The following is a 144,179-nucleotide window of genomic DNA, read 5'->3' as shown; positions in this document are numbered from 1 at the left end:
TATAGCTGCATTTCACAGAATATTGTTATCTATATCAATCCATTAACATTATTTATTGTCAGAAATATTCTTTATGGGGCCATATGGCATCTAAAAGCTTCTGGCTCCATAAAAAAGCAATATCTATTAACAGTTTATACCACTGACAAGGAATCAATGACACAACTCAAAATTGCAAATTCCATGATCAGCTGTGTTTCTTTTGTGCTGAATTAATACTGTCAAATTATGTACTCTCATAATTCTCATAATTAATATGCCTTCCATTTGTGTTTTTTTAATTATAATCAGTGCTTAGACGCCATACTATACTTTGACATATATGACTACTGTATATGAGTTCCTCACTGCAAGCAAAGATGAATTCAAACTGTTACTGCTACTAAGGATGTAAAATGCAGTTTTCGTCAGGGCAATTTATGAACAATAATCATATCAGCTCTGATTTGTTTGCTTAGAACACTATTTAGAGGTAATTTTTTCATAAGATTATTTATTGGTGTGATGTGGAATGAATTCAGAGCTCATTAGGTGTAAGAGCTTTATTGTATAGTATTATTTTTACTACATTTAATATTTTATTTTTTATTGATTTTAAATATTGTTGTTTGCATTGTGTTTTGGTGGAGTTTTTTCCAATCTGATAGAAATGAATCACTTACAAGAATTTTATTTTAGAACTACATCAGTGCAAGATTAGTGATTTAAGAGGCAAAAAAATCCTATATTTTTTATGTATCCTATCTCCCTTCTACTTTATTTCTCTTTATTCTTTAGAAGAAAGACTAAACAAATCTTACAGACCAAAAATTACCTTGCATATTATGGATACTGCCCTTGCCTCTACCGTTGGTGACAGGCTTTGCTCATGGGGAAAAAGCGAACACACTTTGTATGAAGTAAGTATCCCAGTGAAAGTAACCTAGTTTACTTTTGTTTTCATAGAATCTCTTTAGATAATGATCGTGCAAACCTGACTTTTAACATAACGTTCATTCAAGCGTTATTAGCCATATAGATTGGCGTCATACTTTTTAAAATTACAGACACCGATTACATTATTTAAATATATATATATATATATATTTAAATATATATATTGAAGTATATACTTTATACATGCTATAAACAATGTATATACGTCACTGTTATTTTGGTAGAGGTAGACTGGTCTTTTCCTGTGTGGAAAAAGTATTTTTTTATAGGATCAAAAAGTTATGTATGTCTACAAAATATTCAAAGTAAACTTTCTAATGATGTTACATATTCATGTAAAGCCTTTGCTTTAACAAGTAAATTTAACCCAATTACTTTTATCTGAACCATATTTAAAACCAAACGAAATCTCAGCAATGACTCTAATCAATTCAACTTTTGACATGTATTTGCATTTAAATGACTGTTACCATTGTTCCTAAATTGTTCTGGAAAGTGATTGCTCATTACATTGAATGTTTAATGAAAAAAAAGGTTGAGCATAGTTTATGTAATTCTATGTAGATGATAAATGAGCATTAATTAATTATGAAAAAAATGCAGAATGCTATTGTTCATGTTATTAAGAAGGTTAACAAGTGATTTTGTTCTAAGAAAAAGGACTTTGTGGAAAATAAGGCACATAGTTAATTGCACAGCTAGTATAATCAGCAAATTGATAACCAATGTAGCTTTAACAAATACATTTATTTTATTTTTATGTATACTAAATATTGAAGTGAACACTAGTAGGTTTTTTTTAAATCTTTAACAGTGATGGAGTCACTTTTTTGGGCTACTAATTAAGATATGCTTTTATATTTCCTTAGATAAAGATACAAACTGTGCTGTTATAAAATGACAAAAGATAAAGCCATAAAATAATAAGAATAACAAAATCTAGTATTAAACAAGAAAATATTCTCTAACCCCTTCAATTGAATAGGGTAAGCCATTGGTGCATGGCATTAAAAGGGTTTAAAATTAGGCTAGGGAGAGGGAGTGTATTTCCAGTATAGGATTTGGCTAAACCTACATTTTCAACCCTATCCCTGCCTACCTAAAATAGACAGAATCTTTACAGCCGATTGGCAGCAGAGAGGACTATCACTAAACTCCATTTTTAATCGGTTGCCTCATTCCTAGAGCTTAGCAGCAATTAAAAAATCCTATAAAATTATCATTTACATTTCTACAGGGGGGTTAACACAATAGCTGACACACGGCTTAATTAAAATAAAAACTTAGTAACTATAATACTACAGAAATAGATAAACTTTTCTTTGTAGTATTCTACTTGAGAAAGCTAATAATATAAAAAATATATTTATAAATATTTTATGAATAAAAATTGAAAATTGTTAGGATTTAGTGACATTTGAATGAAATTTAAGAAGGAATATATATCTTTATTTTTATGGAAGAACTATTATTATTAGTAATCTGCTAATTATAATTTTTGCTTTTTTTTATTTTAAAACCATATTCATACATATAACAGCATATTTATTAGAAATTAAATATTAAAATGCCAGTTTTATAGTCTTAAACATCATTACTAATTTAGCTGCTTGTATTGCACCATTTCACCTGATGTTTGGTTCAGTTATTTGCCTGAAGAAAAAATAATTGCATCATAATTAAGCACAGCAAATTAGCATATTTCATACAGAGGGGTGTAAAAAGAAGTACATGGCTGCACCCCATTAAGTAAATATGCATATTAAAAACAGTAGTCCTGCTCACAACATCATCTCACAAACAGCTGTGATATTATCATAATAATGTAGATTAGCTACAAAGCAATATATCATAGGTTTCTAAAAACGTACAATATGCTAGGGTTGCCCCTTCAGCAATTTTTTTCCATGCCCCTTACTTTACCATGCATTGACCCATCCTCACAAAGTGCTACCTTTTGGCATGAAACATGTAGAAATACTATTAGAACCATTCGTCTCTGCTTGTCTGCCCACTTTTCATTATGTCAGACTCAGATCCTAATCAGTCTTTCATCATAGCTTTATGACTATCCCATGATGTAAATTCCCTTACTGTATTAGCCTCTACTGCTTCTGATGGGAGGCTAATATATATATATCTTATATTATTTATCTACAAACTCTCAGTAAAATAAAACTTAAATAAAAAAAATAGCTACATATAAGATGTCTTCTTTTATTGCTGTTTCTGGTATTCAATCTCAACTATAATATAAATTATAAAGAGTAGTCTTCACTCATCTTGTAGACAAGCCTTGGTCTTCAACGTTTTACTGTCAGACCTCCAAAATGATTGAATACTTTTCATACTGAGAACAGATTTTACTATATTTTTATTGAACGTTTATGGAAGTAGTCATTTAAATCACCAATTGTCTGATAAATCACCACAATTTAAGAGATTATGGCTTTTGTGTGTTTTAGGAGACACATTTGTAAAGGTATATTAGAGACTGCGTCTTAATGGTTCAATTTTGTCTGGTTCTAACTGCCTACAATTGCTTTAAACAACAAATCAATATAGTGATTAACCCATTTAGCATTGTGGTAACATAGCTTTAGTCTGAAGTAGAGCAATTCTCGAAAGCTCATAATTACTTCCTTTAATAGACATTAATGGTAAGTCCCTTAAATTTGTAGCCTCCGATATGAATATTTCAGAAACAAGGTTATTAATATTAACAGAAATGTAAGTTGGAGCAATCTGAAATAAAAAAAATCAATATTCATGTATATATATATATATATATAGTGTTGAAAAAGAAACAGCAGTCTTCTATTCAAAGCGATACAGATGGTCACTTTCTTTCTTCTGGTCTCAATGTTGTAATGTAACATATATTGAAAACAAAGAAAGAGATAACCTCACCCTATGTGATTGCCTGTTTGCCAGCGATTGCATTTTGACCCGAAATTGCTCCGTGGGAGTGATCGAAGGCTGGGGGGGGCCTTGGGGGTGGCTGTGCTGGTCTGCCCAGATACCGGGCAGACAGCAGCAGCGCCCCCACGATCACCAATATTGTGGCGACGTGAGGGCCTTTTTTGGGGATGACGTACCTGGTATGTCCTGGTCTGCAGCTACCATGTAACCATGGTGTACCAGGTATGTCCCGGTCTCGAAGGGGTTCAATTGCATCTTTTTTTACACCCACTTAAAACTTTTGGCAAGTACTGTATATTCTAGAAACTTTAAAACTATTAAAAACTGAGTAATGTCTTTAAAAAAAATATGGCATGTTTTATGTTGATTTTCCTTAGCAGATAAGAACTTATCAGTGTTTTTGTTTTCTGCATTGTATTAAACTAAAAAAGCCTTATATTTCCTGTAATCCTGCTTCTCCCTGGACACACAACTGTGAGATTGTGATGCACCTCTATGATATTTCTGTCAGGAGTTAACTCAGGGACAGCAAGAGTTTCTGCTTTTTACTGTATAAACGCAAGAAATATGAGTTGAGAAGAAAAATGGTTTCTGAAAATATTGCAGCAAGTCTCACTAAAGGAAAGCAAGTACACTATGTGACTAAACTTATGTGAACACCCTTCCTAACTAGTTTAGGTGCTTCAGTCACAACTAACAGGTGTATACAGTGGGGCAAAAAAGTATTTAGTCAGCCTCCAATTGTGCAAGTTCTCCCACTTAAAAAGATGAGAGAGGCCTGTAATGTTCACCATAGGTACACTATGAGAGACAGAATGGGGGGAAAGAATACAGGAAATCACATTGTAGGATTTCTAATGAATTCATTGGTAAATTCCTCGGTAAAATAAGTATTTGGTCACCTACAAACAAGCAAGATATCTGGCTCTCACAAACCTGTAACATCTTCTTTAAGAGTCTCCTCTGTCCTCCACTCGTTACCTGTATTAATGGCACCTGTTTGAACTTGTTATCAGTATAAAAGACACCTGTCCACAACCTCAAACAGTCACACTCCAAACCCCACTATGGCCAAGACCAAAGAGCTGTCGAAGGACACCAGAAACAAAATTGTAGACCTGCACCAGGCTGGGAAGACTGAATCTGCAATAGGCAAGCAGCTTGGTGTGAAGAAATCAACTGTGGGAGCAATTATTCGAAAATGGAAGAAATACAGGACCTCTGATAATCTCCCTCGATCTGGGGCTCCACGCAAGATCTCACCCCGTGGTGTCAAAATGACCACAAGAACGGTGAGCAAAAATCCCAGAACCACACGGGGGACCTAGTGAATGACCTGCAGAGAACTGGGACCAAAGTAACAAAGGCTACCATCAGTAACACACTACGCCGCCAGGGACTCAAATCATGCAGTGCCAGACGTGTCCCCCTGCTTAAGCCAGTACATGTCTGGGCCCGTCTGAAGTTTGCTAGAGAGCATTTTGATGATCCAGAAGAGGATTGGGCGAATGTCATATGGTCAGATGAAACCAAGGTAGAACTTTTTGGTAGAAACTCAACTCGTGGTGTTTGGAGGAGAAAGAATGCTGAGTTGTATCCAAATAACACCATACCTACGGTGAAGCATGGGGGTGGAAACATCATGCTTTGGGGCTGTTTTTCTGCAAAGGGACCGGGACGACTGATCCGTGTAAAGGAAAGAATGAATGGGGCCATGTATCGTGAGATTTTGAGTGAAAACCTCCTTCCATCAGCAAGGGCATTGAAGATGAAACGTGGCTGGGTCTTTCAGCATGACAATGATCCCAAACACACTGCCTGGGCAATGAAGGAGTGGCTTCGTAAGAAGCATTTCAAGGTCCTGGAGTGGCCTAGCCAGTCTCCAGATCTCAACCCCATAGAAAACCTTTGGAGGGAGTTGAAAGTCTGTGTTGCCAGCGACAGCCCCAAAACATCACTGCTCTAGAGGAGATCTGCATGGAGGAATGGTCCAAAATACCAGCAACAGTATGTGAAAACCTTGTGAAGACTTACAGAAAACGTTTGACCTCTGTCATTGCCAACAAAGGGTATATAACAAAGTATTGATATGAACTTTTGTTATTGACCAAATACTTATTTTCCACCATAATTTGCAAATAAATTCTTTAAAAATCAGACAATGTGATTTATGGACTTTGTTGTCTCATTCTGTCTCTCATAGTTGAAGTGTACCTATGGTAAAAATTACAGGCCTCTCTCATCTTTGTAAGTGGGAGAACTTGCACAATTGGTGGCTGACTAAATACTTTTTTGCCCCACTGTATACTGTGAAAGAAAAAATTATTTGATCCCCTGCTGAATTTGTACATTTGTCCACTGACAAAGACATGGTGGTGTGATGTGTGCTCCTGGTTCACAGCAGTTGTGACAATTTCCTGTCCCAAGAATGAAGAAACTGACCTGGAGACCCAGGATAACAGGGCTATACCTGCAGATTCTGTGTGAAATCTGGAGGTATGTCTCCTACTATTCTAAGGGGCACAGTTAGAGGGGGAGTGGACATGATTAATAGATGGGCTGGGGGTACGACATCAACCTGCCTTATATGTTCAGCTACTTTGTGGTGTATTGCAGCAGAACGACATGACATCATACAATGGCACCCTAATTCAATACGTTGCAACATGGCTACATGGCTGGTCAAATAAAATATTTTATACTCAGTTGAGATCCCTTTATAACTAGTCTGTGATCTTCACTGCCCACAAAAGCGAGACAGTAGTACAGCTCAGTTGGTCAATGCTTGAAACTCAAGACTCTCCTACCAAAAATGAAACATTGGAAGGTATGCTAAATGTGCATTTCCCTCCTAGAGACCCAACAATGTACTACTTGGTGGTGGAATCGATATTTTTTTTATCATAATGTTATGGTTGTGTGTTCCCATTATAGAGAGCTCTGTATAAAATTAATTGTTCATGCATTTAACAGCATTAACTTAATTATTATGTTTCATTGTCTACAATATATGCATTGACTTACTACATTGGATTTCATATAACAATATTACAGTTTTATTTAACAGTTGCAAATTTTCCACATTTATCTCACAGACTCTCAGGATATATCTCAGATTGAAATATTTCAATTTTGAATTTTCACTTTATCTTTTTAACCTGTTTAATGAAAAATATAATTTGTACATGTATACTTTCTACTTACCTAATATAATTTGCACATACAAAGTATTTTTTCATAAGCCAAAAAGTCAAGGTTCTTAGTCATTGCTTTAGAAGGTTATTGTAAACAGAACATTTTGTTTGTCTGCTGTTGTAATGATGTTTATCATTTCTTCAGTACAAACTCACATTTTAATTTATCATCCTTATCCATTTTATAGCATTCCTTACTAAGGGGGTTGAAGTAAATGTGCAGTACAGTGAAATGCAACTGAGAAATTTATAACCTTAATGCTTGGCTTTTTAATATGTATTGGTGGAAAACTGTGCCATAAAATTTCATGTAGCATTAACCAGTACACTGTTACCAACTAGTCTGAACAACTTTTATGTGTACTATAAAAAGAAGAAAAAAATTATCTTCATTTTTTATTATATGATGAAAAGACGGAAGCATGGTATGAAAATATCTATACTGTCGTTTACTAGATATATTATTTACTGTATGTGCAAACACTTTCTAAAAACCGCATCCCAAACTAGTTTCAAACATATATATCTAAATATTGCCTTATGAATATTTTCATTCAAGTAAGTTTTCAAAGTAAGCACTTTAATTAGAAGGGTTAATTGTTTATCGTCTGAGATGGCTTCTGCAGTACACTGGATTTCCTGCAGTTCTTTTTATCATGGTCCTTTCAACTCTCCTCTTTCCTCATTGCTTTTATATCATACAGTTGTTAAGACATGTTTACATTTTGTCCATATTTAGTAATCTAAAGGAAGCTACACTTGATTCCCTGTTCTAAGGCTCACTGGGCGTACATCTGTAAAATGCATCATATTAAGTCTCGTGCCTGAGACTTGTAATATGCGTGCATATGCGTAAACAATGACATGTACATCCAAACGCGTCAGTGTTGTGTCTTTTTGCGGCGCCAAAGTTTCTGTTTTATACGGATGTACTCTTCCGTCAACACTTTGTTATTCTGGCCTCTGTGCTGTGATCAGGGCTCTGTGGGGGCCATACCAACACTTCCAAAAAGCTGAAGATAGAGGTTCAATACCATCATTTCCAAGACGTTGACGATAGAGCCCATACATTACTTCCAAGACACTGAAGATTGGAGGCCATGCCGTCAATTCTAAGACGCTGAAGATAGTTCTTAATGACTTCAGCTGTATGTTGCAATTTCATGCTGCAATGAAATTTGTGGCCAATCAGATCCCTCCTTGATGATATTGCATGATGGATATGTATCTGCCTGTACTTCACAGCACTGAGAAATCCCCAACTGGCGGAAATGCAGCCCTAAACATGCAAGGAACCATCACGGTGCTTTTCTGTTCACTCACTTTGGCGAACAAACTGCCATTCATTTTTGTTCCATGAAGACCACTTCTGACGAGACTTCTCTGTACAGTAGATAAGTGTACAAGGGTCACACAGTTTTCTGCCAATGCTGATGGCACTACAGGACATCTTCTGATTGCGAAGGGAAGTAAGCATGATGTGTCTTTCATTTGCTGCATTAAGTTTCCTGGGCTGACTACTGCTTCTTCAAAAGAACTTGATTAGAAGACCTTGTTTGTGAGTTTGACTGTTCCTTTACCCACTTTTATGCCTCCTACACAACTGTTTCTGATTCAATTAATGATTGTTTTTCAACTTACATATTAAATTGATGGTAATCATTAGCACCTGTTTGGTTTAATTGTTTAATCATACACCTCAATATATGCCTACAAAATCCCAGACTTTGTGCAAGTGAACCTAGAAAAATTGATGCTGTTTTAAAGGCAAAGGGTAGTGACTCTGAATATTGATTTGATTTAGGTTTTTCTTCTGATCAATCACATTGCATTTTGTTAAATGATAAAAATAAAACTACCAATATGTCAAGGTTTTGTAGCATTTTTCCACAGAGTTTTGCACAGTACTATATACATTCTAAATGTGTATTACACACAAATAAGATAAACAGATGACTAGTGCTTAAGGCAAATAAAAAAAAAAAGACTGAAGATGTAAAACATCCTTACATACCATTATTTCTGTTGTGTGGAGCTAATTTGACCACTAGTATGTGCTCACTTGGTGTTGTAAATTGGTCTTTAAGCAAATAAGTAATAGAAATACCATTTATGGCACATATGGTTCCCTTGTAAGATTGAATGGAAGGCGTTGAGAAAGTGTGTGTTTGGTAAGTTGCCTATGCACGTGAATAGGCAATGTGGTTGTCATATTTTCAGAGCATATGGTTGAAAGAAATGGTGACGAGATAGTTGTCACAAAGACATAGAATAAAAAGAGATTGATGGAGTGCCTTTCTGTATAAATGGCAGAACTTGTCTGTTCGGAGAGTTTAAAAGAGGTCATGCAGAGAAGGTTCATACTAGATGAAGATTGGCCTGCTTTATGTAGAGTATCTCAGAATTTGCTGTGTTTGATTCTTCATAATACAGTAGTTTTTTTCATAGCTCTGGGATACCTAATTTAGTCTTCACTTATCACTAATTTAGTCTTTAGTAATTCGATATGCATTGAAGAAAGTCCTAAAAGGGAAGAGAGAAGGTGTTTGTTGATATTATGCATAGATGACACATTTCCAGATTGTCTTCAAATGCAAAAATGCTTAAGAAAAATCAATGTCCCATGGTAAATTAAATGGGATTTCAGTAGTAACTGGATGGATATAGTGACATACACAGAAGGAAAATTGCTAACAAGAAGGGAAGAATATATTCCCTTTGTGGGTTTATCAGACCAATAATTCTAGCTTTAACGACATTTCATCCAAACCCTGCAGCAGAAATTATGTTCAAATTTATGGGGCGCATTTATTAAAATCCAGGTAATTCAGAGTATCTGCTATTGTGTCGTTATGAGTGATTCAGTCCTTCTAGTGCAGCAGTTTTAGAATAAACGCAGAACCTTTTAATTCTTCATCATTTTGAAGGTACTGTAGGGCTTAAAGGCTTTATGCTGAATAGTAACACAGATTGGTTCTATTTATGTGGGAAGAAAAAATATCTTAATTTTTTATAACTATTGTAGAGATCAACATTAATATAAAATATAAGAGCTGTTGTTTTAGGGGATGCAGTAAAATTTGTGGATATTGAGCAGAACTTAATAAGCCATTTTGTATGGAACCTGCTGACAGCGTTTTATATAGATAAGTCAAGAACTGAAGCGTTATGTATTGTACTGAAAATTGTGATACACTCATATCAACCGAAAATTTGATAGGTACTGGGGGGAAGAGGGGCAGATACATTTTGGCTCCAAAAGACAGACTCTTGAAATGTTAAGGTAGATGCAAGCAATGAATAAATGGCTCATCAGAGCATCATAATACGCATAGGCATTTCCTATATAGGCATATCAACCAAAGTTGTGTATATGCACTGCCACATTAGTTTAATGCAAAGTTTAATATGAGACATAGTAAAACTGAAAAGAAATACTTTAGGAGAATCTAGAGGCACTAACAGCAATATCCAATTGCTGGCTTCTCCGAAAGTTGTGAGTCGGCAACAGCCTATTGCCTTTTCCAGGTTGTGTCCTAAATGAGGCATGAAAATATTCAGCTTTCCAAAGCACCCAGGTATGCCACTCAAAGACCCCATAATAACAACTAGAAAAAAGTATTGTATCAATGCATAGACCAAAAGTGAGGAATCAATCTAAATGTTTTCAAAACATATATATACATGCTACTTCCATCCTATCCGTGCTACTTCTGGCATCAACAAACAATTATTTGACGCACATGAGTTTCCAATACTGTGCATGTATAAATAAAATAAAAAATACATTCTCACTGCATCAGAAAAGAAAAAAACCCCAATCTGGAATTGAAGTAAAATATACAAAATGTTTCTGGCAGTGGCCATAAATCTTTAAATCAGAGCATCCCAGATAGCAATTGTTTTTGTTCACTGATGCAGGTTGTAGTAAAAAAAAAAGCTCTCTTTCTTTGCTTGTCCGCAGCTTTTTGTCTGTGGCACGGAGTGCTAAAAGATGTTTTGTACATGTATGTAGTACATAGATAGCAGGTAAACTCACAAAACATTCTCCCTAGTTCGCAGGGATTAGGATTGAACCCTGATGTGATCCAGTTTAGAACCACACTGTTCTTCAGAGAAACACTCTGATAGACTTAACAAAAAGGAACAGTAACTAAAATATAAAATGGATATTCCTATACCTTAGAATTTGAAAGTAGACAGGAACCCTTCAGCCCATCTAGTTTGCCCATTTGCCATGCTGTAAAGCAAACCTTAATTTGTCGTTGGTCTTGTTTTATATTCCTGTATTCCATTTATGTTTCCTCATATTCCCTCTCTGTATTAGCCTTTACCACTTCTGCTAGGCGTAACAATACAATAAAGTGAAACCTCTTTGCATTACATGTAGAGTTGTAGAAAGAGGAGTCAATATCACATGCACATGGTCCAACCAATTCAGTGAAACTATCCTAGCAGTTTTCAGAAGACCTATGTGATAATACAAAATTAAAAACGCAATTAATACATGGGTTGTGTCATGGGAGCCGCCATGCCCTGGGCTCCTAGAGGGGCCTGAGGTCCAGCCTCCTCCCTACAAATGGGCCCTGGCCCTGGAAGGATTTCTGTTTTTGGGAGTACTTTTCCCCCCTGGTTTCCCCAAGTACCAGAGACTCTAAAGACTGTGGAGCTCAGACACAGATTTGGGGAAGCTACATTTTGGGAGGGGGTTTTATGTGTGGTGTTACTCTCCATCGGGTGAGGACTTACAGGACAGAGACTTCCATGGCTACTATTTGCACTGGGATCTGATATCCAGCCGGTTTCAGCGGTGCACAAACGAGGACCTGATGAAGAACTATTTCTGAATTGCTGTGATTATTGTATGTAAAATAACCCCCTTGTACTGTTAAAATGCTGGTGTGTTTTCAATAAAACTGAGTCCTGCTTTCACTTCAACATTGGTTCTGTCTGATGCTTGGGGTGTGCTGCTGTAACAACTCACTGTCCTTTTCAGGACAGTACATGTGCTGAATATGCTAAGCTACAGCTAGCCACAGCACCAACGTGGTATGGAGCAGCGGCATCCCCCTTCTCTCTACAATGCTGGTTCTGTCAGGTGCTGAAGGGGTTGACCACTGGTGTCTCGGCAGAAGGAAGTGCAGCTTGGTGTCAGCACCCAGACGGGGTACAGGGAGTCATGTCACAGATTGGTTTTATTAGGGAGAAATAACAAGTATGATGTTTCTCCCAGGTATATCTCCCAGGTACAGTTTACACCAACAATCCACCAGCTACTGCTTCTCAAGTGAAGCTCTCCATTTATAAGTGAATCGCGTGATGCTGTTTTTATAGTTGTCTTTTATTATAAAAAAACAGATTAATTTTTGTTAAATGGTACTTGGTTGTATTTTCCATGCATAGTCCGATCCATGGAGGCCCCACTTCGCAACTTACAGGACATAAAGGATCTGTTGGTAACAGCTTGGTGCCAGATACAACAGCACACCTTCAGAGGTCTAGTTAGTCCATGCCTCGAAAGGTCAGGGCTATTTTGGCGGCAAAAGGATGATCTACACAATACTAACGTTATGGCTGATTGGTGTGTATATAATCAATATAAGTTTCAAAGCATGACAACATATGAGATGACACAATCAAATAAAAAAAAACATTTTAAATGTTAGTTAAAACATCTTAAAGAAGAGAGACACTGCAACACATATCCAAAAAAAGACTTGCTCATGAGAACTACACATTTGAAGGACTTGGAGGTTTATAGACTTGAGATCAGTATTGCCTGACGATTCCCTTTTACACAAATCGAGCACTTTTGCTTTTATCTTTCTTTTCTTTTTTTAAGTACATACCATATATATATATATATATATATATATATATATATATATATAATTTTTTTATTTTTTTTTGGAAGGCAATAAATTGTTTATTTTTATACTCTGCTGTGTTATGTCTGCTTTTTTTTTACTTCTTGATAGCATACCATATCAAAGTGATTTACATGTTTTGGCCACATTGATTTCTTTATTATATACACTTTGTAGAATTCTTGTTTTTTTGGGGTGAACCACAGAGTGTTTACTGTACTTTTTCATACACTTTTGCTGCCACTGTCTCTTTATATAAATATTAATATTACTAAATCAACCAAATTATTTAGAAGTGCTGCAAACACAAAAGAACACACCCCTCACAGTGTTAAAAAAAATAGTGTACAGTATTGACCAGAGTCTAGTGTTGTGCACACTGAGCAGAATAAAAAGTAAATAAGTGTAGGTACTTTCACTTTAATTTTGTAAATAACTTTCTCAGTCTTAATACATGAAAAACAAAAAATATATCTCATAAAGGAACTTATAATATTTAAATAAATTGGATTTATTTATTTTTTATATATAATCAATCAAGGGATACATTACTTGCATGTTCCAGAAGCAACCCACTGCCCCTACATCAGAAGATGTTATTCAGCATGATTCCTAGGATAACTTGTCTCTGTTATGTTGCTGTATCACCTTTGGTTTTCCCTATGTTACCAACAAGAGAAAAGAAAATCCGGTATGAAATAGTGTTTAATAAATGAATTCAAACCAAATAGCTGATTACATTGGCAGTTCAAGTTCTCAAGCACCCCTATAACATCTCTATGGATTGAATCGTCTCAAATCCTTCACTTTTGGGTATGACGTTATGTGGTCATCATAACTAACTTGACTTCTTCAAAGTACTGTGTATAATGGACATCAAGTGAACAAAGTAATAAACACCAGGTAGTAAATGAGTGAAAATAAAATAAAATAAAGTTACTTCCGCGGTACTGCAGCAACCCAGACAACACTCCTCTCAGTGTTCAACAGAAAAAGACACAGGTATAGGGGCGCATGTACATGTGGGGAAGAAAGTAAAAAATAATAGTGCAATATCTCAAACAAATAATAATGAAGAGTGAATGTGTAGTGAATGCACTCACAAAATGCTGATGATATACAGGCTCTTCCAAATAAAATATTCTTTATTTCTTCTATTTCTAAAATAAATATAAAAGAGAAACAAAACCAATGGTGCAGAATCCTCCTGTTGTGGTATAGGTAATGTGGAATACACTTACAGGATAGTAGATTTTGCCAGGCACTTCAATTGGTAAAAATCCGGAGATTATCCATAAAGCAACACTGCTTAAGTGGAATGATTTTCGGGTACTTCTCAACGCGTTTCGCCTTACGGCTTCCTCAGGAGAAAATCAGTAAGTTCGGCTTCAGTGAAAAAAACTTTTCACTGAAGCCGAACTTACTGATTTTCTCCTGAGGAAGCCGTAAGGCGAAACGCGTTGAGAAGTACCCGAAAATCATTCCACTTAAGCAGTGTTGCTTTATGGATAATCTCCGGATTTTTACCAATTGAAGTGCCTGGCAAAATCTACTATCCTGTAAGTGTATTCCACATTACCTATACCACAACAGGAGGATTCTGCACCATTGGTTTTGTTTCTCTTTTATATTTATTTTAGAAATAGAAGAAATAAAGAATATTTTATTTGGAAGAGCCTGTATATCATCAGCATTTTGTGAGTGCATTCACTACACATTCACTCTTCATTATTATTTGTTTGAGATATTGCACTATTATTTTTTACTTTCTTCCCCACATGTACATGCGCCCCTATACCTGTGTCTTATAATGGACATCAGTCTTTCCCCTTTATATATAACAGGGGCGTCCAACAAGCGGCCCCTCGGGCCAAACGCGGCCCACGGGACCTCAAGGTGCGGCCCGGGTGAGATCGGCAGCCAGGATCACAAGAGCCCTGCTGCTTACTTGTGGGAGGGTCTATTCTCTGCTCTGGTCCTGTCTCCTCTGTGGGGAGAACGAGGGAGGCCGCGCCCCCTGCTGAAGTCTGTGATCGGCATTGAGAGAGCTGTAGTGCAGGTAAGGGGGTGGGGGAGGGTGTTTGAATGAGTATGCCTGATTGAGGGAATGAATCTGTGAATGAATGAATTTGTGTATGTGTGATAGCATGGATGTGTAAGTGCTGGAACCTAGGCATGATGGGACTGTGATTGCTGCTAACAATCCCACTCCTATCATGCCAAGTCAGCCTGAAACCTGGCTAGCTGCCCCCTTGTGTATTGATGCTGCCAGCAGTATGGGGTCTGCACTTACAGCCACCCTGTACCAGCATGTACTGGCTGACTTGGGATGATAGGAGTGTGATTGCTAACAGAAATCTGCTAACAGCAATCACAGTCCCATCATGCCTAGGTTCCAGCATTTACTAGTTGCCTGGGTATAAAAAGAGTGTGTTTGCTGTTAGCAATCACATGCCTATCATGCCAAGTCATATTGTTGATTTTTTTTTGTCCAATTGTGGTGTGTTACTTTTAATAAAAGCGTGGTTACACACTAAAATTGGACAAAAAATACAATGCCCAGCCAACCAGTACATGCTGGAATCTGGGTATGCCTGAGATTGCTGTTAACAACCATAATATATAATTTTTTGTACAATTTTGGTATGTAACTTACTTTTATTAAAAGTGTGTGGGGGGTCATTTTCAGTTTCGGCTAAGTGAACCCTGAATTTTCGGTTTTGGTCCAGATTTTCATTTTAGTGCATCGCTAAAATAAATAGAACTATTTTATTTTTACTTATCCAGAATCCTGAATTTGTAGTCACAAAACTTTCTAGGCCCAGAAATCAGTGAGAGGAAAAGTAAAGGTTTTGTGTCATTTACTTTATTTTAATCTGCATATCTTATTAAAGGCCATATTTTCTCACAGTGAAAAATGAGTGCGGCCCTCGCACTGATACAATTCTGATGAAGTGGCCCACTGCAGAAAAAACTTGGATGCCCCTGATATATAACATGTGTACTTAGTACACACTTATCCAAATAATTTAAATACTAATTCACGTTTTGTGGAAAGGCAAAGATGGCACAAGCGGGGTGTTTGGGGACAAAGTTGACTCATGCTTGGTTATTTGGGGACAAAGATGGCACATCATATGTGTGTAATTTGGGTGTTGGTCAGGTTCTATGTTTTTATCTGAATTCCAATTGATCCATACCAGCAAAGTTGGGTTTTTGTTGTGCTATGTTTCCATGCATTAATTATATATGCCTGCAAATACAGGGTTTGCATGTCTTATTCAGTTGATCAATACCTGCAGTGCTGTTTCCATGTGTTGGTTATTTTATATATTCCTGCAGTGCTGAGTTTACATGTGATTTCCAATTGATCTATACCTGCAATGCTGGGTTTGTGTGTTCTGTTAATCTATACCTGCAATGCTATGTTCCCATACATTATTTATGGATACCTGCAAATACGGAGTTTTTCTGTCTTATTCAGTTGATCTATACATGCATGTGCTGTTTACATGTGTTGTTTATTTGATCTATACCTGAACTACAGGGAGTAAGTAAAAGAGAGGTGTGGTTTAGTGACCAAAGGGGACAAAGGCATTCTGGGGATGATTATGGGGGATAGGACCTCTCAATGTCACGGTAGGGTTAGAAGGAGGGAAGACTACACTGACTCTCCCAGTCTTCCCCTAATCTACGGTCAGTTTTCCAAATTTTTTGGTGCGGGAGTGGAGGGTGTGATTGCATGCTAGGGAGCGTGGAGCGGGGCCAATTTTTTCAATATAAAATATATTGGCAGCAGGGGCTAATATTTATATATGTTGGCAGAAGGGGCTAATATTTATATATATTGACAGCAGGGGGATAATAATATATATATTAGCAGCAGGGGGATAATATTAATTTATATTGGCAGCAGGGGCTAATATTAATATATATTGCAACAAACCTTTTGCAATTAGAAACATCTGTACACCCTACCTTTGAGATCTCCAGGCCAGTGATTTCTTCATATGACTTTTACTACAATAATTCTTGCACAAGCAGTACCTCACCTTCATTCTCAAATCATTCAACCACATTATAGACTGTATGCTTGCAAGAGCAGTGCCCTTTCTCTTGTGTGCTAGCAAATTTTGTAGTTGTTCATGTTAATGCTAATTTTAGTTATTGTAATGCATTTTTCTATCACTGCAATAGCGCTACGGAGGCTTTATTAATAATTTGTAATAATAATAATAATAATAATAATAATAATAATAATAATGTGAATAGCTATACTTGCAGTACAGTTTATTTACTCTTTTCACAAGATGTTCAAAACAATATGCTGTAAGTCAAATGACACAAAAAGAAAGTCTTCATGGGGATTTAAAAAAAATATAGAACACATATCAAATGCTGCTTCCCCGGTGTTCAATACACTTTCGATGTTTAATTATAGCAAAGAGATTATTTTCTGTCTTCCAGAGTACAGACAGAGTAGGGATACCGCTGACGTGGTGAACTGTGAAAGAGACTTTGAAAGCAAGAACAGACATTTGAACTTTGAACAAAGACCCTAGAGATGGTAAGTCTTGTAGAGCTTTTGATATGTTTCCTGTTTTTAGATTATTCATTTCATAGATATTTTCCTTGATTGCATATCTTGTGGGCTATACCGGACAATAGTAAAATAATATATATATATATATATATATATATTAGCACTTTAAGTAATATTGCGCATATAACAGTAATAAAACTAAATGGGGAAATCACATGGAAAAAATCATTTTCTCCTTAAGGATAAACTACTGTGCTGGATACAATAGTGTAGGCTAGCATTTTTCATCTAATGTTTTCCAATAAACTTCCTTTATATCTGGACCTAGAGGCTGCCATTGTTCTCCAACGTGATATTTTTCCATAACTTTGCCTGCTTAGACACCAAGCTGATTCTTTCTGGCAATGATAATAAAGTTAACGCTCCAGATCATCCAGTTTGATGATTAACACTGAGCCAGTGTACTGTTTAACACTAGGTAGTGTGATAAGGAGTTAAGGTGTTTCTGTAGTAGATACTTGACTGCTATAAGGGACTGGGCCGGAAAACCATACAGAAACAGAAATACATTCAAAACATTTATTATAACAATGATAACATGACTTAAATACATCATACAATTGCATATATATATAAACCTGACATTGGAGCTAACATAACCTGCAATAAAGTGTGGGGTGGGAGCAGCCACAGCACCTGGCTTATGTCTTGCCTATAAACCAAATTTTGTAATCACCAGCAATAACCATGTTTATAAGCATCTTTTAAATTCCACTCAACACACATGAAAATTGCGAACCACGAACCTTTGTGGGCGTGTAAAGAATGCCCGCCACTTGTCAAGTGCCGTGACAGTAAAGCCTTAAAAGAGGGATGGGAGGGCGAGGGCTAAAATGATATTCCTTAAGGGTCCTACTCACTCAACTGCAAATTTATTTCTGATTTAAAACCTAACTGACATATACTTTACCTCATAAGCCCCTCCCCCTAGCAACTTCCCTATCTAATCCGCCCAGATACATAAATTTAACCCTTTACATCCCCAGCCCACTCGCGACAGTCATGAAAGACGTTCACAGGTCTCCCAGGCTAAGAGAACAGAGATAGAACAAATGTCTAATATCCAGCTGTCTGTATGGATTTATTATTGAACAATTGAACTTTAAACAGCACAAATTTTTTTCTGATAGTAGTCATTTAACAAACAATGGGGGAGGTGCCCCTTTACACATATGTATACATATGAACACTATGTAGATACAAATATACAGTCCAGGAATGGTTTTGTTTAGTTATGCATAGATTAGCTAAAGCTTTCATCTTATTGGCCAGATGTCAAATTGAAAGCTATAAAGAGATGTTTTATATACCGTATTGGCTCGGATATAGGCCGCACCCAGATATAGGCCGCACCCTAAAAGTTAGGTGCTTTTCTAAGGAAAAATGTTTCTTAGTTAAAAAAAAACGTAGAATAGATCTGCTGCCACTCTACCCTCCCCCGAGATATGCTGCCACTCTGCCCCCCCCGAGATATGCTGCCACTCTGCCCTCCACCCGATATATATTGCCACTCTGACCCCCCCCCGAGTTACGCTGCCACTCTGCCCCCAAGATGTGCCGCCCCCCTCGGACTTACCAAAGAAGACTCCCGTGTGTCTTGCGGGGCCGTCAGGGGACCCCTACGCAATACGCCTAGACAACTTCCGGTGCCGGCACTTCCGCCGGCACGGGAGATTGTCTAAGCGCATCGTGTAGACGTTCACCGGCTGCGGCGATGCGCGTAAACGACCTCCGCTGCCGGCACGTCTGCACGATGTGCTTTAACAATCTCCCTTGCCAGGACTCCCCCCCGTGGGAATTCCCGGCAAGGGAGATTGTTAAAGCACACCGAGCAGACGTGCCAGCAGCGGAGGTCGTTCACGCGCATCACCGCTGCCGGTGAACGTCTACACGATGCGCTTAGACAATCTCCCGCGCCGGCACTCCCCCGCGGAAAGTGCCAGCAGGGGAGGCTGTCAGAGCGCATCAGAGAGTAGGATACGGGTCCCCTGCACCGCTGCGGGGGATCTGTATCCTAACCCTGCTGCCTGCCCGGCGCCCAGAACTGCATGTCCCGGGCGTCGGGCGCTAAACCCCGAATATAGGCCGCACCCCCACTTTAAAGATTTAAAGTGAGGGAAAAAAGTGCGGCCTATATTCGGGCCAATACGGTATATATTTTTTTTATTCTCCTTAATATGTGTTAATTTTAATAAAAAATGTGGCAGGTTTTGCACCCTGGAATCCATGGGCAACTTCTGGGGGAAGGCCTTCCCTAGGATTGTGATGTTTCTATAAAGTGAAATAAATGTAAGTAAAAGATATAAGAAACATGTTAAGAACGAATATTGGAGTAACAATACATTTTACACCTTGAAAACACAGGCAATTATTGCATTTCTCTCTCTTGGCACATTGTCACACAAGCTTGTCTCACAAGCAATTAATTTTTAAAGCATGGTAGACAATTCTAAGACTTAATGATTACCATGCCAGGCAACTGGGACAAAGGATCTGAGAGTTAACACATTATGTGCATGGATACATACTAGATTGCAAATATGTGTATGTGAAGGTTCACACAAGATGTGCATATGCACATTGTTTTCATGTGTGCACACACACTGTAATAGTTTACATATTTTTATATAGGTGAGGTTACTCAAGGCAACAGTATTTTTATGGACAGCAGAAGATCTATATTAGATAATGCCTTCACAGTATTAGAAATTAATGATTGGAGATATCATATCCTAGATATTTATACACTAAATAAAAATATCTTTATAGGTCCAACATTAATCTCGTCTAATGCAAAAAAAAAGATTCCAGTAGTGAATGCAGATAGATTAAAAATGAATTCTTCTTGAATGTACTGCTTATTTAATTCATTTGGTTTTGATAATATTTATTAATATAGCTAATATGTTTCAAGTGATCATTGTTAAAGAAATGCCTTTTCTTAAATATTTTTTTAACTGCTAACGCTTGCGTCTTGAATTTCTTTGCTACAGAACATGACGGATGCTTCCACTGCATACTCTGCCACTTGCTATCGGGCTTGTAATGGTGAACTCATGTTTAATACCAGTGACTATTGTCTGCAGAAAATAATCACCTTCTTCATGATAATGGGCCATGTGTCGGGAACAAGTCTAAGCGCTTGCTCTTATGCTTCTCTGTCAGCTGCTTAGGCACCCACCTGACACACACTTAAGGCTGTCATGAATGAAGGCATAGGCAGATCCAACACTCAATTCAGCTTTCCTTCAACTTCGTCAACTGTTATTCTTCTGTATTTGCGAATCAGTTCCAGGGTCTTTCTTCATTCCTAGTGGTCGTGGCTGTAGCTGGACTGCCGGAGCGCTCTGCATCCGTCACACCAGCACGGCCATTCTCAATCCACTCATAGAGAGACTCTATGAGAGAACTTTACCCCAATACTGAGCAAACATGCAAAGGTGAATTTGTGTTACTCGTACACCTTCTGCCCATAAAAAAACGTATGAGAGAACGCTTTTCCTCTTCGGTGTAATTTATAAGTTTTCAGCCATCTTCACCCCAGGGCAGATGGCTTGCCAAACATAACTAGTCACGTGACCAATTACTACGCCATGGTTCGATAAAGACTGTAAGGTCGAAACGTTGCCCGTGTTGCTGAAGTAAATATATGTCGCTGAACTACTGGAGTGCTGAGCGACTTTATTTGTGATATTTTGGGGTGCTGGTGGAGCCCAATTTAAGGACCAGAAATATTGGAGTGCTGTTCTACTATTTATACACAATAAATTACATTAATACATAAATGCATTTAATGTACATGCTACTTATTAAAAGTTCAACCAATTAGGATTAAAGGTTGTAGCAGCTTCCCAAATCTAAAAAAAAAATAATTTAGTGGGGATTTTTCTAAATGTTAATATCTCTGTTGGTGGCTATATTTTATGCACTTGATAAAAATAAATGGTCAAATAATTCCCTGCATAATTATACATAATGAATTATGTTGTAATTCCAATAAAATAAATATATCAGCCCATGATGGGAATGGACTATTAGCGAAGCAGTAAAATAAATTGTGACATTAAATGAGGTCATAAAGTAAGGGCCATCTTTATGAAACATAACCTTATTATTACTATGAGCTCTGCTTTTTTTTTCATTGGTACCAATCACTTTAACTTTTAACATCCAGTATAATACTCCAGAAAGTACATTCACTTCTTAAGTCTATAAAAGTATATTCTAACAAAAAAGGACTTGCCTATATACAGGGACATAGAAAAAGTCACACAAATTAAAGCAGTAGTAGAACTGTTGGCTTTTTTTATACATACATGTTTAATATTGATAGAATGTTTAAGCAACTTACTATCACTACTTAGATACAATTTACGTGTATTTTATATAGATAACCCCTAAAAATGCCAAAGAAAAATCCAGTGCATCTGATGGTAGGGGCTGATACCTCTTTTTGCATATAGTACGATTATTCCTGCTCTCTATATAAACGAGAGAACTTAATGTTTACAAATTCTGTATAGCTGCATGCAGAGATCCAGCGTTCCTTGCAGTGTGAATCACGAAGTGTACATTTTTACTTAACTATGTAACGCCATGCAAGAGGTTAGTTCACAAAGATGGAATTAAGTCTTCTTTCATGAGATTCTAGATACATTGTCAAAATCAAGGTGGGTCAGTTTCTAGCATTGTTAGATTCTAATACAATAAATTATCTAGCATGTTATGAAGGTTGAAACCATATGGGTTAGAAAATGTGGCAATAAAGTTAAGAGTCAAGACTGCAAAAGCAAGGTAGAATAGCTGTTGGGAGCTTACACATTTCAATAGTGTAATTGGTCGATGTTCCTCTGGTTTCTCTGCAACTCAGAAGGAAAAGTGCAACATACTTTTTCTTAGGAAGGGATATCATTGATCAAGAGGGCAAACTAAACCTACAAACCTTTGAGCAATGTCTAAAAAACACATGACCTAGAGGCTTTGCTTTAGAAAATACCTTTTTCCTTCCACCCATCTGTTTGTTCCTCATAATGTTGAAAAACAGACCAATTGCAGGTTCTGATCCACCAAAAAGTGAAACAAAAAACTATTTGCCTCAGTTGGAAGTCATGGGAAAATTCTGTATGTCCAAAAGAAAATGGATACAGAAATGTTTTTTTTTTAAGATACAGAGATAACTGATTACATACTTACCTAAATCACATAACTTCACATTTGTTACATTAATGGTTAAAAGTATGGAATGTATCACCAGTCACTAATTTATTTCTTCTTATACCCTTATTATCATTTCCTAACACAAATCCATGGCATATTCATGACAAATGTATGTACCGTATTTGCTCGATTATAAGACGACCCTGATTATAAGACGACCCCCCAAAATCTGAATATTAATTTAGGAAAAAAAGAAAAAGCCTGAATATATGACGACCCTATAGGAAAAAAGTTTTACCAGTAAATGTTAATTCATGTAAACTATTACATTTTTTAATAAAAGCTCTGATTGAGAAAAATATTTTTTTGTTTTTATTTCCTTGTATTTTCCAACCAGTTACGCACATCTGCCCCCAGGCTTGCCACTCCAATATGGCACTGTGGCCCATGATATGCCTTTTAACCCTCTATATGCCACTGTGCCCCATGATATGCCTTTTAACCCCCTATGTGCCACTCTGCCTCCAGAAATGCCTTATACCCCTATATGCCACTCTGGCATTTGGGGGGTTAAAAGGCATATTATGGGGCAGAGTGGCATATAGGGAGGTATAAGGCATTTCAGGAGGCAGAGTGGCGTTCGGGGGGTTAAAAGGCATTTCATAGAGCACTCTGCCTCCAGAAATGCCCTATGCCCCCATTTAACACTCCCCCCCACACACACACACTTACCGGTGCTTCCAATTTCCTGCTGTATACCGGGGCAGCAGTTTTCCTTACGCTGCAGCCGGAAGGAGGTGTGGCTAGCAGCGGCGGTTGTCTGCAGACCTTCTCCGGGGAAGGTCAGCGCGATGGACGCAGACAACCCCCGCTGCTAGCCACACCTCCACCCGGCTGCAGCAGAACTTTTCTACGCGGATCGCGTGGACGTCAACCCGCTGCCCCGGTGTACAGCAGGAAATTGGAAGCACCGGTAAGTGTGTGTGGGGTGGGGGGGGGGAGTGTTAAATGGGGGGGAGACAGAAGGATCCAGGTCCTGTTTTGTCTTTGTGGTTTTGTTTGTTTCTGTTTTACATCACCTTCTGCAAATCCAAAGTAAAGATTTGTGAAAAGAAAAAGAAAATTGTGATCCACAGCATTACTATTATTATTATTTATAGATTATCAGCAGTGATTACAAATATATTTTCAGCATATACCTAATAAATAATTCTTAGACCTTTTTTAATTTAACCATACTGACTTTTTTGGTTAATATGTACGTTTTATTATCTTAATGACATTACATGACATTTAACATTTGTAGTGGTCCCTAGCAACAGAGTTGTGTTACTTCCTAGTAGTTACAAGCTTTGTAGTGATTCACACAATTTAATTTGTACTTCACCTTCATTAGTGTCTGTTTAGAGTTAAGGTAGTGCAAAGCTGTGACAAGTCAAAGAGCCCAAGTTGAATCTGTGGAGGATAACAGAAACCAATTTCACATTAAAGCTTAAATGTCAAGAACAACTCAGCTTGCATTATTACGGTGGACATAAAATAGCTTAGTTATTATATAAAAGCAATCTATGCTGGTTTTTTTTTTATTTCATATGTGAGAGGAATATGGGGCAGTGTGAGTGACATACAAGATATGGGGAATAATCTTCAATAAAATTGATGAGGATTAACTTGTAGCTGGCATAAAGATATCCAAGGAAAATAATGAAAATGGTATTACATGTAGAATTCACCAAGACTTTGGTATATAGCAGATAAATATATGTCACATTTCTAGAGAACGTAGAGGCTCCCATAGGATCTCTGTTCAGGGATTATTTATTTGAGATGGCAAATATACTCTATTGACTACAGCATGCTAGATTTGCCTCTAACATTACATCTAGCCCCAAATACCAAAGGTAAAGCACTATTAACAACAACTGCTAGGCACAGAAGAAACTAAATTACTCTGTCTTGGGACATAGGGTTCAAAATATGAAAGGAAAAGGTCACACATAAAAAATGTTCAAGCAAGAGATCATAAATCATGTAGTATGCAAAGATAATGATTATCTAATGTAGTGTAATAACAATAGTTGATTTTTTGAACCATTCTCATACATCCGATCATAAATCAGCTCACATTGCATGAAGCCTATCTTCAACATGCTCCTGTCACCCAAATCAGACCAGTCACAGCAAGCTTATATTGAAATGTGCAGGCCTGGAATGCCCAGCAGGTTGGTGGCCAAGGGGACTGCATGCCTACTTATATTGCGGAGCAGCAGATCCAGTCCTGCACAATGTAGGAGTCTAAAATGTATTGTGTGGCCACTGGTATACAGCCAGCACCCACTACTGGATGGTAGATTGGATTCATATAAAACTATTTCATAAAAATGTTGTAGCAAGTGTGATCATTAACGGGAATGAGATTGTTTTGAGAAGACCATTAAGAAGCATGAACTGAGAAAAAGTCAGAATAAATAAAAATATTCACAATGTCATAGCAAACAAGAGGAGTGCTGAAAACTACCCTACTTGTATATATACAGTGTGTTTGTATATATATATATATAATGAATAGACATATATATATATTTTAAATGAATAGACATATATATATATATATATATATATATATTAAATGAATAGACATATATATATATATATATATATATATATATACACACAGCATATATATTTATACATACATATACATACTCTATACAGTATATTGGTATAAATAAAAGTATTAACTTGCATGATAAGAGGGTGAACTCTTATCTACCACACCTCTATCGTGTTTTAATATGGATTAAACAATAGAGTGAACCATATTATTCAGCACAGTTCCATCGTTATTCTTCATATGCATTTTAGTTTAATAGAAAAGAAAAAAGAAACAACAAAACACAGTTTTATTAATACCATCAAAGCAACATTTTTTCACAGCATGTATAATCCTTTTGTGGAAAGTTATTGTAAAGTTCTATCTGGTTATTTTTGACATGACATGAAGCTGCATCATAAGTTGAACCTTTGGGAGAAAGAAAATTCCTTTGGGAACTCATTATCAAGGAATAGTCTTTTTTTATTCCATTCTAAGATACAGAAAATTGATGAGGTAACATTGTAAATCTCATAAATGAAATCATGCAAAGCATAAAAAATAATGGATGAAATTGTCCATGCAATGAATCCTAAAAACGAGTTACAGTTTAAACTGATTTTTTTTTTACAGAAATTGTGCTAAAATGTAGTTCCCTTGTGTATAAATATATTTATATATCATTACATATCTTTTGGATGTGTGTTCCATTAGCCATGCTGGATTAATTTCTGGTTCTAGCCATTTTGTGTCAACATTAACATGTACTACCTGTTCCCTGTGGATAAAATGAACATTGTGTTCTTTAAGAAGGTTATCACATTGTATCAATAACATCATTAACTCCATAACTATCGAGGCCCAACTGCATTTTTAATACAAACAAGCATGCAACAGACGTTGGGCTTTCTTCAGACGATAAAACATCAACACTTGTAGCTTAGTTTACTATATATATATATATATATATATATATATATATATATATATATATATATATATATATATATATATATATATATATATATATATATATATACCGTATTGGCTCAGATATAGGCCGCACCCTAAAAGTTAGGTGCTTTTTTAAAGAAAAAAATCTGCCCCCCCGAGATATGTTGCCACTCTATCCCCCCCTGAGATATGCACTCTGCCCCCGATATGTGCCCCCCCCCGGGATATGCTGCTACTCTACCCCCCCTGAGATATGCTGCCACTCTGCCCCCAAGAGGTCCCCCCCCCTAGACTTACCGGTGCAGACTCCCCGGGGTCTCGCAGGGCCGACGGGGGACAGCTACACAGTACGCGTACGATGTGCTTTAACAACCTCCCTTGCCGGGACTCCCCCCGTGGGAATTCCCGGCAAGGGAGATTGTTAAAGCACATTGTGCAGACGTGCCGGCAGTGGAGGCTGTTTACGCTCGCATCGCCGCTTCCGGTAAACGTCTGCGCGATGCGCTTAGACAACCTCCCGTGCCGGTACTTCCCCCGTGGGAAGTGCTGGCAGGGGAGGCTGTCTGAACGTATCAGAGAGTAGGATGCAGGTGCCCTGCACCGCTGCGGGGGATCTTTATCCTAACCCTGCTGCCTGCCCGGCGCCCGGGACTGCACGTCCCTGGCGTCGGGCGCTAGACCTCGAATATAGGCTGTACCCCCACTTTAAAGACTTAAAGTGGGAGGAAAAGTGCGGCCTATATTCGAGCCAACACGGTATATATATATATATATATATATATATATATATATATATTAATAATGGTTCGACATGGTTACAGTTGTTTAGATCAAACTAACCAAGCCATGTTCCCAAATGTTAACACAGTATATATTTGTTATTCCTAAGAGGAAATTGTTACAGGAATTTAGGAATAGTAGGTATTTATTATGATAAGTGATAAGTGATAAAGAACAAATGTTTTGATTGTTGTCCAGGACAAATGTTCACCTAGGTGCCAACAGGGATAAATCAAAGGTAGATCACTTAGTAGACCTAAGTAATTGCAGTAAAAAAAGTAATGCAGTAAAAAAGCATATTGGATCTTGCTATGGTTGCAAATGATTTAAATGAATAGACTTAGTTACAGTTAGTGTAACATATATATCCCTTTGCAATCAACAAAGGTAAAAACAAAATGTGCTTCCCAAAATGTGCTTCTTATTATATTAATATGATGTTGTATATCAAGTATAACTTGATATAATATGGTAGATTTGTAAACACTTAAACTATATATTCAGTCCTTATGTTTTATTTACAAAAATCAGTGAATAAATATATACATATGCAAATGATTGATTGGCTATCAAAGTATCTTGCAATATAGGAAATTAACGAAATCATTGTACCATCCTGTTATATTTAAGATAATAAAGCAATTCTGTATGAAGGCTTAAAGAATATTATAATTGTATTATTTGGAAGCAAATTAGATTTACGTTTGTTCTTGAGTAGCTGTCGCGTTTATATATTTATATTTGAATACGATTATTTTCAAGAAAAAAATGCATATGTACTATACAGTCAAAGGCGAAGGAGACATTTTAAACCCAGCACAATGTTATGTTCATTAGTGGACTGTATCATGTAGTGTATGCAGATAGAAATCTAAATACAACTTGATGATAAAATTTAGATTCACTACACTTTATTTAGCTATAAAGTTTAGAAAAGGGTAACATACCCAACAGATACTTACAGATTAGAAAGAAGAATATTTTTCCTTATATCATGCTGGCATCAAATGGTTTGCAAATACAATTTAGAAAATGACTAATAATTGTTTTAATATTTGTTTATATGTTGAATTAAATATAATTCTTGAAAAATGTATTCCTTAGAAAGATTAGAAATAATGAAATAATTATTCACAATATTCAAACATACATTATGTTACATTTTTAAATAATTAAACCATTTTTTCTCAGAAATAACCTTTTATTGCAGAAAAATACAAAAATATAAATATACACTTATAAAAAATAGCTTAGATAAAGAAAAACATACAGTCCAAATCAATAAATAATATGGTAAATAATATTTTTACAGTACTCTTAAAAGTATTTTCCAGTTTTCTGATGCAAATGTATACCTTCATCTATATTTACAAGGGACAATAATAAATAAGTTATTTATTTTTAAAGGCACACATTTTTCACCTTCTCCTTGATTCTACTGCTGACTTTGTACATTCCCTTAAAATTGTCTATAAGTGTTTTTATTTAATGAACAGAAACTCCCACCACATTATTTTTTCTTTTCACTATTATATAAACATTTTGAAACGCTACAGTACATTACCAATAGGTATAAGTCACTTAATCTAATTTGCTTAGTCTAGCTACAACTTTTCATGTATCCGATTATTCACTTATATCCTCACCATACATATCTGCAAGTTTTTTAAAGTGAGGTCCCCAGTCAGTTAAATAGTGGTAATCATGATTTTCATCGGCAGTGGGTGACTCCAAAGAGCTTAAAGATCCAGCAATTGAATCATTACCTTCATAAGCATAAGTTGCAAGAGAATCATATGGTGGAGCAGTTGTATCCACATCATTTTCCTTTATTCTCCTCTGAATAAAGTCTTGTACATCAATATTTTCCCAAAGTGGTACAGGTCTTCGTATTTGAAATATAGTATCAGGAATGATGTCTCTTCTAAGTTTATTTTCTTCTCTTGCTTCTGGGTTCCTTAATGTGCCAATGTCAAAAGCTTGTGTGTCTGCTTCTCCTCCTCCTTCATCATTGTAAGTCACAACATTATCTCTCACATCATCCTTAGAAGCGATTAAAGAGTCCTTCTTCCTTTGTCTTTTTAAAGCTGCAAACAGGACTACCAGGGCTAAAAAAAGCACAAACATCCTAAATATAAACATTTGAGTGATAAGTAAAATCATTATTTAATAATCACACATATCAAGATTTTTTAGAGTATTTTTATTACCAGATTGAGGTTCACAGCTAACTTTAATAATCAGAATATAGTTGATATTATTCAACTCAGATATTAATATTAGGTAGTAGTTAAACTCCTCAATCACAACTGACGTGCCTCACATGTCATTAGGTTAAACGGGTCTAGAAAGCGATCAACGAACACTTTCTTCTCCCAAACGGTGTTGCTGAAATGCCTTAATGTCGAGGCATTTAGCAACATCGAAAACACCATGGAGTGTCAACGGCCCCCTGCTTTAAAAGAAGTTAGGAGATGATCAACAATATTGAGGCATTCAGTGACGCCAAAAACCCACCCCAGGATGGAAAGCATTTAACAATGCAAGTCAATGGAGCCCAGTTTACTAATCACAATGTGATTAGTAAAATAAATAAATAAAACTATAAGAAGAAAAAATGTGGTAAGACATACAAATAATTGCCCAGTTATGTCACCATTAGGGAAACTATCAAGTTCCAAAAAATATTTTAAAAAGTCCAAAACTATTAAAAAAAGGTTATTTTTATGACCAAGTCCTAAAGTTAGCACTGTATCTTCACAAAAATCCTGACATGCGATGAGTTAAAATACCAGCATTTGAAATATCCATAGGGTGTCTAGTTTTTAAAAATGTATGATTTGATGGGGTAAATCGAATTGGTCAGGAAGACCAGATGTCAATTAAAAAAAAAAAAGAAATCTACACCTTCCAAATGTGACCCTTAGCCCATAAACAACCTGACAAATCTATGCATGGGTGGTATCACTGTACTGTGGAGTTGTTGCTGAACAAATATTGCAGTGTTGTTTCAAAGTAACATATACCAGGAGTGGTAAAATCATACCTGACGTACAATGTGTGAAAAAAACACAACAAAACAAATACTACCACAAACATTGACAAAGTCTGGTGGTGGAATTAGTGCATGGAAAGAGTTAAACTACCAGCATTTGAAATATTTTGGGTTGTCAAGTTGCCAAAAATATATGGTTTGATATGAAATTGATATGTAAATTGAATTGACTGGGTTCAAAGATGTCCCAAAAGGACAAAGGGGCAGAATGACCAGTTTTGAAAAAAAATGATTTTGTAATAGCAATATGCTTCTTGTACGTATTGCCCTATATTTTGCAAAAAAGCATTAGGTGTTTCTAAACTCCTTTTCTAAACACATATTAGAATCTATTTAGCTGCTTTTTTCATAAGCTTTTGTAGATGAGTAAAAGATTTTTCAAATAAAAAACAGAAAAATTTCATTTTTTTCAATGGTTCACCATATTTTATATATATTTTTTTAATAGTAAAGAAAAGATACACTAAATAAGAGAGAAGAAAATTACAGCTGAACATGAGCACCGAAGAAATATTAAAATATTGTCAAAGGGTACAAAAAATAAAAAAACAGCTGTGTCCTTAAGGGGTTAAAAAATCACTACCCTCTAAATTAACTATGCATTGTGCAGGACAAGCTGTAGGCCAAGCTTGGACATCCCTTCAGTGCTATAGAAGCTTATTGGGGCTGCATTGTCATATGAGGAATTACTCTTCCTCTTGAATTAGCAACATACCTACATATTTGAATTTTTCATCCATATGATCTCATCCTCCCTTTTTCTCATCATAAGATCATATGGGTTGGTTGTAGATATATTACTATACATCTACTCATACATAGTAAATTACACTTGTAACAATTTCTGTTAATCAATAATTTCAAATATTATTATTATTATTATTATTATTATTATTTAATTGCTACCAATTTCTTTCAACTTAGGTTCATTAAAATACTAGGCACTTTGCATTTTAGAATTGAATATTAAATACTATTCTCAGACATTACGTAATCCTTTGTTGCACAACATTTATCTCACTTACTGAGAAGTATGATGAAGCATAATAAAATTGCCACTAAGGCACCAGTGCTAAGCCCAGTAGAAAGTAAGAAAGCATCAGCATTACATGACTGTATGTTCCCTTTTCTGTCACAACCACACACTCGTATGGTCAGTGTCCCAGTGCTGCTTTGAACAGGGTAATCACCATCAAAAATTATGATAGGCAAAGTGTAGATGTTTGCTTTATATCGATTATATCCATTTCTTTTTGTTAAAATACTTGCTGTGTTATCTGAAATACATAAGAAACAAAAAAGCTTGATTATGTTTGGAAAAGAACAAGTATTTTTTTTTTGGAAGCCTCAAAAGTGAGTTGCACATTTACCTTTATTATCTAAAACTGTGAAATTAGGGTTGATGGAAAATTCTGGCACCATTTCAAAGAAGAATTTGTGTCCACGAGGAGGTTCATCTTTATCTATAGCACTTACTGTTTGAATAAGCTGTGAATAAAAGATAAAATAATATAATAAAATGTATTTATGAAATATTCTTGTTTATCATTGTTCACTTTAGCTTAGGTTATGTCTATAATCACTAATGAAGAGTTTTTGGTGGGCTAAGTGTGTATATAGTGCACAGCCACTGCTCATTCCAGAAATCACCAACCCCTTTTTACCTGATCTCTTGCTGTCCATGCGCTTCAGCTTTCATCCCCTTACATACCATGTTTGTTTACTTTCCCTAGTTATACAGTATTTTCTGTTTTAATTAAAATGTTTTTATTTTAACCCACAATCCTCAAGGGAATCTGTAGGTCTGTTGTGTACCTCATGCTTCTGCCTCATAATGCCTCAACAACACATTATACAACTTCCCAGGGCTAGTTCCTCCTGAGCCCCCCCCCATTTCCTGCTCATTAAAACATACAGGAAGGGGTGTGGTTAAAATAAGGGGTGGGTCAGGCTACCCCAAATACAGTTGAAAGGGGAAGGGAGTGGCTGAAACCTAGATTAAAACATACTGACCTGGAGGCCTATAAATCAGGAGAGTTCTTAGGTAGCGGAGGCTGTTTACGCTCGCCGGTGAATGTCTGATCGGTAAGCTTTAACAATCCTCCTTACCAGTGCAGACTCCCGGAAGTGCCGGCACCAGAAGTTGTATACCGTTCTGCGTAGAATAGATGTCCCCCGCCGGCACCGCAAAACACCCGGGACTCCCGGAGTCTGCACTGGTAAGTCTAGGGGAGGGGGCACATCTCGTTGGGACACACAGAGTAGCACCATATCTCGTTGGGACACACAGAGTGGCAGCATGTCTCGGGGGGGCAGAGTGGCAGCATATCTATTACACTTTAAATTAAATTTTTTCTTTAAAAAAGCACCTAACTTTAAGGGTGCAGCCTATACTCGGGTGCGGCCTATACTCGAGCCAATACGGTATTTCTGTATCAGAAAAAAAGGGCTAATGGAAAATTGTAAAAAAAAAATTTATAAAACTAGCTGCATCCCGTACTTCCTAATATCCTCCTAAACTTTAAACTGTCCTCTACCCTCAGTAAAGAAGATATCAGGAGGGTATGGAGTGGGTTTTTGAGGTCCTGAATTTTGATTAATATGGGGTCCAATTCGACAAGTTTTCATTCAAAGCGGAAAAATATACTTGTTATTTTCACATTATTGCTTTTTAAAGAAATTATTATGATTGGCTGCAAGAACGATTTTAAGAAGCATGTTACATTTTCTGCTACCATGTAGTCGTGTTGCAGTTGTAGTCATAATTCTAGCACCCACCAAGTGAAGAATGACTAGCATAATTCACTATAATACACAATGCTTTTCTTATACAACAAAAATACAGCAATGTAAATATGTTTAATAAGAGGAGATCATAACCTTTACTCACCTGCCCTGGTTTTGCATTTTCACATACAAATGTCTCATAATATGCAGCAAATTCTGGCACATGATCGTTAATATCTAAAATCCTGACATATACTTGAACAGCACTACTTTGTTTGGGGTCTCCTAAAATAGTAACAAATAATGAAAAATGTAATTTACTTTTTTATTAGGTTTTTATTAGTTTACATTATTTCAATGCATCCAATGCATTCTGCACTCCTTGTCCACCATTATTGTAACATATCATATTTGCTCAAATAGAAGGCAAGTTTTTTTCAGAAAAATTAATCTGAAAAAAATCAGTCCCCTTATATTCGAGAAAAACAAGAGGAAATTAAGCCACAAAGAGTCAAGAACCACTCCAATACTGTTAAGTATTTATTTTCGTATCCACACGGCATAAATTATAACATTGCTACAACATCAGTGCTTAGTCATAAGCTTATATTCAAGGCTGTATTGTTTTCGAGATTTAAAAAATTCAAACTTGGACAAATACAAAATATTTGCTCATTTACATTCTGGGCTGCAAAACTTCTATGCTAGATGCTATACATGTTGCTTGTTCCACGTTGCTTCTTGAACAAAAGGTAACATAGGGATGTAAAAAAAAAAAAAACTGTGCAGCCACCAGAACCCCATTCTTTCTCCACCCATCAGCCTTCATTTTCCTGAAGCCTGTTTAGATACTATCACTGAAAGATTTGCACTGCTTCTCTTCCCCAAGTGCCTTTTCCCAGAAAATCAGATGTTGTCCACCTCCCAACCTTCCCAACCCAACTGGATTTGTGTGTCTCTAATAGAGGCTTGACAGTAACCAAAACCAGTGGACCATTTCCCTCTCCCTTGTCAACTTAGTTTTTCTATTTGTTAGCAAAGCGGCATCTCACTCATTCCCCAGATCAGGTATATAGAACAGCTTTCAATAACTCTAAATATTATCTGGTCAGACACTTAGCAATTAAGAGTCAAGACCACCTAAAAAGAACCAAATAAACCCAAATACAAGCAGAAGGAGAACACTTCTCATTTGCTTTAACTAAGATACAAGTTTGGGTGGACTTATCTATTAATCAAGATTGCCTTATATTTGAGAAAATACAGTATACACATGTGTAAATGATTCCTTTGGCAAGTTGCTAAAGATTCTGGTAAAGGTCTGTACATTTAAATAAGTGTCTTAAAGGAGCATACTGAATAAAAAGCATTCTTCTATTTATTATTTTCTTACTACTCTTTAAGTTTCTTTATAAAGAGCCAGCAGATGCCATATCAGCGATACAATGAGGGTAAAAACACAAAATTATCAATAACATGAATAGACATAACGCATACTGGTACAGAAGGAGAAAAGTTCTCCTGCCAGCATTCTATTAGCAGGGTCCAGGGAATTGAAACAGAAGGTAAAGGACTGATTAGGAAAATGTGATTTAATTGTAGTAAAGATCAACTGGAGAAGCCAGCGGCCTGCAGATATCAAAGCTGGGTGAAACAGATGGTCTCTTTAGAGAATACAGGTTGTTGAGTATTTAAAGTATTTACAGTAAGCTGATCTTAACAGGTGAGTTTTTTAAAGACAGTTTAAAGATATAATGAATAATGCAAAGTATAACAGAAAACAGAAAGGAATGAAGGAATTCCAAATAATTGGTACAGCAAAGGTTATGTCTTGGAAACACATACGGAATGATTGGTCATGGGCCAAGAAGGTTATTAGGAAAGCATTTGGAGATATGTAGCATTTGGAGATATGTAGGTCAAAAATATCCTGTGTGAGGCAAGGATCAATTTCAGAAATATTTTGCAGGTAAAGGCAGCAGGATAAATGAGCAACTGGATGTGTGCGATGAAGGATAGTGGGGTCATGTACTTAAGAACTTAGGCAGTGGGGTGGATTGTAGATTGATCAGGAATTGAAGATAGATAAGAAAGGCTTCACCAATATCTGATTCTTATTGACATTGGGCTTTAAGTAATAGAATGCAATCCAGGAGGCAATTTTCAGGAAAGAAAAGTAATATGATATAGTAATATGAGGTGGTTTAATGTAACATATAGCCCCACCAATGAAGTTACAGCTCAGTTCTTCATGAATGTTTTTTTAGAATTGCCAGCAAGAAATCACTCCCACTGAACTCAATGGGTACACTTTCTATGCATTCGCCCCAATGATAAGTATGGCTTTCTTTTGCCTGAATGTATGTCCTGCAATCCAAGGAGCTAGGAGATATATTGGCCGTAACATGAATAGAGTAGATTCTAATGAATCCTGCCATGCATTTGTACAGGAAAATTTTTTAATTTCAAGGTGAAAGGAAAGTGTATTATGAAGGGTCACATAAAAAAAGTAGGTTGGGCAGATATTGAGTTAAAAAAATTATATTCTTTGGAAAGTGGCGGTCTTTGTATCCTTTGGATCCTTTCTTGACACACTCATCAATCTTTTTCTTGGCTAGCTTCTCCTGTGTGAGCCTATACTATTGAATTTAACTTCTCCCAGGCAATAGGAAAGCACACCTTGTACATACTGTAACTTCAGCCTGCCAGTGGTTCTGTCATTTACTCTATTACCACTGTAGAAATTATAATACACTACTTATTTTTAAAACTTTCCAGCTCCCTTTACCAGTCAATTTATAATATATGATGTTTTACAGTGTACTTTCACATGTTTTGTACTTATAGTTTATGTCTCTCAGCTCCTTTCACATGTACTGCCACATATAGAATCTTACATACAGTTCCCTATCGCTCCTGTGTACAAGTGAAGTTTGTTTGGACATTTTCAATAATCCCTATATAGTGTGAGCGGAATTTGCCTGCATTGATGAAGGAGAGGCAGGAGCATACATGGTTACAATGAAGAGAAGTAGTGAACAGACAGGGTAAGGGCTGTCTACTGGGGGGGGTTTAGGGGAGAGTGGCACTTAATAGTTTTGTGGGTGATGGGCTGCCAAACAGTCAGAATGTAAATGCCTGGCTACTTTAAGCACCCTGATAGATACATGTAGAAATGCAAGCAGAACACAAAAATAGATAAAGGTCCAAAATGTTTAAATCAGAGCACCCCATGTATTATTTGCTGGGAGGAAAAATAGACAGCAAACCAAGAATAAAAAGAAAACAAATTCAGAATAAGTTGAAGAAAGATAGACAAAACTTACCCAACACCCAAATTTATATATAAGAACTCTATTCCCTTTATAAAAAAAAAAAAATGCATATAGGAAAATTATAATTAAAAATATGCAAAACATAAGCTCATTTATGGAAGCAATATGTTGGTATAATTCAATGTATATAAAAAAGTAACAAACAAATTAAAGTATAACAAACAAGCTGTAAAATTTAATAATTTCAAAATTAATGATAAGTAATATGCTTTATATGTTGCTCCACATTTCTGCTAATAATATCTCCCATATTACTGAAAATCTACTGTGGTTTTGAAGACTTTACATGGACACACGGCATTGGATTTGGAATGTAGCATGGAACAAAATAAATATTTAATGTAAAATACATGAATATTTAATTAAATTAAACATTAAAAATAAATTATGTTTTTTGACGACTGCATAACAAATATACACTACATTGTATTAAATATGCAAAACTCACTTGTTTCTGTTGCGACCACAGTGAAATTTTGCCACGGAGTTACTTCACGGTCAAGTGGTTTTTCTAGAAATATAGAGCCATTCCCTGAGTAAATATTGAATATTCTTTCCATATCTGTGTTGTGATCAATACTGTATCTGTGTACACAGAAATGGTGGAAACATATTAATAGAGATAGTAGTAGTAACAAAATGAGCTAATACAAATCAATGATTTGCAGTTATCTGATTAAACAAGAGTTGACAAGTATCTATAATTTACAAATAAAAAAACAACCGCTTAATTTGCTTCATACTAAAAAAAAGAGAAAGTCTCTTAAAATCGTTTTTAGAAATGTTTTTAGAACCATGCAATAGCAAGTTTAAGTGTCTTTATTGCAAGATTTTTTTTTTTTATATCTCCACTAAGAAATCTGAAAAGACTAAAAATTTATAATTTGGCAAAAAAAAATGTACATTGTATTAAACTTGATACTTTTAAGTGTAAAACATAAGTACACGTTCCATATAAGTGTTTAATTTAAAAAGGACAGGTCAGGTGAAATAGAGTACTGAAAAGTGTTTTATGAGAAATTGGATAAGTATTTGTTAATACATCTTGTCAGATAGGAATATTGAACAAAATCATACATCTTTAGTACATTAAACCTGTAAAAATGAAATAAAAGTATTAAATGTAGACGTGGGATATAAAATTATATTTGCCCTTTGGTCTGATGCACAAGATACCTCACAAAGCAAAACCATTATTACCTTAATGGTGGAGAAACATTTACAATCCCCTATAAATAAAGCCTAGTGAGCCAGTCTCTAGAGGTCCTGCAGATACTCTGCCTGCTTGGTTTATGATTTAAATTAAGAGGACTGCATTAAGTGAAATTTCATGTTTTTAGCTTTTCTTTGGCACTAGGTTAATATAGTCATATAGAACATGTTTTCGTGGATTTTCCTTTCTATGATTTTTTATCATAGGAGGTCTTATCTCATCACACAATCCTTGATAACCTATATAAATACTAAACTACTGGAATTCTGCTTTGAAGTGAAAGGAAATCTGATTTTATCTGTTTTTGTTAACATTCACCATGTGTATAGGCTACAACACAGAAAATGACATAAAAATGCTGAAAATGTCATGTCAGTGTAAAGGGTCAAACAGTAATAAAGACCAAAATAAAAGTCAGGCTATGTAACCACTGAAGAAAAATAAGGAAAACGACAGAGGTGTGATAACAGATTTAATTATATAGTCATTGAAGAGAACAAAGTGAGGAGAAGGGTGAAGATAATTTAAATGGTGGTAGGAGACAAGTACAGTGATGGGGAAGAGTGTCGCTAACAGCAAGGAGAGAACAACATTAGTTTATAACTGTATGTAGCCATTTACTAGAAAGATAATTGTAATCTACTTATAACAAACTCAGTTTACATGAGTTGGTGTTTAGTGTCTGAGACTCAATGACAATTTGATCAATTGTCTGTCTGTAGACTGCATCAACCTCCTGAACCCCAGCGGCAGGTAAAATTGGTCTTGTTACCAGCAGGACAGTACTTATGATGTTCAATATACAGAAAAATAAGGTAAAATACTGACATACAGTCATACTAAAGTGTCTGTTATGGAGTTGAGGTTGAATAATTTGACCAGCTATCAGTGATCTCACTGTAGAGTGCAGGACTGCTTCCCTACATAACTATATTTTACATAGTGCCTGGGTGTATTATCAAACTATAGCACTCTGCACAATGTAATCAGTGTAATGTGGCAAACCATTGAGATTTGTGCTGGAGAGATACTGATTTCTGATCCATACACCACAAAGCTGAACTATGCATAAGACCTTCTATGCATTTCACATATTTGTTTTGTTCTGTTAGGACTCCCCTCCTATTTAGAGCATAGATGTAGAAGGTGAGCTTAAGCACTTAGGCCAAAGTCCAGTGCTAAAGTGTCATGCTTATTCAATTAATGTAGTTGCAGGTTTAGATTGGGATCTGGTAATGATGCCCGCAGGGGCCAGCATGGCCAGAGTGGGCCCTGACTGGGTTCCTGAGTAGTTTTGGTAGGTTGGGGGTGGGGTTTAGGGGTTGTTATTTAAGGGGTTGTGACACGAGGTTTAGGGACATTTTGTAGTCACCTTACCTTGTGTTGTTTGTCCCGCCCTCCCTCCCTGTTTATTGGGTTATGTTGGGGTATTTCTGCTGTCATAGCATGGTGGGTAGCTTACCAGGCATCTAGGGGGTGTGAATGCTCTGGGGGAGAGCATTTGATGGGAGGTTCCCGGTAGGTGGTTCTGGGAGCCTCACGTTTGGGCATCTTGGTATGTCCATCCCTGTGTGGAGGTTCCTAGTTTGCCTGGTAGGCTTTATTGTTTTTGTTAATTATTTATGTTTATTGATGTTATTTATTATATTTATGTGTTCAGTTTGGTAGTCTTTGCCCTGTTAACGCAACAGGGTGTCAGGCCTAAGGTTACGTGGCATTGACTTGGTTAATAAATAAAATTGGCTGTGGCTTTTTCAACCCAAGTTTCATGTGCCTGTCGTTATTGGGTTAAGGTAAATTGGGTGAGGGGCCTGACCCAGAAATCGAGGGTACCATTTATTCTCCCTCATTTGCCAAATACTCTGTTGAATAAATAGGAGGACTGAAATTCCACTGCAACATATTGTATGATATATTAAGCTTTGTGTTTGACATTTGACATCTGAGTATTACTATTGCAAACAAAAGCTGTGTGAACGTATTAAACACTTACTTGATCTTGTTCTTTGATGAATCAGGATCCTGAGCGCTAACCTGACCAATGATGCTGCCCTCCTTAGCATCTTCACCTACTTCAATTACGTAAAAAGGTCTACTAAAAATAGGGGATTCATCAACATCCTCCAGCAAAATTTTCACAATAGCTGTATCTTTAAATGGCCCAAGGTGATAAAAACGTGGATCTATATAAACATTTGATGCTTCAACCTGGAAAGTATACATTTCACGGCTTTCAAAATCCAACACCTGTTGGTAAAATTCAAACGGAAAATATATGGTAAGTTTATTCACATACATATTATTAGGACATAGTGAGATGGGATTCAAATCAGGGCCGGCCTTAGGGGTGTGCGACCTGTGCGACCTTACCTTACGTCAGTGACGCAACCCGGAAGGGAATGCCCGATCGCACGTTTGCAACTGCGCGATCGGGCACTTTCAACCGTAACAGCTTACCGGCTTTCATGCCAGAAGCTGTTACGGGAGATCGGGCAGCAGAAAGCCGGCGATGGCGGCTTCTTCTGCCAGGGGGGAGTCCAGGCTGTCAAACGACAGCGGCAGGGATGTGTCCCTGACGCTGCACGAAGGGCTGGACGTACCGGGACGTCCATAGGGGTTTTTTTGGACGTCCCGGTACGTCTATAGGGGATTGAAGGGGTTAAGGCTCAACTGGGCAATATTGATAATGGGTGTGGGGGGGGACCATGTGACAAGAGGATATGGACCTTTTTTAAAATAAATATGAGAGGCCTTGTGACAAGAAATGTAGGGTCAGGCCTAGGGAAGCGACCTCCACAAATACATTACTCATGGCCAGCAGTTTTTCTGGCCTAGGTGGCAAACACCTGTGCCTCATTTCTAATGGGTGATCAGACTTCCTAATGAGCCAGTTTGGGAGATCTCAGATTACCCTTTTTACCATCTTTGCATTATGGAGGTCTTGTCTTGTTTCCTAGATGCTCACCTAAAATTGTCCTGAGATAAGGCAGAGGCTCCTTCAGATTTTCACAATCATGACCTCTGGCTGATGTCTAGCTGTCTATCCTTACTTTTCCAGGAAGGACCCTGGAGAGCTAGAGCAATCTCCTCTTCAGCTTTAACCGTGTCTCAATGTTTATCTTCCCCTATTAATTATAATTAACTTCAAGTAAGAGGAGGAGGTGCTACACAGACCCTGTATAACATTCAACTAACACTTGTCTTCTACTTGTTATACAGTATATTATCATGTTTTCTCTTTGATGATATGGGATATATAGTAAATAAAGTTTGAGTATTATGATTGCCTTTGGTCTTTCATGAATTCATGAATTTACATCACTATGCAAAATCCCCTAACAATATTCATACCTTTTTAACGGTTATAACACCATCCTGAGTTTCCTTTTCCGTTATGATCTCAAAGAATTCTTCAGCATCTCCATCAATAATGCTATATTCAACTTCTGCATTTTTACCCATATCTGCATCATTAGCTTTAATTTTGCCTATGGCAGTTCCAATACCTGCCGATTCTAAGGATGAAAATTGATAGATACCTGAAACAAACAAAAAGCATTTTATATTAAAGGTGCTATAATACATTTGTGTATAATGTGGTAAAATACAGCTGTACAATTAAGGATGTGTGTTAATGAGAAACTGCCACCCATCATGTAACCCATGGAACCAGCATAGCTAAGTGAAAGGGATCTTGACTGGGTGAGGAGGTGGGCTTAGGATAATGGGGTTAAGGGACATTGGTTAGGGGACTTTGGAAAGTCCTGTATAATAAGGTCCCTCCATTTTGTGACTGTCACTTTTAATTAGTTTTTTCCCACCCTCCCTCCCTGTTATTAGTAGGATGATTGAGGGTGTTCTTGTCAGTGTCAATGTGGCGGGGCTGGTCAGTATAAGGTGGGGGTGGAATAATGGCTGGTTAATAGGAAATAGGGTGTTTCTGGTTTGGTTGCTGTTGGTAGTTTCGAGCTGGTCGGTGGCTTAAAACCTGGTGTGGGAAAGGTGTGTCTCGGTATGCTCTTTCCTGATTGCTTTTGTTGTCAGGGTTAATTATATGTATGGAAAGGGTGGTGTCATTGTCAGGGGGATGATTGGAAAACAATGGGGGAATGTATGCACTGTATTACTTGTGGTGTTAATTCTGACAATGACTTTATTGTGTTAATAATCGATTGTGTTTGTTTCCCATACATATTAAAATTTGTGGCCAATTTTTTATCCAGTTTGTGTCCGTGTGTTTATTTGGTGTTTAAGGTATTGGATTTCCAGGGCCCACAAAATCATCCTCAGTCATGTAATTGATTTGGAAATATTAGTTTTAAGGTATGGGACATTTTACGTAAGTAAGTAATTTCAGCACCTCACATGTCTCTTCTAGAGATGGAATGGCAGGTTATGCGGTGGTTAATGAAGGGATTAATCCACAATCAGTGCGGACCCTAGAGACAAATAGGTGCATAGAACTGGTGGAGCCAAAACATGTAACATGAAAGTGTACAAAATCAGAGGTTAAGTTTGAAACAGTACTGTTTAGAAAGCACAGACAGATTCTTGGAAAGAAAGATTCTTAGAAAGAGGATGACACATCTTTAATTATAAATGTAGCCTCATACAGACAGAAATTCAAAAAGGTTGAGCAATTTAAGTCTACATTATACATTACAAGTGGAGGCAAAATTTGGGAAGAAAAGCAAAATGTGTTGAATGATCAAGAAGATATATTTAATGAATTCAGATATATTATTTTTTTGTGATGCGATGGTGCTTGTGATGTCAAAATCCCTGATCCCCTGGGTATCAAGGTTTTTTATCAGCATGGTAGCCAGATGATATCACAATAGATCAGTAGGCAGCATGTTGTTTTTTTTTAACTTTTGTGTGGAAAGCATTGGTTAGCTCAGTCATCAGATTGATCAGATTTATTTTTAACAGACCAACACGAGAAGCAGTAGCTTTTTTCTATACTGCTACTTGGAGATACTTTGCTGGCCTTCTGAGCTCACTTTGCCTTCTTTACATCTCCTAAGAGGTTAAAATACCTATATGCATGATTTCATTAAACATGCCCACAGGTTATTTAAATTCTGAATCTTGAATTTTTGTGTTGTAATATTGTAAAATATTGAAACTACTATAGACTTTTTTAGGAAAGGGACTGATTCCAACAAATGTACAGTATTTATTATTATCTTTTAAACGTTAAGTTTATAACAGAAAAAAATTCAATTATTTATGATGCATGCAACAATGACCAGGTAAAAGACATGTTATGATCTAAGCATCTCAATATCAGCATAGAAGACTACCTTGGGAAACTGAGAGAAAAAGGGCCACTGATCCCCTATCTAAAGAGTGGGGGTACAATCAGTGGGAAGTAAATCCAAACTGAAAGAAAACTGAAAAAAGTGACTGATAAATCTCTGTTTATTCTGAATTCAACCAAAAAAATTGGTATAGTGCAGTAGTGGGAAAGTCAGATCAGGGTGATTTTATGACTTAACTTTTTCTCATTTTGCTGAGTGCACAATTGAATTCAAAATAAATGGAGATGTTAACAGTCTCTTTCATTTAGTTGTTGTACCTTGGGAAGTACCCAGTTATGCTTATGATTGGTTGAAATAGCTCAGCTTTATTATGTTTCTTACATAACATTCAAGGAATATTTCACAGATAACAGACTTAGTTTATGGTCTACTGACAAAACCTGAAAGCTACCAGGGCTTGGAATGAGTCAACAAATATGCATGCAAAGCAAAAAAACAAACAAACAACAACAACCAGAGGTCTCCAAGACAGTCCATTGATTTACACTAAATCAAAACAATACAATTATTACACAACCACATAGGCTTTCATTTCTTACATAGTGACCTGCTCAGGGCCATCTGCCATTCACTAAAATAGTACTGAAGGGAAATAGATTTCTTACAATACTAAAACGTAGTGCTGATGTGGATTAATAATTTATGGGTGCAGATGCTCTGGCTTCTACAGATGTAGCCAGTTGTTATTGTACGATGAGCCCAGAAGAAAGTTCTCTACATTGATGCACTTTGGATTGAGGCATAATTTTCAGAACTGCTATATATGCCAAATAGCCTTTGGCAATATTTTAAAATATGTAATAACCTGAACTACATCTGTAGTATAGCAGTAAAACATGATACGTTGATCATTCTTTTAAATGACCTGTCCATTATTCAATAGTCTTTCTGAATAATCTGGTTTCGGTTCAAAATCAGTATTGTGTGAGTACATGTGTACTTTGACATTGAGTTTTGACAGTCAAGTTAACTCTGTAACTCAAATTGCACATAGACCTTTAGAAGAAAAAAAAACCCTTCCTTGAGAATCTCTTAACAAACAGGATCCCCCCTTCAAACAAAGATATTGAGTACAGTTTTGTTTTCTGTTAAACCAAATTTAATGTACTGATAGTTAACAGAGGGCCAGTACTATAGTCAAAACTTATATATGTACCGTATTTGTATAAGACGCACCCCTATTTTTGGGGGCCTAAATAATAAAAAAATTACATAAAGTTATTGTACTGGCTGCCTGTGCATGATATGAGTGTGATTGATGTTGGCTGCTAGCAACTGTTAGATATCGCACTCCTATCATGCTCAGGCAGCCAGTACATGCACATCACTTTCAGCCTCCCTGTTCCCCCTCCCTGTGCGCCCTACACACGGTAGCTAACATACATACATACATTTACTCCCCAACCTTACCTGAACTGCAGATCTTCTGCTGCCGCTCGCCGTCTTCCGTGGGGGCTGCTGTTTCCCCTCTGCCTTGCTCGACGCGGCTGCACAGGAACAGGAACGGAGCGGAGTCATGTGATGCGATGTGCATTCACGTGACTCCACTGGGTTCCTGTGCAGCCGCAGCAGATATAGGTAAGCAGCAGTTATTAAAAAAAATAAACTACCACCACTGTATAAGACGCACCCAATTTTTAGACCCCAATTTTTTCTAAAAAAGGTGCGTCTTATACATGGGGAAATACGGTATATTTAGCTATATATTCATAGGATATCATAAACTTGGGTGTGGTGGGTGCCCAGTGAGCCTAGCTCCCGACCTCTAATGGAGTGGAAGTGAATATGGTAGTGAGTGGGCATGCGTACTCCACTCCTGCAACCCAGACCCAAAGCACTGTGACTTGGAGAACTAAAGGGTTCCCACTTATGGTTTCAGTAGTTTTAGTAGTTTTTAGCACAAATAGTGTGCACCAAAGACAGGGCTTTGTGAAAACTGGAAACTCTCTGAGTTTTGCCTGGAGACTCCGGTGGGGAACTCGGCAGGTGCGGCGTCCACTCCCCTTCCAACAACAGAATGTGTCATGTGGGACCACCTACCCATCCGCCACAAAGGAAGGCTCCGGATGTTCCCAGGTATAATGATAGGAAATAAATAGGTGTTGAGGTAGTGTATGTGTAGGTGTATAGTGTTTGAGTAAGTGTGTGTGTTATTGTATGGTGTTATTGAATGGCCTGCAACATAAAGGCAGGCACTGACATGTTATCACAAAAAATAAAAAAGCTTCAGTGTTTCTTGTCATTAAAAAAATAATAAAGTGAATTTGCTTAACATAGTGGAGAATGCAGTTATGTTTTGTTAATATGGAACACCACCATTAAACTAAACTGGCCTTTCCATGTAATATGTGGGGATAAAGGAGTTGTAGTTAAACAACTGAAGATATACCTGTTTTTTTAATTTCTTGTTCAATCTTTTTCAGGATTTTGTAAGGTGTAGCTTACATTCTGATTTAGAATTCACATCTTGTGTTAGTGCTTCAGGCTCTGTATTCCAATGATTTTAATTAAAATTAAATGATAACACCGATTCTTAGTGCAAAAGCTCACTTCTAGCCTGGCTATCAGCCACTATGATAGTGTTCTCAGTGGCAGAATACATGTGTTTAGGATTAACAATGGCATTAGCAAGAAACTAATGTTACTGATGTAAACTGCTAAATTTTATCGGAAACCCTGGAAAATCCAGTGTCTCTAATTGCAGTCAAACCATACTGTATGTCAATTTTATCTGTTATCTCTATTATCTTACACAACATTGAAGATGTTGGCACTTTATGAATAAAATATGATAGTTATCTTATTTCTGCTTGTAAACATTAAGCAAAACATTGGATTTTTATTTTCATTACAAAAAATGGATGGATTTAATTTTGCTTTACTCTTTTACAACAAAAAAAAGGCAAATAAGTCCCATAAAACAAGCTACTGCATTTCTTTATCTAACAACGCTATAAACAGGCTCTGTAGTGAATCTGTATTTATAAAACAGTATCACAGATGGTATCTGTAAAATTACCAAATTTAAACAGGGTTTTAAACACAGCATAAGTATTAAATGTATCTTACTCTGTGGGAATCTAGGCGGATTGTCATTGACATCAGTCAGTGTGATGTTCACCGTGGTGGTCCCAGATAACCCTCCCATCTGGCCGCCCATGTCTTTGGCCTGAATAACCACTTGGTAATGTTCCCTGTTTTCTCTGCTCATGTCTGGTAAAGCAGTTCTGATTATGCCTGCAAAAAAACCCCAAAAAACAAAAAAACACAAGAGCACATTAAAGCATAAACATTTTTATGCGAATGCTTCGTAAGCAGAAACATTTTTTAATTACAATCCATTTCAATATAACTGGTAAGCAAAGGCTTAAAATAAGCTAAACTGTACAATTATTAAAGATTCTAATATTATCTACCCAAACAGATGTTTACAGTTAAATATGTTTGTTTTATCCTGTAAACTGTTTTTTTTCAGTTTCCTTTCTCGCCTTCCACTTTCTCTCTGTCTCTTTCTCCATACGATAATATACACCTTCATATCTCTCAAATATATTATATTGCTCTATTATATAAAGCTTTATTTTCAAATAAATACAATTCTGTACAACAATGTGAAAGATTGCGCACACTAAATTTAAACATAAGATTGTTCACCTCCAGATGAACCCAAGAATATAAAAATAAAAATGCAATATAGTTAAGCAATAACTGCAGGGAGTAGCAATATTGTGCTTTGTTTTCATATATTTAATTAAAAAAATAAGTATAGATCTTAAAGAGCTGCAATGAGAAGAGTGCACATTTGGGACCTTTTCTATGAGTTCCAGTAAGTTGTTATTTTTTTTTTTTATCCTGGTTCTATAATCATAGAGGATAAGTGGTCCACTCAATGAGAGCTTGGCTGCACTGATTTCTAGCCGTATGAGGACCTTTTGTTTTGTATAAGAAGACAATAAATGCCTGACCATACAAATCTATATCTTCTGAGCCTGAATTTGTAAAGCTGAAAATAATGTGAATGCAATATACATTTTACGGTATTTCTTTTATTCTTTTTGATACCAAGTTTTCTGTAAAATGAATACTTCATAGGCATACCCTTTATCAACAAAACCAATAAGTATTCATTATTACTATTACACTTTTTGCACATTTTTTTTATTTATGTGTTACACATATGGGTATGTTATACTGAATGGTTTTGCAGAAAAAATAAATATATGTTTAAAGAGCACCCACACAATATACAAATATTTTTCACTAATTACTATTTTTTTTTTTGCACATGCAATGGATAATAAAGCTACCCAATATGTCTAATTCTTAAATTTTCAAGGGTTAAGTGGAGCATTAAAGATTGTATAATACATGGATAGTTTCAGGTTACCAGTAAATTTCTAACCAGCTTTGTGTTAGCACATCTTTCCATGTAGCAAAGTAAAATTACAGATGCTGTATAATCACAAAAATGGTAGTGTCCAATGCTTTTTTTTCTTTTTTAATCCGGGTTTCCATCTAACCCACAACTACCCATGTACATTCTACATGATCAAAACTAATTATTCATTGTTGAACTACCGGGGTCTAAGGCTTACTAATATCTAAATCTGAATTGAGCTTTTATCCTAGTAGCCTGTTAAAATATTAGCCAAGCTGATGGCAGATTGGGTCTTAAAATACACTTTGAATATCCTAAAGAATACAAGATACAGAGTTTGTGCTGTTTATTTTAGTAAATTTGCTTTTGGGTTTCAATCAGCTTAGGGAAAAGCAAAACATGTCATGTATTCAGATTCAAAAATGGAAAAAGAGGGCCTACTGGTTCAAAGTGATTGATTGGGATCATTACAACCACCCTATCGCCTTCTATGGAATATGATTTAGATTGCTCCAAATGTATAGGTTTTGCCACTGTTTTGCCACCTTCTTAAATGTCTATTATTACACTGACTTGCTATATCATAGGTGTTAGGCTATCAGGGCCGGCCCGACAATGGAGCCGAGTGGGGCAACCACTTCGCCGCCCCAAGCCCTTTTTTTTTTTTTTTTTTTAAAGCGAAAGAGAGAGAAAGGGGCGCCGCTGTCAGTACCCGCTCGGCGCCCCTCTCTCTCTCCTTTGCGGCGAGTCTCCCTGTTCGGTCTCGGTGCCGGCTTGTAATGCTGAGTGCCGGAAGATTTCCGGTGCTCAGCATTACAAGCCGGCACCGAGACCGAACAGGGAGACTCGCCGCAGGACTGCTGAAAGGTAAGTACAAGAGGGGGGGGGGGACGGAGGGAGAGGAAGGGTAGATAAGGGGGGGGGGGAAGGGTAGATAAGGGGGGGGCAAGGACGGAGGGAGAGGAAGGGTAGATAAGGGGGGGGCAGCATTTTAAAATTCGCCCCAGGCGGCATTTTGCCTTGGGCCGGCCCTGTAGGCTATCAAATCGTATTATTAATTACAGAGTTTTTTGGCTCCCAAGGGATACAAATATTGTATTGCTTGACACAGGCTTTTAAATCATCTATAGTAAGCATAATTTGCCTCACTAGGTCTTCTTTAGCCATATTCTATTCAACACTATGTGACAATTAGGTAAGAAACATCTCCCATTCTCCCATTTAATTGCCTACATTAGACAACTAGCTTCTCACACACACTGAGTGTATTTCATGTGATATACCCACAGGGCATCCCTAGGCCTGACGCAGGGCAGCTCCTCCAGCTGCCCAACAAGGACCTACCTCTTGCTTTACGCCCTCGGTTCTGAAAAAGAGAGTTTCCTCACACAGTGTGCATGCACCCATGTTAGGTAGCCGTCAGACATCTACACAGCCCCAGTGCTGACCCTGCTGGTCCCCTGACTAGGAGGTGCCACAAGCAGGAAGGCAAAGGTGCAGAGGTGGCACAGACAGGCTGCTAAAAGGCAGAGGTGGCACACGCAGGCTGTTGGGGGGCAGAGGTGGCACAGGCAGGTTATTTTAGGGGACAGAGGTGGGGTTATGCTGCACTAAAGTCAATGTCTGGCTCAGTGTATAGTGATGGAAGTTATGCTGTACCACCATCAATGTTTGGCTCAGAATATAGTGACAGGACTTATGCTGTACCATATCTGTTCAGTAAATGTTATTTATTAAAACTTATTACATTTATTTATAAATGAATAATTCCTTTTTTAAGATTCCTAGTTTTTTTCAGTTGACAGAGTTTACAAATTTGTGAAATAAATATTCTTGCCAACATTCATTTTTTGTGGGGGAGATTGCCACATACAGGATCTGCTCTGGTTACCAAATACTCTAGGTACGCTCCTGAAAATAGCTCAACCTGAATGAAATATCAGAATCCAGGACATTATGATAAATGTGTATTTATGTGTATTCATTGCTTGCTTAAGTTGAGGAACCTTTTTATGTACACAGTATACCCGCGTGTGATTCAAATCTTCAAATACCGCATCCATTCATTTAAATACATTGCATGGTTTGTGAAAAATTAACCAGAAAAATCAGCTTTCCTGAAATAAGAGACAGTAGAGAATATTTTAGAAATAAAATAATGAATAGTAATATAAAAATAAATGATGCACTTCTGTGCAACATCTGCTGGCTAAAATAGACATATATAAAAGTCAGCTTTGGAAAGACATCACAATATCTAAAAAGTAGGACATGGATATCCTGTTCTTCAAGAGATATCAATATGTCTCTTTGATGCTAAAAAGATTTTTCACCTGCCTTATTTTCTAGCAGCAAAAAGTATTTGAAAAGATACACAGTTAATACAAACGGACACATTGCTGAGAAAGGTTTTGCTGAATGCATTTATTCATGCTGGGAATCATCGCCATTTTGCAAGGCAGAGCTGCTATTATTGTACAGAGATGATTTTGTTTGTGGAGGTGATTTATGATTTTATATAAATATATTTCTGCATTTGTTTCAGCTGCTAGCTGTTTCTTATTTCTTGCTTGAATAAGTTATGGTCTCATATGAAGTATTGTGCACATGGAGTACTATCTATTGACCTATCTATTTACCTATCTATCTATCTATCTATCTATCTATACTACATGGCCAAAAGCATCATTCACTACAGTGTTCCAAACTGCTTATGAAAGCAACATCACCATGAAAATGGGTTGCCATGAAATGGGTTCCCATGGGCAAGCAGCTGCAAATATACCAAAGGTCACTATGCACAATGCCAAATGTTGGCATATCCATTTTAATGCCTATAGTTTTGGAATAGGATGATCAATACGCTCACATAGGTGATTACAGCGGCAAGAGAGCTTCTACTCCCTCTTTTCAACCCTCCTTTTGTTTCAATGACCCGTAGTACCATAAGGCTATAAAAGTACCATAAGGCTATATGGCAAGCGTACGGGCAGGGTTCTCAACTCATGATGTAAATAATAAATAAAATATAGACAGTGTATGCATGTCTGGGAATATTGCATATGTGTGTTTAATATTGTTTCTAATATATGTAGGTATGTTTGTGCGTGCATTATAAAACAAAATATAATGAAACCATTACTACATTCAACCAATGCAATATTAGAAAACAAGCTAAGTGTAAATTTTACATACGTTTTTGCTGGTGGGTAGAAAAACATTTTCTAAATGTTCCAAAAGGTAAAATTTGGATGCAAGTGTTGCTTAAGTTTGCCTGGCCTTCAACGGTTAAACGTGATTATTATGACATTTATCTTTACTGTGTTAATTAATGTGGTTTATTACTGAACATAATCTTTGGAATGAAATCTGCTAATGTAATATTGTGTTACTGTACATAGGGGAATTAACTGAAAACTTTACTTGCAACTGAAAGTTTTAAGAAAATATGTATTACATCTGTTTATTGTATGACCCCATTAACCTTTGATTGATTATTCTGGTTATGTGGACTTGGCAAAAGACATATATTGTTCAGTTAAAGAAGCACAGAGTTTGGTGTACATGGACACTACCAGAGCAACTGCTATTGGTGAGTAGCTTTGTAAGGTAAGTCATTCTTTTTTTTTTTTTTTTAAGTATAACTGAAATATGTCAAGTTTGAAGGAAATAAAGAGAAAAGACTAGGGAAGGAGATGTGTACTTTATACAATTCAGATACCGTATTGGATGGTCCGCACGATGCGTTTTACCTCTGCCCCCAAGACTTACCAGAGGAGACTCCTGGGTGTCTTGCGGGGCCGGCGGGGGACATCTACGCAATACGCGTACACAACTTCCGGTGCCGGCACATCACCTGAGTGCCGGCACCGGAAGTTGTGTACGCGTATTGCGTAGATGTCCCCCGCCAGCCCCGCAAGACACCCGGGAGTCTCCTCTGGTAAGTCGGGGGGGGCAGAGTGGCAGCATATCTCGGGGGGGGGGGAGGACAGTGGCAGCATATCTCGAGGGGGGAGGAGGACACTGGCAGCATATCTCGGGGGGGGAGACAGAGTGGCAGCATGTTTTTTTGGTGCTTTTTTAAAGAAAAAAACGTTTTCTTTAAAAAAGCACCAAACTTTTAGGGTGCGGCCTATATACGGGGGCGGCCTATATCCGAGCCAATACGGTATTTACAAAGATGGTGTTAAAAAGCATATTTTAATAAACAAGTTGAACAATGTCATTATACTATAAAAATATATCCTTCCAGATCAATAAGGGCCCAATTCAGTTTTAATACAGCTTTTTTTTCCTTTTCTTGAGCCTTACCACAACTAAACCAGGAGATGGGGCAAAGACCACAAGATTATAAAGCACTCAAAGGTGGTTATCATAAAAATATGAGGATGAAAACAAAGTCAAGCTATTCACAGTGACTTTAGATGAAAATACATTTTTACTGTGATAAGCTTGCAGTTATTAGTTTTTTAAATTCATAGAAAATATGAAAACATCAGGAATGCAATAGATCTTTTGGAAATACATTCTGGAGTGATTTGTTCGTTTCAGTATTCTGATTTAATGTAATTATAAAAAAGAGGTGAAATACAGTATGTTATACAATAAGCTGCCAGGGCTGGGGATGTACATGGTAACCTGTTTCAGTTTGGTTTTAAAAAAGTACTGTTAAAGCTTTTGATTATATTTTGATATTATATTCAATATACATTCAGTATTACCAATTAAAGTTTATGGCGTAATCAGGGCACACATGTAAATCAAATCAAACAGAATGAAGGCCGAGCATAGCCTGAGAATTTTTTTCAGAAACTTTGAAATATATTAAAATGAAAGATATATGGATTAATAAAAATGAGAAAGGCTGTATATACAAAGCAAAAGAAATAACAATATGTTGTAAAAATAAATATAACTGGCATTATAACTACTCCAGTGTACACCCAGAGGAAAAACTCAACGGTAATTTATAATATCAATTCCAATGTAGGAAATATACATCATTTATCATACATATTCATCACACATGAAGTAAGGGGACAAAATGAATGGCAATTATTAACACAAAGCCATTATGCGGCCATCAGCAGAAAGAACTCATTAAATCGTAAAGTCAAATTCGGATGTAGCTTTGAGATTTAAAATCCAGAGGAGCCACAGACCTTGCTGCCAAAAGATCATGGAGAGGTAACATTTTGTCAAAATTTTAGATAAATCATCCTAAATGCTCATCACTGTGGGTAAAGATGAAGCACATTTAAAATATTTCTATTTTACACTGCAATATATCTACTTAACCCCTTAAGAACAATGGGCGGTCCCTAAACCCATTGAAAACAATGCATTTTGAGGCAAACTGAAGCAAATTATTCAGCTTTCTAGTTTGGGATATAAAGCCATAAGTGCTTTGTTATTAACCAACTTTTCAAGGATATATTTTGAAATAGCGTTAAAACTAAAAGACTGATGAGCATGTAAAAACCACTGTTTCTGATTTCTTAATATAATAATCATTTTAGCTTAGACATCCCAGTCAAATAAGCATTTTCATAAGTTAATACAATGTCAAATACATGAGGAACAAATACTTTGGGAGAACAGAGCAGTTAACAGAGCAGTTATGAAAAACATAAACATATACTATACTATATACTATGGGAAGATAGGAAGATCTATTTTCCCTAAGAGTTAGAGCTACATTTAGAGTAAGATTATGATTCACCAGGAGGCATTCAGTTATTGTCCATAGGATCCTAGTTTTCATCTACTATTTGCAATGATACGGATATGTGGTTGGTTACAAGCTTCTGCACATTCTAACCAAAGTCTGTACTTATTGGTATTTTGTATTCTGTACATCTACAGCACACGTAACTATACATTTCCTTTTGGTTTTAATCAGGGCCGGCCCAAGACATAGTGCCGCCTGGGGCGACTTTTGAAATGCCGCCCCCCCCGCCGACGACACTGCTCATTATCCTCTCCCTACCTTCTCATTATCTACCCCCCATCCCTCCCTATTATCTACCCTATCTCCCCCCCTTTGTACTTCACTTACCTTCCAGTAGTCCTGCGGCAAGAATCTCCCTGCTCTGCCACGGTGCGCGCTGCTTCACTGCTGAGCGACGTCATACTCCGGTGCTCAGCATTACAAGCCGGCACCGAGACTGAGCTAGAGGGCTCGCAGAGGAGAGAGAGGGGTGCCGAGTGGGTACTTACAACTTGATAAGTGAAAACCACTCGGCGCCCCTCTCTCCTCCGCTTAGAAAAAAAAAGAAAAAACGGCGCTTGGGGCGGCAAAGTGCCGCCTCTTCTAAAGTGCCACCTGGGGCAATTGCCCCACTCTGCTCCATGGCAGGGCCGGGCCTGGCTTTAATCACAAAATATAAGTGGTTTAAGTATGGAATGATACTTTTGTTATTGGACTAACATAATACTTGATCATTCAACATGGGAAGCCTGTAGTCACAATTTAGTACGACTAATCCTTGAAATAAATATTATAGAGTAAATAAACAACACCTTAACTTTTCCACTAAATGACTTCAGGGTCTTGAACGATTTGTCCCCTGAAGTCACTACAACTTCAGGAGGGCATTTTATCTTTAGATAAGTATAAATTACATAATTCCTATTGTAAGTTAAGTGTAAGGAGACAGATGACCAAACACACACACCAACACAGGCTCTATCACACCGACATCCAGACACACACACACACCAGGACAGGCTCTGCCACACGGACACCCAAACACACACACACACCAGGACAGGCTCTGCCACACGGACACCAAAACAAACACATACACACAGGACAGGCTCTACCACACTGACACCCGAACACATACACCAGGACAGGCTCTGCCACACCAACACCCAAACACACATCAGGACAGGCTCTGCCACACCAAGACCTATGCACACACACCCCAGGACAGGCTCTGCTACACTGATAACCAAAAACACACAAAACAGCAGGACACAATCTATGTCACAGACATCTACATCAGGATGGATTTTTCACACTGCATTGTCGTTTATACCCCCTCAGTGTTTTTGCCTCTTGTGTATTGATGTCCCAGCCAGCACCCTTTTAGTATAGATTAATGTGGTGCCCCCACACCCTTGTATGATCGCCTCCAGCCACCACTATTTGTATTAATGCCCCTAGCAAGCCAATCCCTTTATTATTGATTTATGTGATGGCTCCATCGCATATATGCATTAGACGTGCATTTTTAACTACATAATGAGTACTTATCTCTTTGAACTAAAGACTTTGATTAAAACATGATTTCAAAATTACAGCTGAACTCGCAGTTTCATTAATATTAGATCCTGCTGCTGATAGCAGGTATAGATCAACACATTAAAACACAAACACAGCTTTGCGTGTATAGATCCATTGAAATTCACTCGTGATCTCAGCACTGAAGGTATATATCAAATAAACAGAATCAGACATACAAATCCTGTATTTGCAGGTATACAATAATAATATATGAAACGTAGCATTGCAGGTATAGATCAAATAAATACATGGAAACAGCATTGCAGGTATTAATCAACTGAACAAGACACACAAACCCTGTATTTGCAGGTATACATAAATAATGTATGGAAACATAGCATAGCAGATGTGGATCTAAAGAATAACACACAAACCCAGCTTTGCAGGTATAGATCAATTGGAATTCACATAAAAACACGGCATTAAAGGTATATTTAACATCCCCTAAATTACAGGCATAGATCACAGGCTGCACACCCCAAAGTCAGCCCTGGCATCCACACTGCCCACATAGAACCTGGCCAGCACCCAGATAACGCACATAAGATTTGCCATCTTTGTCCCCAAATAGCCTAGCACAAGTCTACTTTGTCCCCAAACAGCCTGGTCTGTGCCATCTTTGTCCCATATACACCCTGTCTGTGCCATCTTGGTCCCCAAGGCTCAAACAGCCTGCTAGTGCCATCTTTGCCCTTCCACAATTATACATCTATGATACACACAAACACATTACCTCATGCTCTCCCTTATTCAGACAATTCATCCACATATTAACTCATGCTCTGCCTCATTCAGACAATTCATCCACATATTAAATCAGGCTCTCCCTCATTCAGACAATTCATCCACATATTAACTCCTGCTCTCCCTCATTCAGACAATTCATCCACATATTAACTCAGGCTCTCCCTCATTCAGACAATTCATCCACATATTAACTCATGCTCTCTCTCATTCAGACAACTCATCCACATATTAACTCATGCTCTCTCTCATTCAGACAACTCATCCACATATTAACTCATGCTCTCCCTCATTCAGACAATTCATCCACATATTAACTCATGCTCTCCCTCATTCAGACAATTCATCCACATATTAACTCATGCTCTCCCTCATTCAGACAATTCATCCACATATTAACTCATGCTCTCCTTCATTCAGACAACTCATCCACATATTAACTCATGCTCTCCCTCATCCAGACAACTTATCCACATATTAACTCATGCTCTTCCTCATTCAGACAATTCATTCACACATTAATTCATACTCACTCATTCACACTTTACTTATTTCAATATTCTTACTACCCTCTTTCTCACTATGTACCCCCTCTCCCTCCCTTATCACTTTCTACCCCCTCTCCCTCCCTTTTCACTTTCTACCCCTTCTCCCTCCCTTACCTATTTCTACCCCTTCTCCCTCTCTTATCACTTTCTACCCCTTCTGCCTTCCTTATCACTTTCTAACCCCATCTCTCTCCTCTTTCCATACTTTCCATCTACCCTCTCCCCCTTTGTAGTTCACTCACCTTTAAGTCCTGCGGCCGGAGAACGAGGCTTCCGCCTTCCTGCTCTGCCGCAGCACGCACTGCTTCACTGCTGAGCACTGGATATGACATCATATTCCGGCGCTTAGCATGAAACGCCAGCACTGTGACGGAGGTAGAGGCCTTGTGGAGGAGACTGAGGGGGGCCGAGCGGTTGCTAGGTGCCCCTCTCCTCCACATAAAAAAAAGCATTTGAGGCTACCCAGGACTTAAAGTCCCATTGCGGGACTGTCCTGGGCAATCCGTTGGGTGGTTCCAAATTCGGTGGGGGCAATTGTCACAATAGTCATACCATATTAGGGGTACCATAACAGGCTGTTGTATATTTAAACAATGCCCTTTAATATCACTTTATTATAAAACTACCCACTTTCATCTCAATTGGAGTTTTCACTTGGACTTATTATTATTATTATTATAACACAAGATAAACAAACCTGTTTCTGGATCAACAGAGAAGTATGGCTGCCCTTGAATAATGCTGTATACAACTCTGGCACTGTTCCCATAAGAAGGGTCATCAGCATCTATTGCAGTCACTTGGATAACAGAGGTGCCTATAAAAAGAAAATATTTTTAGATGTGGTTCATTAGATATTTTTATATAAAAGTATTGTTTTATAGAATTAATAAAATAACTTATTAACCAAAGCACAATATTTAAACAGGAGGGCATTTTGCACACAAAATTAAATCACATGATGATAATATCCAATAAATCTACACTTCATTATAGTACATCTTGTAAATGTGGCTCCTCTTATGTCAAAGTATTTGTTTGCTGTTTTGCAAAGTGTTATATTAATCCGTAAAACTATTTGTATCCTAAAGATTAAAAATCACATCAATAAGAAAAAACATCCAAATGAAATTAAAATTACTTCTCAGTTTTTCCACAATCTGCACAGATTATACAAAATCCTGCTTTTTGAAGAGAAGAAACAAAAACAGGAAAATACTTAATTTCTAGTAAGATGTTCAAGTGTTGGTCTTGCAACAGGGAGGCTGTATTTGTTAATCGATTACATTTGGCATCCAGTATATAATAGGATACAACAAAAGTAACAAAAAATGTCCATTTGCCAGTAAAGAAGTATTGCCATTGGTTAGCATTTGGATTTCAGTTCTCTGTTGGATTAGTTGGAATTACAATTAAAGAAGACACATTTCTGCTGATTACACACATTTGATTTATGAAACAATGGCTAAACATCTTTTAATGTAAAAACCATAATATTGCCATGTATCATCCAGAGAATACATCATGCATATAACATGTTATAGTTTCCTTCCCATCTCCGTACGGTTATTAGAATATGCATTACAATTTATTACTGTGAAACAAATGTGCAAAGATGAAACACACAGCCCAATCTGTTGTCCTTTTAAAACAAATTCTAACAAACTACCTCCAGTTGCTAACATTTTAGAGTATTACGGTATTTAATATGTAACAGCAGATAGAAAACAATAACTGAGAAATTACTACATGATACTGTATGTACAGATATTTTTACAAACAGTATTTAGCAATGTTGATTATAGCTGTGACTATACAGTGGTATAAAAAAGTAATGTGTGTGTAATACAAGTTTAATTGGTTATTTAGTTTTTAAGAAAATATTTCAGAGTATCAAATCTCCTGTAATTAAGTCTGAAGTCAATGTGGCCCTTGGCCAGAGAAATGCAGGGATACTGCCGTGAGCCCTGTACTTAGTTGGGCCCAAAGGTATCTCTCTTTAAATAATCTCCTTCATTTTATGGTCTCCCTAATACTTACAGAATAACTTGCTGAATTTGGGCAGATTTCTATGCTGCTGCTAGATATTGTCACCCATTAAAGCTTAAGAGAGGAAGGTTGTCTTAGTTGTGCACAGTGCAACCCTGGTCATTCTCCTACATTGCATCTTTCATAGCTGCATCGGGGGTTACTTCTATAAGGTGTGTGTGTCCAACCAAATTTTTTCAACGGAAGAGATCAAGCAGACAGCCATACATTACTCTTGATTGTTTTCTACACTGAGGAGCACATGGGAGTGCTAAGCACAAGCACAAGCACAAGCTCTTAGAAAGTTCCATCAGTGTTTATTCTGTGGCATTTATTATGGATTGGTGTAGCAGAAACAAGGAGTAGGTCTGTGATGTTCTCTACCAAAAGAAGGTAGAGAAGGCAACTTGTACATTAGAATTTACAAACAGTTTATTAGGGTGAAAGGACTAGCCTGTTTCAGGCAGTAGTCTGGTCACTAACAATCACTGATTCATCATACAGTGAGAATCACAGTTTTACCTAGATCAGTAGAAAGGATCTTAACTAGATACCTCCTTCTCTTCTTGAGCTACAACAAGTGAAGCCATCAACCACCAGTCATACAGCTCTTTACCACTATTCTTTCCCCTAAGATTTTTAGTTCATAGGAGCCATGAAACATTATTCCCTATTCATGTACCTACAAATTCGAAGGACAACCTTGTCTGAAGAAATTATATATATAAAATAATATAATATAGCTTATGACTTTATAAAAGAATAATTCTCTCTAAGGTGCAGCCGAAAAAAAAAGGTTAGTCCAAAAACCGTAGTACCCATTTTTCCAGTGTTTTTACAAGTGATACTGTAGCCAATTACATTTACATTTGATTTTAGGAATTTGGTTTTAAGGGACAAAAGCGATAAATTCCAACATACCAACAAATACAACTTAAAAATAGGTACAGAATAACCCATTTCAAATCCTATTATTTATTAAACACCACTAAGTTGTTTTGTCTACTTTTGGATTATTGTAGATTTAGCTTGCATGAAGTTCTTGATATAACAACGTAAGCTTGAATAATGTTGTGAACAGTGAAAACATTTTTTAAATATTTTTTATTTCAGTCTACCCATTATATTTCTTCCATAGATCCATTTACGATCAATTTTAACGATTGGTTTGTGAGCTCATATGACCATTACCGAGGAAGCAATACATGGGCAAGAATCCACTTGTATACTTTATAAAGTGCATTATTAATGAAATCATATATTTAAACATTGAATGTTCTCTAATTTGATAGATGCAATAAATAAACTGGGAGGTTCCCCTTTTTAAAGCATCCTTTATTGCATAAATTTGTAACCGGCACCATATTTGCAAAGACAAAAGAGACTCAGTATGTGTTTTCCTAAGTGAGGTAACAAGGAAATGATAGATGTATACAGCCACAGTTAACTAATCAATATCTAACCTTCCTCCTGAGTCAATGTGCTTATTTTGTACATTAAATGTTGTACATTACTAAAGAAGCAGTATGCTATTGAAGTTGCTTGGTGTTTTCATGGAACCAATTTAATAAAGAGATCTTTATGAAAGTTTTCATACTATATCTATGTATGTATGCACAACCATTTGCCAGTACCACTAAAATAGTAGTCACTTTTATGGGTGTTTTAAATACATTATTATTTTCTGGTATTAGGGCTTTTAACTCATCTCTTCTATTGCCTTATTTTATCATGTTGAAGTAAGTGTGATGTGAATTAAAATTACAAATTATAGCATAATCCAACTTTTATTATTTTTCATAGTTTAAATGACACACCATAACAGAAAATATAGTAAACGTAGGACAAATAAAGAGTTAAAATATTAAATACCAATTTCAGGACTGGCAAATCTCCATGTTAGGACATATAAGTACTAAATGAAGTATTTCAGTTTGTTTAATGGGAACACCATCAAATGAGCTACCTTTGGATGGTGGTGCTGGTATTTTTTTTTAAATGAGGAATGATGCAAGCCTTAACAAGGTCATCATAGTGAATGTTCGAAGTTAAAATAATTACCAGAAATGCAGCTTACCCCACTTACATAAGTATATAGTTAATGGAATTGGTTATAGTATGTATTTCTGGTGCTCTGTTTGGAATATTATCATTTCAGTCAAATACTCAAACTTACATTACTGGCAAAGTTACATTTGACTATCATAATGCTATTGACTGCCTACAAACATATAATCATTGAAGAACTATAATTATGACAGAACAATTCAATCACTGGGAACTGTCTAATCTGATCACAGTACAAGCACTAAAATCCTTAATAACATGGCCATATGTACAAGTGGTCCTATAGCAAAAGATAATAAATCCATACCCAACCACTGAAAAATCTGTTCAATTTTATCTACCAATTACTGAATTGCAGTGAAAAAGAGAAAACCACTATGAACAGTATCTAAACCACTCTAGAATCAAAAGGTAATCTCCAGTGTACCATGAAGCCCCCAAAACACACGAAAATACTTTTTAAGTACATTCACATGCATTTTTACATGCATGTACTTTCTCTGTCTTTTGAGTCTCTCTTAAATAGCACTCACACATCTCAAAAATGCTACATAGATCTATACTTTTCTTAATGGTAGACTACCCATGGTATTTCATTTTAGCCATTTTAGGTTTGGGTTTGTGAGGACATTAAGCTGCCTTAGTAAAGAGTCTTTGTATCGATATCTAATTTAACTGATAAGAATATCATATTGGCTCTTTTTTTCCGCAAATATACATTGGGTGGCCGATATCTCTTTGTTTACATGTGTCTGGCCTTTAAACTCCTGATTGTAGGACAATTTCAAGCCTCTATGGAAAAGGGACATTATATAAATAACTTGGATAAGCTAGATTTTTACTTAAAATTTTGGTCCTGTTGATTAGAAAAAAGAAAGCAGATTTAGTTTTAACTCATGTTAAATGTAGGTTTGGAAGTAGCTATACATGTGATTTGTTTAATTTTTTTTTCTTATTTTTAATGTTGAATATTGTATCTTTTTCATAGTTAAGCTGCATGTTTTAAAATGCAAAATAAAAAAAGAGATAGATGAACAAAAAGAGGCAAGATAAGAAGCAGAGTTTCAGGAAAAAAGAAGACAGGGAAGCAGTTGGCAGAGAAGGTAAGTAGACATTGAAAGAGAGTATAAGAGGGCATGAGAGAGTGTGTGAAAAGTATGAGTAAGAGTGAGGGAGAGTGAAAAAATAAACAAAATACAAATATTCGGAACTCATGTTTTTTTGGTAAGTTCTGGGTTTTGAGCTATGTAAATTTGAATTCTGATTCAAATAGCGCTACTTACACTATAAATATAGTGCTTTTTCTTTTCTTTTAAAGCAAGGTCATGAAACTTGTTAATGTAAAAGGCAGAAGGCAAAGGGCAAGAGACACATAGGGAGAGACAGGCACATGAATCAGAAGAGAAAGACACATAGGGGTATATTACTGAGACATTAACTTGACTCACCATACTCAAGACCAAATTCACATTTACAACTTGCAAGTTAATGAATCTGCAAGCTGCCTGCTATTTTGACCTTGCATAAACTCACAATTAAGTAAATAGACCCAATAGGTAATACAGGAAGAAACGTTCCAATACCAAGATTCAGGCCAATGGCAACTTTTTTATAATCATTTCGTAAAGTGTACCAGTTTTAGGCCATACTGCTATTTAAAAAGCACGATGCTGTAAAGAAGCTTTTCTAACACAGTTAAATGTATGTATACTTTCAAAGGACTTTTATAAAGTGTTCTTTATACACACATTTTCATAAAAAGATAAAACTGAGCCACTATGTAATAAAATCTAATGCTCATTGGTAAAGCTTTCTACAAAAAATTTTGCGGTATAAGCCACAATGAACTTAAGCATCCCATTAATCTTGAATGGATCAATAAACCACTTACCAAGAACAGATAAAAGGGTGACACACACTATGGTGGACACCTTTGAGAAGTAAGATTTATGATTCCCCATAGCCAGAACTTGGTTGTGTTAAATTTTGCTCATTTCCTAACTTTTTTACAAAAAGGTAATAATGAAAGTAATGCTTAATCACTTAAGATCCTGCATTAGCTACATGTTTTTTATGTGTCACTGTGGTGTACTGTAACTATACTCCAATTATCATGACTTTCATAGGTAAAAAAAGTAAATCTGAAATATATCTAACTGGAAATCAAGTGCACAGGCCAAAATCAAGCAATGTGCACGGTAATATTTCAGTAAACACACAGAAGACCATTAAGAATATGTCATTTACCTAAATTCCACTTTTATAGGATGGCTTTCCACAAGATTTTGGAGCATTTCTGTGGAAAGTTTTGCCTATTCATCCAGTAGAGCATTTGTGAGGTCAAGCACTGTTGTTGTATGAGAAGGCTTGACTCGGAATCTCTGTTCCAGTTTATCCCAAAGGTGTTCGTCGGGTTAAGGTCAAGGCTCTGTGCAGGCCAGTCAAGTTCTTCCACGCCAGACTTCATGGTTGAATGAGCTTTGTGTAGAAGGACTTGACTGGCCCACACAGAGCCCTGACCTTAACCTCATTGAGCATCTTTGGGATGAGTTTGAATGGGGATTGCCAGCCAGACCTTCTCGTCCAACATCAGTACCTGTCCTCACACATGGTCTACTGAATAAATGGGCAAAAATTCCCACAGAAACACTTTTCCCACAGATATACACAAGATATTGAGGAAAGTCTTCCCAGAAGAGTGGAAGCTGGTATTCATAGACATTCATAGGTAAACAAGCAAAATCGTAAGTGATTTAGGTAAATTAGAAGAATGGTCAAGAGTGTGGCATCTGCAGTTTATTGTTAATCAATGTACAATAATGCACTTGGGATGTAAAAATCCAAAGAACAAATTGTGCAAAAATCCAAAGAAGAAATTCAATGACAACAGAAGAGAGGGACTTGGGAGTAATTATTGCTGAGGACTTAAAGGTAAGTAGGCAATTAAATAAAGTGTTTGTTAAAAGCGAGCAGGGTGCTGGGTTGTATAGCCAGAGGCATTAGCAGCAGAAAGAGACTGTTAGTTCTGCCACTTTCTGGTCATCTCTGGTCAGGCCTCACGTAGAGTATTGAGTGCAGTTCAGGAGACACAGACACACTTCCCCCAACATACAAACTCTCCTTCACGCACTTTCAAAACACAAATACACTCACCCCCTCCTTCCCTTTCTCTCTCTCTCTCTCTCTCTCTCTCTCTCTTAAATCATAATGGATATGCAGAGTGAATAATAGAAACAAAGTGAATCCTGCCAATGAGCAATGAGCCTGTTCTAATACTATAAAATATAAAGTAATTATGTAGCTAATTGTGGAAGGATAAAATAATGTCGACAGCTGCATGGCCTGTTTTGGATGTCTATCAACCTGGCTAAAAGACAAAAAATCTCCTTATAGAGCTTCGAAGTGGTGACATTATTATTACTGTTACCTGCATGATTTTATCATAGATATCATAACTGGTCAGTACTGAACTTGCAGCTCATTTTTCTTCACATCTCTATAAATAAATGGCTTAAATACATTTGCAAAACTATATTTTTCCTGGAGGCGACACAGAGTATAAGGACATGAACGCAAGCGTGTAACATTTGCATGACACTAAATTTCTATACGAAGATGTCATCATGCAATACTAACCATGTAAAGTGAAACTGGGTATTTATCTACTTTTCTTTCCTGTTTCATTACTCTGATCCATAAAATGCCTCCCTAGAGGTTGGCCATATGCTTATAGTATGTCCGGATGACACAATTTGTCACAGTTACATGTGCTGGCACGTGTTTAAATAAAATACTTAAGTACTTAAAATACTTAAGTTTTTTGGCTACCCAGAACTCAGTGACAGACCACACAGCAGCCATACTCTATGTTCTTTTAGATATACTGAAAAATGAAATCAGGTTTTTATCTATGTGCGTGCTAGTTGTTTATTGGTTCAAGTCTGCATGTGATATAAATATCACAAGGTGGTGGTTTGTAAGGCAGGAAATGTTATCTATACACACCAGAAACTCTCACAATATTCTCAAAATTGGAGCTATAGCAGTTTAATTACAGAATATTACTTTGCCACACCAACAAAGCACTTCCATAGTAATAATAAAAATAATTCCACAGTTGCACTGTAGTATAAAAAATATGTTAACTGGAAAAATTGTGATAAATTGTCACCCTTAATGCTATTTATCCATTTTAACCAATGCTGCCTTGCCAAAATTAATACAACATACATGGGATCTCATGATGGATGTCGCGGTCACATTTTGATTTGCTTTTCAATTTACCTGTTTTTTTAAATATGAGAAATATAAGTATTATTCAGGCATAAAATGACACAAATTAACTGTTAAAACTGTGCAGTAAAACATAATATAAAAAACTCTGTATGTTGATGTAAACAAAATGAATGTTTTTTTTTATTATTTCAGGATACTGCATTTACATGCAACTATGTCCGATTCCTCTTCAAAGACTTAAATTGTCTAAAAACAAATGTCTTGAATAATTCAAGTAACTGTCATTTTTATTAGTTCAAACCTAGGGAACGGTATATAGACAGAAAACCGGGGCGCATAGATATGTGGGAAAAAAATAAAACAAATATAGTGTAATAAATTTTAACAGAAAAATAAAATTTTGATATTAATTGCACTCACAAGTGTACTTGAAAGTGATTGCTCATCAAAAAAACAGACTCTTTTCTGTCTTGGAATTTCTGTCATGAAGATAGGAAACTAAATAGTGCAGTAAAAATTGGTGTTTCTTTAATAAATAAAGGTAAAAAACTTAAAATAAAATAACATAAACTTATAAAAATATGTCTTTTATTGACTTTTGAATTTCTCCGGAGGAAGCCGACATTGAAGTCGGCGAAACGCGTTGAGAGACTTTATAATCATCGATATTTGGACTTTATAAGGACTGGCTGAGTACCATTTCCACTTTTGTGAAGGACATCCTCACACTGCTTTTATGCATAACTCATTTGTTATGCCCATCCGTTTGTAAGTTTTTTACCTTTATTTATTAAAAAAACACCAATTTTTACTGCACTATTTCGTTTCCTATCTTCATCACAGAAATTCCAAGACAGAAAAGAGTCTGGTTTTTTGATGAGCAATCACTTTCAAGTACACTTGTGAGTGCAATTAATATCAAAATTAAAATTTTCTGTTAAAATTTATTACACTATATTTGTTTTATTTTTTCCCCACATATCTATGCGCCCCGGTTTTCTGTCTATATACCGTTTCTAATAACACTTGTGAGGAGTGTTAATCTACGGGAGCAGCAAGATCTGTAGGGTATTGTATACTATTTATATATTTTTGAAGATTCACCCATTTGTGGAGGTGTTCCTATTTCGTTCTATATTGTCAAACCTAGGGAAAACAGATAATAAAACAAATGTAAAAAATCCTGCTGTGTTGTACATGTTTGCATCAGCATATACTGTAAATGTAAAAAAATAATAAATCCATGAGGAAAAACGTTGGATCCAAAATTCTATTTAAATTACTTGCAGCATCAAATTTACAAAGTTATTGTTGATAGAATTAAATTTGTATTACTTCCACGCTTATATGAGATGGGTTACATTTCAGGAGGAAAGAAAAAAAGTAGCCAAGAAATAGGTGGAGGTTTGAAGGGGTTACTAAAAATGGTTTATATGTAAGTGCTAGATAACTAACAAGGAAAAGTGAATATATGTACTTAAGCAACTTCCTACAACACACATATGTACTGGACATGGCTATATGAAGCTACAGTAAATGTTGCAATAGTTTCTAAAATAAAATGTATTGCAGCTGTTGACATGCGGGTATCAAAATATGCACAAAATTGCCACATATTGCACAGAAGAGATTCAGCAGATATGAAGCACTATTTGTGTAGTATACTTCAAATGACAAATAAGAAGTATCTCAGTATTTCTGACTGAAATTATAGGTTGCAACATTTATTTTATTGAAATCTAACAATAGATGTTTCCTATAAAAATACTGTAAATTGGCATCATTATGTTACATCATCTTCTTTTCCACTTTCTCTTCATCCAGTCATGGTTTTTCAAAAGGACTTTCATAAAGGATATTAGAAGGATAGTTTGAAAAGGTCTTGGTGGTCAAATCAAAGTAATATCCCTATGCTCTACCCAGAGTTCCTGATCCATTATCGTTGTACCTTTTGAAAACCACATGAGAAGAAACACTGGGATCTAATTGATCCAATGTCAATCAAAGGTCAATACAACAATTAGTATTGATTTAAAGTGGTTTTACGCTAATGCTTTTGTTGAAACATTTAACAGTATAAAACATTTAAGAATCAATATACCCTTACGGATGTGACATGCATAAATCAAAACAGACAGTTTCTCTGGGACTTTGGGGATATTTGTAAATAAAACATATCTCGGGGCAATGTAGTCAAACCTTGATGTGTAATATTGGAGTAATGGAAACTGAGACACCTGGAAACTTTTATACATGGATACTTCACTGCCAGATCCTATATTATATATCAAAACCTGCAGGCAGTTATTAAATGTATCTCTAAAAACTATATACACACATACCTGCTTATCTTATTTGAGAAGTATATATGCAAAACTTTACACATGGGTAAATCCATCAAAGCGCAAAGTACCCCCTGATCATAGAGGAATCAACGGCTTCTACCCACAAAGGAAAAGCATAGTTGAAATTATTAAAAATTAGTTGCCGGAGTTTCTAGCTTGGGGTTTTCATACATAGAAGTGCAGGAATAGGATCATAAGGCCCCGACGACATCCCCCTGTGTTAATTGCTTGAAGGGCTGGTAATCATATCCCAACAGGAAGAAGAGAGCCAGACAGACAACATCCTCAGCTGCGACATCAAATAGATCTCCCATGCTGACCGCTTCTCAGTAACAAGGAATACCCTACACCAAGTATATGTTGTATTGCCACTTTCATTTGGATTATTACATTTTGATGACTTCCAATGTCTCCTGGGTACTTCATACTTAGGGGTACACTGGGATATATACACTGTACCACCCCTCTGCATCATGGAGACCTTGTGTAACGATTAGTATTTGTGCCCTGCTGTTTTGGGCCCATATCTACCTCTCACAGTGAGGCGCTACCTCAGCTCCTCCTTTAATCCCTTCAGGACCAGAGTTTTTTTTATCACTTGTGTACTAAAGGACAAGAGCTGTTTTGGTGTTTTTTGCTATGTTTTTTTCCAACTGTGATTGTTCACTAATTCATTTAGCACAGCCACAAAACAATACATAACCAGTGCAAATGGAAAACAAATAAACTTCAAGAATTAAGTATTCGTCCAGATGTTTATGCTGATGTCTCTTCCCTGGGTTTTGGGGCATTTTATAAATAGTTTTTGGTGTCTTTCATTTCCCTGGGCTCAGGCGCATTTTTTTAAATGGCTTTGTTGTTTCTCTTCTTCCCTAGGTTTTGGAGCATTTTATAAATGTTGATTTGGTATCTTTCTTTCCCTGGGTTTAGAGCTGCTTTTTCAATCGTGTTTTAGTGTCTTAGAACCAACCACCATGCAAATAACTAACCTAACAACTTAGTAAAAATACCTAGGGTTTAACTTAGGTGTAAGCGGACGGGGTAACACTGGGGTCCTGTTAGTGGTTTGTGATAGGTACGGTTAGATTAAAGGGTTTGGTTACAGTACTGTACTGTATAGTGTTAGTGATAAGGATGATGATTAGATTAGCTTACTGACTATTGACCTTGAGAGTGATAAATGATTAGTACAATGTCACTGACAAGTGATCAGGTAATAATTATGTATTCTTTTTTCTTCTTCTTAATAATTTGTGTGTGTTTTTCATTACATTAGATGCCAACTCTATCTTGTTAGGGCAGGATCATCCAGTGGCTGCCATAATTATCAAATCATTCCTATTGGCCAGGAGTGATCTGATCATCATCAGACCACATTTAGTTGGTTCTGTTCTGTTTGTTTAAACTGCAGCAGATCCTTAACTGACAGCAATTGACATGGAAGCACCTTTGACCTTCAGGTTAGTGCTGTTTTATTTTTTGTTTGTTTTTAAACCATGTTTTTTTTGGCCCACCTATACTGTCTCTACCAAATCAAAACAATGGGGATACCATACTTGTGATTAAAAGACTCTATGACTTGTTGGTTTCTATGTTATTGGATGCATATATTACTTACTATATCTGTATATATATATATATATATATATATATATATACACACAATATACTATACTTGGTGAGGAGAGAGGTCATGGAAGATTAGTTCTTGCACATCTTTTGCATGGGTGCAATTTAGGTCAAGCATAGCAATTAACTTCAATCTGATGATGCATACATTTCATTGGATGAGGTATTCAAGGCAATCAAGTCCTCCCCTAATGGTAAAAGCCCTGGCTGATGGCCAAGTACTACCGTAGCTTTCAAGGCCTCTTGGCGCCTCACCTAGTAATTAGGCTAAACTCAATAAACCCCCATCCCCCCTATATCCTCATACTACCGAGGCTCTCATCACAGTGACACAAAAGCCAGGGAAAGATCATGAATGGTATAGCAGTTACAGATCTACATTCCTCCGTAATGTAAATTTGAAAATATTTGCAGATTAGCTAACAGATTGAGGGCAATGGCCCGCAGCTGATACATGAAGACCAGGGTTTTTTGCTAGGTAGGGAAGTGTGAGATAATACCACCAAGACCTTGAAATTAATGTCTCATGCCCACTCCCTTTTGTCCACATGATTCTGCTGTCTAACGATGAGGAAAAGGCATTTTACATGGTGGCATGGCCCTATTTGTTTGCGGTGTTATGTACACTGGGACTTGAACTGAATTAGATCATTATACAGAGAACCTACAGCCATAATTCAGATAAATGGAGTGATGTCCGGGTCACCCTGTGAAATGGCACAAGACCGAGGTGCCCATTGTCCCTGATACTCTTTATACTAGCACTTGAACCCCTACCTGTAGCAATAAGAGCTAACCTTGCTATTAAAGGTATCACAATGGAAGGAGATCATTAAAAAATCAGCAATATTCGCTGATGATATCCTATTCTCGCTGACAGATGCAATAATCTTGTTGGAACATATCAATTCAGACTTTCAAAGATTTGGATACATATCCAACTTCAAAATTATTTTCTCCATTATGTCACCTGGCTAGGCAATGTAGTGATGATCAAGATGAACATACTTGCACATTTCCATTATCTGTTCCAGACCCTTCTATTATACACTGATCAGCCATAACATTATGATCACTAACAGGTGAAGCAAATAACACTGAAAATCTTGTTATCAAAGCACCTGTCAGTGGGTGGGATATAGTAGGCAGCAAGTGAACATTTTGTCCTCAAAATTGATGTGTTAGAAGCAGGAAAAATGGGCAAGCTTAAGGATCTGAGCAACTTTGACAAGGGCCAAATAATGGCTATAATGATGGATCAGAGCATCTCTAAATCTGCAGCTCTTGTGGGGTGTTCCTGGTAAGTAGTGGTCAGTACCTATCAAAACTGGCCCAAGGTTCATGGGCAGCTCATTGATGCATGTGGTGGGGGGCTGGCCTGTGTGGTCACATCCAAAAGACGAGCTACTGTAGCTCAACTTGCTGAAAAAGTTAATGCTGGTTCTGATAGAAAGGTGTCATAACACACAGTGCATTGCAGTTTGTTGCGTATGGGTCTGCATAGCTGCAGACCAATCAGGGTGCCCATGCTGACCCCTATCTACTGCCGAAAGCACCTACAATGGTTTCATGAGCATAAGAACTGGACCACGAAGCAATGGTCATAATATTATGGTTGTTGTATGTACCTAGCGCATTCTTTTAGCAATGTAAAAGGGTTATTACTTCTAAATATAACTGTGCAACCCACCTACAGAGAACTGTGGAGTGGTCGACACCGACTAAGAAGTTGTGGGTCTCAGAGCTGCCTATAACTGACCATAGTACTTATTGTTTGGGCTGAGAAAACTAGGTCAGGCATTGAGAGCATGCATCCTACAATCTCACCTACTTTGCGAGTCTGCTAAATGGTTAGAAAGAATAGTAGTATAACTACATACCCTAGTCTTCTTATGCCCCTATCACTTAAAGCTGACTTCTCCTGGGAATCAGAGAGTTGCTCTTTAAGACATTACCCCAGAGGATGTCCCTTTTATCCATCTAGGCCATCTATGGATCAACAGAGAACTTAAACCATTAATGGATATCGCTGGTGTACCTGACCTATTATTTAAGCTACAATTCTCCTACAATCTTCATATTCTCTCTCCAAAAATGTTTAATTTACCGACAGACTACTCCTTATTAGAAATGCTATGTATACAGATTCCCCCCACTCCAAACATGTAATATCCCAAGTCTATAAGCTCCTTCCTTTGGACCAATAAAATTTGACTCCATATTACCTCAAATTATGGGGAAAAAAATGCCCAATGTAACAAACTATTACTTACTACCCCAAAAATGTTCAAATTCTAGTAAACAGCAATAGTCAGCATACAAGATAATAACCAGGTGGTATAGGCCTCTAGTAAATATATATAGGTTTTTGCACCAGGTATTGGATAGATGTTGCAGGTGCAGATCAATTAGTGGGATTATGCACATATTTTGTGGGTTTGAAGATTGCTTAAACTCTTCTGGTCTAAGGTAATTTATGTCATCCAGAAATAGGATAACCTCAATTTTATCTCTGTCACAAGAACAATACGTTCCATCATACCCTGAAACCAATGGTAAATTATAGGAAATCGCTAACCATCAGTCTGTTAAATGCGACCAAGACCACCATACTACTTCAATGTACAGCTAATTTTATTACACAGTTTAAGAGAACGTTGCCTGGTCTGATGAGTCTCGATTCCAGCTGCGACATTCAGATGGCAGGGTCAGAATTTTGCATAAACAACATAAAAGCATGGATCCATCCTGCCTTGTATCAACGATTCAGGCTGGTGGTGGTGTAATGGGGTAGGGGACATTTTCTTGGCACACTTTGGGCCCCTTAGTACCAAGTGAGCATCGTTTTAATGCGGCTGCCTACCTGAGCATTGTTGCTGACCATGTTCATCCCTTTATGACTGCAGTGTACCCATTTTCTGATGGCTACTTCCAGCAGGATAATGCACCATGTCACAAAGCTCACACCATCTCATACTGGTTTCTTGAACACGACAATGAGTTCACTGTACTCCAATGGCCTCCACAGTCACCAGATCTCAATCCAATAGAGCACCTTTGGGATGCGGTGGAATGTGAGATTTGCATCATGGATGTGCAGCCCACAAATCTGCAGCAACTGTGTGATGTCATCATGTCCATATGGACCAAAATCTGTTTCCAGCACCTTGTAGGTAGTATGCCCCAAAGAATGAAGGCAGTTCTGAAGGCAAAAGGGGGTCCAACCCGGTACTAGCACCTAATAAAGTGTCCAGTGAGTGTAGTTATCCAGTGGAACAACAGCCTCAAACTTCTTAGCTAGTTTTATTACAGTAAATATACTTTGCTACTTTTATACTGTTTTTAAGCTTACAATATCATAGCTAGGATCCACCACCACAGTACCCTTTCTACTGACGAAGTATACTCTTCAATTATAGGATTAACAACATTAAAAATCTTTATAAGCACTCTTTAGAAGAAGGAAGAAAATTACAGTTCAATAAGGATAAAGTAAATATTACAAGAATGCAAACAGCCTAAGGTGTAAAATAACACTGGTCTCATGCGTTAACAATGTCATATAAATCACTTTATTACTGCAATCAATAATGTTTAGAAATATTAGTAAAAATGAACTTTAATTTACAAAACGTCTTTGGCATTTCAGTCAGTTTGTCCAAGGTCATTGCAAGCAGTATGGATGGTATTTACACACATTTTCAAGTCACATGAAAAAGTGTTTATTCAAATAGTGTAAACAAAGAATGTCCTTCTAAGTGCATCAATGTGCTAATATATTGTATTATTGATATAAAAGCAATAATCTGCACAATATATTGAAATATTCATAGAATTATTTGTGAGTTTACATAGATAATCTAGACTTCATGCTTCTAAATCCCTGTTCAATGTATTTTTGTTTTACGTTATTAATGTGTTTAAGCATCAGAAAAAAAATGAAACTCATTTATCATAACCTATGGAACACAAAATCCATTAGAACCAACATAGGCTAATACATTTCCTTATAGATCAGATAATATTATGCATGAATAATTATTGCCAGTGGGTCTGTTCAAAAATCAATTTCTCCATAAAGTGCAGTGGACAAATATTCACTCCTTACATATAAATGTATTGAATTAGATATTATACTGTTTATATTCATAAAATTGAATTAACCTTTGAGCCATATAAATGCAGTATAATCTACCTCTGTTTATGTCATCAGCAAAAAGACACACCTTTCCATCAAGACCTTCTGCAATATCAGTAATAAAAATATTAAAGAGAATCGGTCCAAGTACAGATCCCTGAGGTACCCCACTGGTAACAAGACCTTGCTCCGAATATACTCCATTGACTACAACCCTCTGTTGTCTGTCACTCAGCCACTGCCTAAACTGCAGTTTATTGATAAGTCTTCTATGTGGGACAGTGTCAAAAGTCTTACTGAAATCTACATACACAATGTCTACTGCACCACCTTAATCAATTACTTTAGTCACCCAATCAAAAAAATCAATCAGATTAGTTTGGCATGATCTTCCTGAGGAAAACCCATGTTGTTTTTGATCTTGAAACCCATGTCACTTTAGATGTTTAACAATCCTATCTATCTTATTTAACATACTTTCTATTAATTTCCCCACTACAGATGTAAGACTTATTGACCTGTAGTTGCCCAGCCCCTCCCTACTGCCTTTTTTGTGAATGGGCACAACAGTCACTAATTTAAAATAGCTTTAAAACATCTGCCGGTGGCTGTTCCACTTATCTACCAAGCTCTCCGTAAAATGGTCCTTTTTCAATAGGAAAAATGGAGAGTGTAAAATTATTTTGCTGTCTATGACTACTCCATATAAGAATATAGAGCCCATACAGTAACATCTTTTATGGAGGAGGGAGAAGGAAACAGTCATATTGTGTTTCTGCATGTTGATAGAACAAACATGGTTGCTACAGCTTTTGATTAGCTATTTGGTTGCTAGGAAAGGAATTTTTTTTATGCTTCCATATGTTTATTCATAAGGTTTTACGGATGTTACACAAATAAATGACAGCAATGTGGCATGATGTCTGAACTTTACAAGATGGTAATAAAATAATCTTTGTGATTCTATGGAGTTTTATGGTATTCTACAAGACTTGGTATTTTTCCTACTTCAAATTGCCATCCCAAAGGGCAAAGAAGAGGAAGGTAAGAGGGACACATGATAGGCTCCATGCCTTCCTTAGGGTATTAATAAATATATTTTACCACCCATCCCAGCTATTAGTGCACAGGGAATGGTGGCATAAGGGGTATTTGATTACCCCTCCCCACCTCACAAGTCTATGCAAGCAGAGTGAACTTTCTTACAATTACAAATGTTGGATTGAGTGAATATGATATTTGCGTGAACATCCAATATATGGAATATACAAGTCTGGTATCATTTTCCCTAGGTGTCACCAGTAAAACACTGAATGTATCAGGATAGTACTCTGTATATTACACTAGGGGATTCATACATTTGAACAATACAATACCATTCACAATTTACCACTCAAGTTGACAGGTGTAGAGTGTCTACTATTTCCATTGAAATCATTAAAAGAAGTTTCAAGGAGCATTTACAACATTTTAAAGGCACCAGTGGCACTTTTGAATGTATTTTTTGAATTTGTATTTTATGTTGTTTTTACAACATGGCTATATAACTGAAACTGGTAGTTGTAAGAACCAATACACAGCTTTTATCATAAAAATAGTTCATTAAAATAAAAGACACAAAACCATGATGATAATTATATATTAGAGATTACAGAAATATTAAAAGCCAAACTAAAATGGCATTTATCCTCCCTGTCCTTAACATAGGATAGTCCTTAACTATCTCTGCTAGAGTATGTGAATCAGATATATTGATTTAGAGATTTTTTTTATACTGCACATAGCAAATACTTTTAAGATTAAAAAGAATACTTTCAGGTGAGTAGTGCAACATTAAGCCCCAGATGGAAGGTGCCAACGCTGACAGATATTGAGGCAGATAATCATTGAGAGAAAAAGAGTTCTGTACCACAATGGGTATAGATGTAACTGTTCACTAAAGACCACTAGGGAGTACAAATGGTACTTGACAAACTCACTGATATTCATAAAGGCCACAATCCAATGGAAGTTCTACTTGACTGAGCTTACATTATATCAAGGTAAAATAATTCTGAATGTCAGTTAAAACTTTATTGAAAGTTACGGTATATTTATTTTCATTTATGAAACATGGATTGGCAAGTTTGCATTGTGAAAATGTTATGTTAATAATTACATAGGATATTATTCCCTGACAACCTTTTTTCAATATGCCTGCCATTAAAAAGTTTTAATGTTAGTAATATTTTAACATAATATCAATAAAAATAAATGTTCAGTGGTTCAAACCTTGCATTGCTCCATTGATTAAATGGAGCCTATCCGCTCTAAAAAAAAGAGTAATTTATTCAAGAATATGCACGTTAAAATAAAACTACCCCCTTCCCTTTCACATGGTGCTGCTCTAAACTTAAATATCTAGGGTTTTTGTTGACAGGCAAATTTTCCTAACTCCACACTTTCCACCTCTGCTGGCATCTCTGCAATCTGATTTCCACAAATGGTCAAGACTCAATGCCGTCAAAATGAATGTTATGCCTCATCTCTTATACCTCTTTCAGACCCTTACTATCCACGTCCCCTTCCTTTTTTGCCTCGATCCATTCTGCCTTTCTCCAATTTATATGGGGGCTTTGCACACCTCGCATAAAGTTCAGTACCCTGATCCATCCCAAGTCAAACAGGGGCCTTCCGCTGCCCTGCCCCCGCACATATTACAGGGCCTGTCAACTGTTGCGTGTTCTGAAATGGGTGCATGGCTCGCAGCAGAAGCGGTGGATAGAGGTGGAGAGTGGCCTGCTGGGCATACGTGCTGGGTCGTTGCCCTGGCTCGCTATGGGTACGGCCAGGAATCGTGCGTCAGCTCACCCTTTCATTAAGGCTACGCTACAGGTCTGGCACTCACTTCTACGGGGTACAACTTTGTCTACTATACCTTCTCCACTCACCCCGGTGAAGGATAATCCTGATTTTCTCCAGGTTTGGAATCAGAAAATGTCATATAAGCTGCTGGCTCTTTGGTATCGCACCCTGTCAGGGGTGATGTGCTATAGCCCTGGTTTTGCAGACACATGTTGGTGGCATTGCCCGTGAATTGTCCCATATTGGAAAGCCATCCATACGCGGGTAGGGGCCCTCACGGACAAGCCAATCCCCTTTACACCAGAATTTTTTCTTCTCCAACATATGCCTTTTCCGATCTCATTGTATAAGTCTTCTGTTGTATGTCACCTGGTCACTGCAGCGAAGGCACTGATTCCTTTGCATTAGGGTGACCCGACCCCTCCTTCATTGGGGCAGTGGGTCTGGAGGGTGGAACAAAAAAGTGTTCCCCATTTCTCCTTCTCTCCCTTTTTTCTTTTTTTTTCCCCTCGTGTGACCCACCTCCCCTCTCCCCTGCCCTCCCCTCGCCATCCCCCATCTCCCTTCTCTGACTCCCCCCCACCCACAATTCATGATCCCCCCCATCCCTGTACCGAGGATGCAGATCTCCTCACCCCGGTGACATAGTTTCCCTAAATATCCTGCAGCGGTGAGGACCACTGCCGTGTGAGGTTTGCATTTCCTCCATATGCATATTTATTCCCCACTGGGGTTGCTACGCTATTTTATGTTCTTGGGCTTATCACCTTCCTTTGCATTATATTCTTATCCCCCCCCTTATTTCTCCTTCTGTACCCTGTTTATGAAAAATTCAATAAATATTGATTTACCCAAAAAATAAAAAAACCTACCCCAAGCACAACATTTTTTTTTTTTTATATCTGAAAGGTTTTCTTTTACTTATAACACGTCCATAATTCATAACTACTTATAGTAAATAGCTGTACGAATTTTAATGAAACCGTGAACCATTAGTGCTGGAACAAACTTTTCTTAAAAGCAAATCATGTCACATATAAAACTACTTTCAATATTTGACACACACCTACACAAAAAAATCCAAAGGCGATTTATGTTCCCTCTGTTCTTTATGAAAAGTGTTTTTGTTGAAAATTTAAAATCTAGATAAACAGAACCATCAGAAATAAGTAAGGCATTTAACAAAAATTAAATTGTTTATCTTACATATAATAAAGTGGCTAGATCTTCAGTCCAACAACCATCTGTAGTTAAGTGGTATTGTTAAATCTATTTTGTTGCATTGATTTATGTTCCATATTTTCTTCAAGCAATTACATTAAGCAATTTCATTTTTCAGAACAATTGAATGCATGCATGAAATAAGACATGCGCCATAGATCAAAGTGACAAAAATCCAAGTACAGTGCCATACTTTATTCTGTTTTAGGGTATTTGCCGAATTAATCTTTTAGAACTTGTTTGTGCAAAGAGAACTGTTTCATATATATTTGAAAACTGTTTCCCAATGTTGCAACTTTTGCTAGTGTTATCTGGCTCTGCGGGGCTATAATTGTGTCACTTTGACACTTGGATTTCTATGCTAAAACAAATTACTGCATAACCGAGTATGTAATACAATTCCAAGCTGTTACATATTAGAAAATAATATAAAGCAAGAAACAAATGTACATAAGATTTTACCCCCTTTTTTTTGTTTTTGTACCCTTCATGACAATGGTAACATTCCTGCAGTGTTTGTCTTTAGCTGTAATTTTCTTCTTTCTCATTTACTATATCCACACACATTATATATTGTTTTTTTCAGGACAAGAAGGGCCTTCTTTAGATAATATTATTTTGATCGTATCATATAATGTACTATAAAAAAGTGACTTTTTTTTACTAATATACAAAAGCTATTGGAACAATCTGCTAAATAGATTCTTATATTTGTCCTGCCTTCTTATCGGCTTTCTAGCCTTTGTGTGTAATCTGTCCCGCAACAAGACCTCATTGTGTTTTCATGCATTTTCTGGATAAGGAAGGTAAATACAGGGATTACCTGGCCCAAAGTGGCCAACCTCTGGCTTAAAATCTTGATCACATCCCTGAATGGTTTCAGGACCACTATGCCTTCCCCAGTAATGCTCAGGCTGGACACCCCAATAGTCTGCTTAAAGGACGTGGAGTAAAGAGCTGCTGCTAATCTAGGATCCTCTCCATCATGCTGAGGTTGGAATTCCAGTGGTTGGCTATGTCCTGAAGTAGACGTGGTGGGGTAGACCTGACTTCTACTGCTCTATCAGGTGCTGGCTTGCATTCACACTGTGGTGAAAGTGCCTAACAATCTTCTAGCAACACATCTAACAGATAAATTACTGGAAGTGTCGCTTGACTCCTCCAAGTCTTGTTCATAATCTAAATCTAGTTTATTGTCATAATCAACAACATTGTTGATGACCATATCCTTTTCCAGTTGGGCACAAGAGTAGATCTTTCCACTTCTTGGGGGACACCATGGGGTGTCTACTTTACAAAAAATGTATGATTTGATGGGGTAAATTGAATTGGCCAGATTCAACAATGTCCCAATTAACACCGGGGGAAGGATGACCATATATGTAATTTCCAATTTGAAAAATGCACACGTCCCAAATGTGGCTTTCAGCTCCCAAACAACCAGAGAAATCCATGCAAGGGTGGTATCACTGTACTCAGGAGATGTTGCTGAACACATATTGGGGTGTTGTGTGACAGTGACATAGGCTGGTGGAAGAATAAGTGCATGGAAAGAGTTAAAATACCAGCATTTGAAATACCCTGTTGTGTCTAGTTTTCAAAAATATATGGTTTTATTGGGCACACTGAATTGGCCGGGCTCAAAGATGTACCAAATGGGCACAGGATCACCAAACATCAAAGTTCAAGATTGAAAAAAGCAAAAAAACATAAAAACACTGGGTATTTCTAAACTCAGGACAAATAGTAGAATCTAGTTAGCGGTTTATTTCATTAGCTTTTATAGATGAGTAAAAGTCAGAAAAAGTTTTTTCTCACTTTTCCACCATATTTTATACTTTTTTATGGTAAATGGTATGATACAATCAAAACAATAACATCTAAAGAAAGCCCTTCTTGTCCTGAAAAAACCCAATATATAACTTGTATGGGTTCAGTTAATAAGAAAGAAGAAAATTACAGCGAGCACGCACGAGCACGCAGAAATGTTAAAACAGCCTTTGTCATGAAGGTTAAAACTACAGAGAGTTAAAAAAATAAAAGTAATATAAATTTCCCCAAACCCAGTGACTTATTCACATTTTCACACTCAGGGTGGTACATCATAACTCCCATCACTATATACTGTGCCAGACATTGACAGTGATACAACATAACTCCCATCACTATATGCTGAGCCAGACACTGACACTGGTACAGCCATTGGTGCTTTCCTAGTTTTTAAACCAAGCAGTTGTGGGAGTAAACATGTGTCCAATACGTATACATTTTAAAGGGCCAATTTTAATATATAAAAGGATCAGCTGCAGAAGAAATGATAAAATATTTGTACATCAAAATGCACAGTTAAGAATATAAACAATGATTCATCACAGGTCAACAAATTCATTTTTAAGGGGTAAACAAAGTTAGAATAAAAAGAAGCAAACACAAAACTACTAAAGCGTGAAAAGTGTGAAGAATGCACATTAGTATTAATTGACCCACGTAAAAAGCAGAGATCACAGTCGCACACCCAAAGGGCCGCATTGGGACTCACATTTCATCCACAAGACCCAGATTGCACACATAGCACTTAGCCTAGCACCCATATTGCATCCAGAGGACTTGCTCAGCTCCCAAGTTACATCCAAAGGACTTGCCCATCGCCCAGGTTGCATATACCTTAAGATATACATTCCCGAGGACCCTCCAGAAAGAGGGTGATGCATCTGCGTGCCTCCGGCCATGGAGACCTGCTTCATCTGCAGATAGGGAGCCTGCATTTTCCACTCACTCCAGGTGAGCTTGATTTTATTCCCCTGTCACAGAAGCCTCCATGCCCTGGGCTTCTGAAGAGGCATGGGGGTAAACCTCTTCCCTACAGACTATAATCCCTGACCTTGGAAGGGGTTCTGTTTTTGGGGAGGAGGGTACAAGGGATCCAATGGGATTGCATCTTCCCTCTGGTAGAGAGTGCCACTTTTCCCTAATTACTAAAGAGCTCAGATACAAAGTTGGGACAATCTTGTTTCAAAAAGGGTGTTTATTCAGACTGTTAGTTGTACAGGTCTCCTGGCATCAGCTATTGTTTGTATTTACTATCATTAGTTTACTGAGATTGTCCCTCCCTGGTGTGAGAGAACAATAAGTTCATCTAAAATCTAGACTGTGTGAGCAACATCTCTTGTTCCGCCCAGGACATGCAGGAACCCAGCCAAGTCACCCTTGTCAGTGTGGCAGAGCCTGTCCTGGTGTGTGTGTATGGGTGTCGCTGCGGCAGAGCCTGTCCTGGTGTGTGTGTTTGGGCGTCCATGTGGCAGAACCTGTCCTGGTGTGTGTGTGTGTGTGTGTGTGTGTGTGTGTTTGGGTGTCGGTGTGGCAGAGTCTGTCCTGGTGTGTGTGTTTGGGTGTTGGTGTGGCAGAGCCTGTCTTAGTGTGTGTGTTTGGATGTCTGTGTGGCTGAGCCTGTCCTGGTGTGTATGTTTGGGTGTCAGTGTGGCAGAACCTCTCCTGGTGTGTGTGTGTCTGGGTGTCAGTGTGGCAGACCCTGTCCTGGTGTGTGTGTTTGGAGGGTGGTATGGCAGAGCCTGTCCTGGTGCTTGTATTTGGTTATCTGTTTCCTGGCACTTTACTTACTGTAGGAATAAATTGTACTATTTAATTTTTACTTATCCAGAGATAAAACGCCCTCCTGAATTTATAGTCACTTCAAAGGACAAAACATTCTAGGCCCAGAAATCAGTGAGAGGAAAAGTAAAGGTTTTGTGTTATTTACTCCATTTTAATCTGCATATTTTATTAAAAAGGATTTTGGCACTAAATTGTGGAGGTAACCCCTCTGGTCCTACACTGCTGTGCTAGTACATTAGCATGTGAGAGAAAAACAAGAAAAGAGGGTTTGTGCTGAAGATAAATTGTTATTTAATGTTCTGATATTTTAACGTTAATTTAATTATGGTCATCTAGAGGTTATTCTAGATGGAGGTTAGTAAACAAGATTATTACCATTGTGTGTGAAATAAACACTTGCTGATCCCCCTAATGCTTCCATGTATGTTAATGGATGCAAGGGGGATGTCTGATTTAACTCTTCCCTCGACCATGTAAAAAATTTACTACTACAGAGCTGCCTCCCACAGACTACTACAGAGCTGTCGCTAATGTGTTCCAAAACTCTATCTTTTAATCCATGTATTGTCTTGCCTACATAATATTTCTGACATGGACATAAGAGAACATAAATTACAGCTCATGTATAACTTCTAATATGTCCTCACCAATAAACCGAGTTAGTCCTTTCTGTAATATGCATCTAATATCTCCCCACTGTTGATTAAATCGAGAGATAAACCTCACTGATGCATTTATTGGATCTTTTCTTTCCTTTTTTTTGGAAATAGGAGTTCACTACGAATAACCTCAGTGATTATATACCGCTTTATATTCTCTCTCTTTAATTAAACCATTTCTCAGAGTGTCACTCACATTTTGAAGTAACAATGTCTGTATGTTATTCATGGGATTATAATTTAATATTGTGACTCATCTCTAAATTGACTAATAGCTGTAAGGCCTTCAGTGCCTTATGATGGTTTGTGGAAAAATTGCCCTCTGTTTTTGAAGTTAACCATAATGCATCCAAATCATCCTCAATCAGCCTGACAAATATGGCACCACTAGGATCCACATACAGTCGGACGTATGTTAAAGTTGGACAACATTTTTTATTTCTATTTTCCTTCCTCTATATTACTCTACCTACAATTAATATCCAGATCCCTTTTATCCTTACCAGGATTATCATCCTGCAAAAAACCCAAATATAAATCTCTTTTAACCTGAAATTTATCAAGGTGTCCTAAGAAGGTGAGGATGTCAATCCTTTAGCTTAAACCTCAATTTGTATTGGTGTTAATTCTATCCTGGATAGATTTACAACTTGTAATTCTTCCTTGTCCTTGATGGTTTTTGGGCAAACCACCCCCTCTAGTTGTCCAGAAGGATCTTTCTCTTTTGGCAATGGATCTCTATGTTCTACCTCCCCATCTGGTTGTACGTCATTGATACCTGGAATTGTACCTCTCCTCTCCAGTCCTGATTCAGATTCTAATATGTATGTATTTACTTGTTTTTTTGTCCTTATTTGTCTTCATATAAACTGTATTGTTTTATCTCTTCCATGTCATTTTGTTCTCTGAATTAGAGTTCAACCTTATCCATTAAGCTTTTATTTCCCCATTTTGGCTTTATTTTCCTCCAAAATCAAGGCAATTAAGACAAGTCTCCTATGTCTGCTTAATATTTTCAATTGCTGGGGCTGTTAAGTTATTACAAGGGCACAAATTAATCCTTAAACCCTTTGGAATCATATTAGATATATTTCCTTAGGGTACACGTTTTCCTATTTGTTCCTCAACTGTTTCTGTATTAGGGTATTATAGCTCCCACATATTCCCCCTATGAAGTTGTGCATGCATGCTCTACTGTTGCTGCTCCTGCTCCTTTAATCAGAGAGATCATTTAATTTTCTAATATTGGGGGAAATTCACATTTGTACCATATGGCAGCCTACCCTGTGCCCTGACTTGGTTCTGTTGCTCCCGTGGCTCAATCTTCTTCTTTGCATTGAGGGATCATCTCTTTAAACATTTCTCTAATTTGGGGGAAATTCAGTGTCATGTACAGTAACACTGGATGTGTGTATCTGCCAGTGTCTACCCAATGCCCTACTACCGCTCCTGCTTCTTTATCACCTTAATCATATGATGCTGATGGTCCTGCAGTGCTAAATCGAGTCTGGATCTCTTTGTAAACCTTGATATCATCCTGGGGTAAGTGAAAGGTGAGTCCTTATCTACCTTAGATTACAAAGAATATATATATATATATATATATATATATATATATATATATATATATATATATATATATATATATATATATAATCTGGCAAAGAAAAAGGGGGAGGATAGAGAGAGATGGGGGAGTTAGAAAACAATCCATTTATTATGCTTCCATTCAACTCTTGGCCTCGAAAGGGTGCATTGGCTGGACCACATCCTATACATATATATAGTTGTTTACATTTGTTTTGTCAAATGTCATTCCACTTACCAACTTCAGACATTTCAGGGACACTGGCAAAGTAAACTTCTTTTGTAAATTTTGGTTCATTATCATTAATGTCATGTATTTTTATGATAAACTCAGATTCAGGTTCCACTTGTCTTCCAGTTCTCTTGTCTATTGCTTTGGCACGAAGCACATACAGTGACTTCTCTTCTCTATCCAACTTCCGCGCTGCTTGAATATCTCCAGTATTTTCATCAATAATAAACAGACTGCCGGCTCCATCGCCTGATAATATGTACTTTAAATTTCCTTCTCCTTTATCATGATCAGTATGTAACTAAAAACAGAGAAATAAGAAAATGTATTACCATATATATCTTTATCAATACATTGTTCTAATTTCACAAATCACATTATAAACATAAAAGTTGAGATTTTAACATCTGCAAGATTTATACATACTTAAACATTCTACATTTGTGCTACCATAAATTTTTATTTCTCCACTTAATTTCCCTTCTATTAAGAAATTTACCACCAACCTAAACTTTGTGTACCTTTTAAAAAATATATTGTGCTCATTAATTCCATACTAGAGAACATATGCTTCTTGCATTTGGCAGCCACAGGAACACTTGCTTTGCAGGCCAATAACCATAGAGATTTGGTTTACTTAGGAACTTCCCAGGATGGTTAACTAGGAGCCCTTTGGCTCCAAAATAGAGTGCGTAAAAATGATCCAGACTTTCACTTAAGCAGGGGTTAAATTGCAGCTGCAGTTTCCTAACATGTATATAACCCACTGTGACTGACAGTACCAGTGAATTCCCAAAGTATATGTGATGGTAATATGGTATTATCAATGCTGATTTAAACAGTAAAGTAAGTGATGACGTAGTTCATAGCTGTAGTGCAAGCAAAACTTCTATATATTTGCAAGTTTAGTGTAGCTAGTTGAGAGTAATCACTTTTAGACAACTGGTATAACAATACTGTATATATGTACCATATTTAGGGTTTAAATATTTGATTACATCCTACTAATAAATATTTTCTATGGTATACCAATTTTTTTTTATTTCATTACATTCCAGTGATATGTAAGATTTGTTTTAGGTTAGAATGGTACAAGGTACCAGGTCGACACCCTTGTCCACTTTTTTATTTTTGCTGGACCAAAGAAATGTATATCCTATTAATACAGTAGTGTACCTAGCGGGGGCGGGGGGGGGGCGGTCCACCCCATGTGCCGGCACCCCTCCAGAGATAGACAGTAATGTCGGCCGCTAGAGGAACAGGCTCAGTTGGGGAGATCAAGGATCTTCCTCTAACCGGCTTAAAACCAATCAAGGGAGCAGGAGGTCTGTTAATGCAGACCTCCAATCCTGCTCCCTTGCAATGCGTGTGGCAACTGCTGCTGTGCGTCGCAATTTGATGTCATATCCCCGTGCACAACACTGAAGCTGCGCCCACAGCCTTCCGCAATCACTGCACCGGAAGGACAGAACACAGAAGAAGAGAAGTCAAGAGGAAGAATGAAGAGGAGGAGGATGAAAAGGAGCTATACCAGGAAAAGTGACAGTGACAGAGGAAAGGTAGAAAAACATTCAGTGAGAGTGGATAAGTAAATGTGGATTAGTAAATGTGTGAGAGTGATGGGTGTTATGCTTTAGCCTGTACCATTGCCAATGTCTTGTTCAGTATATAATTATGGGAGTTATGCTCTAAAGTACATCATAATTCCCACCACTATATACTATGCCAGACATTACATGAATATAAGTATATGAATGAGTGAATGAATGTTTGTGAATGAGTATGTGTGTGTGTGATAGCATGGATGTGTAAGTGTGTTGGGGGATAGCATGGCCTAGGGAGGCTGTAATCACACTCCTATCATGGCCAGGTTCCGGCATGTACTGGCTGCTTGGGTATGATAGGTGTGTGTTTGCTGTTATCAATTATATATGTATACATACATATATATATATATATCGTTGTAACGGGTTCACCAAGAGAGCTGTAGTAACTCCCAGAGATCACCCACATGTATCCTCCTGTTGTCCCCGGAATCACTTCCAGCACCAGCCAGCATGCGCACCTTGGAACCCTGCTATGTGTAGACACAACTACCTTGAACTGAGTACAGCAGGAATGAACAGTTAATTGTTGTAAAACATAGACTCATATAGCCACAGAACTTCATTAACATAAATCAACATTGATAAACAGGTACATGTAGACAACCCAACCTTTAATCGCCTTTAGCTACTGAATATCCCGCTGGCAGCAATCCTGTTAATGGGATTAGTTTACACAATGGAGTTCCTGCCTGTTTGGCAGCCAGGCTGGAGCCATCTCTGAGTACCTTGGGGCCCTGTATGATAGGTCATTCTGTCACAATCGTTATTAATTTTTTTGTCCAATTTTGGTGTGTTAAGCACACTTTTATTAAAATTAAGTAACACAATTGGATGGAAAAATCCAATAACGATATTAATATATATATGATTGCTAACAGCAATCACACTCCTATCTTGCCCTGGTTTAAGCATTTACATGTTGCCTGAGCATGATAGGAGTGTGATGGTTGTTAGCAATCATATATAGTAATATTGTTATTGGATTTTTCTGTCCAATTTTAGCGTGTTATCTACTTTTAATAAAAATGTGTTTGTTTTTTGTTGTTTTTTATGGTCATTTTCGGTTTCCTTTCAACGGAGGATAGTTTCTTTCTGGGTATTGTTGGTATCAATTGGAGTCACCCCAGGTACTTTGAATATCCTCTCTTTATGGATTTAAGTTTAAGTAATTTTAAGAAAATCAGCTGTAAAGCAAGTATGATTTGCAAAGAATCTTAAGTAAGTACAAACCAAGTTTGTACTGATGTACACTATATGACCAAAAGATTATGGACACCTGACCATCACACCTACATTAGTTTGTTGGCCTTACCATTCCAAAATCATGGGGATTAACATGGAGCCCCCCCCACTTGAAGCCTGCATTTTTCTGGGAAGGCTTTCCATAAGAGTTTGGAGGATGCTTGTGAAAATTTGTGCCTATTCCGCCAATAGATCATTTGTAAGGGCAGGCACGAATATTTTACAAGAGCCTGACTCACAATCAGTTTTCCAATTTATACCAAAGGTGTTCAGTAGGGTGAAGGTCAAGGCTCTGTGGAAGCCACTCTAATTCCTCCACATAAAACTTGTCAAACCATATCTTCATGGAATATAACATATAGAAAGATTTTATCAAGTAAAGCATCAGGTTTCTTTAAAACAGGATACATAGAGTTTAAAAGTTATTTTAAAATATGTTTACAGCAAAACATAGAAAGATCCTAAAATATATAGGGTTTATGGTTTAAATTGAAGTATTTTCTATGATAGAAAATAAGACTCAGTAGAGTGTGGCACACAAGCTAAATTAGAAAATTACAATTGCAATCTGTTCATAATAATTGATCTTTATGATGCAATGAAATCTTCTGGCACCACAGCCTTTGATATTTGGCAGGCATTCCTCATTCATAAATCAACCAATGCAACTGAAATCTAATCTATCCACTTCCATATCTCCGTTGTTAACTCTTCTTAAATGACATGTTGAAAGAATGCCTAAATAATTATGCTGAATATATGTACTGTATGTATATATATATGGTTTGTCAAAATATATTTCTTTAAACTATAGACCGTACATGATTAGGCTTGGGCTTGTTTGCATTCACAGTATCAATAAATACTCTTAGACAACGAAATATGGACACATAACCAATAAACAACTGTACAACACTGCAGGATATGATGTTGCTATAGGACTCCTGATAAGTATGCCACAGTCAAATCTTATTGTGGAAATATGGTACTCATAAAGTTCTTCCAGGTCAGGCCATTTAGCGGTCCCGCTTTACCTCAGCTGTGACCCAGCATGCGATATGACTTAGAGCTATGCACACTCATAATACATACATAGTTCAGCAAACTCTGGAAAGTAAAAATAGTTTACCAAAGAAACAAAACAGTTTTATTTTACACCTCTGCATCATAAATTGGACAACATTACTGGCAGAATAATAAAGCTTAAATACATAAGTGTGGGTAGGCTTAGTGTCCTAAATAGAACCATATCACCATACCCTTCAATCTATCTATGTTCATCTGACATCAATTAACTTTGTGCATTGGGTAGTAACACAAAGTGAAAGCTGAAATTATTTCTATGCTGTCATTACACCATCACTAGGATATGAAAAGAAGTATTGGTAATGGCATGAAGGAAACCTAAAATGAATAAATATTTAAACATATTCCCTCAGCTATTTCATTCTACTAGTCAATGTGTTTCATTGTTACAAATACTCTAATTTTATACAATGAAATATATATTTAAAAGCATTCAGGACAATGTGAAACAATTTGCCAATAAACATTGTATATTTAAGTATATACATAAGGAAATAATTGGCATATGTGTCTCCAGAAAGTTTAGTATACATGTAAGAGTTGAAAACCATAGTAAAGCAGAATAGATTTGTATTTCAACTAACGGGAAAGCATTTGAGAATAATTGTTAAACTGATTCTGTATTCCTTCACGGGAAGTTAAAATGCAGCAATACCATTAAAAACACAAGCACAGCATTTTCTTACTGTATAATTCACTGATAGAAATCTTCCAAATTGTGTCTTGTGGAAAAAGAGATTAACAGCAAAAGCTGTTTTTCAGAGAATGACATATTAACATTCTACCAAGCAAGCAACATAAACTGGTCAAACAATAACTTCACATCCCCATCTAGAGGTACAGGATATGGTATCAACATAAAAAGAAAACATAAACATAAAACAACCAAACCATTACAGAAATACACAAGAATAATTAAGTACCAACAGGGGCCAATGACTCCTAACTGTGATTCGCATATAGATGATTCTTGCAACAGAATTAAATCTCTCTCTCCAACTGTTATAGGACTTCCTACAACTTAAAGATCCATAAAAGACAGTAAAACTGCATTGTCTGCATGACCTAACTGAAATATTGGGACATAATTAAAGTAATATATATATATATATATATATATGTATATATACAATGAAGAACATAGTAATCCCAAAATGATCAGTTACGATAACTTTCCAAAAGAGCTCTGGATTGCTTAACCAGCAGGCGTTGCCAAACTGTATATTACGGTTTAAAATATTTTAATTTTATATGCTATCCTCCTGTTGGACACTCAGAATGTGTTGGCACTTTTTTCTATAAATTCTAAAAGTATCCTTGATAAAGGTCTGTTGTGATTTATGAACACAACGCTGACATTGTGTCAATATAAACTTAAGCATTGATAGAGTAAAGTACCATGAGTGGAAGTTGTATTATAGTGGCATATAAGATATGAATGTTTATAGGTTGGGAACTGATAAAAATAGTGGGGGGAGGGTAGGATTAAGAGAGATGTCACTGGAAGTATAAATCAATAAAAGAGAGAACCAAAACACGGTAGCTGTAGTATGGGGTGAAAAAAGGAAGAGTCCAGAGAACAAAGATTTGGAGATATATATTGTCTGATTGTTGTACATCCATGTGGATTCACTCAGACTGATTTCTGCTGTATACTAGAATTTTTTACACGCAAAACATTCTGTGACATGGTGAAAAGAAATGTAGGCCCACAAAGCATAGAGAAAAGTTAAGCTTTTAAGTAATTCTTCACCTATTAATTTTCCAGCTAAATTACTACCATAATGTATAGGTCAAATGGTACTCCTTACTAAGTTACACACTGTCATTTTTCAATGACAGGTGCACTTTAAACACAAACATGCATAAGGTGGATTTCTAATTAATATACATTCCATATTTTAATCAGTAAACACCATTGCATGGTTCATCTAATGTACTAAAAATACTGAACTATTACTAGAAAATACCCCTAGAATAGCATCACCATATGTTAATATTTGCAAAAGTACAAACAATATGATATGTATTTTGAGTCATCTTAATCTTGGAGCCAGTGACATATGCCATAGCATAAAATGTACAATATGTCAATGAGATGAACTGCAGTGAGTGTGATACAGCTGTTGGAATATATACAGAAAAATCGTCAAAAACAAGAACATATTAATGTTGTCTTTACTCCATCTGTAAGTGTGAATTTGAATGTAATTAGAGCTCTACAAAATCTCCTTCTGTAATATCGGCTGCTTGAAAAAAATACAAAAGATAACCATCTTACACTCAGCATGTGGTGCATATGGCAAAACTGCTACACAGCATTAAATTTACTCTATAAAATAATATATTCACTATAAATAGAAAGCGTTGGGAATTTCTGGAAAAAAAACATACGTTTTGTTTGCTACCAATATATTTCTCTGCAAACAGTATTTCAGTGATTTCATTTTTGCCACAAGCTCATTTAAGTGCATACCTGTCATTACCAATTAATAACAAAAAAGCACATTGTAACTAGGCTGATAATTTTAAACAGGTTTTAATTTTGTTTTTTTTACTTGACATAAATGGTCAAGCTTCATTTGAAATCATAAATGATAAAAACTGAAAAAGAAAAACGTGGGTAAAAAAAAAATAAAAAAAATAAAAAGCTTTTAAATACCATATACACCCAGTAGACAAAAAAAAATAGAAAACCCTTTTGCTGGTCACAAACTCAAAATGATTAAAAACAAATGTGCAGCTACAGTTTCATGTCCAAGCTGCATTGTCGATGTAGCTAGCCGTAGCTTAGTGAATTCAGTGCATGTACTGTCCTGAAAAGTTATTGTAACAGCCCAAGCATCAGACAGCACTAATGCTGAGGTGACAACAGGGCTGACTATTATTGAAAATACATCAGTATTTAAACAGTAGAAGGGCATACTTTACATACAATGATCACAGCAAACCACACATAGTTCTCCATCAGGCTCAGTATTTGCACTCGGCCCACCCCAGCCCAGTATGGGGTCACTATTGTAATCTGTGGGGAAGATGGTAAACACAGGCGGTTCCCTGATTTCTAGCTGAAACCTTCCGGATATCAGATCTTGGTGCAAATACTGACCATGGAGGTCTCTGTCCTGTAAGTCCTGACCCGATAGAGAGTAAAACACCATGCCATAAACCCTCTCCCAAAATGCAGGTGCCCCGAATCTGCATCAAAGCTCCACAGTCTTTAGAGTCTCTAGTAATTGCGGAAACATGGCACTCCATACCAGGGGGAAGATGTAGTCCTAATGAACCCCCTGTAACCACCTCCCCAAAAACAGAACCCCTTCCAAGGCCAGGGCCCATAGTCAGTAGGGAGGAGGCTGGCCCCCAGGTGCCTCCAGGAGCCCAGGGCAGGGGGCCTTCTATGACATGCGCCAAACCCATCACTGGTGTTTATTGCCAAAAAGCTCTATTTTGTTTCTATTTTTGCTCTATTGAGGGATTTTAGTTTTTTGTCCTGTGCTGTGGAGGAATATATTTTTATATTAAGTAAAAAAGGTGAAGTTTTACTGCCATGGATAGTCTCTCTCACTGCCTTTTATTGTTAACAGGTAATATTCCTTTATGCCCATTTGAGATTCTATGTTTTCCTTTTCGGTGTCTTTAATAGTCACAAGAATTTTATAAACATATTCACGAGTAACTTTTCATCTGGTTGGTAAACCTTAGAGATTTTGATAATACTATATTGGAATATGCAGTAAATATATTGTGTGTTGGTGTAGTGTTTGTGACTTTTTATACAGCTCAAGGAATGGATGAACAAATGAATCAGCTGTCAGTCACAGTATGAGGAATAATAGAAAATATATTGGAATGGAGAAAATGACTGAAAGAATATGGTAACAAACACATATAATATAAAATAAAATACACACTTCTTTGAAAACTCACAATGCATTTCATAGTATAGCTTCCATAGTCTTCACTTCATATGTAGCATTTTTATTTTTCAAATACTTTTGATATATAATTTTGACGAGGACCTTCCCTACTTTGGATACTTGTTATATTTAGAATTAAGCAATACATCTTTATGCTTCAATAATGTGTACAATAAAAGAAATGTATAATTTCTCCTAATTCAAGTGCCTACAGCGACCAATAAGGACTAAACACTGAGCAACTCATTTGTTGTTCAGAAAGCCGCAATTGGCCCTCAGGCCGGACTTTGGACATGCCTGCCTTAAGACCAAGTCCACATTATAAGTCAAGAAGGAAGCAAGTATTGCAATACAATGTATCATAGCTAAAAACACAAAGAGAAAAACTCTCTGAAATGGCACAGAGCACTTGTCAGAATAGAAATTAATATATTTTCAATGGGGTATTCATTTAAAACTAAATAAAGATAAATTAATTAACAAATTACAGTTACTTTCCTTAATAGACAAATTGAGACAAATTGAGAACATATACTGTACATTCACAAAAACACCAAGCCCCTTTGTATAAATTACAAGTATTAAGTTTTACATATTAAATGGATATGTATCATTCTCCATATAAATAAGTTACACTAAATGCTCAGTTCTTTTAGACACATCTTGTATGAACTACTGTTTTGTTTACCTACAAATCTGAGCTCAAATGACAGCTGGTAAGGGATTACAGAAGGGCATTGTAATATATATGTTACATCATGCTGTCAGTCACGTTGTAGAGTTAAACTCTTCCAGCTGGTTAATGCTGTCATGTACAATCTGCTACATATGATGTTCTTTTGTGACATTACGTACACTCCAGTTTGGCTAGTGTGTATCTGTAATTCATTACAATAAATTTACAGTTCTCACAAGTAAATAAGATCATGGATAAGATATATATATATATATATATATATATATATATGCATGTTCATTAACATATTATGATATATTTTATACATTTGACCAATATTTTTGGTAGTTCTTAAGTTAGTTAAATGACAAAGAAAAACAGGAAACAGTGATTCAAAAAAAATGTCTGTCTTTTTAACAGTCATCCTGTTTGCATTATAACTCACAAAGAAATCACCCAGGCTACTAAATTAAACATATATGAAAGGAACCTTCCATTTAAATGCTTTTTCTTCTTAAAAAAAAAAAAATATACCAACGACCTACAGTTGTGTGAAAAAGAAAGTTCGCTCTTTTTGAATTCTATGGTTTTACATATCAGGACATAATAGCAATCATCTGTCCCTTAGCAGGTCTAAAAAAAAAAAGGTAACAGAATCTCAGATGATATGTCACACCCGGTCAGGAGTTATTCAACAAAAATAAAGCCAAAATAAAGAAGTCACGTGCGAAAAACCAAGTACACCCTTATTGCTTCCATAGGAATTCAGATGCTAAGTAGCAGGCAGGTGCTTCTAGTCAAATGCCGTTGGTTAATTGATTATCAGAGAGTGTGGCCATCTCTATAACAACAAGTCTTTATAAATCGGGGTGCAATTAAATTACACAAACACATAATAATAGTGTAATATTGTAAGAAAAAATTATAGTGAATGGAATGTTTCTCTATGCACTCAAATTGCCAAGATCACAGAAGCTCATGAAAATAATTTATTTTATTTGCCGGTACTAAGAATCCCAATGGCACAGTATCATAACTTATGCTTTGCAAAGAATGAAGAGACACTTACAGGGTATATTGTCCAATACAATGTGCAAATAGTGCTAAACTAGCAGCAAACAGCAAAACTGCAGTAGGTGCCAACCATCTGAAGTTCCTCAATGCGTTTTCCTGGGTTGTACCCAGCTTCTTCAGGAGGTAAATATTCAAATAATTCCAAAGATCAAAAGTGCTTGTACAAAAATATTATCAAAAAAGTGCTTGTGCAAAAAATATCCAGTTCCTGGTATCTGTATGTCTCTCAATCAGATCATCCACCCCAGTGTAATATGTCCCACTTACTATATATAAAATACTTGACATTAATGCCAAGATTTGTTTGAAAATCATACACTTTAAATTTTGAGAGCTTCAGATGAGGGCATGCGAGGTACGCAAACTTGTATCTCTTTGCATGAAACTTGCACAATTATGCCCACATACATAAATATAAATAAAAAGAAAGAGGGGTCTCCAGGATGTTGGGGTGTTGAAAGTTGAAAAAGCTTAAAGTAGGTCCCTTTCTTCCCCCACCCCATATGCAAGGGGAAATTAAATAAATCTGGGGAGTATATTGACATATATAACCCCTTACATCATATAACTCACTGCTCCTTTTCTTTTTTTACTCTAATTTTCCCTAAAGGGCTAATATTTTATTTTAATTTAACCTTCTTCATCCTTTTGGAAACTAGATGATGAGTAAGGGGAAAGCATGGACACTATGCTGTACCATAGAATTATTTTATTATTTTTAACATATCAATCCTCCTGGGCAGGGGATGAAGAGGTTATAGTTTGTCTTTTTTTATATAAGTTTAAGCAGTTGGGGAAAGCAAGTGAATGCTGGGATTTAGAATTTATTTCCAGCCCCAGGTGCCTAATTTTTTTTATTTATTTATTTATTTTAACTCTCAACCATGTGCATACACACAACTGTCCCGCAGGAGTTGGCTTTAGTAATTTGAGTTTGTCTAACTTACAGGCCTGGACTGGTCATCTGGCACATCACGTAAAGGCTGGTGGGCCCGTGACCGGTGCTTACCAATACTGCCACTGCAACAGTAGATCGGTTCCTCTATTGCAGTGATGACGAACTTTTTTGTGCCTGAGTGCCTAATTTTCTGCATGAAACAAAGTTGTAGGCCTCAAAGTTCCAACACTGCATATTAAACATGAGAAGGAAGTTTTTGCGGTACAAAGTTACTATACACAACAGTATGCATCAATTTGCCCATATACATTTTTAAGCATAGAAACATAGAACAAGGCAGCGGTATATCTAGATAACTTAACTGAGAAGGGCCACTTCCCCACTGTAGCCCCGATCTATTACATTAAGGAACACAAGGTCTGAGCTGGTCTCGTAAGTCCTGACCAAGAGAAAGCTTTGATCATTTGCCCCACAAATTTATGGGTAGAGTTCTACTTAGGTTTTGTTTAAGGGAAATGTTCTGCTCTTATGTTGACCTAATGTACCAATATATTTACAGCCTGGTGCTGGAGAACAGCTGACAACTGAGCCAGTCCCAGTTTGTTCTGGGGTCAGACAAGGCTACCCATTCACCTTTTCTTTTTGTCTGATACATAGAGCTGTTAGAGGACTACATCAGATGAAATCCTGAGATAGGAGGAATCACCACCCCAGGAGAAAGAAACAGTAAGGATAGAGATAAAGACCTTGCTCTACATGGATGATATCACTGTCTTCTGCATAGATCACCAGTCTGTGAGAGTACGCATTCAGATGCGTGAGGACTTTTGTAAAGCTTCAGGAAGATAAAAACCATGCTCTTTGGAAATTGGGGCCTGTCTTCTGATTCGCCATCTTTCACCATGGCTACAGACCCAGGGTGTCTGGCTCAGTCAAGATGGCGCAGCTACCAAAAGTTGGGAAGGCAGACTGAAAAAATCATACCATCGAAAGGAAAGTTCTGGTCCTCCATAGAGACATGGAATGGATGGCCATTAGGAAAGGGCTCTCCCTAAAGACATTCGTCTATACTAGAGGACTGTGCAGGTTCAGAACCTTACTACATTTGTTCTGTCAGTGTCCTTTTGCACAGAGTACCTTGTATTTAATGTATGTTCAGTTGTTGTATAAGCTTTAAGAGATTCATGTATAAAGTGGATTTAAAGGCAGAAAAAGGTGTTTGTTGTTAAACTGATTAGCATATACCTACCCAGAGTCCCTTGGACTTGTGTGGGGAAAACAAGTCTTTAGGCTTGCCTGGTTGATATAAGTTATTGTTTGATAGCTCTTCCTTATTTCTTAACTTTACGTAAAGGGTTTTTAATTAGCCTTCTTGTCCCCACCTCGGACCCCTACATGCACTTTTTTATTTTTGTATACACTAGCCCCAGCATTTTGGCTCAGTGCACGATGTATACAGGGTACACTTTTTTATCACACCAGCCTAAAGGTTGGGGCTTCCTTGAGGAGTAACTTTGTATTTGGTCTTTGTCCACAAAATTGCACGTTTTTTTTTAATAATTAGAGCACATGTATTTCTTGCACGACTGTTTGGGCTAATGCGGCATCGACCAACAGGCATTTTTTTTTTTTTACTGCGGAGCCATTGACTTTGAGGCTTCAAAAAATAATTTAAAATAAAAATATATATATATATACATTACACACAAGATAATTTATAGATAAGTTAACTTTTATTTATATAGCGCCAATATAATTTATGCAGCGCTTCTAACAATACATATATATTCAAAGGCTACTACAAAACTAGACATGACAAAGAGAAAATGATACGTTAGGTAAACAGGGCCCTGTGTACACACACATACTGTATATATTCAATATTGCTGGACCTCAGTAAAATATTGTACAATCACTAAACATTACAGCAATATTTTATGTATTCATAAAACTTTCCTAAAACAAATTACTGTCATATTATATTCAGGTTGTTTTTTTTAAGAGACCCTTTGGCTGGAACACTATTGGCAGCAACTGCAGCAAAATAATTGCTTCTACAATTTCCATTTGTGAAAGTCCATCTGAGTGTAAATCCATTTTGACAAAAAACAACAGTTATTGCAAATGCATGTCACGTAGCTAAGTTAATAGGAAACAATAAGACCTATTTGAGCAATATGTTTTTACAATTTTCATAACAATAAAGTAGTTAGCGCAGTTTATACCTAATCTTTGAAGCAGTTCATTTGCATATAGCCAAAATGACCACAGAATATTCTGAACATAATTACTAGTTATTTTCTGATTCTGATAAAATCATGCTCCAAAACTGAAAATTTTTAGGGGAATTAAGCTGTGGTGCATGCAGAGCAGGGCATTCTCTGTGGGCGGCTGTGACTGCACTGGCATAACTACAGGGGCCGCAGCTGTCGCAGCTGTGACGGGGCCTGTGCCTCTAGGGGGCTCAGTGCAACCCTTGCGACCCCTTCTTCCAATTTTCTAAAGTATTTTGAACTGGCACAGGGAGACAGTAGCATATCGGGGGTCATGTGGCATCACATGACCCCACGGTAAAACAGAGGCTGCTCGCACTGTGTGTGAGCAGCCAGATAGCAAGCTGCAGGAGCGGTGAGAGGTAAGCAGAGGCGGGAGGTAGGATGTATGTATATGTGTTTGTGTATATATATATATATATATATATATATATATATATATATTGTGACACAAAGGCTGGTACAGTAGTGGATGGGCGGTATATACAGCCTACTTGAAAAAATTGAAGCCCCAGGGAGAGATAAACTAAAATAAAAGTATGAGACTGGGTGAAAGTGTTGTGGTCAGATGAGACTAAAATCGAGCTATTTGGCATAAACTCAACTCGCCGTGTTTGGAGGAGGAGAAATGCTGCCTATGACTCCAAGAACACCATTACCACCATCAAACATGAAGGTAGAAACATTATGCTTTGGGGGTGTTTTTCTGCTAAGGGGACAGGATAACTTCACCGCATCAAAGGGACGATAGATGGGGCCATGTACCGTCAAATATTGGGTGAGAACCTCCTTCCCTCCGCCAGGGCATTGAAAATGGGTATTCCAACATGACAATGACCCAAAACACACAGCCAAGGCAACAAAGGAATAGCTCCAGAAGAAGCACATTAAGGTCCTATTGTTTCATGGAAGCAGTAGTCTTATTAAAGCTCTTAAATAAAATGAGTGTGGGAGAAATTACAAAATAGATATTCCAACATATCTAGGTACATAGAAGGGTTTAACTTAGTAGACATAAGTTTTTTTTCCAAACTCTGTAACTTTCTAACCATCGTGTAAGATTGCCATTTCTTCTTTACAAAATATACTAAAGCCACACTAATAGCTTTAGCTAGCTCTAGCCCCCCCCCAAAGTAACATACAAAGTATAAATGATTTACACACAAGATGTACAATTGCTAGCAACGCAAGTGTGATTTCCTACTGATACCCCTTTAAAAACAAGAAATGCACCCCACTACCCAGCAAACATGCAGCTACAGCAGTATTCAGTGACTGCCATTCCATCTAACATAAGGCAGCATTTCACAAATGTAAGGAGACATATATGTGTCTTGTAAGAGGAGCAAAAGCTGTGTATTTTGTGATGGTATGCAACTGTGAGACACCTTCTGTTTTTATTTAACATTGGCACCCCATATTTAATAAAAGTCGTTAGAAAATACTCCTTGGTGAGAATATTCTGAATGACAATGACAAATGTTTTAATTTTTGTTATTTTTTTGTTTTTCTGATGTATAGTGCTTTCATGGTTTCTCACGACGTCTATCAAGGGAATAAGGAGTACAGTGGATAAAAATGAATTAAATGGACTAACAAAGGGGAAATTAAAGGAAACCGTAGTGTGGGGTAGAAAGTCAAATGTGAAATGCACCTTGATAGTGCTGCACAGTTTGACAAAATCACTCTTGACTTTTATTTTATAATCATGTTCTCTAGCTTCATAACAAATATGATTTTACTTTATGGTTTGGTGTTTATAATATAATTTTCTAAGGCATACTGGCCTGGAGATATCTAGTAAATAAGCATAGATTGTCAGTTGTTTTATATTGGATTTGTTCATGATGAAATTGATATGCATGAAATGATATATATCCCTGGAATTTGCTAAGTTCCTTCTGACCATTTGAAATTGTCATCCACTTAAAAAAAGTAGATCCAAAGTTTTAGGTGATATTACCTAGTAAACTATGCAAATATCATGTAACAGAGCCACTCAGATATCCTATAGAGGTACCCATGATTTTTGATAAAAGGCAGGTTGACATGTTAAATATTTGTGGTCGTATGCATACTATATTAGATGTTCTACTGACTCAAAGTAATGTTTTTGTCTTCTGTATGCCATATGTTTTGTAGTCTTGTTAAAGTAAAACAAATCAGCACCCTCAGTAGTAATGCTGGCAAACGGAATTATATTTGTTTAGGAGAGCAGTAGCCCTATTAAAGCTCTTAAATATATTGTGTATGGGAGCTCTTACAAAATAGATGTACCAGTTGATTAAGCTTTATTTGATTAAGGAGTTTGTGGGAACACCCAAGATCATGAAAATACTTTTCTCAATTACACCATAATCAGTGAGATCTTTTTGCATGAAAACAAGCAGGGACATGTATCGAGCTAAGAAGAATCAGCTGTTAATAGAGTTCTGACAACATCAGGATGCAAAAAACATATTTGTGTCTATTCAACAAGAAGTGGATTGTCAGTTGAATAAGGGTTCAAGCAAAAGTTGAGTGCCTAACAAACTCACTAGCGTACACATTTCCAAATGTGTGCTACTTTAAATTTTTTTAAGTTTTCTTTAAGCACAACATTTCCAACCCCCCTTCAAATACATTTAACTAAAATAAACCCTCTTTCCTTTACTCGATGCATGAGAATTTGTATGCATATTTTTAACCAATTCACATGCGCTCACAGTTTAGCAAATAGAATAGTGTATTAATTGTGTCAATAAAGGGAGCACTCTATTTTTGCTCACTGATTAAACTTTGATAAACATTCTCCATTTAATGGGCTATTGTGCTCATATTTTTTTTTATAATTTGCATAATCTGCATAATTTGCTTGTGTGCTTTCAAATCAAATAAATGGTTATAAACCAGGAGTACTACTATATGTGCTCCCTTACATACAGAGAGCAATGAAGCTACTAGTCTGATAATGTTGGCATTGATTTTTGAGGAATCGGAGATCTGGTTTTTAAGTAGCTGCATACAAATGGTAATCCATCACATGAACATGTGGACAATTTTATGTCAACATTCTCTTTGTACATAGATATAAATAACTCCTGTTGCTTCAGTTGATTATAGATTTTTATGCTATGTCTTATCACCTCATTAATGTATTGTATGTTCTAAAATTAGTTGTTGAATATTTTTAATGCATGTTCAGGTTTCCAAGGTTATATGTCTTCTGTGATTTTAATGTTCTGAAAAAACAAGGAGTTTTCAACAGAAGCCAAAGTGGTAGCTAAGGCTTGAACCCTAATGCTAACAATATCATTCTAAATTAAAAAAAGTTTTGGCTACATTTATAAACAATGTAAACAATACTATTAGTGCAAAAACACTGTGACACATGGAAGAATCAGCTACTTCCTCTGCTAACAGGTTAAAGTCAACAATAAACATCAGAGACATATATGTATACACAAAAGAACAGCAAATCATGCATATAAATGTAGAAAACGGTGCTCTCATCTTTAGTCGCCTAAGATACAGAAGATTACTATATACAAATAAGGATTTTTGCTTGTAGAGGAACTATACATATGAGCTATGTATTAATGATATCATGCCTTCTCTTTTTATATTTTCATATTATTGTGTAGTTTTAACTTCTATAACAATCATTGAAAGTAAGTAATTGATATAATATCTAATATTTTTTTTTTGGTTGCTGTTTTCAACCAATTAAATGTAACTATGAACTTTACTGCTTAACTGTTAAACTTCAGCTATATAAACTGATTTATAGATTTCATTTTGAATTAAAATGGTAATGAAGGAAATCTACATATTTTTATGATAGCATTTGGTGTCAACTTCCTGTATAAATGAGTCTATCACTATAGCATGGTCAGCAGTGTGCTTTTAAAGTATTATAGACACTTTACCTCCTGGGGTTTTATACCATTTAGCAATCAAAAAAAGCTAATTAAAGAAAAAACATAGTTTCTAATCATAACTTTGTATAAGCATTAAAACCACTATTATCACTGAAACATGTGTTTATGCTAGCCTGCTGTTTTTTTGCAGAATTTGAGAGCGGAACACTAATTAAGTCACACAGATATTGTCTTAATAATAACAGATATACTGTAGTTGCATGTTAAATTTACATCTGATAGTCTACACGCCCTGCTAATAACACATTGAGTTGATAAAAAGTACAATATAAATTCAAATACAACATACAAATATACTTTGGCTAACAATGTAACGCAAACGTATATGTAGAAACCGCCCAACATTCAGTGACCGTGATTAATCTTGTGTTTGGTTTTTGATGAAGAATATTGTGTTTTTTTTATTATTACTGTTACTTTAACATACACTGCATTATAGAAGAAAACATCTACAAGAATTGTTATTTATAAACAAATGTGTATTAATATGTTTTTTCTGCAGAAAAACGGAATTTCATTAACTATATTAAGAAACGTAGATTGAAAGGCTTCCTGGGCAAATTAAAATTTAGTTGAATTCCTTAATGGGTTTTGAAATCAATTTATCAACAGTTTTGCCTTTAATGGATGACTGTGGTGGAACTGCTTTCTACTAGAATTTAACATAATTGTTCATCTCCGTTACAGAATAAATGGAGATTAATTTAAGAAGTGAAATAATGGATTCTGGTAGATTATAAACCTAACCGCTACCCGATGACTAATACACTGTATTGCGTCTTAAAACATATAGAGCATCTCAAAGACATATAGAAACACTAGTGAACCCTTTGGAATTATCAGCATTTATGTATAAATTTGTCTTAAAATATAATATGATCTTCATCTAAATTACAATAATGAACAAACACAATCTGTTTTAACCAATAACACAAATTATTGTATCGTTATTGTCCATATTGAAAACATCATTAAAATAGTCACACTGTGAGTTGGAAAAACGTATGTGAACCCCTAGCCCACACATTAACACATATTTGGAGTCAGGAGTTATCAAACCTGGAGTCCAGTCAATAAAACGGCATTGGGTGTGTGTTTTAGAGCTACTTCAACATAAGAAACAACCAAACATTTAAGTTTGCTTTTCTCAAGAAAAATCATGTGAACCATGCCTCACAAAAAAGAAATCTCAGAAGACCTACAATCAAGAATTATTGATTTGCATAAAGCTGGAACAGTTTACAAAATAATCTCAGAGTTTACATATTCATCAGTGCACTGTGGCTACTCTCCCTAGAAGTGGATACCCAGCCAAGATGACTCCAATGGTCCAACAAATGCTCAGGGCTGGACCAGGAATGAAAGGCAGCCCTGAAAACACCAGCCCCAGAGGTTTTATCTCATGGTCGAGCTCTTGTACCCACAGGCACCCCTTATACATACCTGAGTAACACTATATGCCATCCATTATTATTAAATTCCCATAACCCAAAAGTCTTAAAAGGCCCAAATAAAATAGTGAGATTAGACATAATGGAATTAAAACATTTGCTGCTGCAAAAACTTTGATAAAAAAGTTGAATTTAATTCAGTGTAACAAAACAGCGACAGCATTACTTTCTACAATAAGAAATTTCAACAAAACTTTTGGCCATTAATCACCCAATCAATACCTCGGTAAGGGCATAGAAGAGAGGACGTATGCCGCGCACGAAGAGAACGTTATGCCGACACGCAGCCCTCCACCTACGATAACGCGATTGCGTACCCGGAAGCATTCTACCTATAAAATGGACCACAGACCGCACATGAGATTCGCATTATTTTCTTCTGTCTTTCATTGAATTTTCTCCTGAGGAAGCTGACGTACAATCAGCGAAACGCGTTGAGAAAGCAGAGACACATAGGATTAATATACCAGAGCACCTGCTGATCCACGTTGGAACATTTGCTGATCCTGACCATTTCATCTCGAAACGTTTCTGCACTGTATTGGTTTAGTAGTGCCACGTTGAACTGTGAGTGCATTTTTAGCCTTACTTGAGATCATTGCTGTGGAAAATATTGCACTATTGCCGGTCCATTTGTTTTTTTAGAGATTTTAGAAGATATTAAACAGAATTTTCGACTGAAATCCGTGATGAGCTCATTCTGTCCAGCCCGCTTGTGAGTGGATTAGACATCACATTAAATTATTGTTCAGCGCCTAGAACCTTTGTCCTCTGAAATGGTCTACAAATTCAGGAGGGTATTTTATCCTTAGGTAAGTAAAAATGTCATAGTTCAATTTATTCATACAGTAAGTTACATTGCCCTTTACAAATATTGGCACTCTAAATAAAATAAAGATAAATATGAACAAAGAAGGGTGTGAAAAATTGTCTTTATTGTTTAACCTTTTAAAAAAAAAATTCAAACAATATACAAAAACACTCTGCTCTCATGGATATTAAACACATATAAACATATTATATGTGTGCCACAATTATTGGCACCCTTTTAGTCAATACCTCCCTTTGCCAAGATAACAGCTCCGAGTCTTCTACTATGATGCCTGATGGGGTTGGGAAATACATGACAAGGGATCTGAGACTATTCCTCCATATAGAATCTCTCCAGAACCTTCCGATTTTGAGGTTGGTGCTGGTGGACTCTCCTCTTCAGTTCACCCCACAGGTTGTCCATGGAGTTCAAGTCAGAGGACTGGGGTAATTTTATGGTCAACAAACCATGTTTGTGTTGATTTTGATGCATGTTTTAGATAATTGCCCTGCTGGAAGTTCCAACTACTGTCAATTTTAAGCTTTCTGGCAGAGGCAGTCAGGTGTTCGTTTATTATCTGTTGGTATTTGATTGAGTCCATGATACCATCCATCCTAACAAAAGTTTTAGGTGCTCTGACAGAAAAACAGCCCAGACCAAGAGACATCACCATATTTAACTGTGGTGATGAGGTACTTTTTCATATGGCTACCTCTCTGTGTGCCCCAAATCCACCTTTGGTGTTTATTGCCAAAAAGCTCTATTTAAGCTGACCATAGAACCCGATCCTATTTAAAGTAGAGGCTTTTTTTCTTGAAACTCTTCCAAACAACTTCTGATGTAGTTGATGTCGGATTGCAGTTTTTGAGTCTTTCTGAGCCCAAGACACAACTAACTTCTGCAATTCTCCAGCTGTGATCCTTGGAGATTTATTTGCCAATTAAACAAACCTCTTTACAGTGCAATATAGACACATATCTCCTTCCAGGTTTATTCATAACATTTCCAGCTGACTGAAATGTAGGTATTCCTCTGATGGTGGAAATGGGCATTTCAATGCTTTTGCAACTTTCTTATTACCACTTTCCATTTTGTGAAGCTCAACATCTTTTTGCCACACATCACAGCTATATTCCTTGGTGTTACCCATTGTAAGGAATGACTAAAGGAATGTGGCCTATACATTACCTAAGATTTTTACCCCTGTGAAATAGGAAGTCACAGTTGAACAATTTTATGTTAACAGTCACCTAGGTGTTACTCTGATGCCCTTCACACCCTTGTGTATTGGCCCGAGCCAGCACCCTCTTTAGTGTTGATTTATGTGGCCCTAGCCACCACCCATTTTGTATTATTCCATAGTTACTGAAGCCCCAAGAGAGCCTCTTTTGAATGTGTTCACTTTCATTTATCACCACAACTATGTTTTTGTTGAGTTCCCCCCCCCCCAGATAGGTGCTCAGACTGCTCTCCTCCAATGTGACTGACTTCTCCCTGTCACAAAGAACTCTTCCGAGTGAGCCTGCCTCCTTAAGAGTCACAACATGTCTTCAAAGGGGCGAGATAAAAAGCCTCACTGAGGCACTGGGCGACATGGCGTATGTATGGTCTTAAAACTTGCAGCCGCACAACAGCCACTTTAAAACTTGCGGCCACTTTAACACTTGCACCCCGGCCCACTGATAGGAATACCAGGAAATCTCCTGGTTTCCCGGTGGGCCAGCCCTGTGAATGCTCAATGAGAAAAAAAAGAACCATAGAGTTAAAGTTAAAGGCTTGAAGGAATTATTGGAAGTAGATAACATCTACAAAACGACCCATTTTTTTCACAAATCTTTGTTAATGCAGACTGCATGGCTAGGTGGTTGATTTTATATACCTGTGGCAATGGGTCTGACTGAAACACCCGATTCAATAATTACGAGATGTGTCCCAATACTTTTGTCCACTCTGACACTCTGAGACATAGTATGTATGTCTCAGAGTGGCAAGGCCAGAATTGTCTGTTTCCTGCTACCTGAATAAAAAGTACCTTTTATAATCGAGACGACAGGGTGTAAATTTCACAGCCACTGCTATTATGCTCAGGGCCGGCCTTTGGGGTGTGCGACCTGTGCGACCGCACAGAGCGCCACACTCCAGGGGGCGCCACTGCGGGGACCGCTGCCGCCGCACGGTCCGACACCGCTGCCGCCACGGGGTACCGCTCATCAGGGGGGCACCCGGCACCCCTCCAGAGACGGACAGTAATGTCCGCCGCTGGAGGAGCAGGCTCGCAAGGGAGCGGTATGGGAGGTCTTTAACAGACCTCCGGCTCCCTTGAGTGAGCCCTTGAACCCGGCTTAAAATCACTCAAGGGAGCCGGAGGTCTGTTAAAGACCTCCGATACTGCTCCCTTGCGAGCCTGCTCCTCCAGCGGCGGACATTACTGTCCGTCTCTGGAGGGGTGCCGGGTGCCCCCCTGATGAGCGGCACCCCGTGGCGGCAGCGGTGTCGGGCGCGGCAACAGCTGCTGTGCGCCGGGGTTTGTTGTCAGATCCCGGCGCACAACACTGAAGCCGCGCCCACCGCTGTCCGTGCCCTCTGACCCGGAAGAAGACAGAAGAACTGAAGAAGAGGAGCGAAGAGAAGGAAAACGAGCTGTAAGGAGAAAAGAGGAAAGGTAGGAAAGCATTCAGTGAGAGTGAGAGTGGATTGGTATATGTGTGGATTGGTGTATGTGTGGATTAGTGTATGTGTGGATTAGTGTATGTGTGGATTGGTATATGTGTGGATTGGTATATGTGTGGATTGGTATATGTGTGGATTAGTATGTGTGGATTGGTATATGTGTGGATTGGTATGTGTGTGGATTGGTATGTGTGTGGATTGGTATGTGTGTGGATTGGTATGTGTGTGGATTGGTATGTGTGTGGATTGGTATGTGTGTGGATTGGTATGTGTGGATTAGTGTATACGTGTGGATTGGTATACGTGTGGATTGGTATGCGTGTGGATTGGTATGCGTGTGGATTGGTATGCGTGTGGATTGGTATGCGTGTGGATTGGTATGCGTGTGGATTGGTAAGTGTGTGAGAGTGATGGGTGTTATGCTGTACCATTTCCAATGTATTTTTCATGATCTAATTATGCTCTAAAAGTACATCATAACTCCCATCATTCTATACTGTTCCATACAGTGGCAGAGCTGGGAGGCAGAGGCCTTGCACCCCCACCGCAGGACTCCTGAAAGGTAAGTGAACTTCAAAGAGGGAAAGGGTAGATAGTTAGGAGGGGGTAGATAGGGAGAAGGGAGTGAGACAGGGGAAAAGGGGGTAGATAGGAAGAAGGGAGTGAGAAGGGGTAGATAGGGCAGAAGAGAGTGAGAAGGGGTAGATAGGGCAATCATACGCCTATCATGCCAAGTCTGCGAGTACATCCTGGAATCTGGGTATGCCTGGGCATGATAGGAATGTGATTGCTGTTAATCATATATATATATATATATATATATATATATATTGTGACACAATACCCCTTCACTTGGTACTCTGTCCGGGAATCTTTACTTACACACAGTCTTCCAGGCTGCAGAGACGGCTCAGACACGAGGAGGGTAAAATAAAAGGCTGGGCCAGTTTTTATTTTGTCATCACAGGCATTACAAAAAATAAATAAATCAAAACAAAAAGCCTTGCTCTCGTGAGCACTAACTAATACACAGTTCTCCAGCCTAGCTACAGTTGGACGGCTTATCCGTTCCCAACAAACAAAATAACAAATTGTATATAATATTGGCAGCACTCAGTAGCTTAGCAGCTCTCTCCCTCTCACTCAGGGAGCCAAATGATCTCTCTCTTGCTCTCAGATCAGGAGGCTACTTAACTGCCTCTCCCATTAATTAGTTGAAACAGGTGAGTGCTTAGGAGAGTAACCAGGAATCTCCGGACTGGATTCCCACCTGCTGGTCTTCGGCTGCTCACAAAATGTGGAGTGGAGCACTGGCCCGCCCTACTCTCCAAGTGCTCCACCCCAGGGACCCAAAATACACAAATAACAGACATCAATAATTCCATTATTAACAAGACATCTCCCTGGGGCTAGTAGAAACTATTGTGGGTAACCACCCTGCAAAATATATGGGGATATATACATTCCCTCCATTATCATCCCCTGCTTTCTGTCACAATATATATATATATATTTGTGCTCCCTTAGCCTGGGAAAACACACTTTCCCCGGTTCCCCAGTCACTAGCCGAGACTCAGTGTAGGGTAAAACCAAATGAAGACTGATTTATTTCTCACACACAGGACTGGATATATCCAGCAAAACACACATTAACATAAAACAAGATATTGGGACACAAACTGCCCCTTAATCTGCCTCCCAGAGACAACAGGGGCAGTAACGGGATTAACAATACAATAGGGGGGGAGACTGATTTATATAACATTAAACTGAAACAATGGTGGTCACTCCCTGGTGGCAGATCCTGGCTGTCTGCTGGAGATAATCCCCTCAGCCAGTGATGAGATGATACTGCTGGGGGTAGCCACAGAAGCCTTTACAAACCCAGGGCCCATAGTCAATAGGGAGGAGGCCGGCAGTCAGGCCTCTCCAGTGGTCCCAGTGATGGAGGCTTCCGTCACATATATATATAATATTGTTATTTAATTGTTTTGTCCTATTTTGGTGTGTTACTTACTTTAAATAAAAGTGTTAGATTTTTTTATGGTGTGGGGGGGTCATATTCGGTTTTGGCCAGGTAAATGCTGCACTTTCGGTTTCAGTCCAGAATTCGTTTCGGTGCATCCCTACTACTAAGCCAGACAATGAAGTGGTAGGCCTACACCACATCAATGTTTGGCGTAGTATATAGTGATTGGGGTTTTGTTACAAGTTTTTATTCCTTTCTTTTTTTGGGATGGGGGGGCGCCAGAGGAGTAGTCTGCACAGGGCGCCAGAACACCTAAGACCGGCTCTGATTATGCTGCTCAGTTTGCATGCTTTTAAGATTTAAAAAAAATGCTCATGAGTCCAAAAATAATTACCCGCTATACCTTTCCTGGAGAAGGTATGCAGCAGGAGGCTCAATCAATCAATCTGCTTATTTTTTTCTGCAATAACAAAGGTCAAGCTAGGTGCTTGTAATGTGATGTTGAATGGTAAAATGTCACACCACAATGTATTAGTAAGGTATTAAAGTCTAACAGTAAAATGATTTAAGGTATAATCTCAAATGAAGCAATATGGATGATAGGACTACCACACAACAAATACCATATTTGCTCGATTAAAAGACAACCCTGAGGGGCGGGGCGAGCCACGACCCAAGATGGACACGTAGAGCTTTTGCTCCTCCACTCAGCCCTACAATATGCTATAAATTGGCGCACAACTTCACCCTGCATCGCTCCTTCGCAGCTGTCTGTGGCCAGAGAATGTCCGGGAGGCCCCGCAAGTCCTCCAAGCAGAAGTCGGTACAGGACTTATTCTCCAAAACGCCCGCGACTCCTAAGCCTCCCGTGCTTCCTCAAGACGAAGACACGAGGCCTCTGGCCGAAATGGCGACGCAGGCCTGCACCAAACAAGACATTGCCGAAATCAAGGACCTTGTGCGCTCTGTGAAAAGAGATCTGATGGATCACATCCATGCAGAAATCAGAGATCTGAAGCGCGACATCCACGATATCGGCACCCGCACTGATACACTGGAGCGGTCACACGCCATCCTTCAGCGGGAAAAACGCAAGATGGCTGGCGACATTGAATCCCTACAGCAAGAGGTCCTTGCACTTCAGGACGCTCAGGAGGACCTGGAAAATAGATCCCGGCGCTCCAACTTTAGGCTACGGGGGATCCCTGAGACCTACCTGGACCTGACCGAGGTGCTCCGCTTGATACTCCTCCAACTCCTTCCGCAGTCTGCCCAGGAGGTGTTCCCGGTGGACAGGATCCACAGGGCCCTGCGGCCTCGACCAGGCCCTGCTGAAAAACCCAGAGATGTCATCGTGAAGCTGTGTGATTATACCCTCAAGGAAGAAGTTATGAAGGCAGCGAGATCGACTACGCTCACGCTCGACAACTTCGAGATCCAGGTGTATGCTGACCTCTCACCCAGGACCCTACAGCGACGCAAGCTTCTTAAACCCCTCACAGATCATCTCCGGGCACACTCTGTTATTTATCGCTGGAGGTTTCCGTTTGCCTTACAGGTCCACACTGGCGACAGGCAAGGTTCTTTGCGGTCCCTTTCGGAAGCCGAGAACTTTCTCAAGACCCTGGATCTACCACCTCTAACGCAGCAGAAGGAGCCCTGATGTCCCTGACCCGGGAGATTGGCAGGAGGTTCCAGCAAGTACCCCTCCGTGAGGACTCTCGTAATTCGCTGCGTGACGCCACCGTGAGATATCTGGCCTCATAGACTTTTTATTTCTCCTGTTCTGTTTTATTTTACATGTTTTCACCATGCCTGTTGCCCGTTAGATCGTACCTTTGGTACGCGTAATGTACGATGTGCGGTAGTTGAGGTAGATTTCCTTTTTTTTTTTTCTCCAGAAGTAGTAGAGACTAGTACAGTGTGGAATAGACATGGCTATCCTGAAACACAAGGCCATTAAAGTGTGAACCTTTACATTAGGAAAAAGGGAAAGATTAGATGTACAAAATAGTGTTTACCTGCCGACAAATTCTATCTTTTTATATACATTGGAATAATTTAGAAAGATAGTGATTTATTGATTTTGAGTTAAATTGTTGTATAGATTACAATTGTTTACAATAATTTATCACACTAGATACCACTGTGTGTATAAATGACCTTGTCTACCAATTTCACAAACAATTTATAAATGTGTTGAGCTTCTGCACTTAATATATCACAAAAGTCCTACACATGAAGGGAAAAGGTGTGTACATAGACTTACTGCACAAATATCAAATTATTTTGATTTTAGTTGCCTATATATCATCCTGAAAAAGATCAAAGTTCCACAGATGATTCAACTTCCCACCTTATCTACAACTGGAAAACATCTCGAAATCAGCTTAATATTAAAATACTGACATATTATTTTAAGGATTAGGAAAAAAAGGTATATTATTCTAAATATTCAGAACATCTGCAACACATACTGTGATCAAAGCAGCAGAAAAAAAATCAAAGTGTTTGTTGCAGATGATTCCACAATCAAAATATGTGACATTACTTATTTAAGAGAGCTTCTCATTAAAAATCGTATCATCTTCTTACACTCAAATACGGCCTTAAGTAATAAAGTCACTATCTGATTCATATTGATACAAATACGAATTCTTGCTCGAATTAATTTAGTGAATTTAGTATTTTAGGACATGTATATAATACACCTGCTACACACATGTACCCTATATAAGGAATATTGTTGTCTGTATATACGATTTCCTGTGAATTGATCTTTGATAATCAGCGAATAAATCATTCTTTAATAGAAATAATTGCTTAAATATCTCATATGCAAAAGCAACATATAATATCATTAACTAGATCTTAGAAACATTAAAGTGTGTTAAATACTTTGCAAGTTTAGCATGCAGTACACAATTGAAATGTACTTAATTTTTGTTGAATATATTCAGCATATATATATATATATATATATATATATATATATATATATATATAATCATCATTGAACTTACCTTCCCTACATATTGTGTATCTGAGCCCACATATTCTTCTAGCAAGAAAAATTGGTTCCACATCCATCCTCTTTTTGTACGCTGCAACAGCTTCCTATCATCTTGCAATGATGGTTTCTTCTCCTTGGTTACACGTTGTTTCGCTTTTTTATCCAATGGTATTGCATTAGTGATAATGATGAAATTAGCACACATAATTAATGGCAAGTTTTTGCACATCTTCATTGTTAACAGATTTAAAGTAGATCCTGTGTTTAGTATGTCTTGTCTCGCACTTTTTTCTGTAGAAAAACAAATTAGAAAAAAAATCAAATCTTTTTGTTTTGCTTTTTTGGGCCATGGTTTAGCATTCAAAATGATCATTTGAAGGGACATACAAACATCTAACATGGCATACTGACTTGATTGATGAAATAGGAATCAACTGCAATAACTATGTATTTGTCTTCGCTCATTCTTATTTGTATTATTATAGCGCAGATCAATAGTTTCTGCTTCTATATCTTTAAGTACACTTTAAACTGACTTTATTTGTTGTTATAATATTGTTTAAGTATTAGGGGATCCCTCATTACTGTGTTTAGCAACAGTATCTCAAGAGTAGTCTAAACCACTAAGGATCATACACCTATGACAGTTCGAAATCTTTCAGCAGACATGTTGTCCATCAACTTCAGTCTAGGTCATAGTTATTCACACTTAGAGTCACAACCCAGTACAGAGTCATGGGACATCCAGGGGACTCACACTCTGTCCTCATTATCTTGTATCCCATAAGAACGGTGAATAAGCTACCGATTAAAGCACTAAACCATAGGAAAAATTTTTGAAGAACACTAGACTAAGGGTTAAAGCACCTTTATGGTAGAACAGGACATTTACATTTGTAGAGAAAGAATTACGTATAGTCATAATTCTGACCACTGCACTTTCATCATTTCAGATCAAAAGACTGTTCTGTCATTTTGTTCTTGTACTACTAAAGGTTATCATTGCTTTAACCGACAGGATCTGTGTGACAGACAATCTGCATACTAATTTAAAGAATCCCACTTATGGTACAAAATGGAAAAAACAAGGGTGTACTGGAATAGGACATAAAATTAGCAATTGGTGCATTTTGGCTTATTTCTGTACAAGGGGTTTATGAAGCAGCCCTTGAAATACAGTGAACACCTTACATTGATAGCTGAATGAAAGAAACAAAGATTATTTTTTTCACATATGCATTAGTAAAGTAGAAAATAATTAATTTGTCAGTTGTCAATATGAACATTAAATAATCACTCCAGCGAGTCTATTTTGCATGCATATTAGTGAATTTTACTGCATGCAAAGGAAAGTATGCATTTCACTAGCTGCTGCTCAACTCCCCATGTTGCAAGCTAAACGCCCTTGGACTTTAAGTGGAAAATCAACTCAAGCATACGCAACTCAAGATAGCATGTACTGCTGCAGACGCAATGGCAAAAAAAGTACGCAGACAATATAAAAACATTTCTAAGACATGTGTGTATTGTTATTTTTTAATTTCCATGTACAAATTAAGTTGAGTAGGTAGGGCATCCTGGTTGGCCTTGCATAGTAAGTGGCACAACACAGACCTTCTTTGTCACCTGATTCCATTTTTGTAAATGTACAAAATGGCCAAACATTTGTGTCATGCATTTCCTCACTGCATAGATTAATCTGGAAGTCTTATAATCAATGATATCACATAAAATACAAATGTGTTACACTAGTATCCACTTTTCACATTTATGGCACTAAATAAATAGAGAGGAATCAAAAAAACACAATTGTAATTCGAGGGTATGTTTGTAGGACCTGGTTCAGAATCCTGTTAACACATCTCCTAAAATTTCCCTGGAACTAGGACACTAAGGAGTCATAGCCTAGGGGGAGCGCTCTCTTTTATTACATAAATGCAGCAATATTCTTCCTATCACACAGGTTTAGTGAATAAACATGTTCTGTGACTGGGGCATATATCGATCAGCCATAACATTATGACCACCTGCCTAATATTGTGTAGGTGTCCCTTTTGCCACCAAAATAGCTCTGACCTGTCGAGGCAATGTTGCTCCTAATCTCAGCTTGTTACCTGTATAAAAGACACCTGTCCACAGAAGCAATCAATCAGATTCCAAACCTTCCATGGCCAAGACCAAAGAGCTGCCCAAGGATGTCAGGGACAAGATTGTAGACCTACACAAGGCTGGAATGGGCTACAAGACCATCGCCAAGCAGCTTGGTGAGAAGGTGACAACAGTTGGTGCAATTATGCGCAAATGGAAGAAACAAAAAATAACTTTCAATCTCCCTGGGACTGGGGCTCCATGCAAGATCTCACCTCGTGGAGTTTCAATGATTATGAGAACGGTGAGGAATCAGCCCAGAACTACACGGGAGGATCTTGTCAATGATCTCAAGGCAGCTGGCACCATAGTCACTAAGAAAATAATTGGTAACACATTACGCCGTAAAGGACTGAAAATCCTGCAGCACCCGCAAGGTCCCCCTGCTCAAGAAAGCACATGTACAGGCCCGTCTGAAGTTTGCAAATTAACATCTGAATGATTCCGTCTCCAGACCTTAATCGCATAGAAAATCTGCGGTGGGGAGCTGAAGGTTCAAGTTGCCAAACGTCAGCCTCGAAGCCTTAATGACTTGGAGAGAATCTGCAAAGAGGAGTGGGACAAAATCCCTCCAGAGATGTGTGCAAACCTTGTGGCCAACTACAAGAAATGTCTGACCGCTGTGATTGCCAACAAGGGTTTTGCCACCAAGTACTAAGTCATGTTTTGCAAAGGGGTCAAATACGTATTTCACTGAGTAAAATTCGTTATTCTGTCTCTCACTGATCATGTCTTTGTCAGTGGGCAAATGTACAAAATCAGCAGGGATCAAATAATTTTTTCCTGTATATATAGACAAATTATATTAAAAAAAACAATCTATATAAAACATAACATTCATATGCCTTATTGTTGCTCAGAATAACAACAATAATATTTTTTTATATTTTTATTGACAAGACCCTTCATGTAACACTTGGTCATTACTTTCATTACTTTAGCCCAACCATACCTTTGATGTTTAAATATGGATTGTTTATTGATTATTCTCAGTATACGTAACTTTTTTTGCCGCTTTCATTGATTTTCAATGTAAAATCCTGATGGAGTTTGGCGGGAATTGTCTTTTTCTATGACATGAATGCCGAGAAGAATTCAAACGTTCTTAAAAAAAATTGATACATCTGCATTAAGTTAATGATAAAAATGCATTATCTGAGCACAACCATTACAATCAGTCTTAATAGGCAATTCAACTGTCATTTAGTCTTTTCCATTACAAGCATACCTACATATAAATGTGGAGACCCTAAGACTCTTGCTGTTATTAACCCTTTCATTAACCACATAAATCGAATACCTTCACTTGACAGTTTTAGTAAACAGGCCTAACCTTAATAACCATATCAGGACTTAAATATATCTGCAATTTACTCCATTTATAAAGATATTTAAAATGGGATATATTAAGCCAGCCCTACTATATAGACAAAGGGAGTTTCTCTCCAGTTTTCGCCATCAAGTAAATGCAGGAGGTAAGTCTAGGCAATGGTGTCACTAAGGGTGGATCTGGGGATCCATGGAACCACTACATGATACTTGCCCTCCCCATGTGCCCCTCCTGTTAGGCTAAAAAACCACAGATGCTGATGCTTTCCAGTAGCATTAGCTGCATTCATAGCACAACAAGCTACTTGGTCTACCAAGTTCAGTATACTTTTTATATAGACCCACCAATGTGCAAAGGAGCCACCATAGGAGGTTATAGAGAGGCATTGTGCCACACAATATAGCATGCACAACCTTGCACAGTACACTGCCAACACACTATAGCGAGTGGCATTTCTAGTAGCCGCCTGACGTTCTAAGTTTTGCAATTTGCAACCAGATTCCCAGCCTGAGATTTAGACTGGTTACTGCGTATGACTGCTTTTTCTGATGTTAGAATACCATTGATATTACCTATTACAGTTGCCTTTGGCCCTCTGTGTGCCTTTCCATGTATGATTTATTGAAACACCACTAAAGTACAATACCACATGGCTGGCGCGAAAAAGAAGACAATTAAAAACTATGAACCACTATGATATGGTTACAAGGAAAAATGTAAGCTAAGTCGAAATGGTTAATCATCAAACTATGCTACACCATAACGCAGATGCTGTTTATAAGCTTGCTGTACAGTTTCTGCATATACCATCTTGTAGATGAGTAGCAATCAAGATTTGTCAGCAGCAAGGTTGCTATAATGCTTCTTTCTTCTAATAAAAGACGCCTGCAGTCTCTAAAGCCATTAATCGTCTGTATTAAATCTTCTAATAATATTATTGTGCTTATAGACCTGCATGCCGTGTGCCTCGTAACTCGTAATGGGGTGTTGATGATTTTATTTCTGTCGTAATTAAAAAGGAATTTTACATATTTGTAAAATAAGTGCAAATTAATAAAACATAATGAGTGAACTATTCATAAAAAGTTTTTATTGAACTTTGGTGCAATAGGAAAGAAAAAAAAATGTGGACATCAGTTTTCAACCAACAAAAGAAATATGTTGCAAATGTACTGTTATATTAACACAGATTTATATGTGTGCCTGTTTGCATGTTGTAGATACCATGTGCACAACACACAGTGCTCCACAACTCCAAAACATACAATAATGTTTACATTGAGTAATGTAACCAAATGGCCTGAACCTGATTACAGTCCATCATCATTTGTACTTGGCACATTGTTGTTTTTGTTGTGTTGTTCTTATGAACAATTCTTGAAATTTTGCTTTAATTATTTTAATCACTTTTTAAAAGGAACCATATTTTTAGGTTTTCAAAATATCAGCTAACAAAAGATATTGTAGGGTAGTAAGCAGGTCTGTACTGGGCTTGGAGTATAAATGGTATAAATAGTATGCTCAATAGATTAATAGATACTCCAACACAATTAAAATGTATTTTATGCTCCAAAAACATTTTAAGTCATGAAATATATACTTTACAAAAAAGCAACAGCAGCTGACAATATAGTTGGCAGCACATGTAGTTTCCAGACAATAGGTGGTGCAAGAGTTGGTTGTTGATGGCGATTGTGTTTATTTCTATTGTGTGTATCACACAATAGAAATAAAAATGTACAAAGGACAAGGGAAGTGTATAACTAAAGAACACAAATAGAAAGGAAAGTCAGACAATGTAATCTGAGGCAGTAAAATCAGATGATTGGATTATATTAAATGAGGTACAAAAGCATTGGTGCTGTCACCAGTTAAGAAACTGTAATTTATTATTATTATTATTAATTATTATTATTCCTAATAATAAACAGAAGCCTATTACCAAACAAGTAAACCTTAAAAGCAACTCTGTTACTGTAACCAGACCTTGGGCTGTCCCAGACTGGGTAGAAGTTGTAGAATTATAATTATTCTAATCAAGTAGTATAAAGACATAGTATTAAACATTAAATATAATTTTATTTCCATGGAAAACTTGACTTAGAGAGAGAGCTTTTTCAATATAATGGGGACCATTACTGCATGGTCACCAAATGTATTTAAGGGGACGTAGGAGACATAAGAAATAAAAAGCATTAGTATCTTTCAAGGTCTTAAACATATTTTAGGTTATCTTTTTCATTTTTAATGTAGGAATGTCTCTTTATGTAAATGTAATGTTGAAAGCCAATATCGATGGATATTTTGGCAAATACATTGTGTCTAAACAAAATCTTCCATTATAATAAAATGTACAGTTATACAATTTTGGGTATAGAGATTTATAATTTGTGTTCCACTGAGTGTAAGAGCTGTATTTATGTAGAGGTTTGCTTTTCAAAAACTTAATACAAAGAGATCCTGAGTCCCTTAGGAGATGTACACAGTACCAGTTCAGTGATATCAAAGCTTCATCAGCATTACCTGCAAATCCAATTTTGGGCCTGATCTTTAGGATTGCACACTGTAGCTTTATAAAAAATCATCTCAAAAGAATCAATCATTAAAACACAAACTGGTAACCAGGTGTTTCTCAATGGAAATATGTTCGAGCAAATCAAAATTATTGTGATACAGCTCTTAAATGTTAAATTAAATTTCTTATTCAGCTTCATTCATACGCAAAACATAGGAATATAAGTTAGCTCGTAAGGGTCTATGAATTTAGATAAAGAGCTTGGTGCCCCTGTAAAAGTTCCCAAGTAACTAGAAGATATGTGACTGTTTTTTGCACTTTTTATCAGCTTTGGTTGCATAAGTATGTCTACCATATACAGTATGTAGATAATTTACAAAAAATAAATGTCAACAATCACTTCACAGAGATGTGAACTTAGAATGCTGTGTATAAAATAAAGAAACTTAACTAAGCCGGAGCTATATTTTAACTACGGATGATAAGTGTAAGGCAGATAGTAATATGAAGTTATAAAACTTAACATTTATTAGTCTTATATTTAATATTAACCAAAAGGGTGTAATTATATGAAAAAGCTGTACTCGCTAATTCAATTACAATTGAAAAAAAAGGTACGGGTTGTTAACACCAGTAGATCTTAAAAAAAAATCCTATTGACTAATTCTTAGTGAGAGTTGTCATTAAATTACCCAAGCCTTACTAGATACCCTCTGATGTTAGCAGACCTCGCCATGTGAGGTATATCAGCCCTAGCTGTAATAGTTGGTCATCCTACTACAGTACTAAATAAGATAATACTAAATAATATATTTTCATCAATATTGCTTCAAGTATATATTAAATTGAGGGACTAATAATAATCTATTCCAAGCAATACTGCATATGGTGGCTGCATGATTGACTAATATTGGAGGCAAAGCTGAGTGACCTTACATTTCACCATGGTCTGGCTTTTTTTTGAAAAAGTTTTCACATTTCATGTATAATAAATGCCCAGCGAAACTGAAAATTTTACTGACTGTGCTATTTTCATTTCTGATGTATGTCATGTGACCAGATCATTAAGAACATACAATAAAAACAGGATTAAAAAGACGATTTATTTGAAAAAAATTTACATAAAACATCCAATGGTTCGTAAATGATAGTTTGTTGATTGCACTTGAAAAATGATATAAGGATGTGTATAAACATACACATATATATATATATATATATATACACAAATAAAGAGAGACAGAAATAGGGAAATTGGGGAGAAAGAAAGATAATATGGTGGCACAATGTATGACTAAAATGTATGACTGATAAGATCATTAAAACTGGAGCCTTCATTGCACAATTCCACAAATCTATCAATGCTTAAAATTATCTTGAGAAAATATCAACATTTTAGTTAAATATCAACACAACAGATCGGTCTTAATAAATGTCTTATGTTTTGATATGTGGCCATAACTTTGATATTTTTTCACAACAAATGTAAGCATTTATTCATTTGTGTCCCAAGTCCATTTCGGAGTTAACTTTTACAGACTGTCAATAAATACAGCATTGAAGATCTCAATCAGATTATATACAGTATATTATATTATATTATATATATATATATATACACACACACACATACATACATACACTATATACATTAAATTGTGTACATGAACAAATTTCTAGATTAGATTTTCTGTTGTCTAACTATCTAACAAGGACATGCTTCTTGAACATCTGATGGCTTGTTTGAATACATATTGATGTTTGCTAAACACATTTCCCAGCAAGGCCAACTGTGTGCAGAATAAGGTTAAGGTTGAGCTATGGTTATAAACAAAGTTATTCTGCATTTTTAGCAAACTCAAGGCATCATGAACGTATTAGATAAATATATGCATACATGCAAACCTGTGATTAGGAAAACTGAAAATATATATATTTTTTTTAACAATTAGTGTCTTTATAAACTTCCTATAGAATGCGCCATTAATATAATAACCTGCAAACTGATTTATGATCAGATCTAGACATATTTGCAGTAGGATTTCGGTAGTAGTTTTAACATTTATACAAACGAAAAAAAAATATCAGTTAATATAAAATTACAGAATAACGTATGGAAAGTAAAAAATTATGTCTTCTTTCTGTTCTAGATCGAAAATATCATTAACAGTACAACTTGTCCTTAGTTGTTCAAGCAGGGGGACTTTCATTATGTGGAACTTTTTTAAATGGTAATGGTATTAAGCACAAAGAATTCTCGTATGTACCTAACAGTTTGTGGTAGTTTTCTCAGTTCTGTGAAGTATGTATAATAATTATCCTAAATACATTCACCACCTTAGAATGAGTAAGTGATCCTGGTCCCTGCTCTGATTTCTAGCATCTCATACATGTCATACAAGTAAATTACAGACACATAATATCCAATAAATGTCCCATTTATCTGATATATCATAGGCTGATATCTTTCTGTCTATATGCATTTAACCATGTCACATTATCACTCCACAGATATAATTGACTTAATAAACCATTTTTTCTGCAAAGTCCTTATATAAAAATAAACTGCAGTAAAACACTTTCTTCCAATCTAAAAAATAAAGTCAAATATTGATTTACTTACAGCTGGTATTCATCATTTGATGTTTGGGACTTTCACAGTAACAAGAAATATGCAATTACATCAATTCAGTTTTATATTGCTGGGAAATAGAAAGCACTTTATCAAGTAATTGTATTTTGATGAATCCTTTGATTTCTTAATGTCAGGTTCACAACTCTCAGTTCTTCTAAACATCCCACCAGCTCTTAGATATCCAGGCAAATATTAAGGATTTTCTCAGCATCCAGCTATGAAGTACGACAACTCCCATCATGCTCACTTTCTGAGAGTTCTAGTTCACAGCAGCAGAGGTGTTGGAGTTCTGGCTAAAAGCTTTAACTAAATAGGTTGCGCATAAAACAATAGTTATCCGGCTACTGTAAGCCAGTAGGTCATATACTGTTCTGCCTATAGACCCTTTGTAATATACACACTAAAGTATCAAGGGACCTGAGCATACTTTGCTGTGTGATTTATCAATCACATTATCATGTATCTCAAATCAATTGTTTCCAGGAAGGAAAAGTAACATTTAGATACTGTAACATCTTAAGTACCAGTGGACTGAACAACTGATCATCATATAGCAAATGGTAAAAAAAAAAATAAAAAAAATGCTTTCATCTTTATGCTGAAATTGTACATGCATAGTCTGAACAAGATTTTCAAAGACTGGAAATAATAACATTTAACTAAGGTTAATGCGTTCACATTCATAGGGGCTACATAAAAACATTTGTGAATATGCAATTTGTTTACACTATTGTGTATTCAGTAAATAGAGCCTTTTGATATAGTTGTTGCTTTCTCAAATAAAAGGACCACACCTGATTAAAGGATTCACTTACCTTGGCACAAATGATCATGAAATATATCTGTATCCAGCAGTTATTGCTGTCACTGCACTCCCAGCTGAGCCCACAGTACAGTAGCTCTGTTCTTGTCTAGCAAAGGATCCCTCTTCCAGTATTATTTTAACTCAGGCAAGCTAGGGATTGAAGTCAGTGATTGGTTTCTTTTCAGAGCTCCTGATTAATAAGCAGGTCTCAGACATGAGGAGATTGTGCAGCTGATGGGAAAACAGTATTCAGCACTGCAAGAGCAAGAGAAGGAGGAGAGATTGCAAAAAAGGAGGAAGAAAAAAAAATCTTAGCTTTACAAAGAATGATTTGCAAATGAATGGGTTGCAACCAAGAGGAGGGTTTTCTTAAAGACTACCATGTAGTGGACTGGACCCCTCTCACCACTTAATTAGCAATGTCTAGTCTGCGTTCAGTACCAATACAGCAGGTGATCACATTACCTGTCATTGTGATGATGCAGTAGGCTTCATTTTATCCCTTTCTTTGTATGTACAAGAATCCTGCCTTGATCCTGATATTTGAGAAAAAAACCCTGAAACTTTGGTTCATTGTACAGTTTAAGTTATTTTTAGCTGTACTTGCTGAGATTAAAGCCTTTATTGTTATCGGAACATCTGCAGAAAAAGGAAAGAGAAGCCAAACATTAAGATTTTAATTAAATATCAATCAGATAATTGTTGTCATGTTATGAATTCTTTATTTTAGGAACCGTTTACATTGCAAGAAAAGGATGGAAACAAAAGTATGCTAGATGCCTATTAACAGCATTTTGAATACTTTATTCAATATGGGCTCGCGTTTGATTTTAGTGGAGGAAAAAATGCTGTATGTCATGGAATTAGATAACTAATTCTAAGTTACAAAAACTGTATTATATGAAAAAAGTTATGCATCATGAAAATAAAAAGAGCTACGTATAAAGCACTCATCGGGAAAAATGATAAATTTGGAGAAATCACAACTGGGTATTCTTTGGATGGTTGCTCCTTTTAACGTCCTGACAATGACTGCTTTTTTGTTAGCGTTTTGTAAAAATGTTAGTCTGGCTCATATAGCAGAAATAAGGAAATAGGCAAACAATGTGAGTTCACCGGCAATCAGATAATCAAAACCTACTCATCGCAACCCACCAGGCCCTGATTTATAATCAATGTGATTGAGGGTCAGCATTAATTGATCTCAGTCCTCAGTCAGATACATACCAGATGGAAGTGAACATGAGTAGTTTATAAACCATAGAGCGTTTTCATATCTTTGGGCACAACGGTTATAAATAGCAATTGGGAGATTTTATTTAAAGTTTACAACTAATCCTTGAAAACATGGACAGCTGGGAGGGCTGTACTTGGATCTGGCATTTACTGTATGTGTGAAATAGAAATGATTAATGAATGTAATTTTGCTGTGAAATAAACACATTTTAATAAGTGTAATTACCTAAACTCACAGAATGAAGAAGTAATGACGTAGGTGACACAACTGTGGGGGGTTCTTTATTAAAGCAGGAGTTGGCAGAAAAGTTTACAGGAGAGATGTGGTTTCTACTCATTGAATTCACTTTCCATTTAAAAGGGCATCCTTGGCTAACATCGCTGCAAGATGGACTGAGATAGCCGTGTATAATATATAGTTCCATCAGTTATGTGACTTTAAAGTAACCTCACTCATTTACATAAACTTTACACAGGGACGTCCAAGGCTGTGCCAAGGCAACTGAAGTAATTCATGTTATGTGACCAACAGTAGCTCCCTGGGGCATGCCACTTGGCCAGTGCTTCTGGCCGCATCTCCACAGGCCCAACACGCTAAGTCTGAGCGCCAGGATATAACTTTATTTCCCGGTGCTCAGACATAGTGTGTGAGGACTTTGAGGGATCAGATGACTATATTTGTGCATGTTATTATGTGTGTGTACTAAGGATGTTAGTCTGTGTAAGTATGTGACAATATGTGTATGCATGTTAGTATATGTGTGTAAGCATGCTAGTGTGTGTATGCATGTGTGCAGGTATGTTAGGAGTGTAACTATGTCAGTTTGTTCCTGTGTAATATGTTAGCATGTGTGTGAGTATATGCAAGTATGTTAGGGTGCAGGGCCGGCCTTAGGGGTGTGCGACCTGTGCAGCCGCACAGGGCGCCATGGCAACAGGGGCGCCGTCCGGGACTTAAATTAAAACGTTGGGTTTTTTTTGTAACTTTATTTAACATCCTCCATGTTAAATAAAGTGTTTTAACTTTATTTAACATGGAGGATGTTAAATAAAGTTAAACTTCTCGTGAAGTTTTCAGCAACCGCTCGGCGCCCCTCACTCTCTGTGACTCTGTCACGGTGCCGGCGTTTCGTGCTGAGAGCCGGAATTATTCTGGCGCTCAGCTGTGAAGCGTGCACCGCGGCAGAGCGGGAAGACGGACATCTCCCGCTCCCACCGCAGGACTCCGGCAACAAGGTAAGTAAGGATAGGGAGAGGGGGTAGTTAGTGATAAGGGGCAGGGGGAGGCAGTGAGAAGAGGCAGGGGGAGAAAGCAGTGAGAAGGGGCAGAGGGGGGAGATTTTTTTCCTTTTTTGGGGGGATGGGGGGGCGCCAGAGGAGTAGTTTGCACAGGGCGCCAGAACACTTAAGGCCGGCTCTGTTAGGGTGTATAAAAAATGTATGTTACAAAATGTTTCTGATTAGAAGACGACCTCTATTATAAGACGAGGAGTATTTTTCAGAGCATTTGCTCTGAAAAAAACCTCGTCTTATAATCGAGCAAATATGGTAATAATTCACATTGTTGGAAAATCAGTTTTTTCATCAATGTTTTGGTCTGCATTCGGTACCTTTGTCAAGATATTCTACCTATGTACATAACATTTTTAAAAAGCACAATCAATTCATCACACCTGTCTAGATACTGCTCCCTCGCCAGGCAAACCTGACTATGAATGAACAAATTAACCCTTGAGTTAATAATACTGCTGTTAATTCATCCTATCCTGTATCACAATCTTGTCTATAAAAAAATCAATAAATAAAACAATCTCGTGCATACTTTAAGCTAAGCAGATATCATCTATAAAATAACCCAGATACAGAGACCGTGTTACAACCTTTAGCTTACTATGTATAGATATGCAATTTAATCAATCTCATACTGGCCCAACTCCTATTTGAATTCATCCAAAGATTTGTCATTCATTAGTCTCAAAGAACCATAATGACACTTTGTGTACATAAATAAAACATAAATGCATAAGATATTAATATTATGTACCAGTAACATGGATAATTTTTGGTGGGGAGACCTGTGAGTGTCTATGGATTGGTATGGCTACACAGCACCTAGGACTTAGTTCAGGAGGTTTGAATTTGTATGTATATGTCTACAGTATATACCGTATTTGCTCGATTATAAGACAAGGTTTTTTTCAGAGCAAATGCTCTGAAAAATACCCCTCGCCTTATAATCGAGGTCATCTTCTAATCAAACCTCGATTAGGTTGCCAGGCTGCCTACCGAGCTTTGGTCGCGAGCACCGTCTCTTCTTCTAGCAGCAGGAGAACAGGAAGCTAGTAGAGTGTCACATAATTCTGCCTCCCCCCTCCTTCCTCTGGGGGCGGGGCCCCTGCAGAAGTCTTCGAGCGAGAGATCTGCAGTTCAGGTAAGGGGGTGGGGGAGGGTTTTTGTGATTAATGTGTGAAGTATGTGTGATTAATGGAATGAATGAGTATTCAAATGTTTGTGAATGAGTGTGTGTATGATAGCATGGATGTGTAAGGTGGGTGGTGGTGGTAGCATGGCATAGGGAGGCTGTACTCACACTCATATCATCCCCAGGTTCCATCATGTACTGGCTGCCTTGGGTTGATAGGAGTGTGATTGCTGTTAGAAGTTATATATAGATATATATATATATATAGATATATATATATATATATACCTCCAGAAATGCCTTTTAACCCCCTATATGCCACTGCCCCATGATATGCCTTTTAACCCCCTATATGCCACTCTGGCATATAGAGGGTTAAAAGGCACATCAGGGGGCAGAGTGGCAAATAGGGGGTATAAGGCATTTCTGGGGGCAGAGTGGCAACCCTGGGGGCAGATGTGCATAACTGGGGGGGCAGGTTGGCAAATAAAAGGAAATATATATTTTTCTCAATCATAGCTTTTATTAGATATGAAAAAATTGTTTACATGCATTAATATTTACTAGTAAAACTTTTTTCTTTAGGGTAGTCTTATATTCAGGCTTTCTTTTTTTCCTAAATTAATATTCAGATTTTGGGGGGTCGTCTTATAATCAAGCAAATACGGTATTTAAAGACCAGAGTTGCACAAGATAATGAGGCCCAGATGATACAATTTGTTTGTAGTCAGAGTTTCTAATCCCAGAAGAGTGGCCACTAGAGGCTGCAAGTTAAAACACTACCACAACTGGTATAATATACAGTATCGAGGAGCCTGGCATTCAGGGTGGCACATGCTTTGTACCTGCTTTTTTTCTTGCCCAAACTCTTACAAATCATAAGTTTTTTTTCTACTAACCTAAATAGTCATTTATGGCTTTACTGGCGTCAGACATGTTTTTGAAAAATGATTTTTTTTGCTTGCAAACTTGCTACAAAATGCATTGTTCTATTAAACATTTTTGTTTAGGATAATTGTATCTAGAAGTAGTAGATACTACTGAACTAAATAACATTTATATAGCACAAATGTAATTTTTATATGACCAAAGTAACCTTAACAAATTCTGAATCTTCTATTACTCAATGCAAGCAAAACTGACTGTTAATTGTAATATTTTCTCATCCAATCATCAAATCAATCATATTTAGAAAAATATATATAATTGTGCAGGAGATTGGTCTGTATCAGTTTTTCCCAAATTACTCTCCATTTATTGCTGATTTGTTAAGGATCAAGTGGATCCATGCCTTTGTACAAAAATGAACCTATACACAAGTGTTTAATGATTGAAATAAATATACTTGTATAAAAACCCATCATAATGTTATTCCTATTCTTCAGGTTTCCATGGCTGTTTGTTTCCATTGCAATTCTAGTCTTGACATACTCCTTGAATATATGTATTGTAAGAAGTGCTGCCTAAATCGTTGGCACTATATAAATAAAAGATAATAATAATAATAATAATAATAATAATTTTTAAGTGATTTCCTTCCATTTGTTACATTACTACTTCCTTTTAATGGACAACAATTGATAAATGCTAATTGTGGTAGGTTAGTAAAGGATGGCTATCATAACATAATCTTGCATAATATGGCAACAAATTCCAACTAGTTATCAGGATGACCTCAACATACCACTTAGTACTATATGATGTTAGTTGCTTGTTACATGCTAATTAGAAAAATCTGAAATCTTTGGCAGGCTTTGGCAGATTACTTTGCTGTAAACTTTATTTTTTTCTTGCAATAAGGGGAATCAAATGAATGTCCACTTGACCCTATACTTTTCACATGCACTGATTAAAGTTATTTTATTTCTATTAACTTGTAAAGTCTCAATTAGAAATGTATTAATGCATGCAAATTAAAGGTTACCTTGTAATATATACCCAAATAGCTCATTTAGTGTTTGAAGGAGGATTTAAATTCTGTCGATGCAAGCAAAATTGCTATGCAATTTAAAGATTGATAATTTTAAATTTAAATTCAGCTGATGAAGCACATTACATTAACAAAATGATATTCAGCAAGTAAATCAGATAATTAATTTGCACTTTATATTGTTACTTATGGGTGTTAATGTTGGCAATTTGTGTTGCAAGTCCAACATTGAAATATGTGAGAAAAAAAATACTACACTAAATGTAAATCTGAGTGTTTAATGGTATTAACTTCACTTTTGTATGGTTATTTAACCAATATTATTATTTTTGATTCTTAACAGGCTCATGGGGACATGGCCTCCTGGTGCAGGACAGAAATGGCACACTGGAGTCTATTAAAGGAACGATTCAGATTTCATAGTTGAGTATATTAAATTAAGGTTTTATCAGAATCCAACTCAGTGCATTTTCTCTCTTTTCCTTTTGTATTTAACTTCTAGACTGCCCATAAGAGAGCAGTCTCTCAACAGGATGTGGATAAGCCTGCAGCCATGTCATGCACTGTGACCTGCTCCCTCCTCAGCACCAGGCAGTTCCTGGCAAACCATAGAGCATCCTTTACACAGCACCCTCAGTGTGTGTTCCTAGAAAAAAGTCTATAAAGTACAGAGTGGTAGGACAGGTACTTTCGATAGTGTCCTTGAGTTCCAACTCCAGGGCTCTGAACAAAGCCTGCGCAAACTGGCACTGCCAGAACAAGTTTCATCCTCCACAATGTACTGTGGGCAGTGCCTATATCTGCACAGCCCCATAAAATGCATAAATGTGATTAGGCCATCCATGCAATGTCTTTATACCAGTTGGTAAGCCTGATTGATGCCACATTTGCCCAACTGATCGTAGATATGGCAGCCCTGGGTTACTCTTTACAGTGTATTTGGCTCTGGTGAACTTGTGGATCTCACCTGGTGACCACAGGTATGGCTTAACTCTCTCCAGTTGGTGCTCTATTACAAATTTCCGATGTCCTAGTAGAACCAAGGCATAGTCTAATTGTAAGGGATGGCTCAGTTCCCACTTGAGGTGTGTCCACAGGGGCAGTAAGAAGGAATGAGACATGAAGTTTCCAGCAGAGCCTTTTACTATGTTTCTGAGAGTCCTGCAACACAATTACATACAATGAAAGTCCTCAGCATGGTAGGAATGTCAGGCACTCCTTTGCCTCTGTGCATTTTGGAGCCCCAGATCAAGTCTGCCTTGTTGATGGACTTGTGTATGGGTGGCCAGGAAGGGACAGGCCTGAGCCACATACTGCAGAATGGGAAGAATCTCACTGCGCAGCACCAGCACTTTCCCTTCAATGGAACAGTCTCTGAGGCTCCACAATCCAATTCTGCTTTTAGTGAGTCTCTCCTCCAAGCTTCTCATGGCCACTCCATCTGCCAAACCAGACTCCCAGGATCTTTAGGAAGTTGGTCTTAATGGGAAATGGGAGCAGGTGGAAGTTAGGTCCCACTGACCAAACAGCATGGTGTACAACTTCCGCGGTTAACCTTTGCGTCTGAAGCTCTGCTGAAGTCCTCACACCTCTGGACAAGTGTTCTCACCAACTGGTGGTCTGTGCAAAAGATTGTCCATGTAGAGCGAGCACTTTATCTCTTTTTTGTCCCTGTTCAGTGCGGTGATACCTCTGATCTCTAGATTCCGTCTGATGCATTTGGCGAAGAGCTCTATACAAAAAAAAAAGAGGTGAAAGAGGGCAGCCTTGTCTGACCCCATAGAGTACCAGTAAGGGGTCAGTCTTCCATTCATTCACCAGCACCATGCTGCATATATCAAGGTACATCAGGTTAGCATAGCAACAGAAGATCTCCCTCAACCCAACCCTCCACGGTGCCTGACCCATACAACCATGACAACAAATAAACTATATAATGTGAGTACCAGTATCTCCACAAAGCAGTGATATTAAATGTGAAAAAGTAAAAATACAAAATACTTCCCCTTTTGTCTCACAGCTGCCCCCTTCCAACAACACTGTCCAAAATGTTGAACTATACAAAATCAATTCCATTCAGGGGCGCTCATGTAAGAACAAGGGGAAAAAGAAAACAAAAACTGATAGTGTAGACTGTAGTGATTTTTCAATAAATCAATATGCCAATCATTGCACTCACAATCTGTCATGAACCGGGTCCATACAGATGACTGTAAGGACCCAGAGCGCCCAAAGACTGTGTGCAGGAGTTACTGTGCAGTAGCGGAGTTGGACAGGGCCTGGTGCAGGGCGACCGCACTCACCCGGGTGTTGGGCAGCTAGGGTTGTGCAGCCACATACCAGCGCCCTGACATAGCAGCGGATGATGGCAGAACAGAGCAGAACTTGGAGATATCCTGCAGGCACATTGGAGCAGGCATGAGACATAGCACTGGAATTATGTGCAGGATCTTCAAACTAATTGGTATATTAGACAAAGATAGCCAGAGTAAACACAAAATGCAATTTTTAACTGATTTTATGCATAGAAGTAAAAAATCTAACCCTGAGCCTTCATTTTCACTTCACTCTTGGTTGGCGTTAATTCTTGATTTATTCCTGCTCATCCAGCTTAGGCTATGAAAAATTACATAAAACTCACCAAACTTGAGGTATTTTGATGTAGTGGCGGGCTAAGCAATATATGCCAATATAGTGTGACAGAATACCCAATATTTATGCCTTAGAAAGTGTTTTTTTAATAGTTTTCTCTGGGTAGATGCTGAATTCTTGCTTTCTTTTTGTGTTTCGACCTATTGATTCCTGTGACCTTGTTCTTGGCTAATGGTGGTTAAGTCGACCCAGACTTTTGGTGATTGACCCGGATTGTTGCTCAGTTTGCTCTTGTGTACATATTTGGCTTCTGACATCATGGTTCATCCAGCTGATATCCTGACTCCTCTTTGTAGCTCCCACATTCATTCTCCATAGCTCCAGACTCCAATTCTGCTTCTGCTTACCCCTACTGGTTGCCTATGTCTGGTCTTGGGTGCCTACATACAGTTCGGATGTAACAGATGAGAATGTTTTTGAATCTATCAGTCTGTAAAGGGTTACAAAGTCATTTGTAAGCTCCTGGTACTCCAGCAAACCACTGTGAAAGCAACTATTTAACAAAATTCGACCAAAAAGAACAAAAAGGCTTGTCTCACTTTTGGTAAAAATCACGTTGATAACCCCCAAGACGTTTGTGATAATATTCAAGTGGAACTTTTTGGAAGACATGGGTCCCATTACAGCTGGCGTAAAGCTAACAGCATTCCACAATAAGAACATTGTACCAACATTTAAACACGGTGGTTGAAGTGTGATGGTCTGGGGCCACTTTGCTGGTTCAAGACCTGGGCGACTTGCCATAATGGATGGGACCATGAGTTTTACTCTCTATCAAACTAGGCTTTGGCGTGGCCTAGTCAAAGTCCTGAATTGAATCCAATTTACTCTCCAAAGTGGCTGACTTAGAACAATTCTGCTAGACAAGTGGGCTACAATTCCTCCACCTCAGTGTAAAAAACGAATTGCCAGTTATTGCAAATGTTTGATTACAGTTCTTGTCGCCAAGGGTGGCACAACCAGTTATTAGGTTTAGGAGGTAATTACTTTTTTACTTGGGTGATATAGGTTTTGTTAAACTCTTTATCTTCAATAAATGAAATTATCATTTAAAAGCTGTATTTTGTGTCTACTCAAGTTATCTTTCTCTTATATCAAACTTAATTGCATGATCTAAAACATTTAAATCTGACAAAAGAGAAGAAATTGGAAAGGGACAAATACATTTTCATAGCACTGTAAGTCGGCAGCTGAATTGTGTTTGCCTATTACATTACTTTTATTCAGGAATGTCAATTTGACTGGCAACACAACAGGAAAATGTTAGTTTCTTAACAGAAACTTAAGCCAAATTAAATTGCAATGGAAAAAAAACATTTCGAGGTGCAGTCGATTTGACTTTTGGGTTGTCAAACAAGACTCACTGGTGAGTTCATATTTACAGGTTAACCTGTTCAACAGTGGGCTAGTTTATTGAGAAATTAGTAGGACTGACAGAATAAATTACAAACTCAACATCTGACTGGAAAGACATACTCAACTGTCAGACCTTAAAGCTATAAACAGCTGTGGTTGTTAAATGTTTCTGTTGCTATATAGTAGCCATATTATTTTATGTGTAATTTTTTTTTATTTTATCTGGCAAATTAACCTATGCCTTAACCAATTACATAAATTTGACTAAAATACTCTTATCCATACAATATCCTATAATGAGCCATATCCATGTACGTCATATGGGCAAAGGTATTGGGTCACCTGACCATTACACCAACAGGGAATTTTATGACATTACATTCAAAATACAGATATTAATATGTAGTTCTGGGAAGGCTTTCATCAAGATTTTGGAGTGTTTTGTGGGACTTTTTGCCCATTCATACAGTACGGCATTAGTGAGGTCAGGCACTGGCTCATAATATCTGTTCAAGTTCATCGCAAAGGTGTTCAATAGGGTTGAGGTCAGGCCTCTGTGCAGGCCAGTCAAGCTCTTCCACACTCATCCAACCATGTCTTTATTGACCTTGCTTTGTGCAGTGGGACTGGAACATAAAAAGGACTCTCCCCAAACTATTCCCACAAAGTTGGAAGCATAGAATTGTCCAAAATCTCTTGGTATGCTGAAGGGGGCACACTACTGGGCATTACTGGATGAATGGGCAAAAATTCACATACCAACACTCCAAAGTATTGTGGAAAGCCTTCCCAGAAGACTGGAAGCTGTTATACCTGCAAAGGGGGGACCAACTACATATTAATATCTATTTAGAATGCGATGTCATGAAAGTCCCTGGTAGTTGAATGGTCAGGTGTGTCAATACTTTTGTCCATATAGTGTATTTTACTTTACTGAGATGCTTCCATCAAAAATGGTAGAAGTTAATGCAGTGAGAGAATTTAAACATGCATGTGTAAAGCATAAAACTATGTAGAATTTATATTGGCAACGAGGACCAATTAAGGTTTGAGTCTCATGGACAGACTAGATGGATTCATTGCTTCTTATTAATGTTTCTATATGTATGTCTTATAGAAATAAGATGGGACATTGTGCTGCTAATTTTTTAATTGTTAAGGTAATAGGGTAGATCATACATATGAAAGCCTAATATTACAGTAAAATGATTTAGAAATATCACACGTTTTTCAATTAGATTCAATAATTTTAGCTGGCACCGACTGCGGACAAGGTTATCATTTCTTCACTTAAACAAAATCAAACACAATAACAAATTATAAATACATAGTAAATAAATTTATCATCTTATTGCTTATCAGTAGTAAAGACCACTTTAAGAAACAGATGTCTGTAAGCTCTTTTCCTCTGCTCCCTGGCACACAGACTTAATAACGGAGTTGAAGCAGATGGTCTGACATGAGATTTAAGCCTTGGGGTCTAACTTCACCTCATTGGAGCACATGATCACCAGGTTGGAACATAGCTCCACAACACAGCACCAAAACGCCTCCCAAGCAATGCAAGCCACTTTACAACAGGTCCGCTACCTAGCTGACTTTTGGCATCATCCACTAACCATAGGAACCTAACAGCTCCACATCCCAAGCCACAGGGGCCATGCTTTAAGCCTCACGACACAGACATGCGTATTGCAGACTGGAAATTGCTGGACCCAGACTCCTCTGGAGAATTCTATAGATCTATAGCTGATAGGCCCACTGAACCACTGCATGAACAGTCCTATGATAAGGTTCCAGCTTCATCTACCTCACCTACTCCATCACCCACCATGGGGGGTCCACACCTGGTTTACATACTGAAGGGCTATACTTACAGGCATTATATGAATGCAGGAGCCTCCCAGATCCCCAACCACTCTGTCTCCTCCTTCATACCGTATCAGCTTAGGTATGACAATTGGTCAAATGGAACTGTGTGGGATATATGGGGATGGTGGCCGGAGGCGAAGGAGCTGTGGATTACAGAGACCCTACCTAATAATCTAATGTAAGGGGTTCACCAAGAGAGCTGTAGTCACTCTCAGAGACCACCCACATGTATCCTTCTGTTGTCCCCGAAATCGCTTCCAGCACCAGTCAGCATGCACACCTTGGAACCCTGCTATGTGTACCCAATAAGTACCTTAAATTGAATACAGCATGAATGAACATTTTATTGAACAGAATATAGCATATTTATCCACAGTACAGCATATCTCCCACCACTATATACTGAGCCAACATTGATTGTGGTACACCATAACTCCTATCACCATATACTGAGCCAGACATTAACTCATGCTCTCTCACTCTTACTCTAAGTCTCTCTCTCAATTTGCTCTGTAAAGGGGCCAGTTGGAAAGATCACCCAAGAGGACTATCTGACCCCCTAGACCTGCCACTCTAGAATTAGTTGGCCTAATACAGAATATTCACCACTTAGGTAGAAAATTAACCTAGCAGTTTTGATCACATTTAATTTTCACTGATGTTTTGTTCCCCAATATGATTCATAATTTCAGCAGCCAAAGCTGATTTGTTACTTTTGAGAGTTCTAGTGATGAAAATGTCAACTGGCCCACTTGTGGAGGTGGGAGCGCAGTAGGGTCATGTAATACAATGTTATGTAACATGGCGATAATATCACAGCTGCACATTGTGCAAACATATATAGGCAACAGTTGAAAGCAACAGGCAAGAGGTGCTGTTGGTATGGTGTGGTCTGAGGTGCATGGTTTAGTGTTTGTGTGTCTAAGTTTGTGTGTTAAATTAAGAGTGAGTGTCAGGGACTGGGTCCATACAGACGGCTGTAATGACCCAGAATGCCCAAAGATTGAGTTATTGTGCAGTAGCCAATTCGGACAGGGCCTGGAGCAGGGTGACTGCACTCTCCAGGGTGATTGAGCACCTAGAGTTGTGCAGTCACATATCAGCCCCCTGACATAGTAGCGGATGTTGTCCAAAACAAAACAAAACAATATCCTGAAGGCACCCTGGAGCAGGCATGAGACATAGCACTAGAATCACGTGCAGGATGATGCAGGCTGGAAGTATGGAAGCTAAGCAGAGTAACAGCTGAAACATAGCGAGCAAGGGGGACAGAGCAAGAAACATAACCACATACATGGTACAGGACACAACAAAGGACAGGGAACAAGGCAAGGAACACAGGGAATGGCGTAAGGAGCCGGGATCCTCAGACACTTCTCCTTTAAGCAAGGATAGGATATCTTAACTGGGACATGGGGAGATGAGAGAGGAACCAAGATCCTCAGATTATTCAGGGAATAGAGGGCAAAGGCACATAAGTGTCACGACCCAGGTAAGCAGGCCGGGTAGGAGCCCAGTAGCAGGGGATACAAAGGGTTCCGTTTGTACCCCACGATGCATGACGGTAAGTGGGGTGGTACGGACAGGCGCAATAAAACACAGCACAAACAGTATACGTGGAAAGGTACTGTATTGATATAGGTGATATGACCAGCAAGTAAAGGCAGAAAGTCTCTAGGCAGGATGCCCACTGGCAGGGCTGACGGATACGGAGGCCCACTGGATGGGCTGATGGCAGGAGGCCCACTGGCAGGGCTGACGGGTACGGAGGCCCACTGGCAGGGCTGACGGGTACAGGCAGGTAGCTCACGGTACAGGCAGGTAGCTCACGGTACAGGCAGGTAGCTCACGGTACAGGCAGGTAGCTCACGGTACAGGACACGGGTTCAGGTACAAGGCTAAAGCAGAGCGGTCATAACACTACAATGCAAAGGCCCTGACTGCAGGGCTGGGCAGGCTTATAAAGGCTGAAATAATTAGGTAACAAGGTGCACCTGGACATGATAATCAGCCAGAGTGGACCTGAGTGGCAAGGGTGGCCACTAGTGGTTGAAAACGGAAATGAGCCACACAAAGTATAAACAAGTCCAGCCAGCGAAGGGTGAAAACGTGACATACCCCCACCGCAAGGAGCAGCCTCCGGATGCTCACAGAACCATGGAACAGTGGTCTCACCGTCTGCGGTGAGACTTCTTCTTCTTCTTCTTCTTCTTCCTAGCAAGTAGTGCTTTCTCATACGCTTCCAGATCTTCACGACATATTACGTTGCCGTTGGAAGTCACTACACGATCTGATGGCAGAGGTTCTGGTGTGCTGAGTTGGGCTGGATAGGCCTCAGCTACCGGATACACAGATGTGATCGTCCCGGTATGTGCTTGTCTTGTCCTACTTATACTCCTGTGAGTGGTAGGAGTGGTGCTTCTGACTGCACAAACAGCCGGGGGGTTGATCTCCATGGATGTGTCCATGACCTCTGCATCAGATGACGCACTGTCCATATAGTACCACCCGGGGGTGTCAGACAAGGTCTGGAGGTCTTCTGACATTGTGATGGAGGGTGTAGGAGTCACAGGTGCCGAGGACTGGTTAACCCCTGCATCACCTGTCTGTGGATGTGACAGGGTATGCTCCTGCTTTGTGACGTTGCTGGCGTCATATGCAGGTTCCGGGGCATGGGGTTTCTCCAGGTGGGTTGTGGACGGTTTGACTGGTTTGTGCAGACAATATGTAATCCTATGACCAGTCTCTCCACAATAATAGCATAGGTTATCATCTTGTCTTTTCTGTTTTTCCTCCTTGGTAAGTGGCTCTCGCTTGAAGCTCTTCTTAGCAGCCTTCTTGCTTTTGGTCTCCGTCTTGGTCTCTTTAGCTACATGGTCAGGTTTTAACACAGTCCTTACAGATATACATATCTGGAGAAGACACTCCGCCAGTACTTCTAGAACTGCGGTTATCCCCGCGGACTCCTTGGTATGGCCTTTGCATTCTGTCACGACCCAGGTAAGCAGGTCGGGTAGGAGCCCAGTAGCAGGGGATACAAAGGGTTCCGTTTGTACCCCACGATGCATGACGGTAAGTGGGGTGGTACGGACAGGCGCAATAAAACACAGCACAAACAGTATACGTGGAAAGGTACTGTATTGATATAGGTGATATGACCAGCAGGTAAAGGCAGAAAGTCTCTAGGCAGGATGCCCACTGGCAGGGCTGACGGATACGGAGGCCCACTGGATGGGCTGATGGCAGGAAGCCCACTGGCAGGGCTGACGGGTACGGAGGCCCACTGGCAGGGCTGACGGGTACGGAGGCCCACTGGCAGGGCTGACGGGTACGGAGGCCCACTGGCAGGGCTGACGGGTACAGGCAGGTAGCTCACGGTACAGGCAGGTAGCTCACGGTACAGGCAGGTAGCTCACGGTACAGGCAGGTAGCTCACGGTACAGGCAGGTAGCTCACGGTACAGGCAGGTAGCTCACGGTACAGGCAGGTAGCTCACGGTACAGGACACGGGTTCAGGTACAAGGCTAAAGCAGAGCGGTCATAACACTACAATGCAAAAGCCCTGACTGCAGGGCTGGGCAGGCTTATAAAGGCTGAAATAATTAGGTAACAAGGTGCACCTGGACATGATAATCAGCCAGAGTGGACCTGAGTGGCAAGGGCGGCCACTAGTGGTTGAAAACGGAAATGAGCCACAGAAAGTATAAACAAGTCCAGCCAGCGAAGGGTGAAAACGTGACAATAAGAGACAGACACACATGAATACAGGAACTAGCCCAGGACTATGTGATGACAATTGGAGATCCTGTCACATCATATGACCATAGTATGCTTAGCCCACCACTGCGCCAAAGTACTTCAATATTCGGTGGGTTCTAACGCTAAACCCTGCCTACTGAATCACTAATAAGCTAAAACCAAACATTGAATCTAAACACAGAACCGAGAAGGACATACCTTTAAACTGCAGACTGAGACAAACATAACAAATGGGTGGGGCACACCTTTAAAGGAAACAGTGCTGAAGCAAAGAGCAGAACTGGAATCAAGGAATCAGAAGCACAGAACAGAGCACAAGGAAATACAGGAATGGGTTATAGCGAAAAAGGGAAAACCAGAGATATGCAGCTCCGCAGCCTGGATGGGAAATGACAGTGCGTGTGTGTTAAAATTAATGTTCATGTGTAAGTGTTTGCTGGTGTGATTGCGTGTATGCATTATAGTGAGCATGTGCTAGTGTGTATGTTTCTTATATTATAAAAAAAAAATTGTATTTAAACTAGTATTTAAAAAATGCAAAGTTTAACATTTTAAAATTGTGTTCTTATGTGTGACATAGAAATGTAATATTACACATAAACAGCTCATGCACTTTGAATGAGTTGCAAACTAAATTTATTGCAAGCTATCATTTCCTTAACTTCTCTAATTCCTTTATAATTGTATCTGTTTGTCACGCAACAGCTGGATAGGAGACGCGGAAGTCAAGTAGGGCCCAATGATATTATAACGATCAACAAGCCAAGGTCAGGATTCCGGAAAACAGGATAACTTGTAAACATGCCAAGGTCAGGATGCCGGAGAATACACAAGGTCGAGAAACAAAAGGTCAAACACAAGGAACTGGATATCAAAACACACTCTGAGGACTAGCACTAGGCATAGACGACCGTCAGAAGACAAGGATTCGTTAAAATAGGAACCGGTACATGTTCAAATTTGCCGCCAAAACAGTACAAATGTCATTTCTGGTATCAGGATTTGCGACCATCATAAAGGACTGCATAAAGGACTGCAGTTTGAGCGCCAAACCAGGTTGCTGCACGGAAGGAGGTCTTCCTCTCCAGCACGGCTCTTCAGTAGACTGCAACGGTGGACGAGAGGTGGAGGGGGGGTCTCCCTCTTCTCTTGTGGTAGTAGTCGTGCGGTGGAGGGGGGTCCGTGACGGGTGCTGTTGCGGCTAAGAGGAGAGGGGGGGTCTCCCTCTCCTGCATGGCGGCAGGTAAGTAACACTGTTCTTTAAAAAATCCACTAATAAATGCTTCTAATGGAATTTCTTAATGCACGTGACTAACATCAGATAAAACCAATTTAAAATTATGAATAAATATATTACTTCAGTCCTTCAAAGAACTCAAAAGTTAAGGCCAATGTCACAGAATTAATAAAATAGAATTCAAACTGTTATGATTTTAGTAAAGTCATTTGTATTCCTTCTCTCGTATGATATGCACTCCCTTTTTACTGATTTTTCTGCTACTTTATTTTGTATTTCCTTCCTTTAAATATTATCTCTTCAGATTTAACAGGTTTAACTCTTTTTGAAAGCACTAAAATGTCAATTAGCACATTTCCTGCTCAATATTGTCTGTCACAAGTTTAAATGCTGAATGCATTACTTTCCCTATTTAAAAGAAAATTTTACATTTTATATGTAATTTGTTGAACTCAATTTGATGCATTACATTTCTTAAGGTGCCTATTGTTTCACATATAAAGCAATATGTTAATGGTTTATGCTAAATAATATTAATTTAGACCTGCAGAATGTTCTTTGTCTCTTACGTGCAATCAGAATAAGCAGGCTAATGGATGTTGTAAAGCTTTTCTAAATCGTCTGTTATTTATTATTCTTGAATACTTTGTTCAATTTAATTTTTTTTTGTACATAGGTTCGGTGACCTGTTCTAAATATATTATTCAACACTAATCTGTCATTAATAGTCTCAAATGGTCTGCTTTTCTCATTCAGCTTTAATATTTGTTTGATTTTTTATCTTTTTTTCTAGATTCACAAAGGGACACACCATATTTTCCAGATAACTGTGATGCATAGAGAATTACCTGCTGGAACATCAGACATGAAGGATTGTGTAGGTCCCCAGGCTGCTTTGATTTTCAATGGCTAGAGAACGATTGTTCAATTACAAGACCATACAGACGACTGTAAAGACCCAGAGCGCCCAAAGATGGCGTTCAGGAGGCATTGCGCAGTAGTAGAGTTGGACAGGGCCTGATGCAGGGCGACTGCACTCACCCAGGTGGTGAGCATCTAGGGTTGTGCAGCCACATACCAGTGCCCTGATATAGCAGCTGATGTAGTCCAGAACAAAGCAGAACTAAACTTGGCTGGATGTGGAAATCCGAAACAAAACTTGGATCTGACAAAACAAACAAAACTTTGAGATATGCTGCAGGCACCCTGGAGCAGGCATGAAATGCAGCACTGGAATCATGTGCAGGATGCTGCAGGCTGGGACTACGGAAGCTAAACAGATTATCAACAGAGACTGCAGACTGACACAAACAGAACACACGGGTGGGGCACACCTTATAAAGGAAACAGGAGCTGAAGCAAAGAGCAGACTGGAATCAAGGAATCAGAGGTTCAGAACAGAGCATACAGAAATCCTGGAATGGATCACAGCAAAACATTGGAACTGAGGCAAGGCTGGGAAAAACAGATATGCAGCTCCGCAGCCTGGATGGACCGTGACACAAAGTTGCTACTCATCCACAGGGTTTCTATTGTAGGTTGCTTGCTTATTAATTGCCTAGAAAGGATATTGATAATTAAATATATCTTTTTCCAGATAAAGCCAAACTGTGTTTGGTTATTATTTCAGCTAATGGTGTGTGTTTTGAATAATGATTTCATTCAATTAAATATCATTAAAAAACACACATACCAATTAATTGGGTCCTACTGGAGTAATAGTCAATTGGAAAAGATTTTAAGAGACTAGTTGACACTAAGCTCAATAGCCATATGCAATATCAGACAGCAATGCCTAAGGCATAAAAATAAACAAATAAATAAATAAAAGTATTAGAATGCATTGAATGCCACTTTGGGTGACATGATTATGCCTTTGTACAAAGCATTAGTTAGGCCTCATTTGGAATATGTAGTTCAATGTTATGCACAATACAAACAGTACAAAGAAGAACTTTAAAAATAGTATGGGAATAATGGGATTTTAGCTATTAAGGCTTCTTAGATTTAATTACTGTATATAAAAAGACACGTTCTTTAGCATGTTGATTATCTCATTATAATGTAGAAATACATTTGAGACATGCATTGGGACCTTGCAGGGGAAGGATTTACCACATGAATGAAGCTTAGACCTATTACTATTAGAGGTGCCACACTTCCATCTTAAAAAAAGATGCATTTTATTCACAACTGAAGCTGTAAAGCTCTGGAATTCACTGCCTGAAAAGATAAAATTAAAGCATTACCATAAATTCCAACAGTTTTTTGGGCACTGTCCTATTGCCTGGCACTAACCACCCTCAGCTACTATCTCACATTTTAGGGCATTAGTCGTCATGGACTGTAGAGGACCACTAAACTTTATAAATGATTGAGGTTTGTATACTGCCATACAGACCTCAATTCCGGAAACTGGGTTTCCTCTCAATGTACATATGACGTCATGCTACAGCATTACTTCAACAGGTGATTAGAAACAATCCCCCACGCTGCTTTGGCTGCCAGCAACATTGGGATGTAACATACCTTGTTTATTGTCATATGCATGTATTAATTGTGGCACAAAGTCTCAAAAAATAAATTTATAATTAATATGTCTCGTGTCAGTACTCACCAACCTATGGTCCTCTGTTATTTGAGAAGCTAGTCATTACAACATGGAAATCTTTTTTAGATCCGAATAGGGCACCAGTTGCGTCCTGAATGCCTCTGTGTGAGGGTAGACAGGGGTTTAATGTCATGGAACCGACATTAAATTATGAGCTGGTGTATACATACAGACACATTTTCATAGAAAAACTCAAAAATCTTGCGGAAAGACTTTCCAGAAGAGTTGAAGCTGTTACAGCTGCGAAGGGGGGGCTAATTCACTGGCGTAACTACAAGGGTCGCAGCTGGTCCTCTAGGGGGCCTGGTGTGACCGCTTCTTCCTGTCTCCTCATACTGGTTCAAATTAGTTTAGAAAGGTTGGAAGGGCTAAACTATTTTCAACTGATATGTGGAGACAGGAGCGTATGCATGTAAGCATGCATGTGTACTTGTGTGTGTGTGAGCATAGATATGGACTTTTTTATATGTGTGAGCACGGAATGTGTACGTCTGTGAACATTGAATGTGTAATTGTGTGTATGTGTGAGCACAGATGTGCAATTGTATGTGTATGTGGGCTTGGATGTGTACTTTTGTGTGTGTGCATGGATGTGTAGTTTTGTATGTGAGCATGGATGTGTACTTGTGTTTGAGCAAAGATTTATGTTTGTGTGAGAGCATGGATGTGTAAGTGGGGTGAGATTGAGTGCGTGCGAGTATGTGTGTGTAATTTTTGTGTTTACATACGTTTTATGTTAAAAGGAGTGGGGCAAGGGGCAATGATGGCACAGACAAGCTGTTGAAGTTGGGGGACCTGGGGGAATTTTCGCATCAGGGCCCAGTGGTTTCTAGTTATGCCCCTGGACTAACTATGTCATAAAAGTTCCTGTTGGTGTAATCGTCAGGTGCCCCAATACTTTTATCCATATATTTTATTTATATATATATATATATAGATATATATATATATATATAGTAACTGTATATTTTGTTTTGTGTTTTGTATTTAGACTTTGTACTAATAATATGTCCAAAAGTAATATGGTATTTGTTTCTTCTTCCAGTGTTAAAGACTACAGTGGTGATATACCGTATTGGCCCGAATATAGGCCGCACTTTTCCCCCCCACTTTAAGTCTTTAAAGTGGGGGTGCGGCCTATATTCGGGGTCTAGCACCCGACGCCCGGGACATGCAGTTCCGGGCGCCGGGCAGGCAGCAGGGTTAGGATACAGATCCCCCGCAGCGTTGCAGGGGACCTGCATCCTACTCTCTGTTACGCTCAGACAGCCTCCCCTGCCAGCACTTCCCACGGGGGGAGTGCCGACACGGCAGATTGTCTAAGCGCATCGCGCAGACGTTCACCGGCTGCGACGATGCGCGCGTAAACAACCTCCGCTGCTGGCATGTCTGCACGATGTGCTTTAACAATCTCCCTTGCCGGGAATTCCCACGAGCGGAGTCCCGGCAAGGGAGATTGTTAAAGCACATCGTGCAGATGTGCTGGCAGCGGAGGTTGTTTACGCGCATCGCCGCAGCCGGTGAACGTCCGCACGATGCGTTTTACCTCTGCCCCCAAGACTTACCAGAGCAGACTCCAGGGCACCGGAAGTTGTATACGCGTATTGCGTAGATGTCCCCCGCCGGCCCTGCAAGACACCCGGGAGTCTGCTCTGGTAAGTCGGGGGGGGGGGCAGAGTGGCAGCATATCTCGGGGGGGGGACAGAGTGGCAGCATATCTCGGGGGGGCAGTGGCAGCATATCTCGGGGGGGAGGACAGTGGCAGCATATCTCGGGGGGGACAGAGTGGCAGCATATCTCGGGGGAGAGGACAGTGGCAGCATATCTCAGGGGGGACAGTGGCAGCATATCTCGGGGGGGGACAGAGTGGCAGCATATCCTGGGGGGGACAGTGGCAGCATATCTATTACAAAACTTTTTCTTTAAAAAAGCACCAAACTTTTAGGGTGCGGCCTATATTCGGGTGCGGCCTATATCTGAGCCAATAGGGTATGTGTGGATATATGGAATTGTGTTGCTGTTCGAAGGGTAGAGGCAGCTAAAGCAGTAGTCGATTCTTTACACTGTGGAGTATATTGTGTACACTGATGTGTGACGTTTTCATTAATATTCTAGTGTACTGAAAGTTAATATGGTCTGCAGAATAATCTATTTTTTATTTGATTTATGAGAGGAATGAATTGAATGATTTATGAAAACAGTTCTGTTTTTCTTTTGTCTGTCCATGTAATAAATATATCATCTGTGTTGAGATAGTATATGTGGTTGAAGTTCAGCATTCATGGTTTTAGTCCATGCCAGTCACTAAGATATTAAGATATTAACTAAATCTAATGGGTGTTGTGAGTTCATGCCACAAATCCTTATAACCTTCCAAATATTATACATTGAGTTCTGATGTTTTCCTTAACCGGATGTATTTCTTATTCACAAAGTTTTATATGAAATTAGATTGCAAAGTCTGTTTCTTATGAGAATAATAGAGTTGGTTAATTTTAAAAGGGCAAAGATCAGTCTCTTCAGTGCTTCTCTGAAGCAACTTTTTTCTTGAGTGAATTTTAAAATGAGAAAACACATTGGAAACATATTGAATGTTTTTCTTTAATTTTTGGATGTGAGTACAAAGAAGTGCACACCATTAGGGAATATGCTTAAACCCAAATAGATAGAAACTAGTGTGCCTGGTTGTTAATTAAAGTAACCAAGCTTAGGTGATAATAGACACAACTCTTTTCAAAGGAAGCACAGAGATGTAAGAAATCTGCAATATTGCTGAAGCTACTGGTAGGGTACCACAGTAGTGAATTCTAGGTATTTTGCTTCGTAATATACAGAACAGACTATGGTAAGTAAGATGGGGAAAAATCATGTGGGGTAGTAAGTTTACAGTGTATGTTTATTGTACTGACTTTAGTGATTTTGGTTCCAACGTGCACATATGGATCATCAGACGGCACTGTGAGAGTATACAGTATAAGAGTTGTGACCTCCAAATTAGCTGCTGCAATTTTAGTGTGGATTAACAATAGCATGAAGAAGCTAAACTACTAACAGCTAAGTACTTTATATTCATATTGCGTATACTATTGGTTAATACAGTGTTCATAATAGTTCGCTCCAGTTGTGACAACTGTATTGATACATGGTTACTATAATTTATGCATTTGACAGACTTTTGGAATTTTATGCACAATTCAAATAACTGAAGATTTTCTAAAATTATTCTGTGAAATATTCACTTATTCATGGCTCCTGTCTTTAAGTCACTTGCTTGTTTTCGGGCATAATTTCCCTAATAAAGGTATTTTTTCTTTCCATTTTTGTCTAACCTTGAACATGGGCAGGGTTAACCCTAAACAAAAGTAGAGAGTGAATGGATAGTGGGTCCAACCAATTATGAAATCCAGAGTGTCCCCAGGCATGACTTTAATTTAAAAAGGGAGTATTAGGTGAGAGGAGATAATTATTTGCTTTACTTTGTCTTTAAATTCTACATTAATCAGATGACAAGAGCTCTGGTTTTGTAACGTTCACCCTTCGCTGTATGGACTTGGTTAAACTTTGTATTACTCATTTTACGTTTTCAGCCACTAGTGGCCGCCCTTGCCACTCAGAACCACTCAGACTGGTTATCAGGTCCAGCTGCAGTTGATTTCATGATCAAGACAGCCTTTATAAACCTGCCCATCCCTGCAGTCTGGGCCTTGACATTAATGTTTGAGGACTGCCTGTTTGTTTCCTGCTTTGTTTCCTGCTTTGTTTCCTGCTTTGTTTCCTGCTTTGTTTCCTGCTTTGTTTCCTGCTTTGTTTCCTGCTTTGTTTCCTGCTTTGTTTCCTGCTTTGTTTCCTGCTTTGTTTCCTGATCTGCTCTTGCTTTGTCTCCTGCCGTGTTCCTGAGTTGCGGCCAGCGCCCCACTAAGTGGACTCCCAAGCCGAGTACCCTGCAAGTGGGCAACCTGCCGTGTTCCTTGCTCCTGAGTTGCGGCCAGCGCCCCACTAAGTGGACTCCCAAGTCGAGTACCCTGCAAGTGGGCAACCTGCCGTGTGCCCTGCAAGTGGGCAACCTGTCGTGTTCCTGAGTTGCAGCCGGTGCCCCACTAAGTGGACTCCCAAACCGAGTACCCTGCAAGTGGGCAACCTGCCGTGTGCCCTGCAACGAGAGGGCTTCCTGCCGTGTGCCCTGCAACGAGAGGGCTTCCTGCCGTGTGCCCTGCAACGAGAGGCCTTCCTGCCGTGTGCCCTGCAACGAGAGGGCTTCCTGCCGTGTGCCCTGCAACGAGAGGGCTTCCTGCCGTGTGCCCTGCAACGAGAGGGCTTCCTGCCGTGTGCCCTGCAACGAGAGGGCTTCCTGCCGTGTGCCCTGCAACGAGAGGGCTTCCTGCCGTGTGTGCCCTGCAACGAGAGGGCTTCCTGCCGTGTGTGCCCTGCAACGAGAGGGCTTCCTGCCGTGTGTGCCCTGCAACGAGAGGGCTTCCTGCCGTGTGTGCCCCAACCCGAGGGCTTCCTGCCGTGTGTGCCCCAACCCGAGGGCTTCCTGCCGTGTGTGCCCCAACCCGAGGGCTTTCTGCCATGTGTGCCCCAACCCGAGGGCTTTCTGCCGTGTGTGCCCTGCAAGAGGGCTTCCTGCCATGTGTGCCCCAACCAGAGGGCTTCCTGCCAAGTGACTTTCTTTGTATATATATATATATATATATATATATTGTACCATCATATGCAATACAACTGTTAATCCGCATCTTCTGTCTTTGAGTTATTTCCTGCGCCTGTCTGTACCAACCCCAAGCCATCATGCATCGTGGGGTACAGACAGAGCCCCTCGTATCCCCTGCACCTGGGCTCCTTATCTACCTGTGTCCTCGGTTCGTGACAGGTTTTTATGATATTAAATGCAACTGGAACAACAGAAGCAGAACAAATGCAAACATGAGAAAATAATCAAAAATATCTTAAAGAAAGAAAGATTAAAATAAGTAACAAAGTTTAGGGTTCAACACAGGTGAAATGGGGAGGGTGTATGAGTCTGCGTGAATGGGAGAATGAATGTGTGTGTGTGTGAAAGCATGGGTGTGTAAGTAGGGGGGGCAGGGCACAGGGAGTGCTGAAAGTGATGTGCATGTGTTGGCTGCTTGTGCATGATAGGAGTGTGATTGCTATATTAAATATACATGAATGCTAACAGCAATAACACTCCTATCATGCCCAGGCATACCCAGATTCCAGCACAGCTAACATCACACTCATCCTGGAACCTGGGAATGATAGAAGTGTAATTTTCGGGCCCCAAAATTAAGGTGTGTCTTATACATGGGAGTGTCTTATGAATGGGGAAATACGGTATGTAAGGTTAATGGAGATTCCAGTCTGCCATTTGCCAGGTGATGCATATAGCTACTGTAATTGGAAGAAAGAATTATAGCCAGGGATGATGGATGCCTAAATAATCTAGTATGGCTTTATCTTACTTTTTTTAAGCAAAAGCACTGGAATTTTTAGACTGTTACTTATGTTTTGTTACATTTTGATATTTAATATACTGTAGATATTGATATGTGGAAATTTACATTATACTCCTTCTGCAAATAATGAATAACAGCAAGCAGACACTGTAGATAAGTAAAGTAAGATTATTCTACTGCTTAGAGCTACAATTTCTGTTTTATGTCTAACAGAGAAAAATCCACTCTTTTGTACTAATTGCTTTTTTTTACTTTAAAATAAAAGGCTATTTTACCTCCAAGAGGCAAAATTTGGCAAAACAGATAAAACAAACAACTTGCTTCTTGTCTTGAGCCCCTCTCCTGTTTACTTACCTCTGCTTACAAATGGAAGCAATAAAATGAGTAAAGACTAATTATATCGGAATAATCATAACGATCAAAAAAAATAAAACAGTAAGTGAAAATGGCAGCCCATGTGGTATATACAGAAGGTGTCATTAAAATACATACAGGTATATATGGTTTAGGTTGATCTATTTAAGACATAATTTGTGTTTATTTATCACATGGAGCCATAACATTTTGAAATTGAGAAAAGTGGAAAACCCACTTTAAAAGTAGTATTTATAAGGACTAATTTGCTTACCAATACATATTTGCATTGTATTACATATTGCATGGGATTTGGTACCCAGTATAAAATTATACCATCAGGGACTTTAATAAATCATATATATTATAATACAATATGCTGTTGACAGAATTTCTCTAAGGGTAATTGATAAATGTTTATATGCTAAACTATTGCAGTGTCAACAAAAGCTACAGTGCCTGATACAATGGTTAAGTAGTTTTACAAGATATATAAAAATATATACAAAGTTTTTGCAATAAATGTGTATATATATACACACACACACACACACACACACACACACACACACGCCTCTTTATTAGGTACACCTGTTCAATTGCTTTTCAACGCAAATAGCTAATCAGCCAATTACATGGCAGCAACTTGATGCATGTAGTCAAGGCAACTTGCTGAAGTTCAAACCAAGCATCCGAATGGGGAAGAAAGGGGACTTAAGTGACTTTGAATGTGGCATGGTTGTTGGTGCCAGACAGGCTGGTTTGAGTATTTCAGAAACTGCTGATCTACTGGGATATTTACACACAACCATTTCTAGGGTTTTCAGAAAATGGTCCAAAAACGAGAAAATATCCAGTGGCAGTTGTGTGGACAAAAATGCCTTATTGAAGTCACATATCAGAGCAGAATGGGCAGACTGGTTCAAAATGACAGAAAGGCAACAGTAACTCTAATAACCAAGGTAACACGTCTAACCTTGAAGCAGATGGGCTGCAGCAGCAAAAGACCACGCTGGGTGCACTCCTGTCAGC

At 37.9% G+C, this 144,179-nt stretch overlaps 1 protein-coding gene across 1 annotated transcript; it reads right to left on the bottom strand.

Moving 5' to 3' along the window:
* Positions 1-28,632: 28,632 nt before the first annotated feature.
* Positions 28,633-132,276, bottom strand: LOC149302552 (cadherin-9-like). Its single transcript, XM_089482232.1, has 15 exons — positions 131,906-132,276; positions 126,891-126,995; positions 125,460-125,582; positions 124,818-125,011; positions 108,840-109,120; positions 82,226-82,520; positions 56,319-56,438; positions 45,730-45,897; positions 40,688-40,875; positions 39,330-39,583; positions 36,572-36,708; positions 32,952-33,073; positions 31,432-31,549; positions 31,087-31,338; positions 28,633-29,114 (listed from the first exon to the last, which is right to left on the bottom strand). The coding sequence occupies exons 1-15, from the start codon at positions 132,274-132,276 to the stop codon at positions 28,633-28,635; spliced, it is 3,210 nt and encodes a 1,069-aa protein (XP_089338358.1).
* Positions 132,277-144,179: the final 11,903 nt, after the last annotated feature.

Source organism: Sceloporus occidentalis, unplaced genomic scaffold, assembly GCF_023333645.1.
Source record: "Sceloporus occidentalis isolate IW3139 unplaced genomic scaffold, rSceOcc1.0.p SCAF_18, whole genome shotgun sequence".
NCBI lineage: Eukaryota > Metazoa > Chordata > Lepidosauria > Squamata > Phrynosomatidae > Sceloporus > Sceloporus occidentalis.
The sequence above is the reverse complement of the archived record's forward strand: the minus strand, read 5'-3'. Positions and strand labels throughout refer to the sequence as shown.

Coding starts and splice junctions, on each gene's coding strand:
- LOC149302552 (XM_089482232.1), bottom strand. CDS start 132,276: ATGTCAGAAGACCTCCAGACCTTGTCTGACACCCCCGGGTGGTACTAT. Junction 45,898..56,318: donor CTCTGTTGATCCAGAAACAG/GTTTGTTTATCT, acceptor GTTTTTTTGCAG/GCATAATCAGAACTGCTTTA. Junction 31,339..31,431: donor CACAGTTTTAGATAATAAAG/GTAAATGTGCAA, acceptor TATGTATTTCAG/ATAACACAGCAAGTATTTTA.